We start from the raw sequence: 144,179 nt of genomic DNA, 5'->3' as shown, positions 1-144,179 counted from the left end.
AAGATTATTGTACTTAGCATACACCAGATAAACTGCCTGAAACTATTGTCAGGAACTCTTAAATTCACTATTAGCAAAGCTTAAGATATATTTTTTAAAATTTATTTTTCAACTATAGTTGACATAACGATATTATGTAGTTTCGGATGTACAACATAGTGATTAGACATTTATATAGCTTGCAAAGTGATCACCCCGATAAGTCTATTTAAAATATTCTGGTCAGATATAAGTTTTAAAATTTATTATGTTTATTTTTTAAAAATTTATTCTTTGTCTTGTGTCATTTTTTCCTAAGATTAGTACTCAATAAATTTATGTCAATCAGTTTTGCATTTGTTAAGCAAAATCAAGTAATTATAGATCACTTTTAAATTATCCATGTATTGTCTCTGTTCCAAAAATCATTTTAAGTTGTTGGGAAGCATACTGTTTTGTGTTTTGGGGTGGTTGTATTTTTGAAAGATAGCTACTCTAAATGGGAAGTCACAGGCCAATCTACTTACCATATAATTTCGTTGAAGTACTGAATCTTTCTGTGGGGATAAAGGAATACAGCTTTGTGCATAGATAGTATATAAAAGGTAGGCTGGATGTGAGGTCGGCATTAAATTAGAAATAAGTTTTTATTTAACATCAATTCTGGTATTTGACTGTTTTTTTCAAAACCCTCTTCTTTCTCTCATCTCTTTGAGGCTAAGTTAGATTTTTTTCTTGCTTTATATTTTAGTCTTCATTGCTTATCTAGAACCATCGCTCCCCTGACTTGAGGTCCTGCTCCACACTTTCCACTTCTTTCATCCTGATGATCTTAATTAAGCTTGCCAGTGTCCCACTCGCATTCTCCAACACCTCAAGTGATTCTTAAAGAGTTGTTTTTACAGGGGGAAGGATAATGCAGGAGCATAGGGCGCATATCCAAATTTTGAGTGAGGATCATCAGCTAAATCTGAATCATTCCATCTCCATCTGCCACGTTAATAATCAGGGAGCTACAGATGTAAGCTTTGATTTATTCATTCATTCATTTATCTGTCCCTCTGTTTACCCACACAGCATACAAGCATGCAACATGCCTGTGAGCAACAACTGCACTCGTGGGGAGGGAAAGCACACATTTTTAGAGAACAGCTAGTGGTATCTTTAAGGCAGGAGAAATTATATATCACTACATGAATATGCAACTAAGAAATAATTTTAGTGTGTTCATTGTGGTCTGAAAATTATTCTCTTATAAGCAACTCTTAAATTTTGTTGAAACCACAGGGTCCAATGTTTATTCTTCTTAAATGTTCAGAAAGTACGATGCTTTTGGTTATAAACAAGCACTAGTTTGGGAATTATTAAGCAATATGACTAAGCAATGCAATTTATCATTTACTGTTTACATCATGTTTATGTGTCTGAAATATGCATAAAATAATAATGTTAACACTTCAGCTTAAAACCCCAGAGACATCTCATCTCAGCATAAAAATCTAAACCACTTTTAGGGCCTTCAGCGCCCTGCATGATGTGGTCCTTACCTACCTTTCCAGCCCTGCTGCCTCCGCTGTCTCATTTATTTCCTGCACTTGCATCAATGTAGCTTTCTTTCCTGTCAGTTCAAGAGAATCACTGTCAGGGCCTTTGCTGTTCCTTGTTCTTGTCATTCACTTCCCCTGGGTCTTAGAAAGGATGCCTTTTTCTCAATGTTTAGGTTTAACTGAAATATCACCTCTCAGGAAGCCTTCTTGGTCTCTCTATACCACCTAACTTTTCCCGCACTGCCTTATCTCCTTTTAAGGCAGACTTTGTGTTCTGCTCAGTGGCTTATGATAGGTACTCGATACATACGCTAAATATTATATAGATTTTTCTAATATCCTAAATACCATATAGATTTTTTCCCTTCGTTTGAAGAGCCAAAGAAAAGATGAGATGAGTTGAAAGGGATTAAACAAATTGTTACACTTTTTTTGTTTTAGAGAATAAAAGAAAATCATTGTGACCTACAGATAAGCTGGGCACATGTGAGCATTGAAGGGGGCGTATGTCCATCAGGGTGCACCTTTTTAACAGCTTAGCATGTTCAGTGTGTGCACATTACCCAATTTAACAAAGTAACTGCATGAGGAATGTATAGTGATGGTCATTATCTAGATAAGGAAATTCTGACTTAGGAAGTTTAGCATGTTTCCAATTTATTCAGGGAATAAGTCAATCGAGCTGGAATTCAAACCCAAGTCCTTGGGCTCCTGAGCCCAAGGTGCTTCCTTAACCAGCATCTTCCGTGTTCAGAATTACCTCTTCACAGCAGCATTGTTTCCACCCATGAAAAGTTATTCAAACTTGCAGTAAAATAAATTTATTTTGTCCTCTAAAAACGAGTCAGCTAGCCTACCCAAACACCAGACTTACATAATTCTTGTAACTATGGAATGCAGTGAATTCTCCAGCACCAGCTTGGAAGTCCAGCACATTTCACAACAATCTAGACTTTTAAAGAGGTTCAATTGTGCCACCTTGTGGCAGTTTTGATAGCAGGAGCACCCCGGCCTTCTCAGAAAGGTTTTATGAAGGTGTGCTAATGAATTTGTGTTTTATCTGTTGCATATCTTTGAAGTTTGTAGCCACACAGAGTGCATTAACATCCCGTGGAATATGGAGAGAAGAACTGTCTCGGGACGCTAGTCACAGTTGGGGTCCCCTCATTGCAGGCGAGAGAATGTCCCGTGCCTCAGTATGCATTCGTTATTTTTCTGGCTTACCTTATAGGAAGTTAAGGCAGACACCTTTTAGCTCTCTGCCTTATCTATTGTTTGAAAACATTGGATCCACATGGGAACTTCGGGGAGAGGGTGCAGATGAAGGAGGGAATGACGGCCAAGGTGGAGGCTGCATCTCCGTTGCTCATTTTTTTTCTGTCCCGGGTCAAGAAACACAAATGGAAAATTGAATAGAAATAAGAACTAATAACAAGTAACTTCCCCATTCATTAGAGCAAGCTTCAGAATTTTTCTAAAATTCAATCAAGAATCAATATTCAAGTTTCGAAGTTAAGAGAGACGCTCGGTCTAATCGCCTCTTAGAGGAGTGAGCACTCGGACATTTGGCCAGTGGTACTTTTCCTTTTCTTGTGGAAAAGCTGGAATGACCTAATTATCACGGTTGTCCACTGTTCTTAAGTAAATGCATCAAGGTCGGTGAGCATCATTTCCAGAAGTGTAGTTAGTATTGAGGAGAAATTGGTGTATCTAAAGAACCTTCAGGTCTAAGCTTCTTCACCTGAAAATTATTCTGGCTTCGTTTAAGGGTCTTAAAGATAATTCTGCCTAATTAGTGTCTCAAATTAGTGTGTGATTGGATGTCATCCTTAACCGGCCTTTAGGTGAGAGTGAAGTGTGTGGATGACACCTTGTACTTAATATTTCTGCTCTGAGGGAGGTGGTAAAAAGAATCAGAAGACATTTCGCGTTGAAGCAGTCACCGTCTTTCCCACAGCAAGCTTGGCCATCGCTGTGCCATCTCTCCCCGCCGGCTCCCTTGCCTGAGCGAACCCGGCAACTCGAGGGTCCTAGACATGGAAGCAGCTCATCCTAGGCAGAGCGCTGCAGGCTGTGAGGGCGATGTCAGCAAACCTGACGTTATATCCACGGAGATTAACTGATCGCTTTCTTGGTTCCTGAAACTTCCAATGCAGTGTGATGAAAACAGCCTAAGTACGACCTGGTCTACTAACCAGATGTGGTATTTAGTTTTGATTGGTCTTAGGATAAAAGGAAAGTTGATTTCTTTATTGGCAATTAGAAATACTATCATTCTAATTTGTCTGAAGTAATAAGATGCGTATGGTTAATTGAATATCTGCAACATATTTGGCTCTGTGCGGTGAGCTGGGTGTCTCAGGATGGGGTGAGTCAAGCAAGCATGGTTCCTCCCTTGCTGTGTACAGTCTAGTGGGCACTGGAGACCAAGAAAAAAAATATTTAAAAGGGGCTTAAAGAGGAAAAGAGCAAAGCGAGGTAAAAACACACACAAAACAAAGCAAACAAAAACCCAGAAGGACATGGTCTTTGCTGTGATTGAAGAGAAACCAGGGTCAAGATAAGGCTGGAGAAACAAGCATGGGGAGATCACGCAGGCTAAGTGTTTTAATGTCAACATTTGCAGTCACTGTGGAGGAGCCGAAATGAAATTAACATTGCACACCTGCTATGTGACATTCTCATTTAAGGCTCACTGTAACTCTGTATTTCCAGATTTTCAGTTTTGTAGATGAGAAGTAGGATTTAAGAGGATTTCAGCCCTGCCGGGCGTGGCTCAGCGGTTGAGCGTTGACCTGGGATCCAGGCCATCAGGGTTTGGTTCCCGGTCAGGACACATGCCCCGGTTGCAGGCTCGATCAATGACTCTCTCATCACTGATGTCTCTGTCTGTCTCTCTCTCTCTCCTTTCCTGTCTCTGAAATCAATAAAGATATATTAAAAAAAAAAAAAAGAAAAAAGAGGATTTCAATCACTCAATGTCACCTGAAAATGTGTTGCAAACCCTGGTGAAGAATCCAGTGCTGTGTGCTTTTTAGAAATTTTTATGTGATTCTTAAAATAGTAAATACTAAAACTGAAAATACTACAATATTTATCTGTCGGACATTTTATGGACACACATCACATGTTCTCTATATAAAGGCCTTCAAGAATTAGAGCAGTTGAAGTATTTCTGTGAGCTATGGATGACAGGGTCAGCGTGTGAGTCGTGGAGTGTGAGCATCAGTGTTTGGGGCCAGCTCTACCACCAGCCGAAAGTGTCTGTTCAGCCGAGTTTGGGTCCCCTGTTCCCATCCCCTCAGTCCTGCCGTTTTCTTGCCTCCACCTTCCCCCTGCTCCCCCTTCTGATTCTCTTTTGACTCTTTTTTCTTCTTTCCTCTTCTCTTAGCTCGGTGAGTTAGTATTGGTTGTACTAATCAAATACTAGGTATTAACTCATCTTAGAAATGTTATAATGTATGGTTGTCATTCACAAACAAGTAAGTAAAATCAACAAATAGAGCCAAGAAAGGAATTGCTGGATTGGAAACAGCTCCATATTTTGGAGTCAGAAGACCCCAGCTTAACCTTGTTTCTGTAAATCCTTGCAAAGCATGAGAATTTCAGCTCTCTTATCTGTGTCCTGAACATAACTTTTGGCTTTATGACGTCATAGGGTCACTGTATGGACCAGTTTGGATATTGTATGTGAAAGTGATTTGTCACTAGTAATGAGACATTCAAACTTACTGCTACTTTCACTACAGGTGCTAATATTCCTCATCAGACCCGTTTTCTATTGTTACTACCCTTTTGCAAGGCTTTTAAATTAACACTTAAACTACTGAGGCACAAATAACTGCAGGTGATTTTGTTCAAAATTGCCTTTAAATCATGAAAGAATGGCATTTGTGGCATTTGTGAATTTGTGGGGTTTTTGTTTGTTTGTTGACTTTGAAAAGGGCACAGTCATTTTGCTGACTTGGAATAGCTTAGCTTCCTATTAGCCAATTCACATTTCCTGGCATGTTGTTACAGCGCCGTCTGCTGGAAGCTGCGGATGTTGACACTGAAGACTTGAAAGCGTATCAAGTGTGTATGAAAACAGTTAAACAGCATTTAACTCTTGTGAGCTACAAATAACCATAAACTTTGTTTGAGATACCGATTCACCCTCTTCATATATTATATGTATGAAAAATACTATATAGTGTTATTTTTAAATTTTTTCCCAGCTTTATTGAGATATAATTGACATACAGCATTGTGTAAGTTTAAGGTATACAAGGTGACAATTTGTTACACATATATTGCAAAATGCTTAGGACAGTAGGGTTAGCTAATACCTCCATCATGTCACATAATTATCATTTCTTTTTTGTGGTGAGAACAATTAAGATCTACTCTGTAAGCAACTTTCAAGTATATAATATATTATTAACTAGAGTCACTATGCTATATGTTAGATCTCCAGAATATATTCATCTTATTACTGGAAGTTTGTCAACTTCCCATTAGTGTTTAAAACAATAAAATAATTCTGAAATTAAATTAGTTTTAAGATTTATTAGAAAAATCTAAGGAACCAAGGTATAGAACAGTCTATATTATTATATTCAAATATGTACTATGTACATAAATGTATATATTTGAAAAATTTTAATAGAAGATATTATACCTGTTGACCTTTTAACTCTCAGTGTTTACTTTGGAGCGAAAGGCTTAATGGAAGTGAAGTTCTATTATTTTTAAAATATCTGTATTGTTTGAATTTCTGTTTTATGCACATTTTCCTTTTATTTTGTTTTATTTTATTTTTAATAAAATAATCTGAGTTATCTGGATATTGAGAGTGTGAGCCATTTGTTTCACTTTTATCTTTGCTTATGTTTAAAATTATGTTAATGTGTTTAAGTATTATTAACTACTTTCTTTATGCCCCTATAATGTTTTTTCTGAATTTGTTTTACAATAATTATGCCAATTTTGTTCCAGCATAGTTACCATAACAATACATCCTGTATTTTCAAGAACAAACACAATTTCAAATATTCTGGCCTTTTGTCTCCAATAATTACTTGTGTACTTTTTAGACTATAAAGTCTCATAATAATTAGCTTTTCTTATGATAACAATAATAAGAAAAACTACCTAATGTCTAGGTGCCTCAGTTTCTTATCTGCATTATGAAGATAATTTATCTTAAAGGGGGTTATGAAGCTTATAGAACATGAAGCACGTAGGCCGCGATGCTTTGTCAGGATAGCACAGACATTGTGGAGTGAGACTGATATGAGAAGCAAAGAAGGAACTAGGGGCTAAGAAACAGTTGTCCCTTGGCCATTATGTGTAGTAAAGTATGTAAATTCTCATAATGGAGGTGAGAGTTCTGTCACTTTTATTTTACTATTTTCAAAGAAATATATTCATCAAATTCATTCACGAAGTTTCAAAAGGTGAATATGGACTTTCATTTCAAGCACTGTGGCAGACTGAATGTCCAGAGAAACTCTTATATTACAATGTCCCCAAAATGTTGAACCCAGATATAAACCAACGAGAAGAAGGTGCGTCGAGAAAGAGCCAGAAGGTAGGAGAATTCCTTGTAGAACAGAAATGATGAGAAAGTACAGATTCTCACAGGTGACCAAGCACTGAGCTCAGGAGGCCTAAAGTGCAGCGGGATCACTGTAGTTAACAATGCTGAATTGCATCCTTGAAATTTGCTAAGAGGGCAGATCCCTGGTGTTCTCAACACACACACACACACAAATGGTAACTATACGCAGGGATGGATACGTTAACTAGCTTGATTGTGGTGATCATCTCACAATATCCATACAAACATTAAGTGTATATCTTAAATATAGACCATTTCTATTTGTCACTTATATCCCAATAAAGCTGTTAAAAAAAAAAAAAAAAAAGGAAAAAGAAATTGGCTTTAGACTTGGAAATATCTGTCAAACTGTGGTGGCTTCATGGGGCTGTGCAAACAAAGCAGAGGGAACCAAGCCTGAGGTATAAAAAGAATGGATGAGGGATGAGAGATTTGCAAGTAAAGCTGGAGTCCCCCAAATAAAACACAATAATGTGATTAGCTAGGAGAAAACCTGTCCTGCAGAGGAAGATGGTATGAGCATTTATGTGTCTCAGTCTAGTCTCTGAATGGAGCAGTCAAAAATGGAAATATCCCTGAGAATTCCCAACTATATGCATATTTGGAGTCAAATTTTACAACTCCTGTGCGGCCTGAACAAACTCAAGCTAGATTGATTAGTGCTCCATTTTGTCTTTAAATCACTTCTCTCTTCTTGAATTTTACTGTAAGCATTCAAGAGAAACCAAGCTTTTCCTTCAACACTTTGCTTAGAAATAGGTCCAGCCAGATAGCCAATTTTATTGCTCACAAGTTCAGCGTTCCACAAAACATTGGGACACAAACACAATTTAGCCAAGCTCTTTGCCACTTTATAACAAGGATCACCTTTCCTTCCATTTCCAATAATGTTCCTTATTTCTGTCTGAGACCTTACCAGATTAGCTTTTGCCATTCATATCTCTACCAACATTCTGTTCATGACCACTTAGAAACTCTCTAAGAAGACTGAGGCTTTCTCTCCACAATTCATCTTCTGAGTTTCCACCAGGTTTGCCTTCAACACTGTGCACAGCCATGTAGGCTTTCAAACGTGCATCTCCAAAATCTTCTAGACTCTTCCCATTACCCAAAGTAGCCAAAGCCACTTTCACATTTTTAGGCATCAGCAGCACCCCACTCTCAGTACCAGATTTCTGTCTTAGTCTCTGTCCCAGACTGACTTCTACAGACGATATCCCATGCCCTTTCCTTTGAGTTGGAGCCGATTGGTGGGGAGCCCTGGTAGAGAACTGGAGGAAGGAAGAATGATGCCCGAATAGGTAATCCTCTGGCTGGCTGCCGGTTAGTTCTGTGCTTCTCCAGAATGCTCCCGCTTGTCCCAGGGTGGCCTGCACTGCGCCCCCTCTGCCTTTCTCAGTTCTGGCAGCCACGTTATCTCCTTGTTTCTCAGGACCTCTGACCCTAAACGATTCATTACTGCTTGACTTGGGTGCTACGTGGCTCATGGTTCCCTTCATCTGTTCAACTTTTAAATAGGCATTTTTATATGCAGCCTCTTCCTATTTGAATTTGTCTAATTTGGGTGTGCTGTTTGCTTCTTGTTTCCTATTGGTAGAAAGAAAACTAAAAGGTGGTGTGAGGTAGTCTAACGTGGGCATAATCTAAATTCCATGAGGAAATGAGAGAAGAAACACAATGAAAAATACGTAATATATAATAATACAGACATACAAAACCTAATAAATATCCAGAAATGATTAAGGATAATAATGCTCATATATGGGAAGCAAACTGTATACCAAATGAAATAAAGGTAAATTCAACCTATATATAATAGATGTGGTAGGAAAAGAATCAGAGAAAAATAAGAGATCTTAAAAGCTGTCAGAAAAATGGGCTTCATGTAAATAAATTGTGGTTAAACTGACCAGTCTTTCTTCTCAGTAGCAACAAAGGAAGCCAGAAGACTGTGGAATAATAGATTTAAAAGAGTGAGAGAATATCCGTCTAAAATGATAGACTTGGAAAAAATGTTTCAAGAATGAGGGTGAAATAACGAATTTCAGATAAATCAAAAGAGAGGTTTATTACCCACAGAATATACTAAAAAGAATTTTAACAAATGCGGTCCAGTAAATATAAATATCCCTGAAGATCTGAGAAGCCAGCTCTGAAAATGATAGGCTTTTGGGTAAGCCTACGTAAAGGTCAGTGACATAACTTCATAATGATGCATCTAATTTGTGGAGTGAAAACAAGACATTTAAAATCTTAAACAGCAATGGCATATTTGGGAGGTATATATATTACAGTACATTGAATGAAGCTCCACCATCACAAGAACTATGGTTTATGAGTTTGTACAGGTAGGATAGGCTTGTATTTCCATAGGAGAGATTTAAGCCAATCATCTGAGAGCAAATTGGGGGGGGGGGGATGTCACGCAATTTGCTGTATCCAGAGAAGTACTTGACATTTTGCAGAGTTTCATCTTCCTAGCATCCCTACAGCAAAGCGAAACCGTATCTTGTGTTCAGGTAGATGCTGATGGGCTGAGATACTGAGACAGTGTTTTTCCTGATTATTTGGAAGGAGTCTCAAAAGGGGCTTCTTTCCTCAATTATGCACCCTTTTTCCAGAGAGGCAGCTGGTAGGGGAGGCAGCTTCTGAATTGGAGAAGTGGTTCACGTGCTGATTGACGAAGCATGGACTGACCAGACAGAAGGTCCCTTGTCCGCTTCAGGGTTTTCTCCCATTGAAATAGATTTCTCTTTGTTTTATGCAGCCCTGTACCAGAGCATACTACATTTTATGGGCAAAAGAGAAAGGTTATGGAGTTTGTTCTTTGATTTACTGTTTTAGTTGTTGCCTTCACTGGAAAGTACAATGAATTCTGCCTTTTTGCCATGCTTGGCCCTTTCAGGTCGTCAATTTAGCTTCATTTTGGTTTGAATGCTTTCTATGGACAGGGCCTGATTTCTTCTAATAACCGTCTTGGCTCGTGCTGAAGGACTGGCTGGCTCTTCACTTGCTTTTTTATTTCTTAGTGCTCTATTAAACCCCAAATTCAAAGCCCAAACTTTCACTTTCTGTTCAACAGAAGTAACTGACTTTGGGCCCCATGTTTCAAGGACAATATGAGCAGTTTAATAACCTAGAAAAATTTTCATCACTTCTTTCACTCAATATTTGACCATTACCTACGGGATATTAAAAATAGAGAGACTACTTTTCCCATTGATTTTCTTTGCTCAGAGCAGAATTCAGTCTTTGGTCTTACTTCAGATACAGCATGAGTCCCACTGCATTCAGTTGCTTCCCTGGAAGCTGTCAGTTCACCATGAGCAGCTTCAGAGATGTGTGGCACTTTGGGGGACTCAGGTTAATCTACTAAATATAACCTTTCGGTCTGCTTATATGCTGCTTAGCCACACTGAGCTCTGACATAAAGTGTTTGGCCTCTAAAATACTAATTTGTATTTCTCAAGGGAACTTGACTCTAAGACCTAAATTTTTTGCGGAGCAGGATTTCTATCAAACGCTGCAAAGGAAAAATACATTCTCAAATAAAAATTTTTCCAAACAATTCAGCACTGAGGTTGAATTCTCTCAAGGTTCTTCATTTTTGGATTAACAGGAATCAGAGAATTAAACAAATTTCTGTGAAGCAGATGCAATATGGGCAAGGGCTTAGACCAACTGCCTCCAATCGATGCTTTTTCTCTGTTGTATTGATGTCACACTTATCCTTGGTTTTTAATCAGTGGCATTCAGTTGACAGAGCTCTGTGTTGTAAGGTGACTGGGTTTCTGTATTTCACACAAGGCACTGAAGGAGACCTGTATTTTGTAAATCTGAAATATCTGCCTATTCAGGTAACACATGTTTCTTTTCATAGGAGAAAACAGGAAGATCCATATTTATTTAAAAATACCCACAAAGTTGTTGCCAGGCCGGTGTGTCTCAATGGTTGAACATCAACCCAGGAACCAGGAGGTGACGGGTCAGGGCCCATGCCCAGGTTGTGGACTCAGTCCCCAGTAGGGGGTGTGCAGGAGGCAGCCAATCAGTGACTCTCTTTCATCATTGATGTTTCTATTTCTCTATCTCTCTCCCTTCCTCTCTCTCTAAAAATCAATAAAAACATATTTAAAACAAACAAACAAGTTTTTAAATTTTAAATAAATTTTCTAGTTTGGAAATAACCTTACTTCAGGATAGCCAAGTACATAAAATATAGCTTAATAAACTCTCATGGAGTGAGCACTCATGTAACTACTGCCCCAAACAGAATGCTGACCCTAGTCCAGGAGCACCTCTTATGAACCCTCCTAAATATTAACCCCCCTTTCTTCCCAAACATAGCCACTATCTTGACTTCTAATATAATAGTTTAAGTTTTCCCTACCTTGCAAGTATATTTAATTGGACTCCTTATATACAGAGTGTCCCCCCAAAAATGTATACACACTTTAACAGCTGATAGCTCAATCAAATGAAATGTATTTTAATGAACACTGCCTTTATAAAATACAGTTATTCAAAGTGTATATATACGTTTTTTGGGATACCCTGTATATACATATATATGTAGATGTAGATGCAGATATGTGTATTTCTGTTGGTAATATACCTAGGAGTATATTGTGAGATCTTTGTATTACATGTCTGTTCAAATTAGTAGTGAGTAAAATGCTCTTTCTAAATAGTTGTACCCACTTACTCTCCTGCAAGGCGTACTGAGTCTCTCTTGTTCCATACCCTTAGTAGTGACTGGTGGTGCCATTCTTTCCAGTTTTAGCCACGTCAGTGCATATGTAGTAATATCTCAATAAAGTTCTAATTGGAGTTTTCCTGATGACTAATGAAGTTTGAGCCCATTTTTAATTGTTAGTCTCTATGATTTTTGTCCATTTTTCTATTGTGTTGGCTATATATTTTCTTATAGATTACTGTGAGTTTTTAAAAAAACCTGGATATGAGGCTTTTCTTGATTACATGTTCATATTGTATATTGTATAGTATATTTTATGAACAGAAATTCTTAATTTTAAAGTGGTTATTGATCTATCCTTTAAGATTAATGCTTTTTGTATATTGTTAAAAAAAAAATCTCTCCTGAAACCAAAGCAATGAAGATATTTTCCTGTGTTATCTTTTGCAAGTTTATCATTTTTCTTTTCTTACTGAGAGCTGCAGTTTATCTGAAATTACTTTTTGTATGATTTGATGCACAAATTTTATTTATTTTTTCCATATGGATATACAGATAACAGACGTCCTGGGGTTTCCCCTCAAGCTTCTCAGACATTGACAGCGACATCCATCTTTAGATTATTTCCTCTGTATTAAAATACAGCATTCGTGTTTTACAAGTTAGTGTTTAGTACTCATTTATTATTTAACTGGTCAGGCTTTAGCAAAACTTTTGCTTCACAAAGGATATGGAGATGAAAAAAGTACTGAGAAGTACCTAAAATTCTTTCTGCTCAACTAGCTCTTCTTAGAGGCCCCATATGTCTGCTCAGATCAGCAAATCAGCACCAGTTCTGCACTGGACGAGACATACTGGACTTAGTAAAGCCATTAGCGGACTTTGATGGGTGTTTTGATTCTTTCTCAAAAAAGTTGTTTTACGTGTCCAGAAGTAGCATTCTTACATTGCCCAATTATGTGTTATTTCAATCGAGAGCACTCTTGACTTACAAAATAAAGGAATTACTGAAATTACCCATTTATAATTATTTTTTAATCTTTGAGGATGAGTAAAACCTCTTGTCAAAAGCATTGCTCTAATCAAAAGTAAAAGATACACATAGAGAATTATCTCTACCTTTAAAAAAATCTCACAAAAAATACTTGTTTTCCAAGATAGGATACTAATTTCAATTAGTGACTCCAGCCATTATTTGATGCAAATATAATGCCCACAAAACCTTTAATCTCAACAGTTAAACTTGTTGCATTCATTTTTTGTTAATTTGATAAGCATCAAGATGAGAGCAAATTTATGGTACTATAAAATAAAAAATACATTCGCTTGAATTAATCTTAAAATTTGTAATCACTTGTCAAACCTCCAAATCTTATGTTCCCAACTGGTAATGTAACCAATATTATAAGTTAATTATTGTATTTTGCATGTATTTTGATTTCTTACATATGACTAGAATCACAGAACATGGAGAATTCTAATGTAAAATAATGATTAAACCATAGCTAATTAAAATTTAAGGACCGAAAGACTAAACTTGAACTTAGCTTGGATAGAGCCTTTTTATAAAAAGCATTATTAATGGCACCTTTATGGGTCCATTATTTCCTTTTTAGTATAAACTGGAAAAACAAAATAACTAGAAACATATACTTAAGAGCTTACTGTATTTCTCGTAATCAGTATGATTATGTTAAGATCTGTTTCCCAGCCCTGTCCTCTTCTGAGCCCTGACACATACCTAGTTTTGACTATTCCACTCAAATTTCAGTGTGTCTGAAAGCAGGCATCTAGCATTGGCCTCAAATGTGAGTTCTCCTTCTCATTCCTCTCTCTGGTTTGATATTTTAGGTCTCCTTTGACTTCTCTTCCCTTTCATCCACTCGTTTTCAAAAGGTCATCATGCCTGATTCATCCATCATGTCAATACATCTTCTCGGCCCTAATTGTCTCCTTCAGCTCACCCGAATCCGCACGCAGATAGCCTAACATTTTCTCTGCCCTTATACTGTCTTTCCAATCCATTGTTTGCACTCCTGAGAAATTTATTTTAAAACTATCATTTGAATAAGACTATGCTCAGGACAAAATCTTTAAATAACTAGATTCTGAACATGAATCCTGGAGTTTTCTAAATTTACCTCTGCTCCCCCATGTAAGATCCTACCAGTGCATCTTTGGATGTAAAGGTGGCCAGGCTTCTCCTGAGACAAAGTGCTATATCTGAAGAAGGAAAACTTGAACAAAAATGGTTATGTCAAGGAAGACGGATGTTGGTTACACAACAACAAAAAATAGGCTCATAGAAAATCAAAATACAGACATAGAACAATACAAATAAATGAGGTGGAGAAAGACCAGATCACTTTGGCTTAACTAGCTAAGGTGGATGGATTCCATTATTTTCAATCAGAAGAGTCCTCATTAAAATGAAATCTTAAAAGTTAAAAATCTAAAAGCCTATTCAAACATTTTGGAGAAAAGACCAGCTTTAGTTTCTCTCAATCTAATTTTGGAATGGTTTGCAGGTAACCAGTATATTGTGTTGTTCTTATGTTACCTATTTAAGGAGTCAATGTTCCTCAGTCAAAGATCATTAGGGACCCTCCCGTATTTGAACAAGTTGGGCTTATTACTGGTTTTAGCAAGTGAAACACATGCCATGGGGGACTGTGGGTGCGTCTCAATCAGAGGTGTGAGAAAGGATGTATTATAGAATCTGGGCTTGTGTTACATGATTTTGGGGGCAGTTTAAAGAAGATGGCTTTGCTCTACATTGACTGCTGTCAGGAAGCAGGGCATCTTCATAAATCTTATCTGGAAGATACACACATACATGCTATGTTTAAATACACCCCCCTCCCACACACACACATATGCTAAAACGACATCTTTTTAAAATCATGAGACTAACAATATATAGTGGAGACAAGGGTAGAAATGAGGAAAGAGTGCCTAGATAGAAAATACTTTGTCAAATATTCTAGAGTTCATGTCAGTATTTATTAGGTTATTGAGTATATGCATTAATTTTATCATTAAACATAAATAAATATTTTCATATATTTATGCACACTTACAAAAAAATTCATGCATGAACTACTCATAAGAATGTGTCATGGAAAAATAGAGCTTGTATTTAAAAGGATTCCTCATTTCAGCCACTTTAACGTATGCATTTTCTACTTTGCTTTTAGCTTGGTAATTTCCTGAATCAGATCCATAAGACCATTTGCTATTTATCTTGTACAACTATATTTGGCTCATTCATTGTCTTATCAATACCCTTCGCTGAAGCATTTAGAAGTTTTATTAAAATAAATGCTTAAAGGAATAAAGTAGGCATTAAATTAGGATCATTTTATACATAGGTTTTTTTATACTGTGGTCCTAAAATGAGCTTTTAAGCATTTTGGCATGTGAAAGAGAATGATTAGTCCATATCTCAATAAGACACTAAATCAATGCACAAAACGTCACATGTAGAGCTTAAAGAGTGATCATTTAAATTTTCTTAAGAATAATCTTTAAGTGAAACAAATGACTATTTTTACAAGTCTCTCCCTCCACCCCCACCAAACTTAATCAAATTAGGGAAGATTTAGTTGTATTGATTATCTATAAATGGAAGGCAACAAGAATAAATTACCCCTGTAGATGGCAGTCAAACTCTAAATAATGAATTAAAATGTTCTGCTTGTTACTGTGGATTGTTATCCTTGGAAAGAACTTTGAGTTTTAAAAACCAAGACACTTTACAACTTTCTCTTTATCATTATTTTGCAGTGTCTGAATTATTAATTTGTACACATTCATTTGAGATGCACTGTATAAAACTGTTGGAAAATTAAAAATTAGAAGTAGGACATGTAATAGGATAGTACTTTTAAATCAGTTGGGTTAAAATACATGTTTATTATATTTCTAATTTATGAGTTATCATAAGCATTTAAAATAATACAATAAGTATAGTACAAAAAGAATCTATTTTTCTTAATATTTATCAAAGAAAAATGTATGTCAAAAATATATTAATGTAACATATTAATGTATTAATACTACCATTGGAATGTTGTCTTAGAGAGGTACTGACATAACTTTTATCCTTACATGTCTATTAGAGGATAGTTACTGTTTTCAGATACTGAGAGCAATATAATCAATCATCTTTCAATATCATGTCTTATAGAAAAAAATATACAGTATGCATTTGCAAGCACATCAACAGTTTCGTATGTGTTATATATTACACAATAATAGTGACTGAAAGGGGGAAATTAAGTATGGAAAGTTTACAGACACAATCTATTTAATTTCTCAAAATATTTTATATTATAGATATCATAAGGATTACTCAAAATATTTAACAATATAAGTGGCATGAGCACCAACCAGTCAGAAGTGATGCTGGCTAGAAATGGCATGCGTGAGCATGTTGGTATGTGCCAGCCTAAGATCGCCCAGGTATTAGTACATCTTGGAGAAATTCTGAAAATAAGGCTCAGAGAGCCTAGCCTGTTTTCCAAATAACTATTAAAGCTAGAATCTAGCCTGGCCAGGCATGAGTCAGCGGTTGAGCATCGACCTGGGATCCAGGCAATAGCAGTTGGATTCCCAGCCAGGGCACAGGCCCGGATTGCGGGCTCGATCCCCAGGTGGGGGCGGGCAGGAGGCAGCCGGTCAGTGACTCTCTCATCACTGATGTTTCTGTCTGTCTCTCTCCCTCTCCCTTCCTTTCTCTGAAATGAATAATGATATATTTTTTTAAAACCCAAAAAACTAGAATCTAAGCTACACTGACTTTACTCCTATTGTCTTTCTACCCAAGTTCAGAGGCGTACATAATACCAAGCACATATGTACAGTAGTGAGCATTTTTGTTGTGATTGCAAAAGTAGAACTAAATTGACCAAAGGAAGTTGTAAGGAAACCAATCAGATGGCTAACTCCAGTCTGTTATGACCCTGTTCATAATCCTCAGGTCTATCCAAGACAGCTTCTGAAAACACAAGGATTGTGGGCTAATAGCTAAGAGGCCAGCATTGTTCAGTTTAGAGAAATTATGTTGGCTTCTGTTCGCAGATAAAAATGCATAAAATACAATGTTACTTATCATGGTGATGTAGACTGTGATGCAGCAACTGAGAAAAATTGAATTTCAGAAAAGAGGAGAATGAACTAGACTTACTTTGGTAATAATAATAATTATTAATAATAATGTAAAAATGTGGTACAGTTTTATTAGTGATGCTGGTGAGAGGAAGTGGGTGGGTTATTTCATTCTTACTACGGTGAGATATGTGTCAGGGAACGTTACACACCCACCGAATGAATTTTTACTATCTCCTTATTTTCTAACAACTCCGTCTTTAGCAGAAGTGTGAATGTGTAGCTATAATAACACATTTCCAGCCTTCCTCAAAGCTACATGAGTCCTTCTATCCCTTCAAAATAGGAACAGAATAATTCTGTCTAGCCTTGGAATTCATTTAATATCTATTGAACCTCCAATGTGCTAGTTACCATCTATCTATAGTATTGTGTGCCAGGCTAGGTTTAAAGATGTGAATAAATTTCCATTGACTTTCAAGAAAATTTTATGCTTCCAGGAGATAACTGAGAGGGTAGGAAAATCCATCTGAATGTGTGGTACGTGGCATTTTAGAGGTTTCCCTTTCAGTGCTTAAAATAATTCCTTATTTTATTTGTGTTAATCGAGTAAAAACTCTATTCTGGAAAAAAGTCATCACCATCTGATTCCTATTATCGAGGTTATTTCCATCTATCCCCAGGGGAAAATAATTTAGACTCTGTAGGTTTTTTGATGGCATACAATAGTATAATGCTCCTGGCTATAGGTGTGCACCTGCATGCATACTTGTCTTATTTTCACTTCCTTAATGCACTGTGTGATATGAGTTAGAGAAAGTAAGCTCTTTAATAAATGCTCCTTATATGTTCTCCGTAGTTTCTGTTCTCTTATAGCTATTGTGTTTTCTTTGATGGTAAACAGATACTAATCTTCTGTGTAAAAGCCCTTTATAAAACCGAGGACTGATGCTCCTTCATTTAAACTGAATAAAGCCTTAGGTTTATCCGTCTTGGTCGGTATAGTTATCTACTATTTAATTTTTTTAATTGTCTTCAAGTTTCTTATCAGCCTCTTCAATTTTAGCTGTCAGAAGTAAGCATTGACCATTTGTCCATTTTTTAAAAAGATATTGAAAAGTAATCCTGCCTCCTTAGTGGGAATTTTCTGGGACTCCCTATACATGCCCTGTCAAAAATGCAGTATTTCTATGTGTATCTATTAGACGCTTCCCACATGGGACTTCAATTTTTTTTTTCTTTTAGTTCATTGGGGTCTATCTACAAAGTAATAAAAATTTAAATTTAGCTTTTTATTTATAATATACTTTCTTCCCTTAAATTTTTGCATGCGCCCTTTCAACGGCATTGTTTTTCCTTTTTAGTTATTACGCTTCTGGAACTATAGGTTCAGAAGAATCTCAACGTACTTGGGGCAGTACTCACATTTGTGAGCTACAATTTCTTTATCTAGAAAGGGAACAAAAAGTCGGGTTTGATGAGCTCTCAGAGTCCCTCCAGAATAAGTTAGAAAGTGTCAAAAATTAAGAAAACTCATTTTATTATTTTCTGATACGTTGCATTTATATTTCTCTTTTATTTGTCTCAGTTACGCCATTTCCTTTTTGGCTTTTTAGGCTTTCTTGGTAGCCCTCCTCCCCAGCCTTTTCTGACTTAAAAGCATTCCCACGTGTCTTACAGCTCCGTGGGTAGTTCTTATGCTCACTGTAACCTTGATACCTTATTAAGAGCCGGGCGACTTTGGATCTGACCCCTGGGCGATGGGGAGGAAAAATCAGAGGGTCTCATTTGAAAGAACTGGGATGTTACACCTTATTTCCGGGAGGCAATGATTTTGCCAGAGGGAAGGAGTCATTCGACTTTGGCAGGTTTTATTTAAAAAGAAATTTCTTACTTTGGCATCGTTCCCGCCGGACTCTAGCGCCCGAACCTTCCAGTCTGCCGACGCCCCCCCGCGCCTCGCTGCGCACAGCGTTCTCCCAGGCAGGGCAGGCCGAGGCCTCCCCATGCCATGGTGCGAAGTGGGAAGTGCTGCTAATTTCAGAGAAAACCTCTTTTACCTTTCCGTAAAAGCTTGATTCTTCCGCACGTAATATCTGATTTTTACATTCCAGTTAAAAATAGGATAAAACTGAGGAGCAGGAGTCATAATGTTTGTGACCATTGAAATCACAAAAATGCGTGGTTGGATGACACCTTTCACAGGTCATTTATTTCACCCCTCCATTGTCAAGTACATTTGCTGTTCAGTCAGCCCAGGAAATGGGTCTGAAATCTTTTCCTGCTGCTCTGTGGCATCAAAGTCTAAAGCTTTTGATTCCACACAGAGAATTGTTCATTTATAAACTTACGCTTTTAATTATACTTAAGTCCTTGGACCTTAACACGTAGGAATTTTTAAAATGACTGGCCGATATTAGCTGGGCATGGCTCCTAACACATTCAGACTGTAGTTTCCTTCATGCTTTGAGGACCAGTGGAGGAGACACTGGATATGTTTTTCTAAATCATCATCTCTTCAAGTAAGTCTTGCTTTCTGAAGATCTAGGTACAAATCCTTAACTCCTAAGTCACTTGGATCACAGTTCAAGACTGATACAAAGTATGATTCATTCCTGAGGTTTGGAGAAATATGTAAGTGGTAAAAGCTTATCTCTTCTTTTCTAATTTAAAAATAAATTGTATAAAATCATGTGTATGTAATTGTGTTATTTATTACCTATAAAAGAGTTATTTGCCAATAACAGCACAAAGGAAGTGAGTGGGAGCAAAGTTGTATTTAGCCAAGAAAATGATACCAGATGGTAACTCAGATCTGCAGGGACAAAGGAAGAGAGCATACATGATATATAAGAACATATAAATACATGTACTATACATGCTATAAACATGTACTTGTTCTCTTTCCTCAGCTTCTTTAAAATAAAGTTTTATAAAGTAATAATTATAACAATGCATTGTTTAGTTCATATCTTATATAAATGTAATAAATATAACAAGAATACCACAAAAATGGGATAATGTAATCAAGCTATATAGAAATCATGTTTTTATATCTCAATGGAATTAATCTAATGTAAATCTAAATTAGGTTCTAATATGTTAAGATGCATATGAAAATCCCTGAAGCTACTACTAAGAACATAACTTTTTAAAAAGTAAAATAATCATTAAAAAAAAGTTACATTAAAATACTAAGTGGAAAAATACTCACTTAGTGTAAAGGAGGAATAGAGGAACATAAAAGACATAGACATATAAAACAAAAAATAATGTGGCAGGCGTAATCTAACTCTATTAATAAAAACATTAAATGTAAAGGAATTAAACAATAATTCAATCAAAAGACAAAATTGCCTTTAATATAATAACATAATTTAATATAAAATATCTTCCTCGTTTGGTTTAAAAGAATCCTTAAGCTTTGAGAAGAAAGATGTTAACAGGAGGAAATTCAGATGGGGCTTATGCAAAAATTTGCAACATGTAGGGGCATCACTCCTAGTGGGCAAAGGGTTGGCTGCTAATAAATTTAAATCTTCTGTGTATGATACCAAAAAGGATCATTAGTTGCTCTGTGAGCAAAGGGATGAAGCTTGATTGAGTGAAGTTTGAATAGTTTGTGAGCCCTGTCCCTACTCTTCTGAAACAACGTGAGCCTTGAACATCTCTCATGGTGGTCACTGGCTGGTTGCATGCCATGCCTGCGTCGTGGACCTCTCACTGCTGCTGTGTTGCCATCTTCTAGGTGTGTACCTCATAGCCATTTGCACAGGAGGTTCTTGCTGTCTGTGATGAGTGATCCATGATTCTCATTTTAATTTTCTTTTCTTTTTATTCCTACCTCATTTCTGCCCCCACCCACAACACACACACACACACAAAGCCAGGACAGTTATTTTGGTAAATTTATTATTTTGCAAACTATTTCTTATAGGAACAAGATTTCTTTACAACTTTTAAACTCCATTAAATGAGAATAGCTTCAAGTCTTTATTTTTTTACTGAATCTTGCAGTTTCTAGTTTATAACTCCTCAAGTTGTAAAACATTAATGATCACTACAAGCACTATTTCATAAACTACAAAGTAAAGTTCTATAGCGTTTAGAAGGCGTGTCTACATTTCCAGTTACAAAGCAGCTACCTCAAACAGTATGACCTGGGAGGCTTCTAAGTACAGTCACACTGGGAAAAAGGTAAAGATTAACTGATGACCCCCGTGTGCCCTGATAACACTTGATCGCATACACTGACGGTAAAATCTTTTAGCGCAGAGCAGTCTTTATGTCTCCAATATTGGATACTGTCCCCTGGTTTATAAAACAATCTTTTAGAATCAATGAGTTATTTAAAGAGGATACATATCCCCCCTGAATTGAAAAGGTTGCTTTTGGCAAAAATTGATCAAATAATAAAAAAAAAATACATCTTTATTTTTCATTCTGCCTCCCTTCATGAAGTTTTTAGCCTAATTGGAAAAATATAGTAATACCTGAAATGCCAAGCTATAGTGAGGTACAATTCAGTGTTTTAAAACTGGGGTTATTTTCCTCCAGATACGTTCCTTTTTCTTTTCTCACAATGAAAACTGGAGTAGGAGGCCAACTGCTATTTTCTGAAATTTAAATCTTGGAATTTTTCTCTTTGAAGACTTCCCTTGCAATTTTAGGTTTGAAACAATCTCAATGGATTTATTTTTATAACTTAAAGAAATGGAAGCACCCTATATGAAGGGAAGATACATATACATTGTTATCATTTGTTTTATCCTTTGAATGAATAAATGATTCTGTTGCTTTTGTGATGAGAGGCTTTGTGGGAAGAGCACAGCTAGGAGTTCAAAGACATTAGGCTCCGTGTGGCAAAGGACAGGCTGGGGGTGGTGGAATGCTACAGAAGGAGGCATGGGAATTGCTTAAAAACACATTCAGGTGTAATATAATTTTACGTCTAAACTTAGACCTCCTATAGAAGACTTAGGTGGAGAGAAGGAGAAGAGCTACTCAAAGATGGGATACTCTCTCTGCATTATTTTTAAATTTGAGCCTCTGTGCCTTGTAACATTTAGTATCTCCACTTTTAGTTGGCCTAAATGATACATTGTTTTTATTAAAGCTATAATCTGTTTGTCTCTTGAAAAGTGTATCTCCTCATTTTGTTATTGTCTGTTATCACTGCCCTCCAGGAAAACTGGCACCTAAGTTAACACCAAATAAATTCCTAATGCATAAGCTATTACAGAAGTTAGTAAATTAGTAATATTAATTATAAAATGTATAAATACTTTAAACGGTATTTGTTTGAGAGGATCATCAATGCATTTATACATTTAATTAAAGTTAATGAGCTGCTTTATTTAATACACCATAGTGGAGGAAAAAAACCTATTAAGTAAAATCAATTACCTAAAGAAGCTCTTACCTTTCACTTGGTGAAAATGATTTTTAGAGTGCATATGACCCTTTAGACCATTCCTACTTAATGTGATTTATGTCTTGTGAATTTTATGATAATCCATGAAATTCCACTAATGATGGAGACAACCTGGAAATACAGGGGATCATGGCATTTGCGTGGATTTATAGGTTTATATGCACAGAGATTTGCATCCAGAATGCCTTGGCTGTGAAAGGGAGAAGTTTTAATGACATCTTAGGAGAGAAAAAGTGTAGAAATTATTCAGGAAACATGAACATAAGAAAGGAGAAATAAATTTACTCAACGATATATTTTAAACAAAGTATTTTTATTAATCTTTAAAAGCATTAGAAACATTTACCCCTGGTAAATTATACTCCCATGATTTAGGATTGTATTTATTTAATGATTGATTGATTTTAATTTTTTTAAGGATGAAAGCTAGCTCAAGGTTCAAAATAACCTAAGTTCATAAATTAAAGCACATGCAGCACTCAGAAGAATGTTTAGCACAAAAGAAGCCATCAATTACGGCTAGCTTTTATTGTCGTTATTACTTTTCTGAACATAAAACTAATATTCATAGAACTTTGTGCTTAATGGCATAACTAAATGTCAAACAATGGGAAAGTTAAAATAATGTTTTAAAAATTTTCAATATTTTAATATATTTTGAACAAACCTATCTCCTTTGCACATTGACATTTGAGCTCATGAAACTTTAATCTTCACTTGCCTTTTTAATACATGTGCCTTCCTGCCCAAATAATAGCAAATCCCTTGAAGGCAAAAAATATGTGCCCCGTTCCTATTTCTGAACTCATATCTGCTATAATATATGAAACATAAGTGAGATTCAAAATGCTTAGCTTATTATCAATATTTGGTTGGATGGAGGCCCTCTAAATAAAGGGGGAAATAAATAAAGGGATATTTGGAAGGGGAAATTTGAAATTAGGCCCTGAAATATTTGCTATCATTTAAATGTATATATGAGGTGATGTTATCATTTTTATTTGAATCTTAGAGACATAACATGATAATCACAGGTCTCTTGTCATTCCTTCATTTCCTTCTGTGAGAGCCATTTTGCAGAGTGTCTTCTCTGCCTTTGAAACCCCTTTTAAAGCAGTCCCTTTGGTTATCCTACAGATCAGGATAAAATTCAATTAAGTTACAGCTATTCAGATATACTAATTCCCACAAGAAGCCTTCCTGGGTGAGCTGATAAACACTCAGAAGTGCAAATGACTAAATTAATAATATATGTCAAAAAGTATCAAACAAAAATGCCCCTTTAGTCTCTAATCCTTTCTAGATAAACATACTTATGTCGCATTAAACAAACTACACAATAGAGGGTTAGTTTTAAAAAAGATTTTTGTTTGGATTCCTCTTCAAGTTTTCTGTGAAGGGTGTCAAAGGACCCTGGCCAATGTTTTATTACAGATTGTCTTTTGTTAACACTCCTGAACTTGTTCTACCAATAGTTATCCATATTGGCATTTTAGAAATATTGTCCTTTTGTCGTCAACTACATTCTTGGTAAAAATCTCAGAAAATACCTTGATCAACAGGGACAGGGAAAAGGCTAAACCATGTAACTCCGAAGAAAAATTTAATACAAAAAATTAATATGACTAAAGTTAATGTGAATCTTTCAATCTGAGAACTAACTTACAGTTTCTCTAGTGGTTGGGCTTCCTCGCAGCATGGCGGCTTCAAGGTAGTGACCTCTGGTGTAAGCATGAGTGCTCCAGGGAGCAAAGCAGCAGCAGCAGCTTTTATTACTCAGCTCTGGAAGTCACACAGTGTCATCTCTGCTGTACTCCATTGATTCTATCCTGTTGAGTCACTTAGACCAACCTACATTCAAAGGGAGGGGATATAGACACCACCTCTTATCAGAAAGAGATGTCAAAGAGTTTGTGGAAGTGTTTTAAAACAACTATAGGATGTTATCATAAGGCATGATAAATTAATTTGCATTATCAATGTTGCATTTGATTAAGAAGCCAGGCATGGCATTGCAGTGTAGATATAGAAATCAGTACACACAAAAATAATCATTCAATTAATTCATCACCGATCACATTCTTGCTGATGGAGATACTAGACATCAGAGAGGAGTATGAGACACTGTGAATATGGATAAATTATAAGACCTATCTGTCAACAAAGTTTTAAGGGATGTTGAGATTTTCAACATGACACAGTTTCCAGGGTAAAGTGGAAAAATTGAACCCTATCCAACACACAGTTGGGTAGACCAGCTGTCCTTCAGGTTACCTGCCCCCAAACAGTAAAATATTTAGTTACAACCAGCAACTTAGTGACCATTGTGAAATTGTGAGTTGGGCACTTTTTATTGTTTTAGGTTTTATAAATGTCGAAGAGCTCAAAAATTTATCAAGTTTATGATTTAAATTGCCATTATAGTAGCAATAATTTACATTATAAAAGAGAAAGACTGAGGAGTGAGGATTATGTAAAACAAATACAAGAGGGCTGAGCCATTGTAATAGACATCATTACCTTCAATATGGTCTGTGAAATTGTCATTAACAATGTGAGCTGGTTTTTATTTAGGAAATAGAAAAAAATTTTAAAAATTAATTAAAAAATTGTATCATGTATAAAAGCCTGGCTAAGTTAGTGGGTACATGTTCCCTAACTTATAGCAGGTGTTCACTTAAACCATGCCAAAAGAATGAAAATATTTTATTTTATTTTTATTTTTTAAAAATATATCTTTATTGATTTCAGAGAGAGGAAAAGAGAAGGAGAGAGAGATAGAAATATCAATGATGAGAGAGTCATTGATCGAGCCTGCAACCCGGGCATGTGCCCTGACCGGGAATCAAACCCCGATCGCCTGGATCCTAGGTTGATGCTCAACCGCTGAGCCACGCCAGGCCAGGCGAGAATGAAAATATTTTAAAAAACATCTCCACTGAAATATATTCTTCAGTTATAGAAATTGAAACATCTTTATGCACTAACATTTAAAGTTTATCATAGGAAATATGTAATTAGAAATTGCATGCTAAGGATATCTTTAGATAAATGAAAATTCCCTAGAATATATCAAGTCCTTCCTAATATTTAACTTCAATCATTTTTTAAAGATGCTTCCTATGATTAGTTAAAAATAATTTAGCAACTCCTAAATCAAATATTCTGCAATATCCTCCTATAATTACTAAGACTAATGGAAAATGCAGTCATGTTTTAATTTATTTTTAATCTCTTCAAGCTTATTTGGATATTTAAATTAGTATGACAATCTTATGGAAACATTGCAAGTTACTTTAGGGCTGAAGCTACGCTAGATAACACTTGAGAAAAAATGTAATGAGGATGTGAAGTAAAATTGTTACGTTGATCTTTAAAAGTAGCCATGCAACTTTGGCCAGATATGTAAAGAAAGCACTGATATGATTCACTGATTTTTTTCAAATTTTATTTGAGACAGTGTTCAATTGACAGCAAAGTCTTGGACAGTCTCCTGACTCCTTAATATAAAAGTTCCCCAAATGAATCTCTTTAAAAACATAAGAATTTTTAAGGACTATAGTTTTATAAAGATATTTAGTTTCTTAGAATCCAATGGAAGGGTATAATTGCTTATATCTTATGGTTCTTCTGACTGTTAATATAGGTTGTTTGATAATATTTTCTAAAAGACTATGATTAAAAAATTTTAGTATACCCTGCTTTTAGTAATGGTTCTGTTGTTAAGGCAGTAGCCACCAGAGGGCAGCAAATATGCCTATAATAGGAACTACTCAATTAAGGTGTCACGTCTCAAATATGAACTGATCTTGATAACTATTTAGAGCATCATAACTTTTAAAAATTAACACAAAAAGTACTCTTGAATCAAGTGTACCACACACACAGTTTTTTTTCCTTTGCACAAGCCATTACATTATATCTTTTATTTTCTTTACAAACTAAAAAAAGCTCAGTTTTCTAAATTTTACTCTCTGCAACAACTCAGAAAGGATTAGTTGACTTGTTTTTTCTCATAGCTTTTTCAGACAGACAGCTTTTAAATATATAATAAACTTAACACTATGCTTGTGGTCATTTGCTTCTCTCCCCAAAATATACAAATAAATTTTGGCTTAAATATATTTGTTCTCTATTAACCTTACTAAATCTTCATTTCCTCCACTCTGATATGGGAATAACCATGATTTCACCATATAGATTTGTTGTGAGAGAAACTATTATGTATGGAAACTATTTAGTCTTATACACAGCACCTAAGAGACTGCTCAATAAATACTTATTTTTATTATTAACATCACATAATCTTTTGGCCATGACCTTTATTTTAATAATAATCAGATTTGCATTAAATAGTATAAAATATTTAAAATCAACTTGGCAAGAAAAGCCATGCAAAAACTACACAATAAATTTAACAATCTGGTTGTACTCCATTAGTCTTCCTTACTCAATTTAATAGTTATTGCAATTCATGATACTTATACAAAAACAATCCATAGAAATTTAAATCTTGAAGTCAAAACTTTCAGGCACATACAGTGAATTAATAAAATAGTGTAGTGCATTAGATTAGACAGTATTCAATTAGAATAATTCGTGCCTCATATAATGTTGAGCTTGTACATTAGTTTAATGCATATTTGAGATAATTTTTATTAGCTGGGGTCTTATGGATTAGGAAAATTCTCCTATTAGACAATATTTCCTTAGGTTTCACTTAGTAATGTGCCTACAGCATATTGAGTTTAGGAGATGAATTGTTCATTTAAGGTTCATTTAAAGGTGTCAGCAAGTACAGTAATTTAGCACTTTCTGCCCAGATTGCCAACTGCGCTTGGCGCTATGCATCAGGCCAAATGACACAGGATTTTGGAGATTGCAGTTTGCTTTCTGCATGTCTCATGGGCATGAATAACAACTTTTCAAGAGCACTGTTATCCCTACAGGGTGTATGCAAAAGACTATCTAATTTGAATTGCTTTAAAAAAATAGCTAATCACAAATATTTCTGATTTATACTATCTGTTCACTTAGTTAGTAACACTACTGGTGAGAGCAAACCATAGCTGTTGACTGCTCTTACTCATCTCCTGATCAGTAATATTGAACAGTAATTAAGAAGCAGTATTTCATTGTATGGTTAGCAATCCATTTTAGAACTGTAGAGGACTGGGAAAGCAGAAGACAAAGAAACCAAAGGAAAAATTTCCCTGGAGAGAAACTGACATATAACAAGAAAAATCCAGAGTTTAAATAATGCTCTGTCTAAAGATCTACAGGTTATTGAGCCCTTGCTGTATGTTAGGCATAAAGCTGATGCTATTATTTTTATCTTGCAGGTGAGAAAATGTGACTGGGTGATTCAATAAATTAGTCATATGGGGAGTGAGCCGCAGAGATAGGATCAATTCTAAGATTGTCTAACAAAAAAGCATGTGCACCCAGACACAGCACCACTCTGCCTCTGTTGAAATGCTGTTTGGAATCTCAACCTCTATATGGATGGCTGGACAGAAGTTAAAAGATAATAGCAACAAAATTTACCATCGATTCTGAAAGTTAAATAATATTTCTTGAATTACAATTAAGGTTTGTCTCCTATAACAGAGACCCTAAATAACGGAGGCTTCAACTAAATTGAATTTTAATTATCTTCCACCCGACTGTTTAGGAAAATGCTGTCCAGGCTGCTTGGTTAGCTCTGTCGTATCAGACACAGAGCTGCTTCTATCTTACTCTCTCCTCAGTGAGTTGCCTTCATGTTTGTATCCAAGCCAATTCCTACTACCATGTCTGTGTCCAGCCCGGAGCTGAAGGAAAGGTAAAGAGAGGACACGCCGTTTCTATAAAGACGACCTGGAAGTTATTGGAATTACTTTTTAAAGAACTGAGATAAATTCACATAACATAAAATACACATTTAAAAATTTTAGAGTGTTCAATTGGTCATTTTCAGGATATTCACAGAGTTGTGTGACCATCACCATTACCTAATTCCAGAAAACTTTTATCACCCCCCACAATAAATGCTCACCTCCAAATTCCCCACATTCCCTCCATCCCCTGGCACTCATTATTTGCTTCTTTTTTTCTATGGGTTTGCCTGTTTGGGACATTGCATATAAATGGAATCATACAATATGTGGCCTCTTGTGACTCCCTGTCACAGAGTAATGTCTTCAAAGCTCACCTAGGTTGCAGCGTGAGCCAGTACCTTCCTCCTCTTTATCGCAGGGTAATATTCAGTTGCATGGATGTGCCTGCATTTTATTTAGCTATCAATCAGTTGATAGGCATTTAAATTGCTTCCACTTTTGGCTATTATGAATCATGTTGCTGTGCACAAGTCTCTACAGTGTGTGCAAAGGTGCAAATGTGTACAAGATTTTGTGTCATCAATGTTTTCAGCGATCTTAGATACATACATGCATCCATTAACCAGAAATTGACCATGTGGCCACACCTGGATGCAAGGTCAATTGGAAATGTAGCCTTTAACCAGAGTGATGATGCACTCAGATACAAAGCAAATGTTTTATTGTTGTTGTTTTGTTTTGTTTTTTAATGGGAAGGAGAAAATAGATATTGGGGAAAACCTAAAGCAGCCTCTTTCCTACTTTCTTACCCGTTAATATGAGAAATAATGGTAAGAATAAGCAGTAACTTAAAAATTGTTTATACTATAAGTCAAATTATCTATTTTTATTCTAATATTTCTAAAACTAGAGTTTTGTTCCACATTTACTTTATTTGGACCCTAACCCTATAGTATCATGCAAATGAAATATCTAGCTTAATAATATTAATTTCAGGGGTAATCTTTAAAATTAGATACTGACAATTCTGTGGTCATTATTTCTTTTTCTTATTCTTCAAACTTTACTTTCACATTTTTTAAATTTTTATTTATTTTATTATTTTATTTTATTTTTGTTTAAAATATTACAGATGTCCCTTTCTCTCCCCCATGACCTGTTCGCCCTGTCCCTTCCCCCTCCCAGCCCCTCTCCCCACCATTGTCCATGTCCTTGGGTTGTGCATATATGCACATAAATTCTTTGGTTACTCTCTCCCCCTCCACCCACCCGACCTCCTCCATCCCTCTGACATTCGTCAGTCTCATCTATGCTTCCATGTGATTGACTCTATTCTGCTCATCAGTTTATTAAGTTCTTTAGATTCCACGTATAAGCGAGATCATGTGATATTTCTCTTTCGCTGCCTCGCTTATTTCACTTAGCATAATATTCTCCAGGTCCATCCATACTGCCCCAAAGGGTACGAGATCCTTCTTCTTTACAGCTGCGTAGTATTCCATGGTGTAAATGCCCCACAGCTTTTTTATCCACTCAGCTACTGATGGGCACTTGGGATGTTTCCAGATCTTAGCTATTGTAAACTGTGCTGCTATGAACATTGGGGTACATATATTCTTTCTGATTAGTGTTTCAGGATTCTTAGGATACATTCCTAGGAGTGGAATCACTGGGTCAAACGGCAGCTCCATTTCTAATTTTTTGAGGAACCTCCATACTGTTTTCCATAGTGGCTGCCCCAGTCTGCATTCCTACCAGCAGTGCACTAGGTTCCCCTTTCTCCACACCCTCGCCAGCACATGTCGTTTGTTGATTTGTTGATGGAGCCATTCTGACAGGTGTGAGGTGATACCTCACTGTGGTTTTAATTTGCATCTCTGATGATTAGCGACGTTGAGCATTTGCTCATGTGTCCATTGGCCATCCGTATGTCCTCTTTGGAGAAGTGTCTATTCAAGGCCTTTGCCCATTTCTTAATTGGGTTGTTTGTCTTCCTGTTGCTGAGTGCTATGAGTTCTTTGTACACTTTGGAGATTAGCCCCTTATCAGATACATCCTTGGCAAATATGTTTTCCCAGACAGTGGGATTCCTTTGTATTTTGAGGCTGTTTTCTTTTGCTGTGCAGAAGCTTTTTAGTTTGATGTAGTCCCATATGTTTATTTTTTCTTTTGTTTCTCTTCCCCGAGGAGATGTATCAGTGAAAAGTCCACTACGTGGGATGTCTGTGACTTTACTGCCTATGTTTTCTTGCAGGATTTTTATGGTTTCGTGACTTACATTTAAGTCTTTTATCCATTTTGAGTTTATTTTTGTGTATGGTCAAAGTTGGTGGTCTAGTTTCATTCTTTTGCATGTATCTGTCCAATTTTCCCAGCACCACTTATTGAAGAGACTGTCTTTACTACATTGTATGCTCTTGCCTCCTTTGTCAAATATTAACTGAACATAACGGCGTGGGTCTATTTCTGGGGTCTCTGTTCTGTTCCATTGATTCATATGCCTGTTGTTGTACCAATACCAGGCTGTTTTGATTACAGTGGCTTTGTAGTACAGTTTGAAGTCTGGTAATGTGATCCTTCCCACTCTGTTCTTTTTTCTCAAGATGGCTGCAGCTATTCGGGGTCTTTTTTGGTTCCATATAAATTTTTGAAATGTTTGTTCTAGGTTTGTGAAATATGCTGTTGGTATTTTCATAAGAATTGCATTGAATTTATAAATTGCTTTGGGTAGTATGGACATTTTAATGATATTAATTCTTACAATCCATTATCATGGTATATTCTTCCACTTATTTATATCTTTCTTTATTTCTTTTTTCAGTGTCACGTAGTTTTCCGAGTATAGGTCTTTTACATCCTTGGATAAGTGTATTCCTAGGTATCTTATTTTTTTTAGTTGCAATGGTAAATGGTATTGCTTTTTTAGTTTCACTCTCGGAAAGTTCATTGTTGATATATAAGAATGCCATTGATTTCTGGATGTTGATTTTGTATCCAGCTACCTTGCCAAATTCGTTTATCAAATCTAGTAGTACTATGATGGAGTCTCTGGGGTTTTCTATGTACAATATCATGTCATCTGCAAATAATGACACTTTTACTTCCTCCTTTCCAATTTGGATACCTTTTATGTTTTCTTCCTGTCTGATGGCTATGGTGAGGACTTCCAGTACTATGTTGAATAAGAGTGGTGAAAGTGGACATCCCTGTCTTGTTCCGGTTTTTAATGGAAATGGTTTTAGTTTTTGCCCATTGAGTATGATGTTGACTGTAGGTCTGTCATATATGGCCTTTATTATGTTGAGGTATGATCCCTCTATTCCCACTTTGCTGAGAGTTTTTATCAGAAATGGGTGCTGGATTTTGTCGAATGCTTTGTCTGCGTCTATTGATATGATCATATGATTTTTGTCTTTCATTTTGTTTATGTGATGTATCACATTTATTGATTTGCGGATGTTGTACCAGCCTTGCATCCCCGGAATAAATCCCACTTGGTCATGATGTATGATCTTTTTAATGTATTGCTGGATCCGGTTTGCTAGTATTTTAGTGAGGATTTTAGCATCTATGTTCATCAGGGATATTGGCCCGTAATTTTCTTTCTTTGTAGTATCTTTATCTGGTTTTGGGACTAGGATGATGCTGGCCTCATAAAAAGAGTTTGGGAGTTTTCCCTCCTCTTGAATTTTCTGGAATAGTTTGAATACAATAGGTGTTAATTCTTCTTTGAATGTTTGGTAAAACTTGCCTGTAAATCCACCTGGTCCACGACTTTTGTTTGCTGGGAGTTTGATTACTGCTTCAATTTCATTAGTTGTTATCGGCCTATTCAGGTTTTCTGCTTCTTCTTGATTCAGCTTTGGAAGGTTGTATGCATCTAGGAATTTGTCCATTTCCCCCATGTTGTCCAATTTGTTGGCATATAGTCGCTCATGATATTTTCTTACAATCCTTTGTATTTCTGTTGGGTCAGTTGTTATATCGCCTCTTTCATTTCTGATTGTATTTATTTGGGTCCTCTCTCTTTGTTTCTTCGTGAGTCTGGCAAAAGGTGCATCAATCTTATTTACCTTTTCAAAGAACCAGCTCTTGGTTTCATTGATTTTTTTGTATTGTTTTTTTAGTCTCTATGTCATTAATCTCTGTTCTGATTTTTATTATTTCCTTCCTTCTACTTCCTTGGGAATTTTCTTGCTGTTCCCATTCTAGTTCTTTTAGTTGTTGTGTTAGATGGTTCATTAGATCCTTTTCTTGTTTCTTGAGATAGGCCTGTAATGCTGTGAATTTTCCTCTCAGGACTGCTTTTGCTGTGTCCCATTGGTTTTGGGTTGTTGTCCATTTTCGTTACTTTCCATGAAGTGTTTGATTTCTTCCTTGATCTATTGGTAACCCATTCATTGTTTAATAACATGCTACTTAGCCTCCATGTGTTTGAATTTTTTTGAGTTTTTTTATAGTGGTTTATTTCTAGTTTCATGGCATTGTGATCCGAGAAGACGCTTGACATGATTTCAATCTTCTTATATTTGTAGAGACTTGGCTTGTGCCCTAACATGTGGTCTATTTTTGAGAATGTTCCATGTGCACTTGAGAAGAATGTGTATTCTGCTGCTTTGGGGTTCTGTAAATGTCAGTTAAGTCCATTAGGTCTAGTGATTCATTTAAGGTCTGCGTTTCCCTGTTGATTTTTTGTCTTGATGATCTGTCCAATGCTGACAGTGGGGTGTTAAAGTCCCCCACTATGATTGTGTTGCTGTCAATCTCCTTTTTAAAGTCCCCCAAGAAATTTTTTATATATTTAGGTGCTCCTGTATTGGGTGCATAAATGTTTATAAGGGTTATTTCCTCCTGTTGGATTGATCCCTTTAGTAATATGTAGTGGCCATCTTTGTCTCTTGTTATGATCTTTATTTTGAAGTCTGTTTTGTCAGAAATAAGAATTGCTCCTCCAGTTTTCTTTTCCTTTACATTTGCATGGAATATTTTACTCCATTCCCTTCACTTTTAGCCTGTGTGAGTCTTTTGCTCTCAGGTGGGTCTCTTGTAGACAGCATATATTTGGGTCCTGTTTTCTTATCCATTCATCTACCCTTTGTCTTTTGATTGGACCATTTATTCCATTTACATTTAAAGTTACTATTGATATCAACTTATTTAATGCTATTTTTTGCCCTTTATGCTGATGTATGTTTCTCTCACTATTGATTCTTTTTCTTAAAGCAGTCCTTTTTGCATTTCTTGCAATGCTGGTTTAGTGGTACTGAACTCCTTTAGCCTTTTTTTGTCTGGGAAGCTTTTTATTTCACCTTCAAATTTGAATGATAGCCTTGCTGGATAAAGCAATCTTGGTTGCATGTTTTTGCTTTTCATTACTTGAAGAACTTCATGCCACTCCCTTCTGGCCTGAAGAGTCTCTGTTGAGAAATCAGCTGTCAGCCTTATGGGGGTTCCCTTGTAGGTCACTGCTTCTCTCTCTCTTGCAGCCCTTACTATTTTCTCTTTGTCCTTGACATTTGCCATTTTAATTATGATGTGTCTCGGAGTGGGTCTCTTTGGGTCCCTCTTGTTTTTAACCCTCTGTGCTTCCTGAACTTGTGTGGCTTTCTCCTTCGCCAGCCTAGGGAAGTTTTCTATAATTATTTCCTCCACCAAGTTCTCTATCCCTTGCTCTCTTTCCTCCCCCTCTGGCACTCACTCCTATAATGCGAATGTTGTTTTGCTTCATGTTGTCCCAAAGCTCCCTTAGACTGTCCTCATGCTTTTTAAGTGTTTTTTCTTTTTGCTGCTCTGATTGTGTGATTTTTTTCTACCGTGTCTTCTAAATCACTTATTCTATCTTCTGCTTCATTGAGCCTGCTTTTAATTCCTTCTAGTACATTCTTGATATCAGATACAGCATTCTTTATCTCTGAGTTTTATTTATGGAATGTATCTCTTTTTTCATATTTTCACTAAGGTCCTCGATCTTATCATTTAGTGTCTTCTTAAGTTCCTTGAACATCTTCATCATCAATAATCTGAACTTCATTTCTGATAACTTGCTTAACTCCATCTCATCAAAGTCTTTTTCTGGCGATGTTTCTTTTTCTTTAATTTGGGGGTTGTTTCTTTGTCTCCCCATTTTGGTAGGTCTTAGTGTTTGTATCTACATATTAGATATATCTGCTGTCCTCCAGTCCTGTGGGATGGGATTTTGTCTTGTGGGTCCAGTGGAGCCCAGAGGTGTGTTTGTCCCTCTTGTGGGTGTCCCTTTTGTGGTTTCTTTATGTTCTCCTGTTGTGGTTGGGTCTAGATTGTCGTTGATCAGTCCTTGGGAGGACCCTCCTCTCAGGTTGGCTGTGTCTCAGCCCCAACCTTGTCATGTAAGCTGTTGTACGGGTGCTGGCAAGGCAGGACAATACGCAACTAAACTTCCAGGAAACAAGAGGTATCTTACAAAATATCTTGACAGTCACAATGAAAACAACCCACGTGAAAATAGAACTGGGAGAGTGAAGGGAGAACACACACACACACAAATGCTTTAACAAAAGAGAGAAACAAAAGTAACACTTAGAGAAAGATGTATATTGTTGTTAATACCGGTGAAAATTTAGAAAATAATAATAAACTAAAATGTAAAAAATAGAGAAGCTACTGGGAGATAACAGAAGCAGAGAAAAGATTCTGAAAGAAGGGCCAGCAAAAAATTAAAGGAGAGAATAGGAATAGGATAATAGTTAAAAATGAGAAAACAAAAATACAATAAAGAGAATAAGAGAAACTAACAATCGAACAAAAAGACAGGAAGACAGAAGGGAGGATAACGAAAGAATGAAAGAAGAGTAGAAAAAGAAAAAAGAAAAAGAAAAAAGTTATGCCAATGGATCGAGAGGAGAGAGAGAGATAAAGCCCAGGCAGGGAGGGAGTCTGGTAAGAGATTTGGGGGAAACTATAGAGGAAAGCAGTAAACTTGGTTATAATGATAAAGTCCCAGTCGTTAAGCAGGGATATCAAGAAAGTCTTGATAGTAGAAGCAAGGATAAAACAATACAAAGCAAATAACCAAAAGAAAACTAAAAACAAGCTAAGCAAGACAAAAATTCTTTTATAAAAAAAAGAGAAAAAAACTTAGTTAAAAAGATGTTAAAATAAATAAATAAATAAATAAATAAATAAATAAATAAATAAAATTATTATAAAATTTAAAAAAGAAGGAAAAATAAATTTTCTCCCCTTTCTCTTCTTCCTAAGGGAAAAAGAGAAAAAATAAACAAATCCACGTACAAAAAACAAACAAAATCCAAAAACCAAAAAACCAAAACCATACAAAACAAAAAAACACAAGAAAAAAAGTTAGTCAATCAGGTGAGTTTCTTCTGGGCAGCTTGTGTTGTCTGGGCTCATTGTTTCGTGTGCTGATTTCAGTTCTCCTGGGAGGTGCTTGTGTATCACCCACTGTGAGGAGCCGTCCAGGTTTGGCTCTGGTGTACTTAGGTAGATGGTTGATCTGAGGCTCTCCGTGGGCCACCTCCTCTTGTCAGCTATTTTGCAACCTTGTAGTTGCCTGGTCTTGCTCCAGAGTCTCCTGTAGAGTCTTTAGGATGCAGGGTGGCTAGTGTAGCCCAGGGCATCACTCCCCTTAGAGGTGCCGCTGTCAGGTGCTCACCCTGCGGGAGTTGGTCTCTGCTCCACCGCCAGCTCCTCAGTCCCTACCCTGTCCTCTGACTCTAGCTCCCCAGGCTCTGTCCTGCTGCAGCTTCAGATTGATTTCAGCCTGTCGCCTTTTCTCTATGCGCCGTTTCAGCAGCCAGGGTGCAGTGGGTTCGATTAAGGACACATTCTGGTGGGCCCTCTGCCTGCCCAGCCCCCAGCCGGGGTTTTCAGCATTTCCTCCAGCTCCCAAACAACAGTCCCTGAGAGTCTTATTCTTATAAATTCCTCCTGTGAGCTGCTCTCCCTTCCCCTCAGGACTGTGCCCTGCGGGGGTGTCTGGGGCTTCTCACTGCACCCCCCCTTTCCTGTTGGGGGCGGTGCTCCAGGCTGCAAGAGAGGCCGGCGGGCTCCGCCCCTCCCTGCTCAGCTCTGGTTGGCTGGTCGCTCCAGGCCCGCCCCTCAGACCGTCTACTGCGGGGACCCCAATCCCAGCCTCCCCTGGTCTGTCGGCGCAGTGCACGCCGGGAAGGTGGGAGTCAGTTCCGTGATCAGACTCACAAAGGCACAAAGCAACACACAGGCAGAGAGTCCGCCCTGCAAGGTTCCAATGGGAGGGGACCCAAAGTAAGCTCCCTGCAGCTCCCCGCACCACTGGTCTCAGCAAAGCTGGGGCGGCTCCACGCGCCACCACGGTGCCCCTCAGGGCTGGTCACCGATCCCAGCCTCTCGGCCGGGGAGCTCAGGGCGGGAGGGCTCCTCCCCTCCCCGACGCCACGCAGATTCCGCGCGTTCTGGGGCTCCACATGGTGCCCCACAGGGAGGCAGAGGGTCCCCGTGTGCGGCTGCTCAGCGCAGTCCTCTGGTCCCTCACCACTCGGGTGCCACAGCCCTTGGGACAGCCTTCCCTAGGGTCGGCGCCCTGAGCACCCGACGCTGGTCACAGCCGCCCCTAGAGGCTTTGTTTCCTAGGAAGGCGCCGTCCACCATTAGAGGCCTTGTTTCCTAGGAAGGTGCCGATCCCTCCTGGACTCACCGCTGCCCTGTGCGGGGCGCTCCTTCCCCTCTTCGCTCCGGGTGTGGGATCCCCACTTTTGGATGCCATCCGCACTCCCGAGGGGAGGGAGCTCCGCAGCCTCCAAGCCTCGGGGCTCGGAGCCCAGCGCAGGCTTCAGGGGGCTCCCCCTTCCTACGCCCCCTCTCTTACCGGACTCCGTGATGTCTCTCCAGTGCTCCCCACTCGCACTCCGTCCACTCAGGTATGTTTCTCTGGTTTTTCCAGGCTGGTTATGTAGGATTTTAGGAGTAAATCGAGTCCGTGGCTGGGGGCGGGGGCGCTCTGCTGCTTCTCACAGCGCCGCCATCTTCCCTCTTCTCACATTCTTTTTAAGCAGATGTCCCAAGAACAGAAAAGAGTAGACATTCTACATCTAAATATTTCTCTTTGACTTATTGGGAATGTAAGAAATCAATGAAGAGGGTAAAAATGACAACAAAAACAAAATAAAGTAGCTCTCACAGAGTTGATTCAAATTTATATATTGATTAATAAAACAGGTCTTAGATCCATAAATCATCCAACTAAGTTCTAAAATAACATCTATAAGTAAGTCTTCTATATTGTAACCACAGAATTTTGGTTCACTCAAGGTTTGTCCTTCTTGGCTAGTAATATTAATGTAAATGCTTTTCCTGTCCTAGCCCATTAGCCTATAAAATCTAATATTAAAAATAGAATAACTATATCAGCGAACATAGGTTTCATACGTTATGATTTTATTCTACTCGACTATTTGATAATTTGTAGTGGCCAATGTTTTGTTTTGAGATTGAAAGCACTTAAGATATCTTTTTTTTTTTTTTTAAATATATCTTTATTGATTTCAGAGAGAGGAAAGGAGAGGGAGAGAGAGAAATATCAATGATGAGAAAGTCATTGATCAAGCCCACAACCAGGGCATGTGCCCTGACCAGGAATCGAACCCTGATGGCCTGAATCCTAGGTCGACTCTCAAGGGCTGAACCACGCCCGGCCGGGCCACTTAAGATATCTTATGGCTGCTTTTACTAGGGTGCTAAATTCACTTAAAAATCTAAAGCTTAATTTCCAATTTTTTGGTGAAAATAGAAATTGAAATTAAGTATTAGGTTATTTGGTGTTGATTATAGGCCTCATGTCACTCTTTCCACAAATTCCAATGAATCATACAAAAGTTCAACTTGCTTTCATTTTCATAATAGTTCCTGGAAACAGCGCACCCTCCCAACACTGCAGGGTATAAGGCTCCTCAAAGATCTACTTAAAAAAAGGAAACGGATTCTCTTAACACAATCTGGCTTGGAATATGTATTTTTATATTACATGTTAGAATTTGGACCAGGATCCAAATCCCCAATTGGTTGCCCATGGCCCATGAATAGATTGCAGAGGCATTTTCTTTGGCCAACACAATATTTTAAAAATAACTCTGCATTGATTGTCAACATCTTAAAAATTAAATATTTTACATAAGAAGTCATATTTGCGGTGTTTTAAAAAATATGTGAGTTAAGGTTTGGCCATGTGGGGTCCCCATTGCCACACGAGCTGAGTAGTGGCTGCCCTCTTACCTGGGGTATTCTCTCTCTCTGGTTTGGTTGGTTAATGTTGGTCCCGACTGTCTTTGGATATTCCACGTCTGGCTAGATACAGGACCACCCGATGGAATTTCAGTAGAGTGGGAAGGAGGTGGGGAGAGCAAAGGGCCAGCAGTGTCAATAGCTAAGCCTGCTCGTTACTGAGATTTCCAGCCCAGTCTCATTTTCCAGCTCATTCTTCTCCAAATTTCTCTCAAGAGTTTCCCCTTTCCATGCGCTTGCATCCAAAATGCTTCTGTAGGAGGTGCTGCAGTCAAGGGGATGAAACAGAGCTGCTCTCAGTGCGTCTGGGTTTCACTACTGCTTGAGTCACCTCCAGGGATTGCTGTCAGCTTCCTCGCTGAAATGGAAAAAATATGATTTTACTTTATTTCTTAGCAGAAGTAGCTCTGGCACAGAGATGGGACTCGATGTAACATAGTGGTAATGGGTACTGTCATGAATTGTAAGGGAATTTTGGAATTACAGCGAGTAGTAAAATCCTGGGGAAGCTATGAAATTTGACATTTTTAATTCTGGTGGAAACATTAATTTCACTTACAGAATACAAGTAAAAACATAATGTTCATTATAGTTGCAATGTATAGCATTTATATCACAGACCTTTGGGATATATGTAAATATCCCCGTAGCATGAACAGACATCCACTTTGTAGAAGGCATCTCTTGTTACTGCCTTATAGGACTAGGTTATGGTCCTGTCCAGACACGTTGAGAAATCTCATGCACTCTTGAAAGTTTCAGAGATTGATAGGACCAAAGTGACTATAAAATCCATCTAATAAACTTATAGAATATTGATACTGAGTCTCAATCTCCTCTACCTATAAAACAAAGCTGTTGGACTTGACAAACTCAAATTTCCTTAAATTGTAAATATCTGTGATTACTATAAAACAAAAATATTTTACATGTGAAAGGTGAGAGCAGGCAAAAACTAAAATCTGGTAAAATAAAACAAGCAACCTCTGAAATATTTAACGCAGTTACAGAACCATGTTCCTTTGTCTTCTGCACCCCAGAGTCAAGATTGACTCTCAGCAGTGATCTGGTGCACGAATTGGTTAGGGTCATTTGCCACCGTTGGGTACCCGAAAACCTCAAGAAGATACAGCTCTGCTCCTCATTGCTGCATCTTGCTTGTTTTTCTATATTTGTCACGAGCCTTATTATTTTATATTTATTTACTCATGTTGTTACATTAGTTAGTAAATTATTTCCCTGAACTCCAATTTTGTCAAAGTTATTCTGAATTCAGTTACATTCTCCCAATTTATCCCCTCTTTTCAAGATTATTATTTTTTTTTTAGCATTTGCAAGCTTCATTGTTTTAACTGCTTGCTTCCTTAGAGATAAAAAGTGAGCCAAATTGGTCTTTATATTGATCCCCGTGGCACCTCGCTTGTCACTGCTCTTAGTCTTGAAGAGCTTCCTTTCTGGCCATCATTTGTCTCTGTACTCACTCCTCTGTGTTGCAAACAGTGCTTGTTGACCTTGGGGATTAATCTTTGGCTGGCAATGTATTTTTAAAAACTCACTGAAGTTACGGGACTGTAATTTATGACTGTGGTTTGCTTCAGGCAGATCTGAGATATTATTCCTTCATGAAAATGCTGGCATATATTTGTTGCAAATTTGTCAATCCAAACAAAATTATTTACCTCTTAAGCATCTTTTGCTTGTTCAGGGTACCTCTATTTGGGACTACAGCATCATGGGCATTTATCTCTCTATCACTCATTATTCTTTCTGCAGCTCTGAAAAACATTTTGCTATACTTCCTTGTTGTTGTTCCAACATCCTAAGTAAGAATAAAAAGCCTTGGATTCTAGTTTCGGTTCAGTCATTTATTGATGATAACATTAGGCAAATACATTGCCCTCACTTTAGCTCAGTTTCCTTATCAGTGAAATGGACACAATATTAATTGGCCATTCTATTGCACAGAATTTGTGCAAGGAAAATGCCAGCTATATAGGAAAGTAATTTTAAAGTTAGAATGCTGTGTACGAATAGGTTAACAGTTTATTGTCCCAGGCTCGCAGGGTAACTGAAACAGTGTAGGCATAAGATGAATATTAAATAAGTCACGTATTCAGTTACTATTACTTTTCACAGATTCATGGTGCCAAAGGCAATCTTCTACTATCCCATCATATTAAGGCCCAACAACCTCCCTCTGCTTATTAATGGCAAACCTGCGGTAAGATGTAAAACTCCTGCCTCCTGGCTGAGCTCATTTGTACCGTAGTTTTGGACAGACTTCTCATCCGTGTGTACACACTCTGAATGGGTTTGGCTGTATGGTCAGTCTGTGCTAATTTCAGTGCTCCCCAGGAGGAGAAGAGAAAAGTTTTTGCTGCTTTAGACAGATCTTGGGAATGAAGAACATGGCGAAAGTAAAAATCATTCTACTCGTGTAACTTTCAAAGTAATCTAGATGTTTTCTTGAAGTTCAGTTATAATTTACTGTTAATCTCTCCTGCAGATGGCATCATGCCTTCAGTCCAAAGCCCTCACCCCAATGTTTGCTGACTAGACTAATTTGTTACCAGCCTATTTCTGAATCAAATCACTATGATCATATGGATGATTATGCTGATTAATTTAGACAAATAAATGCTCACCATTGGATTTGAGTAAGAACTCAGTTCATCCAAACCATAGGGTTCAGTAAGGGGTGGTTGGTTCATTTCCCAGTGAGAATCTTGGCTTAGAGACCAATGAGAATACTGATTAGAGGTCAACAATTATCAACTATTATGAGAAAAGTTTCTCTCCTCAAATAGTATAAATCCCAGAATGAGAAAGCCAATTCTGTGTATCTAACTTTAAAAAAAAATTATATTGATTGCCTCCTTTTTAGATGCAGAGGCGGCCAGTGTTGAATATAAACCAGATCCATTCTTTGCCTTTCTAGATTGGGGCTCAATAAATATTGTAAAATAGGCTTGTACTTCATGGCCCCTGTGGTTTGTTGAGACCTTGTGTGTGTGTGTGTGTGTGTGTGTGTGTGTGTGTGTGTGTGTATATATATATATGCGCGCCAGTGAACTTCCAAAGGAAGGATCTATATGTCACTGCTGGGCTAGACCATATAATGCCAAAAAAGACTTAGGATTTGTTTTCTCCTCTTGTCGCAGCATCTGGCAGAGACCCACAAAGTGGTTGTAAGTCAGTGAGGGTCTCAGAGTGAGAACGAAGAGAAAATGTTGCTCAGAGCTCCCACCTGACCCACAAGGAACATGGAGAATGGGTAAGAAATAAAACTTTGTTGTTTTAAGCTGCTGAGAGCTGAGGATTGACTGTTATCACAGAATAACCCAGTCTGTCCTTCCTCACACATATTAATCTGGTTTGGGCCTGGCATATTGTCACCTAGAGGGCCAGGGGCTACATTTTCCAGTCCATTCTTATAGCCATGTGACTATGTTTGTCCCCACAAAATGGGAAAGAAATTGATGTTTTCAACTCCTATATTGCCTGTTTGAAAGGATGCCTGTTTCCCTGGCTACACTTTTCCCTCTACCCTGGTTAGAAAGGATGAGGTCTGCTGTAAGCATGAAAGCCTCAGGGTGAGGATGGCAGAGTTTACCTCATAGCTTTCCTCACATGGATGACTTAACTAATCAAAGGCAGCCTACTGGCTCAGTGCTTTATATGAAAGAAATACAAAACTTCTATAACCTTTAAGCCTCTGCATTTTGGGGTGTTTACTGAAATAGCCTTTCCTACGCTAACAAATATATCAACCTGAACACATAGTAAGCCAGCAAGAATTTATAGATATATTTATACTATATTCCTTCCACGGGGAATGCAAAATAAACAAAAAATTTGGCCTTTACCTTTACTATCTAATTTATCCATTCATGAATGTATTGAACAGATATTACTAAACTGCTGTGATATAGACAGGACAATGCTCCATGCAAAGAGGGATATCAAGATTAAAAGCATGGTCATGCCTGTGAATGTGTATCATTTAATAGGAAAGTTAAAAATATAAAAATTGATGTTTAAAGAAAACTGTGAAGCAGGATAGGATCAATACATTGTTATGGTAAAAGGATCCTGTGCTTTGAAGGCAGTCAGGCATGAAGTGAGATCTGAGTTCAAACTCCACTACCTGCTAATTATGTGATGTTGGTCATGTTATTATAAAATGCACAATGACTATTGTTTTGTAGCATTGATGTAGTTACTATCAATCTATACATTTTCTAGAAAAGTTTATGGCAGATAGTAGGCACTCAATTGAAATAGCTATTAGCATTAGTATTATTTCAAAGTAGTTTGCATAAGCAGTGGAATTTCAAACAAAGGATGTGTTTGCAAGAGACAGCAAAATTAGAGAGGTTTGCGTAGGTAATCAGAGGTCAACTGCAATTTGAATGTATAAAGGATTTTGCCCGAGAAGAGTAGATGACTTCAGACATCTGTAGGTTATGTAGGAGCCCAGGATGAAATGTACACAGGATAAATGGACATAGAGGAGATCAGATACTGTGCAGCAGAAAGGTATATTAGAATTAAGAGAGTTGAATAGAAATTATCTTAACTCTTCTCTAGCTGCTAGCAACAGCCAGGGATTGATCCATCTGGAGGGACTTGAAAAGATACTATTCGGAACTCCCTTTTTGAGAACAATAATACAAGATTACAAATACAAATTTAGGCACTGTAAAGTAAATAGCAAGCAGCAGGTCTGCAGTCCATTCTGTCTCCTTTCCAGGGATGAGGGATGCTTCCAGGAGAGAAAGATGATGACATCATCACAATTCATTGTAAACTTGCTAGTGACAGACCTCTTAGCAAGCAAGCCAATGGCATTTGTTAACAGAAGAGTCACTATCTTTGGAATGCTTTTCCAAAGGATAAACCTGGTTCTTTGGGATTGTTGTGGTACAAAAACATGGAAGTTAGACTTTTATGGGATGTCTCTGGGGAAAATGTCACATTAACTATGTAGCTATTTGAATATATATTGGAGATGTTTCCATGACTAGAATGCTTCCTTCTGTGTAAGGGATGTTATTGCATACATCACTTGGGGATCTTATATATTTAATGTAGGCCAGAACATATCTTGGGAGCTGCACTGGAGGCCCTTGACTTTCTCTGCTTTGCCTGAGCTTCATGATACTTGAATTCTTAAATTATTAGTAAAGCTCAATACTCATTAAGATCTCTGATTTGTGTGAGTCTAATTTGAGGATATGATCCTTCATGTTATTTCAGATTGGTGCATTGAGCAGGATTGTATTTCAGACCCACAAGTGACAATAGCTAAGACATTATTATTATTATTATTATTATTATTATTATTATTATTATTATTATTATTTTGGCAAGAAAAATGATAAGATGAAAGTATGATAAGAACTTGATAGCAAGTTAGCAACCTATCAAATTTTGTTTAAAATGGTGAAAATGCAATGCATATTGCTGGAATAAGTGTTACCAGTGGAATTTGTAGGCAGTCCATTTAGATCTGGAGGAAATGGCTAAGTGGATATGCAGAAAGTGGTTAAATTAATTTAAAATTCTGTTTCCTGACCATTGTTAGCAGCCTTGATAAAAGTTAGACTTCTAAAAGAGTAGGTGGAAGTGGGAAAGTATAAAATCAGTAAGATCAAATTTTCCAGTCCTGAAGCTTCTCATGTCTCTTTGATAATAGGGAGAGATGTTACTTTCATTAGCAAAGTAACTCAGCTATGATGGTTGATTACTCAAAAAATTATATAATCAGCTGCAGACCGATTCAGGTAACTGAATCCCAAGGGGATTTTTTTTTTTTTCCATTCAAGTATAAGGACCCTAAAAAGAAAAACATCAGAAAATCCTGGGGAATAATTACTGGCCTGGTCTCTTGGAAATAGCAGTCACACAGAGGCATGTTGCTGACACTATGTATTGCTGAATGGAAGTGATTATCTTGGTTGATGGCTGATCCTCAAGTGGCTGAGACCTTTTATGAGCAAAGGCATCTGGATGGTATGTGACTGAGAAGCTGCAATAGATGAAGGTAAGGGAGTTTCCTCAGTCTCACTTATCTTTTAAAGAGCTATGGTAAATCTCCTCTAAGTGGCCTGCCTGGAGGAATTTACTACCTCAGTTAAAGGATAAGCCATAAAATCCAAAACAGGTTGACTAAGAGACCAAGTTCTGTTTGCTTAATCTCTGGCAAGGGATCTTTGACTGTATGCAATGATTAGATCTAGTGGCCTGGTAAGCAGACCTTTTTTAGGAATAGTTGCCCAGCATGAAATAATTCCTATGGGGAGGTGGTGGTAGGAACTGTGCTCTCAATGGCAAGAAAGTAACCCTGCGAGGTGAATGGTGTTGCTGGAGAAACCAGAGCAGAGGTGGAGTTACAGTTTGGAAAGTGTGACTGAAATAGGATTGTCCCTTCCCCCTTCCCTGAATGTATGCTTGGGATGGGTATTATGTGCAAATAGGGCACATTACTCTTTATAAGGAAGGTGTCTGCTAAATTTCATGCAATCTTTCATGTGATATTAATTGATGGTGATAAATGGAGACCTTTGTAACCAAGTCTTTCTCAGTAATAAACATTAAGCAATAGAGACTTCCAAGAGGGAAATGAAATTTCTTTTCTCATTAGGAAATGTTTGGGGTGGGGGTTTTGATTCCTCTATCTCCCTTTTTAATAGTCCTGTCTGGCCAGTACTTATGGAAGACAGTGTTTAGAGGAAAATAATAGACTATTGAGGATTAGCCAAGATGGTTCCTTTGATTGCTTCAGTAGAGCTGACTTAGAAAGAACAGCAGACCACTGGGGACTGGCAGGTTACCTAGTTGGCGGATACATTCTTTTCAATACCAGATTTGGAGTCAAGACAGATACAGTTAGCAATCTTGTGGAATGAATATCAGCATGCATTCACTGTTTTGATACAGGGAAATTTGAATTCTCAGGCATATGACCACCATCTAATGAGGCAGGATTTGAACTTGATAGCTGTTAGAGCAAGTGAGTATACTATATTGATGACGGGATCATCACAGATTCCTCAGAGGAAGAGACTGGGGAACTAGTAGACATTTTGCTGACATATCCAGCCAAAATCCAAGGCATGGTTTAGTCTGTGAAATTCTAGGAATTATGTAAATTGGGACAACCAAGGACATTTCCCTGAGACATAGGTTTCTCACAGACCCTGCCAATAAGAGAGACAGTAGAAGGCCATCAGGACTCTTCAGGTGTTGATGAAATTATATTCCTCTTCCAGAAATCCTGATGGCCACTATTCACAAAGCCAATGGAAAAATAAATGAATGTGTAGAGGGTCATGAGCAGAGAAAGATAGGTTAAAAGAATTAGAGAAGATGGTGGTTTGGGCAGTCCCTTGGTCAGCATGAACCATAACTGAATATACATAATATACATAGACCAAAGCCTTGGGGAGAAGTCAAATAAGTCAAAGACATCTTAGGATTTGAATCTGTAAACTGTCAGAAGCAGCTGTTCGTTACAGACCCTTAGGAAAGAGTTGCCAGCTTATAACAAGCAGTGGTGAAAACTACCCCTATCAGAGCAGTCTCAGGTGAGAAAAACCAGTCATGTTTTGAGTGACATCAAAGCAATTTAAATAGGGATGGAGAAGCCAGCAAAAGTCAGTCACAAACAGCAGTGGCATCGTCAAAAGCATGCTAAGGGGAGTATCGGGGGGTATCCACCACATACACAAGGAGGCTGACTTTACAGAATTCTTATAGTAAATAAGCCTGGAATCTACACGTTCACTGGGAAATGTCACCTGAACTATGTAACTGTCTGTGTATAAAATGGAGATGTGTCAGGATCCAAATAGCTCCCTCTGCAAGTGCGGTGACTGCACTCTGCCTGAGATGTTTTGTGTTAATTGGCACCCAAAAGTGAGAAAAAAGTCCCTGGGGAGCTTCATTCTAGGTCCTGGCTCTTTTTTTGCTTTGTCTCTGCCTCTGATCTCTGCCTCTGCTTATATCTAAGAAATTGTTGTGGAAGTAAGATATCTGAATTGTAGGAGTCTGATTTGACAGTGCAGTCGGACATTATCTCAGTTGTAATGGGAAATATTTACTTGGATTAAGAAAAGTAATCACAACAAATCACAAATCTGAAAAGCTAATGAAAATTCAGAAAAAAATATACAATATTTTGATTATTTATCAAAAGTGTACCAGGCATACCTCTCTGACACTCTTGTTTCCCACGTGATTTCCTCTATAATCCTTTTGAAGTATCATTTTATAGGGGAAAATAGAAAGATAGTTCTGCCTTTCCTCAAGCATGAGCATCTTATTTTTCATTATTGATGAGTTAGACTAGCAGCCCATGAAAAATAAATCCTCTGCTTACAGTTTTGAATTACGGAAGATTGGAAAATCCCTCACAAAATGTTTCTTGGTGCCTTTCAAACCCTGTTTCTCCTCTTCACTCCTATTTTGATTGCATGCCCTCGAGGACACCTATATATCATCCTGCCCTGCACCTCTTGTCGGGACACAGGGTAAGTTGGCACAGTGGGTGGCAGACGTATTCCTGAATGCCATTCCTATACTAGGCAATACTTACCCATGCGTGGTGGCGACTGTGGACTGCACAGACACCCCACTAAACACAAACTAAATGTCCTGTAGGCTCACCTTCCCTCTAGCTGGATCCCCCAAATCCCTGCAGTCATTTCAATACTGACATAAGGACAAGTGGGAAATAGGGGTGGACAGGGCAGCTATCCTAACTATGTGTTTTTTTTTTAAAAAAGCTTGATTTTGTCAATTTCACATATGATGTTGTGAGCACAGAACCGGAGGTCCCTTCCCAGGATCTTGGAAGAGACCAGTGCAAATGAGGAGCCCTGATATTAAGCTTCATCACTTTCATGGTATATCTGCCTCTGAGTGGGGCCTGATCATGAAAGAAATTGAAAACTTAGCAGAGGAAGCTGGGCTTGATGAAGCCTTCATCTAACATATGCAAAGACATTACTGCAACCAGGTAGTTTAGTAATTTAGAGCGAGTCAAAGACATGTGAGATAGATGTGTGGTCTCCATATGCTATAATTATCTACTCAGTACTCAACACATTATCTTGTTAAAATATCAAAGATCTTCAGAGAAAAATGTTTCATCTTTGCTAAAGTTTTTCTACTGATGGAAAACTGGGGGATGGAAGAGCTATTTTAAAGAAGTAGAATTGTTTTCTCCTGGGCTAAACACATTAGCAAGGCATTAAATCATCCTCCGGCTACATGAAGTGGTTACCACTTTCCCAAAGCACCGCCAAAGAGATTCTAGCTCAATCTTTTATCAAGGCCATCACACACTTCAGACTTTTAAAATCCAGAGCCCTCATCCTGATTTATTTTCTATCCTGTCTAAATAAATCATCAGCTGTGAACACGCTTCATTTGGAAAACAGGGTGTGTTCTAAACATTGTTCGGGCGCTCGCCCTTTAGTTGGCATTATCAGAGAGAGAAAGCTCCTAGGGTTGCCAAGAACGAAGGAATATGCTGCAATGGAGGACGCAGCCTCAGAGACTAATTCATCTGATGATTTAAGACACAGAAATTTGTGCTGCCAAAGAAATGGAAATGTGGGGAAGCCGGTGGAATGCTAAAGTCTCTGGAAGCAGTGGTCAGCTGCCTCCTTGAAATGGAGACATGGCAGAAATAGGGATCCTTACTACCTCTAGTCCCCCAGGGGCTCCGTGACACTGCTAGAAACGGGCCACTTGGTGAATACTCCCTGTTCTCATTGTAGACCTGCACCGTCAGTCGCCCACTGTTTTTTTTATGTGGATTAACATAAGCACTTAAATAGTCATGTCTGCCACAAAACCCCACGTTTTGTTTACTGATCCAGGGCTCTAAAATCTACTCCCCAATTTATATTTTCTGCATCGGTGCATGCTCCCGCCTCCAGTTGAGTACCCGGGTTTTTCAACACCATCCTCTTTGCCTCTATCTTACTGTAATTCTTTATTCTTCTTCACGTTTCCTGTGGTAGCTTACCCACAGGCTTCTCTGCCTTGTCTTTCTTTCTCAAATCCACCTTTCAAAATAAAATACAACCAGAATATTCTTTAAAAATAAATCTAACAATGCCAGTCATTAACTTAAAATTATTTAATGGTTTCTTCTTGCCATTAAAGCAACTGTGACATAAAATTTTCACAGTGGCATACAAGGGTTTCTGTATCTGGTTCCTGCCAGCTTTTCCAGCTCTACTGACTGCCCCAGTAAAGTTCTCCCCAACCCCATAAGAGCTTTATAAAGCACTTGTAATTTGCTCTTTAGACTCTCTGTCTTCGCTGAAAGGTTTCCCTCTTCCTGGGGTGTTTTTTCCCCACTTCTCTGTTCCAGGATGACATTTCCTCATCTTATAACCTATCTCTTTTCTGTGCTCTAAAGCACCCTGTGCTCTAAGTATTTTTGTAATTTTTCTTTATGTAAGTTATCACAGTCACACTATATTAAACCCGTGTGCTTCATTATCTATGAGGACAAGAGCTTTCTTATTCACTTTGTATTCCTAAAACCCAGAAATATGTTAACTCTTCAAAATATAGGTGGGTATTTGATGAATGAATAAATGTAACTAACACAGGCCATTCACTCAGCCACCAAAGGAGATACTATTTTTTTTTAATCCATCAGATATTTATAAAGCAGGTAAAATTGCTGAAAAACATCCTATATACCCAGCATAAAATATAATTGGTCTTAATTAATAAGACAGAAGATAATTATGCCAAATATTAAATACCCTTGTGTTTAATTTTTTTTGGGGGGGTGTATATAGAGAATAGCTATGTTATTCAGGAAATGTTTGGGACTGTCAGGCCAAACTGATGGTGTGAGAATGTTATCTGAAAGGAAAACAGCAAGCAGAATTTGTGAGATTTACAGAGGGTCTGCTTTAAGGTAGAACCCATAGAAAGGGAACATGAGACATGGGACTAGTGTCCATCTGGTCATGGGAGAGAGTAAACTAAGTTTATTAACATGGTCCTGCACTTATGGGAGAAGACAATACTGGGGCTCTGTCATTAGAATGTTCTCTTATTTGAGATTATATGATTTACAGTGATTGATTCAGAGTAGTTGCTGCCCATTTTTATAAAATTAAAAAAGAAAGTGTTGTTAACCCTCCACTTGGTAGTCGTGCTTTAAGACTGAGAATTCGTCATGCACTAGGGAATAGTAGTGACACATACAGGTGGCAGAGGTGGAAAGGAGAAGGAAACTAGACTTCACTGGGAGGAAGGCTGGAGCCATAATACAGAAATGCTGGTGGGCGCTCACGAAGCGGAGGCCAGCAGAGATCAAGAGCATTGGCTCAGAATCCTGGTGCTACCGTCTCCTCACTATGTGACCTTGGGCACATCGCTTAACTTCTCTGTTCCTTAGTATCATATTCTACAATAGAGTTATTATGAATCTTAAAATGCATAATTTGTGCAAAATGCACAGAACAGAGGTTGACATGTGTTACCTGCTACTTTTTGTCAAATCCTGTTGTAAGCATTTTGCATTTATAAACTCATTAAAATTAAAAAACACACACAACTATGATTTTGGAGATAATTTATTAAAATCTACTCAGTATTTGAAATGTTTTAAGAATATCATTTTGTTGATTTTGTATTATCATAGGTTATTGAAAAATAACAGTAGTATATGCAGGTGTGCAAGGTACAATTCATCAGTTTACGGGCAATGCTTGGAGCTCACATGGATTCATAGTTTCTTTGCTATGTTCAAAGGGGTCCTTGTATTGCCAATTGGAAAACTATTTCCTTCTCATATACAATAATTTTGGAAACCTGGAGAAAAGCAATACTAGTCCAATTGTGTAGCATATAATGAATGGTTTCTTCAGCATCATCATAGTTTGCCATATAAATATATATTTTGATCTGTCTTGAAACAAATTAAAAAACATATCATATATTTAGCTATTAATCTGCCTCCTTCAAACCTTTGTTATTTATTATATAAACCATTATAAAAATAAACTTTAAAGGAAGAATTTAAAATAGGGTTTGTTTTATGTAAAGGAAACACTACAATGTATGGATCATTGGCCTGTTCAATGTTCGAAATAACTTTTATTTTATCATCTTGGATACATACATCTATAGTTTCTACATAAGTGCCCGGACTTCTTTTTACAAGCTTGTTGAATAATATGGGACCAGAAGTAAAACTGGGTTTTCCTAATTACTTAACCAGTGTTTCTGCTTCTACATCAGGTTGCATCCAGGAACTAATTAAGGAACCTTTCTTAATTCATCACATATTGATAGGTTGAGAATCTAAATGTATTAGTAGATTTATTATCCTAATTTAACCACACATACCCTATAGAGCTAAAACGATTTGTTAGTAATCTTGATTTTCTGTATTTTAAAGCATAAACATTTAGGCCATTGAGGAAAGAAACAAAATTGATTATATTTGCAAAAGCTTTGCCTCTGCTATTTTCATAAACCTGAGTCTGCAAAAATTTTAATTGGAGGAATATGACCTAGGAGAATATTTAAGAACAATGCTTTTAGGGTGGCGATAATCTAGAGTGTCTCCTTATTACCAGTCTTGTGAAATCCAAATACCCATATCTAGTAACAATGTCCTTCAGTAAACCATCTCATTTTTTAGTCTCATCTCTCTTCATTTTCAGTGCATCTTTCTGTTCAACCAAAGAGTAAGTTTACTTACTTGAACATTTATTTTTTGGGCCCCCCCCCAAAAAAAGTTCTTACATTGTGGGAGAGAGTAGAAAAGAAAGCAGCCCCTGTACTGGGCTCTACTCGGTGTTCGCTTCTTGTTCTGTAGGGCTAAGGTTTTGAGAAAATGGACTATGTAAAACCAACCAACCAAACAAACGAAAACACCATTAAAGTTAATGAAATCTGCACTCTCCTTTTGTGTTGGATCCATGCTGAAGAGCTTTGCTCCCGAAGCTGCCTCTCCCTTCACCTTCATTTCTGCATTGTTAATTCTTTCTTTTCTTTGGATTTGTATCACCCTCTTATAAAAAATGTATTCTTAATCATTTTAATAGATTTTATGAAAATGTAAAAACCATGTTTTAGACTTTGGTTTTCATCTAAGATGGAGTAGTAGGGGTTGAATGCCTGATAGGGTTTATTAGCATACCCACTTTGATTAATTTTATATTGCTGCTATCATAAGTTACCACAGATTTAGTGGCTTAAAATATCCAAAAATTATTGTATTGCAGATCTGGAGATCAGAAGTCTGCAATGGGTCTCACTGGGCTAAAATCAAGATGTCAGCAGGGCTGCATTCCTTTCTGGATGCTCTAGGGGAGAATCCATTCCCTTGTCTTTTCTAAGGGCTGCCCTTCTTTGCTCTTGGTCTCCTTCCATCTTTAAAGCCAGAAATAGCTGGCCAACTCCTTCCCACCACGCTCTCTCTCTTATACTTACTGTCTGCCTCCTTCCCCACTTAAGGATACTAGCAATTACTTTGGGCCCACCTAGGTAATTCAGGAAAATCTCGTTTTAAGGTTACCTGATTAGCAACTTTAATTTCATCTGAAACCTTCTTTCTTGCCATGTAACATAACATAATCACAGATTCTGGGAATTTGGATTCCGAGTATCACATGCCTGAAGCAAAACAATATATAATGCTAATAAACCCTATCAAGCATTCAGCCCCTGATTAGATATATCCAGGAGAGTAACACTTTCATCTCTGCTCTGTCAGTGTTGTTAGGACAATCTAGTTTTTACATTCTCCATACTGAAAGCACCCAAATCCAGTATCAACACAAGTGCAACCAGCGGCTCTTAGAAATCAAGGTTTCCTAGCCTCTCCTTGTTTGCTAAGGCTTTTAATGCCACCTGTATCTTGTCTTTCACACATGTTTTCCTTTGGACCTGGTCCTGATCGATGTGCATTTTACCGATTATGTTCTCCCCACTGCGACTCCCTCTCCCTTACAGAGAGGATAGGTAGAGCCCTGCTTACAGGTCTGGACCCCATCTAGTAGATATGAAACAGCATACATTGAAAGAGAATTTTTGAACAAATACTTAGTGTTTGCTGACTTAACTGAGTCACCCCCCCATGGTTTATAGTTCCTGTGACATTTTACAAGAGACTCTTAGTTTCTATCTCCTATTTGTTTGTTTCATTGTGCTTATAGGGTTAGATTATGAGGCTGACCATTCAGTGACCCTCAGGCTGAACGTTACAGACTCCTTTCCCAACTTGTTCCAGTGTCCTCTGTGGCCAGAGGAACAGGGAATATTCAACTAGTAAATCCCATTTCTATTGCAAAAAAGATACAGTTCTGATAAAGCCATTGCAGTACCACTATCACCAATTAGGAAACATGCTTCTATTTGTACAGCCCCTCTGGGCACTAAATGCAGTAATATTGCCTTCTTTTCCATTTGTCCCTGATCTGCCTGCTTCGTTTTTTTATGTACTTCACCAGCTGCTATTTCACAATTATAGATTTATTCTCTATCTGTTATTCTTTTCCATCTCATCCTGCTAAATAATTTTTATTTTTGTTTTTTATGTCAAAACTTCCAAGATACTTGCATCACAAGGCCACATGGAAAGTCCTTTTATTCCCTCAAATCGTCAAGGAGACATGGATGATACTGTTTTCTAGCTATTCTGTCCTTATATAATATATTCGTTAATCTTCCATTAGCCTTTTTCAAAAGAGGCTCGTAAACAAGATGACTTTATTTCACTTTTTTCTCTATCCCCAAAAGGTCATAAAGATTCTAAAATAAAAATAAACTTTAAAAAAAATCCCGAATTTGCTTCTTATGGCACAAAATACCTTTTGTCTTCCAAAGTAAAGTCACAAGCCAACTACAAGTTCAAAAATGCACAGTATTCTGGGCATGGATAGCTGTTGTCACTGCCAGATCATGGGATATGCATCATTTATTAAGCCTCTCTTGCTGTAATTAAGACTGTCACTCCAGAAAAAATATCTTGTTCATAAAAAGTTGAAGAAACCATATTTTCCCTGAAAGATCAGACCCCCTGGTCAGAGAGTTTCTCAGAGACTGGAAGAAACTCTGTACCAAATTGCTTTATGACCCTTTAAATGACTTAGGAGATCACCTAAGGATATTCCCCTTCTCTTCAGTCATAGGAGCTATTGGATGATATACGAGAACAAAGGAGAGATGATAGAAATTGTGAAATGCAATTAGTGTGCTTCCAATTTTCCAACCTGGCTCAGTAGAATTGTTAATCCATCCTAATTTGTCAAGCTTATAATGTAGGTTATTTTCTAAAGAAAAGAAAGGCAGATCAATGTAGACTGTAATTGCATTTTGTAAACACACCTTGATCTCATCCGGAGGAAATGTTGTTTATATTAATCTATTTTCATAACTACGTGCAAGTTTTCAGGATGGAGTTTAGTTTATCCAGGAGCGCAGGCTAACGTGGTCAATGACAGAACAATGTTTTCGGTCCCCACATGCACTCACTTTAAAGGTCCATTTACAAATAAAGTGTGTCATACCTTGTAGTCATCCACATGTTCTTTTACTACATACAGCAGCCAGAAACAGCTGGGATGCTACAAGGACAAGTAGTAGTTTTGAAAAATGAACTGCTGTGACTCTGTTTTCAAGAATGCCACATAGGTTATCCAGACCAAATGGCCTATGGAAACAACTAAAATCTTTGAATTAAATAAAATTTAAATGCCTCTTTCAAAGAAACAAATACTTGAAAAGATTGAATAGAATTTTCAGATGGAATTAAAGGGAAAAAAATCAGAATTCAGATATACAGATAAGCAGAGAAACCTCTTTTCTCAAAGGGCATTTGCTGATTTAACCAATTGGAGCTTCTGTTTTCATCATTTGTGGGTCTCCATTACTTCTTACCTCATATCCCACCACTTCCCCCTTGATTTCTCTGTTCTAGATACACTATCTTCTTGAATATTCAGTGATTGTACTGATAATCACTATGCCAGAAAAAGATGTATTGACCATTTCTCATCATATTAATAACCTTGCAACATAAAGATAGAATAATCATGTTAGGCATAAGCTCTGTCAAAAAAACCCAACCTACCAAATAATAAAACTGAGGTCTTCAGTATATGAAAATAAATGACCAGCGTCAGTGGCTAAATGCTTTGGCATAGTTATTTAGTTTAGACCGTAGAGGAAAGAAGCCTGTTAATCATATTTTATTATTTCTATAATTTTTCCTTGGCTCTTGTGTGCCATTCAAGGGCTTTCACAAGAAAGCAAGAATTTTTCAATATAAACTGGTTAAGATTGATCTCAGGCTATGATATGATGAGTTTTAATCTTATTGCTTTAAATATATTTTGTTTGTTCATACCCAAAAGGCAAAAGGAAAATGTGTTTCTCTAATTTTCATATTGATATGCCAAGTAGATGCTGTGATGTGAGGCATTCATTGCCCTCGTGGATGCTGATGGCTGGAAGATACTCTCAGCCATCAGAAATTGCCCTGAGCCAAAGAATGTTGCCTCATTCAAGTTCGTTTCCCTAGGACAATGCACATCCTGTAACTGGTCGGTGGGTACAAAGACCTTGCCATAGTCTGAAGGGCCATACCAGATCTAAAATTTTCCGTGGAAACTTCTGAGGCCTCTGTTGGAACTATGAATTGTTCAGATTTGTCCTTTGCTTCTTCCTGCTATCATTGTTTTCTTATATATGCGGTTCCCGAATGAACTTTCCAATTAACTTCTTGCAGACTAATCTCATCTTTGAATCTCTTTCTAGAGAAACTTATCTAAGGTAATTGCTATCAAAAGTTGTCCTAAAAAGCAGGCTTAAAATGAGGTTTGGTAAAATGGATCACTCACTGGTTAAATGGAAATAAAGACCTGATCTTTGGTCTTCCCCTGGAATGCTTTAGTGTATAAAATTGTTTAATTTTTCACTAGCCGTGTTTGATTGGTTTGTGACTCTAACTTTCCCAACACATAAAATGGTCCAATTAATTTTAGAAATTAGATATTTGACTAACAGAACCAGTTAAGAATAACACAATATTCTATTAAAATTTACAAAGTAAATTTGACTAACAGAACTATGGTTTTATAGGACTAATAGATTCTTGATTTTATTCTGGTCAGAAAAAATGGGTGTGTAGTCTCATTGGAAAAAAATGCTCTACATGCATTGGAAAAAATGCTGCAATATATTTCAGATTATTTAAAATCAAAATATGATGTGATTAGTGATTAAAAATAAAAATCATCAAATGCATATGATCATGAACTGGACCTGTAATAATGGACTAGGAACTCACTAGCATATAAGTGGCTAATGCTGATAAGATGCTGTTTAAGCTACATTGTTAATAAAATGCAAAGAGGATTATCTCACTGAGAGTCTGGACAAGTATCACATAACGTACTTGGAAAGAGAGTTGAAAAGAGGGTCAAAGTAGAATGAAATTATGTACCTCCTGCAGATTTAATTCTGAAGAAGGCCAGTGTTGAAAAATCACTCAGGGAGGATTGTGGAACAAGGGATTATGTCTTCATTTTGTTAAGAAAAGAGTAAAATAAAATTTAAATGCAGTGTTTTCCCCCAATCCGCCTCAACTATGATTACAAAAGAAATGTAGACAAAGCCTTGCACAAAAAAGAAGACATTTTCTGAAAACCTAAATATTTTAGAGATGGTATACTTCAAAGATCTCACAATGAGCTGTTAAGGAATCTGTAATTAAACAAAGGAGTTTGCTTAGTTGATGAATCAATTTGAAATAAGTTCCCAGCTGAGATTACATTTAACTGTGTCCTACTTTATTACACAACTGTAAGATTATTGTGAATTCTTTCAGGAAAAAAATTAAAACTCATTTGATTTAGTAAAGTTATTTCCAGCATCGACAATTTAATTTTGTTTTGGGCTTTCTAAAATATATTTTTAATGTAATAATAATCTTATAATTTTACATATCTAAAGGATATAACATATTTGTTTATACAAATTCATATAACACACACCAAAGCAAAACAATTAAATTAGCACTTGTGGGGCTGCCACTCAGCCTTACCTATGTAGCTGATGTTCTTTATCTCTAGCCCCTGACAAAGCCAATCTACTCCTTTCTCCCCAGAGATAATGCTTAAGTTAAATTTTGTATCTTTCATCATTTTACTTCACTTTATGGTTCCCCTCAAATGGATGTATCTTTAAATTAAACATCATGCATTTATTTTACTTGATAGAAGTTGTGTCACACTCTACTCCTCTACAACTTTTTTTCACTCAGTATTTGACATTGTGTTCTAAGACTCAAGCATGTTGATTTGTGTGGCTGTAATTAAATTATTTTAATTACTTTATAATATTTAATCATATGAATTTTAAAAAATAGTCTTTATTTTTTAGGGCAGCTTTAGGTTCATAGCAAAATTGACAGGCGGGCACAGGGATTTCCCATGTACTTTCTGCCTCCATGTCTTGATAATTTGTATTGTTTTCTCTTTCCTGTGTAAAGGTTTTTTTTTTTTAATCTAGGCAATAATATTTTTTAAAAAACTAGTTATTGAAAATAAGCTACTAAAATCCTTTTCAAAATTATTTCAGAAAAATAGCATAGAGATTGATTAAATTTTTCACATCTAAGTTTATTATGATGTTTATATGGTCTGTGCTTAGGTTTAGTTTATTTGGGGGAAAAGGCCCCTGAGTAAATTGTCGAATTTTTTTTTAAATGACTTTGTAGATATAACTTCAAATGTAGCACTGAGAGAGATTAAATTGTAAAAGTCAGTTTTACTAATGATGCTACATCTGTATAAACTATATCATTCTGATGGCACATACTAAATATGATTCTGGTTGGCAGTATGCTGTTGAAATATACAAATATTTTAAAATGAATTAAGAAGCTTGATTGCAAAGGGATTGTCACTTATATTTGTCTTCTAGGGAAGAAAACTTTCTTTGCATTCTGCCTCTTCAGTCTATTTTTGCTACACTTGCTGTGGGTAAATTATTCACTGGATGCTATTTTGTGCAGACCTTGAACCCACAGCCAGTCCCAGAACACGCTTTTCTAGTATTCCGATCTGCACTTGTATCCCTTCCACCCTCTTCTTACTTAAAAAATGAATGAATGAATGAATGAATGAATGAATGAATGAATGAATTGGAGTGATAATACCCTGAATCGCAGGACTGTTGCAAATTAAATGTGAAGGTACATAATAAATGTTCAAAAACTGTATCGCCACCTTCCTTCCCTCTTCGTGCATTTGGTGACCGGTGATGCAGCCCCATATCCTTCCTCTTTGGTGATTCATTCACGAGTCCCCCTGACACAAGGCCCTTCACGTTGCAGGAATGAGCCCACTAAATACCTGCACTCTCTCCCCCTTCAATTTCATTCATTCACGTGTGGGGCTCTCCTAACTCACAAATGTCTCCTGTGCCCCACGCTTTGGTCTCCACGCACAAAATTGCTCTATGTTTTTGATGTACTTTGAGTCACTTCCGTGCCCAGCCGTGTGAGGCAGAGAGGCAGAGCTATTGCTTTCCAGAAACTGTCCTCTAGGAAGGAGAGTGAGGTGTGCCTGCTGCAGATCAGGCAGCCCCTCCCGTGGGCTCGGGCTGGTGGACACGGGAGCCCGCTCCTTACTCCTCAGCCCCGAGTCCAGGTGCGGGGCGTGGGCCGTGGAGAGAAACGGACTCTCTCAGCCTGTTCTTTTCCCTTCTCCCTGCCCCGCTGTTCCCCTATATCCTCTGTTAAGTCCCCATTTCTCCTTACTCTCCATCATTTTTCTGTATTAGATCGTCTCGTCTTTTCTTTCTTCCTATAGTATTGCCTTTCAGCTTTTTCTGTTCTTTCCATATTGTAACTAAATCTATGCCTTTATACCAGGTCTGTGATTGTATTTCTATAAAATATCAAATGTAAAAATCCATAAATCTCTAAGTCAGATAACTCGAGAGCGCCTCACCCTAAAACTAGGCTGACCTTGGGCCTGAAAGTCACAGAGCAGCCTGCGCTCCTTCCCCTTCAGATGTGTCCTAGTTTTATAATTTTGGTCTGTGCTTATGTAACCTTTAGCCATTTTCCTAACATTACTGCACTTGAAGCTGCACCAAGAAATGTAACGAGCTAAAGACTGGGTTAACTCAATCTAAAATATGAGATTGAAAAGTAGCACCCGAAACTAAAAATCCTGTTCAGCAATTCTAGCCCCTTTCTTCCAAATACTGTTTTAAAAAATCTCTGTGCTGTTAAACACATGATCTGATAGGACAGATGAAAAATGAATTTGTCTTTCAGGAACACACCCAGTGTGTGTATGTGAGCGTGTGGGGCCAAATGATCATTGTACTGTTTCTGAATCTAAACAACTCCTGCACTTCCTCACTGTGACAGGTAGAGGCTGGTGCTTTATTAATTCACATCTAAAACCTTGCATGGCTGGGGATAACACAGGCATTGCCTCTGGCTGCAAAAGCAACCTGGAGAGATTCACCAGCCAGGGCAGCAATTTCCCAAGGCCGTGATATCATCACTGAGTGCCCAGGACTACGGCAGGAGAAGCTTACGTGGGGAACAGCCAGCAGCCTCTACATAAAGCAGAGTGATCCCAGTGATAACCAGGCAGATTAATAAATAGCTTTTACAACAGAAACACAGGAACACGGGAAGGGAGGTCACTCTTTTGATGCCCTTATGATACGCTGAAATGAGAAAAACTGCAAGTAATTTTGTAGGTGCTTATCATGGAAATCAGATTCCACCAGGGAGTGGTTCCCAGTGTCAGGCTGGGACCATCTCATTTCTTCTTCCTTTACCGCAGTCTTCTCTTTCAACTTTTGCTTTAAAAGACAGTGTTACTTGTGGAGGTATCTTTTGGAAAATGATTTCTAAGGTTTTCAAGGCAGTACCTTTTGGAATATGCAAATACAGACATTACAAGTGCTATATTCAGCAAGGAGATGGCCACCCCTTCCCCAATAGCACACAGTAGGGACATTCTCATAGCTTCGGAAGGTCTGTCATTAAAATAGATTTTTTCCCTTCAGAAACTTAAAGAAATTAAACTAAAGGGGTTCTATTTCAGAAATTACTCCTACTATTTAAGAGAATCCCTGTTTTATCAATCAAAGCTTCGTTCAAGAAGCAGGACATGCATTAATAATTTTAAAGGAGAAAGAGTAAGAAATATAATACAGAGAAGTGGGTATTTGCAAAATAGTTAAAAGGACTAAAGGAAGGGTTTCTAAGCAGGGTCCATAGGGGTGAGTCCTGGAGCCAGGCAACTTCTGAGGCTTCCATCACAACTCAGTAGAAGGGCTTCCTCGAGTTCTCTTAGGATTCCTAGACAAAAAGAAATTAGCATGAAAATTAAAATTTTAAAGCATGTTTAGATCATTCACAGCATGTGTATGTTATTGGAAATTGCATGGGTCTGACTGGGTAATTCAGCCTGACTTTGTAGCCAGCATGACTCAGAATGCACAGTAGCAATGGAAAAACACAAAAATAAGACACAGGCTCTGGTAAAGATTCATATTATGAGACTAAAAGAGCTTTTAGAGATTATTTATAACACAAGTAATGAAATGTTAGTGAAGTTTAGGGCACATTTTCTGAGAAAAATATAGTACTATAGGAAAGGAGCCTCCGGTTTCATCTGCCTGAAATGCAATCGATGAGGCGTTGCACCCCGCGTCTTCTCTCCCACACTCAGTGCTTCCATTTATCACCTCTGTTCACTGCAAGAATGAGTTGGTGGCTCGGACACCTATATCATTTGTTCCTAGAGTTTAATATAATCCAGGCCTGTCTCCAAGGAATAAATAGCAAGATTTTATCATCTAGCACTGTCTTATACATTGTAGGTGTGCCCTGTACACCTATTGGGTAAATACTCAAATTTGTATACAGTTTGCTAAAATGAGCTCATACTGATTTAAAAATATAAACAGATACTTAATGCCAAATGCGTATTGTAAGATATTTGAGAAGAGCATGTGCTAGGCTGGTGCTTTCAGAGAAGGATTCTCCCACAAAATTGATACCTCCAAGATTTCATCATGTTCATTTATGGTCCCTGCTGAGTGACTTTCTTCATGATATGGTTGCAATGATCACTTCTAAGCAGGTGGACTCTAAAATCTACCTGTTTAAAGAGACTCCTCTTTTACAATTTTCTTTTACATTCCAGATCCATATTTCTAACTAATTGGCGATGATCTCCAGAACACATTTTGGCAGGCAAAATATTACATCCACAGTCATCCTTTTCTTTGTACCTAATGAAATCCTTTCTCTGAGTTCACTATTTTTGGTATTAACACCACAAAAAATAGTTACCCACCTGCCCATGGTTAAACCTCTAAAAAGTCTCTGATTTCCTTCTTTCTGCTTCTTCCTTTAGGATAAACTATTAGTTTAAGCCAGCAAAATCTTTTAAAACACTGTATTCACATCTATTTTTTTTCATTTATGAAAATTACCATCCCAATTCACATCTTTTAGTAATTTTATTTTTTTAAAATATCATAGAGTAGACATTTGTTTTTCTTTTGGTGTAAAGTCCTACAAATTTTAAAACATGTATAAATTTAAATAAACACTGTCATAATCAGGATTCAGAACAGTTCCACCACTCCCCCCAAATTCTTAATGCTGTACCTTTTGTAGTCACACCCTTCCCTCATTTCTAAGTTCCCCAAATCACTGATCTGTTCTCTGTCCAAAGTCTGCCTAAATTTTTGTCTTCTTTAGAATGTCATATAAAAGAGTCTGACAGTAAGCAATCATTTGCAACTGGCTTCTTTCCCTCCACAAAATGTCTTCAAGATTCACCCAGGTTGTATATGTATCAGTAGTTTCCTTCTTTTGAGTGCTGAGTTGTATTCCACTGAATGGATGTACCACCGTTGGGTTTCTTGTCATCCAAAATATATTAACTTCTGTTATCCTGCTGTTGAAGGGCCCTTGTGATATGATCACCTGAGGCTTGGTTCCCTCAATTCCCTTACCTTACAATTTTGTTCAGGAAGACAATGCTCAGATATGTTATTATGTGGAATACTTTTCTTTTTGTTTCATGAGGTTTGTTACAGTTTAAAATAACATATCCCTTACTCTCCATTTTATTAAAATCTTATCCCTCCCTCAAGACCATTTTCCAGGATTCACTTTCTGGATCTTCTAAATAGAGTATCTCTCTAAAGACTTGATGTGGTGTTTTGATTTTACGATACTTAATGTTGAGTTATAGCCATGCTTGTCCTGTAGATTGTGCATGGATATGAGATGAATCATAAAAGTAAAACTGATGGCTGAGAGTAAACATTGGAAATCAAGATATAGTGGGTCATCATAAATATGCAAAAATTCCTTTAGAGTTTCTTAAAGGATTTTACAAAGTGAAGTGAATGTAGCTGCAGAGTATGTATCTAGCCTTTGGAAAACACATTTTTTAAAAAATACATTTTTATTAATTTCAGAGAGAGGAGGGGGGAAAGGGAGAGAGAGGTAGAAACATCCATGATGAGAGAGAGTCATTAATGAGCTGCCTCCTGCACGCACCCCCTGGGGACCAAACTGGCAACCTGGGCATGTGCCCTGACCAGGAATCAAACCATGATCTCCTGGATCCTATGTCGATGCTCAACAGCTGAGCCACACTGGCTGGGCACACTAACATTTTTTGATGTCTCCTTTTTGAAGGAATTCTACTTGAAGGCCCATTCAAATACCTTCTATGGGATAAGCTCTCTGACTTTCCAAGGAGATAAGTCCCATTTTTGGTATGTCAGGTATATCCTCACTGGATCCATGTCCCAAGTCATAGAACTTGAGTCCATTAAAACTTTTATACATATATCTAATTACATTTTTCTTTTTTCTTTCTGTATTAGCTTGCTACTATAACAAAATCCCATAGACTGAATGGTCTAAACAGCAGACAATTATTTTCTCATAGTTCTGAAGTTCAAGATCAGGGTGCTGGCAGGTTTGGTGTCTTCTGAGACCTCTCATTTGCTTGAAAAAGCCCTTTTCTTAGTGTGCCCTCACATGTTCTTCCTTGTGGTACCCCACATCTCCGGAGTCTCTTAGTGTTTCTGTTCCTCCTCTGATAAAAAAAACCAGTCAGGTTGGATCAGGACCTAATTTTAGACCCTAAGGCCTAATTTTAACTTAATTACCTCTGTAAAGGCCCTATGTTCAAATGTAGTTACATTCTGAGGTGCTAGGAATTAGGACTTCAACATATGAATTGAAGACAGGAACACAGTTCAGCCTGTAACACTTGCTTACCAAGCATCTTCCTGAGAACTTGCCTTCCTATGTCACTTACTTACGGGGAACAATCAATTGTCAGGTTCACTCAGTTGGAAAGTCTTGGCAGATATATTTCTCGTGACAAGTTAATAAACTGACCTAATAAATTGGCCTTCTGGAAAGTCTCTTGTGAGCTTTGGTTACATTAATCAGCATTTACTTGCCAATCAATGCTGGGATTTCAATAAAATACATTTTTAATTATTATGGCAGATGCTGGATCCAGGACTATGGTAAACCCTAGAAGATAAAGGCCTATTTGGGGCATCAGTTTTGGCAGGCAGCCCACCTTCTCCAGCTATAGTTTTGTGCATTGTCTTGTACTGTGTCACGTTCCTTTTGAGACTTTTATAGGATATTTAACCTTGAACTAGATACTTTACTTTATTGATTATAAGAAAGATTTTTCACATTTTACCACATAATTAATTTAAGATGTCTGAAAGAATACTCAGTATTTTTGTCGACTCGTTTTCCTCATTGATATGTAAAATTAATGGTATGATTTAAAATTTATAGCATCTTAAGTCTGTTGAAATAGAATATGTCTCCTTACCTCTCTAGCTCCCTTTTCAGAATTGAGAAAATGAAAGGACCCACCTCATTGTATTCTGGGGGCTAAGTAAATAATCTTTTGTTTTGATACAGGTCTCGGCACGTGATGTGCACTCAAGAAATATTATTGTCATTATATGTAAATTTTTTGATAATTATTTTTTGCTCTTACAAAGCCTCACATACAGGAAATGGGTAATGAATATTTATTTTATGGAAGAAGAATTAGGGTTAGAAGAAAGGTTACTGCTTATGACTCATACTTCATTGATGGCAACCTATAAACCCAGAGAAAAGATTTGTTTATGAAAGTCCATTCCCCTGATGCAGTTTGTCAGCCAGAGAAGTAAAAATAAAGATCAGCACTTACCTTTGATTAGGTGCTTAGAGGCTAACCCCAGACACCTATTGGGTATGATAAGAATTTACACTTGTCAAGCACACATGGTCAAGTGTACCTGATATAGGAAAAATGAAGTATACCTCGTGTACGAAAAGAGGTCAGTGAATCAGGAATTTCATGAATGTTTCTTGGAGTCCAGGGTAGATCCCTTCAGAATATCTCATGCTGGCAAGAAAGAAGCTAGAATGGAGCTGGTTTTACAAAATGTCTTTCACTGATGCTCCTAAATTCAGTTTTTTGAGGGTTACAAAGACTAGGAAGTATACAGAAACTTTCTTTTGAAGATGGGCATTGTAGAATGTGAGCTAGGAAGTTCTATATCTCTTTGAACTTCGGAAGTGAGAAGAATGGCTCCACGCCCAGGTGGGTCAGAAGGTGGCTGAGGGTGGGGGACAGAGGAGGTTCATGCTGCTATTGCCACGTTGCTATGGTGGCACAGAAACCAAGGCCACAGTTGATGCGGTATTGTGAGGGAAATATTTACTAGGCATATAAATAATTAAGAACAGTCTTGACAGCATCCTCTTTACTTCTTTTCTGTCTGAAACTCAGAAAAATTTAAAGTGATCTTTCTCATCTCATTTGTAAAGCAACAGAATTTTTCTATATTTCAGTCTTTCTCTTTGGTTTTCGTTAGGTTAAGACTTAATGAAAAGCTAAGGCTTTAATTGATAATAACCCTCTAATGGGTTCTCAGAATCTTATATTTATATGTTTTCTCCTTCTTTGGCTACTGACCTGAAGAAAACCATTTAAATATATATATATATATATATATCTTTATTAATTTCAGAGAGAGGAAGGGAGAGGGAGAAGGGGAGAGAGAATCATCAGTGATGAGAGAGGGTCATTGATCGGCTGCCTCCTGCACGCCCCCCTGCTGGGGATCGAGCCCGAAACCTGGGCATGTGCCCTGACCAGGAATTGAACCACCATCTCCTGGATCCTAGGTCAATGCTCAACCACTGAGCCACGCCCAGCTGGGCAAGAAAACCATTCTTGATGAGCTATTTCTTGCAGTCGTGATGCTAAAGAACCAGAAGGAAAGCTGGGAGCATTGAACTTTTGTCTTTGAGTTACTTATATATTCCTATATCCCAGGCCCCCCAATTGTCCTGATTCATTAGTTCCCTATAAACAAGGTTGATGAAGATTGTTTAACACTATTTGGACCCTCCTTAAATATATAATATCTACTTATGCATAAAATTTAAAAAGCCAGACATTTTGGCAAAGCAATTTTAGCATTTAGGATATTGTAGCATTGTCCCAGATGTGATTTGAACCTGAAAACAAATGTGCACCGTGGCTTTTCAAAGCAATACAAAATAACATATCTTATTAAGAAACTTGACTACTGATCTAAATTCTAATAAAATTCTTTTAAGAGGATGTATTATTCTGCTTAAGCTGCTGTAACAAATTACCATTGATGGGGTGGCTTAAACAACAAACAATTATTTCTCATAGTTCTAGAGAATGGAAAATCTAAGATGAAGTTACTGGTAAATCTAGTGTCCGAAGAGGACCCAGTTTTCTTTAACCATGGTCCCAGCAAATAGCTATTTAAAGGTTTGTTTCAAATTTTATTTATAACTACCATGATCATCTTCAAATTTTATCCTGGTGAGCATTATAAAGTGAAGATAGCTATTATTCTTGAGATTTTATTAATATTCAGCAAAAGGACATTTATCTGCCAAACAAGTCATTTATTTGGGCATTGAGAAGGGTAAATAATATTTGCTTTCCCCTCTAAAGTTAATTTTGTGATTGACAGATTTTTCCATATATTTTTATAGTTTTATTAACATTTTATGACATGTTTTTATATTTGAGAAAACTGCTTTACACTCATTTTAATTAGTCATTTCTCATATATATCAATTAGTTTCAGTAATGGAAAGAGTAAAGTCAAGAAGATTTGAAAAGCAGGATGTCACATATGCATACAAATTAAACTTTAATGACTTCCATCTGGGATTATTACCCAACATCACAAGTGGTTTTAGAGAAAAATCGTATGAATGACAAATGGGCCTGGCGAGTCTTCTCATCCCAGAAGAGGGTAAAACGACTCAATCTCTAAACATCTTTTAGGTTGCTTGTGAAAATGGCACATAGGGCGGCTGTAAGGAGGGGAAGGAAGAAATACAGTGAAGCAGGACATGATACATGCACATAATTGGCAGCCGAGGGGACAATGGAACAATCATCTAATGCTCAAGATCGCAGGCTCCTGGAGTCTCTGACTAGGTTTGATCTTGCCTTTACCACTTGCTGTTTTGTGAAAAAAGCAAACCTGTTAATCTCTTCAAACTGCATTTTCCCCACATATACAATGGAGACATCAATACCCACTTGGTAGCATTGTTTCAAAGTTTAAATAAACTCTTCTAAGTGCTAAATTCAGTACCTGACGCATGGTGAGCCCTAAATTGCATTCACTGGCATTATTTGTATTAGTTATCCAAGGATCTTTTTTTGTACTGACTGCTATTCCCACTCTGACCTTCAATTTTGATTTTTACCAAAATGCTCTGAAACACCACTGTTTCTAAATGGCAGAGCATACTGTGACTTGATCACCATGGATTAGAATCTAAAATCCTTCAATCTCTGACCCTTACAGGTGATACATCTCTTATACGGAAGGAACCTTTGACCATTACCTCAACTCTTTTAACCTCCCAGCAGACCCATGTAAACAGAGTTGCTCCATTTGGGAGTATAAATATGCTCACAAACATATCTAAAGAGATATAGATAGGTTTATGGAAAACCTCCAAAACTCTTCTGCCTCCTAAAGCGAGCAGATGCTTCGTCTGATAGTGGTGAGGACTGTATGGGACTTGTGAGGGCCATCATCATTAAATGTGCAGTTGATGGCATTCTGTTGCCAAGTTAAGCCAGGTTTCATATGATGTCGTATAACCAATTCTTAGTACTTCAGAGTTCTAATTTCAGGATTTTTGTTGGTTTTAATCCAATCAATGAAAAACAGCATCAAATTAAAAACAGCAAGAACGTTATTGTCAGGCTTAAATATATTTCAGGCTGGACAGCATCACATCAATGTTTATTTCAGTTTTATTTTTGAATATTTATGCACATTTCCCAGGCCTATGAAATAGCTGAATTGCCAAAATATATTTTCACTGGGTTCCTCAATACATCATAAAGGGTTGTCACTTTTGTTTCATGCAGTGTCAACAATCATTAGAGTAATATGAAGAGATAAACCAAACTAGATAAACAAATATGTATTTTGAATCTGTTAGTTATGGATAATTGTTTCCTTCACATGGGTTTTTACTTCCTAGTTATTATTCATCTAACTGTTGTATTTTAGACAAAACATTACAGTGTTGATGTGAACTATTATTGCAATATAAATTGCAGCAGTCATTAAAAATAATGTGTAGAAACAGCATAGAGTGAGAGCCCAAAAGTTAACATTAATCCATCAATAGCCAAAATTTTTTTAATACACTTGTGTTGCACTGGGTGCAGTGGAATCAAACTTTGATAAAAAATAAAGTAAAATAAAATAAATGAAGGCTCTGAGAAAAAAAAAGAAGAGTACATTGCTGTGCAAAAGAGTACATTGCTGTGTCTGTAAAGCTAATGGCAGTGTGTCCAGAAGCAGGACACCAGACCGTCTAATTTTCTCTATGAGACTAATGACCATTCACACGAGTTAGTGTCTATCATTTGCAGGCCTGCACTAGGCCCTGCCTTATCATTTTGTGGTTCTGCCTGGTGTTGATGTCAGATTTGTCCATGAGCTTTCAGTCTTCTACTTGCCTCTTTTTGCATTTGGCATCTACTTTTATGTTATTCTTGCATTTGGATCTTGCTTGCCCAGCTTGACACCTGTCTCATGAAGTTGATTTTCCTCCTTGCCAGGTCCCTTTCCGCGTCCAGTCCCTAGCAGGTCCCTGATTTTCATTATGTTCCTCTCATCTTTACCTTGCCCCAGTGGTTTCATTCTTCAGTGTGACTATGAAAAGTCACACTACTCAGGAGTTCAGAATTTAAATGGACTTATACATACCAATTTGAAAATATAAATAATGTATAAATGATTGTTAAATTGCATGGCACAAGTAATTGTAGAAATTTAAAGAGGCCTTAAACACATGAATGCATGTACATACTCATTCATCTATTCATTCATCATCTTCGGGCAGCATCTGTACATCACAGGCAGGTTTAGTGAATTTACACACACACACACACACACACACACACACAGCTATGATATAAGATGGACACATTATATATCAATGGATATAGGTGCATTCAGGTTCATGGCTTAAGCATAGTTAAATAAATTATTATTAGGTCAGCTGCACAATTCCCTTGCTTTTTCTTTTACTACTATATAGGTAAATTTTCAGATGTTCTCCCAAAAACTGAGTTTATTAGGCTTTATTTTACATTGTTACTCTGTACAATTTTTCTCTTCCTGGCAGGGACATGAAGAGATTCTTCTGTCTTACCCCAACACCCCAAGGGAATAGGAAATGGGTAAATGTTCTCAAATAAGGTCTTTTAAAAATGAGCATGTGGTAGAATTATATAAATTTGATGTTCTTAGGATATTTGAGGGAGTGCTTTATAAGGAATCTTTAAGTCTGTCATGACAGACATTGGGGAAATGAGTGAATTTCCTGTTGTTAAACCTGGTGTCTTAGTTCAGGCTGTAATAACAGAATACCATAGACTGGGTAGGTTAAAACAGTGAAGTTCTCACAGTTCTGGAGGCTGGAGTCTGAGGTTGGGTGCCAGCGCGGTTGTGTTCTTGAGGCCTTCTTCCTGGTAAATAGGCCAGGGATGGTTGCAGGAACTTGAAAACACAGGGATTATAACTAGGCCATCCCTTGGATGGAAACCTCTAGGAACTCTCAAAGCAAAGTCTATACAGATTATTTATAAAAATGATCAAATACATAGGCTGACAGATAAAATACAGAATGCCCATTTAAACTTTAATTTCAGACGAACAATGAATAAAAGTTTTAGTATAAATGTGGTCCATGCTAAATTTTTACTTGCTAAATCTGGCACCCCTACAAGTGAGTACTTAACAAATTTATAGATCATTATGGAAGGGGAGGATTTCTGTAGAAAAAATAGGGAAACACTTGCAAATTAAATATTACTAAGCTATTAAAGCAAGAATTTTCATGGGACTCCTTTGAGTTAATTGATCAAATAGTCAACTGAGAAATATTCTGGAGTGAGGACACTGTGGATATGGTAATTATAAAGAAATTTATAAATAGTAATAATCAGTTTATAATTGACTAGAAAAATTAAACATGGGCACGGTTCTGTAAATGTTCATGATTAGTGAATACGTTTCTTCCCAATGAAGTATTCATACACAGGGTTTGCTTAGGAAAGAAATAGATTAACATGATGTCAGTGCTTACATTTTGGTCTGAGCTAAAAATTTTATATTCTGCAAAGTCCTTACAAAAGAGAAACCCTTTGTCATGGGCCATGGGGTTTGTGACATATAGCAGCTGTGTTGAGACCATTGAATTACACACATATTGATGCCTCATCTCACAAAGTTATTACTGTATTTCCACAGGGTAGGGCTTTTATTGGTAGGCTCATCATCGTACAGTTGAAAATACAGAAGAACTTAAAAATACGTGGACCAATCAAGAACGCTGTGATTAGCCATGTGGGAGCGTGCTGGAAAGCTCCGCGTGGCCACAGCTTCCCACGAGAGCGCTGTGGCCCAGGGACTGCGGAGAAGGTTCTCACACTCGTTCTTCTCAGCTTCTGGGTACTTAGGACCTGGGCTTGTTACTAATGCCTGGCAATGGTAGTCTTAAAATGAAGTTTCATGTGCAGTTTTCTTAAATTTCTGTGATAAAGTGTAGAATTAACTTTTTTTAAAAAAGAAAAAAAAAAGAGAAAGCTTAAATAAGGGCCACAACAGCTATTCAGTGAAGGAGAAGCGTATGTTAAGCTTTGGTTAACTCTATTGGATAACTTGAGACCTCAGGACTATATATTTGAACTTAGGTAATCTAATAAGAAAAATTCTAATTGTATCTAAGTATAAAATATTTAATTAAAATAATTTAAATATTAACTAAAAGGATTTAAAATTATGTTTAAAAAATAAAATAAGGTTTTAATAGCATTACATTTTTTTTAATCCTCACCTGAGGATATATTTTTATTTAAGAGAGAGAGGAAGGGAGAGAAAAAGAGGGAGGGGGGAGAGAGAGAGACATCAATGTCAGAGAGAAACATTGATCAGTTGCCTCCCATACGGGCCCCAACTGGGGATCGAACCTGCAACCTAGTACGTGCCCTGGCAGAATCAAACTAGCAACGTTTTGGTGCACCAGGCCACGCTCCAGCCAGTCGAGGCACCTGGCCAGGGTGGCATTACATTTTACCATGTGAGATTGTGGGGCTGTGTGTCCACATTCAGATTGATGATTGCTAAAACTACTCTAGGTCCAGTGATTATTTAATTGCATACTCTTTTTTGAGCCCTCAAGCATGGGCACGTGCTACATAACATTACTCTAAGAAAAATAACAGTGCTATTGTGCTTGAACACCATGGCTTCCATCTTCTCTTTGGTGTGAGTAGCTGCCCTTAAGAAGCTGAGAAGAATGGTGCCATGTGGAGAGTAGGTACAAGGTATTGTTCTGTTGGACCTCTGGGTTTACCTCTCTTCGGCCCTTCCTGTCACATTTCAACTTTAATTCTTGCTACTATTTATAGGGCTTTCAGAATCTCTCCTCCAAGTCACTGTGTTGTCCCTGTTTCCACACTAACTTGTTCACTGGACTCACATTTCATGTTCCTCCTATTGTAACAAGTGGTCTTTACATTTGCATTTAACCTTAGTCAAAGTTTATTGAATCAGTTTGATATTCTTTGACAGAACTCTTATAATCTGCTGAAGGACGACCTGCACATTTCCCCCTCAACCTGCCACGTCTATTCTCTGTGAATTGAGTTCCAAACCAAACATTCCCTTTGGAAGGTGCTTTATGGGGATTAGATTCTGAATATATTAAAAGTTACATGCAGTGTTGAGATTTAAAAATAATTATGAGTCAGGTTTTAGTTTCAGTGCTTTGTTGGTCTGTACTTTTTGACACTCTCCTAGCCTATTCCTCTCAAGGTCTGGACTGACTCCTGGTTACACAGAAGCCTAGGATTTAGTGAGTTCTAGGAGCCTCCATGACCGGAAACTTGTCTTACTTTTCTGGTTTGCATTTTTTGGCAATGTCTATTAAGGAGTTAATCATCAGGTAAACTAATTGATCTTAATATGAGGTAAATGCTTGTACTTTATTTGATGTTTTACCCTAATTAAAATGCATATTTTCCCAAAAGTATCACAGGAATTGACTCAAATGATAGGAAATTCAGGATAGGTTTAAGCTCCTTCTGTGACGTATTTTTAGGTAGGCAGGTCTTCCACTGCTCCTCACATCATGCCTCGAAATGAAATACTTCTGCTGCAAATATGTGAGCCAGCCTGGGGGAACCTCAGGTGGACCAGCCGGGAAGAGATAAAACCATCTGTAAGTGAGTCAGAGTCCCTGCGTCCCATCATTGTTCTCTGCACTCTTAGCCAATGACCCTTCCTCCTACTTTACAGAGTAAATAGAAGAGTTCAAAGAGCAATTACCCTCATTATTTACCTCCAAATTTACAAATTGACCTCTGTTTATACATATGTATTTTTTTTTTCTTTGGGTATAATGTTGTCTAAGATCAATCACTTCCACTGTGCCATGTATTCTGGCTCCTTATCATTTGAACATCCTAAATTTGGTCTAATTTAAAGCAACCCTTCCTCAATCTTGTCCTCCCTTCCAGAATCTGCTTTTTCATTTTTCTACCTTGGAGGCAAACTTCATGAACAAGTTATATATAATGACCAGTTTCAGTCTTCAACCAACTGAAATCTGACATTTTCCCCATGTACCCACATTTTAACTGCTTAATAACCACATGTGGCTATCACATTGGACAGTGCAAATACAAATCATTTCTATTATCTCAAAATATCATATTGGGTAGTATTGCTCCTTAGGAACTATTCCAGCTAAAGTCACCATGATTGTCATATTGCTAACCCAACAGAAATTTTCAGTTATCTTACTTGATCTGCTAGCAGAATTCTGCACCATTGACCATCCATTGCTCTTCAAAACATTCTTTCCACCACACTTATACACACTTCCCTCACTCAGCAGACTCTCAGTCTCTCTGACATCTCTCCTTCTCTACACTCAGTATGCCTTTTGAATCAATTTTTTTGTATTCAGTTTTCATTTTTATGCTAAGAAATTCCAAACTCACTTTTTTTTTTTTTTGGCCTGGATTCTTGTGGTTCAAACAAACATCTCTAAAATTGAACCTGAATTTTTTTACCACTTCCCCCAACATAAACAATCTTCTTATCCTCCATTCTTTCCTAAGTAATCAGTGGTACCATCATCCATTAAGGTATATGGCAAAAATCTAGTGTTTGCCTTGTCATCAGGCCTACAACTGAAGCAGTTGCCAAGTTGAGTCAATCTTAAAATTATTGCAATAATCTAATTATTTTTACCTTTTACTTTTGATCTCTTCCAGTCCTTCTCTATATTTAATCCAAAGCTATTTTTCAAAAGTCAATTTGAAACTATTATTCCTTTTACTTGAAATCTTTCAATGGATCCCTATTATTCTTAAAATAAAAAGGAAACCTCAACATTGCCTTCAAGGATAGTTCGCACTTGTACTCTCCTTCTTTCATCCCCTCTCAAGTACTATACTCTATTTCAGGATCTCCAAAGATGTTGTTACTATACCTGAAATATTAGCAGCTCACTCTCATCCATCCCATTCTCCTTCCAGAACTCAATTTATGTGACAGTTTCTCAAAGAGACCTATCCTAACCGCATCCTGGTCAGTATAGATCTCCCTCTTCAAAGCTCGCCCACATTCTCTTTTATTATCACTTACAACTTATAATTTGTTCAATATTTGGCCCTGATAATAAATACCAAATCTGTTTTAGTGAATGAAAACATAAGTGGAATGGATCTTAACTTTTTCCTGATTAGTCAACTAATTTTCCTGCAGTCCTATGCTATTATGTATAAGAGCCATGATTCTCCCCTGCCCCCCTCCGTTTCTGAGGAGAAAATTGAAGTCTTGAGGTTCTGTGAGTTCTGAATGGATGTCATGAGAAAAACCCAGAGATGCTAGTAGGATTTTTGTTCCACTGCCAAAATTTCCAATGCTCTGTCCTTTAGATTCACTTACCCAATTTATCCTTATGTTAAGCTACATATTTTTGATGATGTTATCAAGCCCTCATTTCTGTTTGTTGGCATATTTTCAGTGTAGGTCCATTTTATGGATTACTCTACTTCACTGCATTGATAGTATTTGAGAGAATAGGAAACATAAACAAAATACAATCTTCAGTGTAGCAGAATATAAAATAAAGCAAATACAGTTTTCAAAACAGCCTTGGATCATTGTTAAAATACTGACCATAAAAATATACTGAAGATAAAACACTTATAATCTTTGCAGAGATGGAGCAATTTCTTCTATACCTTTGTTGATTTTCCATGTGTAATAGTATATATGGAGATAGTAGAGTACAGTATATGGAAAGTGGCTTATGTGGATACTCTGGCTGTGAACCCAAACTCCAAAGCATCTTAATTAGGGATTGTGTGACCTTATCAGTAATAACTGTGAAAATGTTATTATCAAAGACAGAGGGCCAGGGCAATATTTTCTTTTTTACCTTTTAAATCTCTCTAGCCAAAGCTGGCAGTACTTGACCCCAGCATAATCACTTATGTTTTGATAATCACTAGTGGGAGATGATTTGCTTTTTTTCCCCAAAATGCCTTTCTCCCTTTTTTTTTGAGGCCCTGTTGTTTCCCTGGTGCTCTCATTTTCCGCACTGTGTTGGGGCTGACGACAATCCCATGCCAAACCCCCTTTCTTATTAAAGACAAGGTCTTATTGCAAACTGAGAAAATAATTAGAAAGCTGACAGGAATTCCTTTGGGTATGATAGTGTTTGTAATGAGAAAATTGTACATCATTGAAGTCAGAGAGCTTGGCCTTGGGAGCTGAGAAATGCTCAGTTTTTGTCTCAAGGGCTGAACCCAGATGCCTATCATAGGTCTACTGGAAGCTCATTTTTCCTTTTCCTGCCCAAATATGCCAATCAATGCCTTTCTGATGTCTTGCTTCCATGCTTATTAGGTAAATCCTGAAGTAGTTACCCATGTCATTACGTTTGGAAATAATCCAGATACAGGTGCATGAATTAAATCACTTACTTGTGCATCACTTCAAGCATGAAGTTCAAACTCATTGGAAGCCACAAATTATATGCTTGAGAGACTTCCGCAATTTTAAAAAGGTCTGTACTTGACTGCTGGAAGGAAGAAAGGACACGAAGTGCTCAGTTCACTCCTGTCTGCCGGCGTCTTGCTAATAGTTTTGTTAGCATCGCAAGGATAATTCCATAGGTCTGAGCTAGGAAAAAGCAAGAGAAGCAGTACGGGACTCCTTCCCACACTGTCGTTTGAATGACTAAAAAGAAAAATTAGAAGAAGAAATATAGAAGTTCTTCTACTAATTAAAAAAAAATTCCTGGAATAGTGCTGTTACTGGAATATAACACAGTGCATTAGTAAATCGAAGGTGCCTTCCAGAAGGTAAGGACTGCCTTTCATCAATAATAACAAATATCTAAATTACCTTCTGACTGACAGAAGTGTAAATTCTCAGAGAACAAAATTATGTTAGTAACATACTTGCTTTCGTTTCTGTCATGAATAATAGAGGCAAAACAAAAATAAGCTTAGAAATGTTGTTGCTTAATATAATTGAGCAATCATGAGATTTTTAAATGTTGTAGTAAGCACATGACCTCTATCAGCATATGACTCACTGGTTTCCAGATAGAGCTAATGAGAAACTGTTATAAATAAGAAAGGAAGAGGAATATTTTTTATGTGTTTCTGGATCTTCCCGTACCTTCCAGTGCTAGAGGAAAATAAATTTTGGCTGCTAAGAGATAATTAGGTTTGCAGCTAGCAAAGATATGTGACATCATTACCAAATCCTTAGAACGAGTTTCTTGTTTGCAGTATCCTGATCCTGCTCTGCCCCAGGGGATGTGCGAATCTCATCATAAAATCAAGCACTCGGGGCCTCTCTCCCTGCAGCTATATGCAATGACATCATGTTTTGGCCAAAACTGACTGCAAGTCACCAGTCCAAAGAGAAAGTTATTTTTTTCCAATGGTTTTTTATCATTTTCTTTCATCTCTTGGGGATGCTGGAAGAATTTGCCTGATTGGTTAGATTTACTTATGGAAGTGTTTGTGTTTGCTCATTTCTCCTCTTTTTTTTTCTTCTGACTCCCTCCTCCTCCCCTCCTATTATTTCCCTCCCCTCCCCTCTCCTCCCCTTCTTCCCTTCTTCCCTTCTTCCCTCCCTCCCTGTCTCCCTCTCTCTCTCTCTCTCTCTCTCTCTCACACACACACACACACACACACACACACACACACACACACACACACAGAGCAAATAGGATAGAAGCAGTAGTATTCAAAAGAATATCTGTGAGAGGGGATTTAGGAGGCGAGAATGCTCACTTAATGGACTCAGACAAGAAAAGATTCCTGGAGTGTGAAGAGGGTAACAGGAGAAGATGTAGGACTTCCATGTATCTTCTCTTTCATTCTTTGTCCCTTCTTACACGTATTAAGCATCTAATCCATACTGAACGCAGAAAGGGAAATACAGATAAATTAAAAAATGATTTTTAAAAATATAAAATAGTAAGAAGTTAAGACTTGGACATGATTAACCTTACACATTTCAGGAAGAGCAGAGGTTTGGGAGTGGGAGACAAGTATAATTGTGACATTTTAAATAACATATTTCATACATGAAGTCTGACAAGAAGAGGAAACTGACACATGAATGAATATTATATTTATAGATTGTTATGAAAAAGGAAATCTAATTGTAGAGAGAAAAACTCAATTTAGAAAAACAAAGAAAGGTTTCAAGACTGCTTCATTTCCTCCAGTCTGTGGATACAAAGCAGCTGCTCATGCCTTTGTAAGAAGTGTCTGGCCTGAGATACAGTAAAAACATTGTTTAAAATCAAAATATTTTTTAAGTAAGCTTTCTTTAAATAATTTTTGGAGTTTTGTTTTGTTTTGTTTTTGTAGGCAGTTGAGCAGATTGTTCTGTTAATGGACTAGTTTTAATGCAACAAAGTCAGCCCTGAAGACAGCAGCTCTAGTGTAATGACTGTTGGGTATGGGGACATAACATTGATAGAAATATTAAACACATTTCATGGGTAAGGATCTGGGAAAGTTTTCTATTGAGAAACATTTTTTCTTGATATTTATATAGACCAGTGCTTCCCAACTGTTTCATATCATTTATTAATTTAACAAATAATGATTGACCACTTAATCTCTGGTAGCCATTGTTCTAAAACCATTGTTCTAAAACAGATCAGACAAAGATCCCTTTTTTTTGCTAACTTTACATTCTAGCACATTCAGAAAAAGACATTGTATGTGGTGGTGTTTGGTGGAAAGGAATGAAGCTGCTTGCTCCCTCAGGTAACTGCTCAGGTGATTTTGCAGACTGGGCGCTTCCTGGTTACCCTGGGAGTGGTGGGATCAACATGTAGGCACACCACCATGCCCATTTCTGTATATTTAGATTCTATGGAAAGCTGTGGTCTAGACCATACTGTGGTGTGTGTGCATGTGTAAGTGTGTGTGTGTGTCTGTGCATGCCCCCATGCACACATGTGCATGTATGTACTTGAACTAAGACAGAACTACCTTTAACATTTGTGGATTGGAAACAGAGCACAAATGGAAGCCCACATGGGTATATTGGAAACAGAGCACAGATGGAGGCCCACATGAGTATATGCTTATGTCCAAATAGTCTATGTTTTATATGAAGTCAATAAGCTGTTAAGTAACATATATTCTATCTCCACATCTTGACAAACAAAACTTCCTAGATATCTGGATGACCAGGTTCAAATTTAGGTTTCTCAGAAGCCTTGGAATTCAGGACTAAAACCTGGCAGCACAGGGCAAGGCGCTCCTTATCCCCAGCCTGCCAGTCCCCTGTCCCTTTCTCCCCACCTCTGGTGCCCCAGTAAAGCCTCATGGGACTCTTTATTTAGATGCAGTAGCCACACAACCCATTGTTCCTCCCTCTCTTCCCTCCTCCTTTGCCTCTCAGAATCGAACCCTCAGCTACACCTTGCTCCTAAGGCTATGGAAATAGCCTGCATGAGTTTTTATTTTAGCAAGACAGACTCAGAGAAGCTGTGCAAATCTCAGCATAGGCCTAGGAACCACTTTGCTAAGAAATTCCCAAGGCCTTTGATGCCCTAAGCTGATCTGGAAGGAGCTGTGTGGGCTCTGGGAGGGTGAGCTCCAGTGGACTCTCAAACTGCTTACTACAGGGAAAGAGGTTCAAGGGAGCAGGGCCAGGGTAGTGCTGCAGAAGCTCTAGTGCAGTTAGTAGGCGCTCTTGCCAAAGCCTGAGGATAGAGCTGCCCCTGCCTTTCCCCATTCTGTGAGCTTTCCCAACCTTTCTCGTGGTGGATTAGCTGCAGAGAGGAGTTTTCTGTTTCTCACTTTGAACCATGTCATTGGGTTAGACTTTAATTTATGTTTATCCGAACATGACCACATTGTCCCTCGCCTCCACAGTTCACCTTGGTTGTTTCCGCTCTGTCCCCTCACAACAGATGGCTAGGAAGCTGGAAGAACTGGTCTGCCCTTCCCCTGCTCTCTGCCTCCTGCACTTACCCTCATCGGTGCTGCATGGCACTTAATGACCGGGGAAGCGCTGTATGGCCGCCGGGCAAATACAGGCAAGAAAAGGAAGGCCCTGCCTGCCCTTTGCAGCAAAGGAGGGCATTCTGCAAAGCACTCCTGGTCACAGAAACAAAAGGCACAGGCCATGCAGCTAGCAAAGTGGCATCTCAGGGTTTCAGCTCAGCTCTGTCCTGTGTCTCACTCCCAAGTCTGTCTGTCTGTCTGTCTGTCTGTCTGTCTCCCTCCCTCCCTCCCTCCCTTTCATTAACCATTAGGAAGACCTATGATATAATTCTGCTGAGAAAAGTATGCAATTTCCATTTCTGCTGAGAACTTTAGCATGGAAGAGTTCTAGTTGCACTGCAGGGACAATGGCGAGTGGGTGGAGAGAATTCTAGATAGTCTAATGTACCCAGATTTTCTCTGGTTGCTGTTATTGGGGCAGACCTCAGGCACCCGTATTCTCCACCACAAAGGCCAACCATAATCCTAACATACACACTCTAGATAATTAAAGTACTGTCTTTTTCAAGGACGCTTCTGGCATAGGTATCAGTGGGACACCAATTTAAAACTGCTGTTGAAAAATCCTTAAGTTCTCATGTTATTGTAATAAAACCTGAACTGCAAAGTTGCAAGCACTTCTTCTGGCTTCCTATGACTTGTGATGGATTCTAGCTCTCATGTTTGCTTTATGCAGCTGAGAATTATCAATTATAGACACTATAATTAATTGTCTTTAAGAGTGGCGAGAAATGAAAATGGAATCTGCTAGTCCGAACAGGGAAAATGCTCTGATTTTCAAGTGTAAGTGCTTTCTTTAATCGAATAGTGCCAACAGTCAGTGTGACAGAAGTAAAATTCTGTCACCAGTGAACTAATATTTTGGAAACACTTAAGTACACGTTGATGAAATTTAGTGTAGAATAGAGAAAACTATTTGAATTTTATTGAACAGAATGTCTGAAGCATTGGCATGAAAGTAGCATTTATTTGGCTTTCCCTTGGTGTTTGAGTGAAAATATTTTCTTACCTAGCACTCGCGTAAGGAAGCTAAATGTAGAGCTACGGGGAGCCAAAATTTGGAACAGCTTTGTGCCCACAAATGCAAATTATTGATGAGTGGGAGCGAGAGAGGACCAAAGATGTTACATAAACTAAACCCTAGGAGGGCTACTCGGAAGTATGATTAATTTCCTCTCCGTCGCATGCCAGCATCTGAGGTTACAGCCACTTTTCTCAGGTAGTAAAATACAGTCCCTCAGTAACAGTTACCTTTCAAATAGCATTCATGTACTGATAGGACCGACAAATACAACTAGAACAATATCACCTTGAGTTTCAACAGGAGCAGTGATGCAAAGTCATGTCCTTTACCACAGAGACATATGTCTATCTGTGGATATTTTTATTACATTGAAAGTACCTGAAATGGGCATATTAAAACAATTTATTAATACTTATCAAACAGTATGTTTATGTGGAATTTTTAAAAAGAGAATTAATATCAGCACTTTTTGTTCTCATTTGTAGCTCCTCTATTTTTCCAGTAGGTCTGTATTTTCCAGCTGTTATGACTTCTTTTTAGTTCCTTCAATGTATTATGCTTATTTGTACTCCAGGGTCTTCCCAGTACATTTCCACCTCTCTCCCTTCCTTCTCTTTTACTGTTTGACTTTTATTTACTCACCTTTCTGATCTCAAGTGAGATCTCATAGTACATTTTTTTCCATTATAACACAACATAATGTGTAATTACACATACTTATAATCAAGTCTCTTTTCCCTATGAAACCCTTGAGGAGAGCTGGTCTATTTATTTTATTTTCCCCTGTACTTTCAGGATCTTGATTAGACACAGGTAATTTTCAATAAATATTTTTGGTTTGTAGGTAAGAAAAATATGTTAGATGGGCAGAGCTTAAAAGGAAATACATGTCAGGAGGGAGAGTGATAAGAAGGGAGGAAATGGGAAGTTCCTCCAAGGGCTTCAGTTTTCAAATGAGAGGTTCCTTGCTGCTGGAACATTTTGTGCCTTCTGATCCACAAAATTTGCTCAGTTTTGAAAAGGTACATTCCTTAGAGGGGTAAAATTTCTGTAAAATTGCTTATATATCTTATGGGTTGACTGAATCTGCTATTTGGTAGTTACGCAACTTGTAATTACATGGGATACTTGTCATCCCCAGCAAATAAGTTTTAAGTCTAAATATATATGTATAAATGTATACATATATACTTAAGCCTAAATATAATTTTAATGCAAGTAACCATATTTTTTAACACAAGTAACCATAGTGTAGAAATTTTAAGCAGTTAGAAATTATCATATTAAAAACAAAATTATTTATAAAAATTAACCCACATATATGGATTTGTGATTTATTTATTATTTAACATTGTAGTCCAGGTTACTATTTCCTGGCTTTCTATAATTTTTTAAGTGAAGGTGGATATGCTTATTAAAGGATTGTTAAAATTTTATTCATTATACTTTATGCAATAAGTGGAAAACAAATGTATGAAGCTGTATGCCTCTTGAAACCTTTGAAATATAGGCCAAAATATAACTTCACATTGAATTCTTGGTTAACAAAATAATTACCTTCCAGCTTCCAAAAAAATCTAGTGGCACCAACAGTGCAGCACGGATTATCTGGACAGGTGGTGCCTCTTAAATCCTGGCTTAGCTTCCAATAACCACTCATTGGAGATTTACGTGATCTGAGGAACATCCTGTACCTGGAATGAGAAATTAACAGCCATGCAGAACACTTTGATCTGGCACTAAATTGTTTCCTTCCTGTAGTCTGTGTGTAACCCACCAAAAATCTCTTTAAACACTTCAGTGTAATTCTGTGAACAGATGAAATTGCTGTGTACACTTTGGGTTTAGAGATACCAGGATAGTGTGTAAAACATCAAGACAAGGATGCTCAAACTATAAAAAGAGTAAAAACGCCCCCCAAATAAACTGAAGATCTTACTTGACAAGAGCCTACTGCTGCAAGGCCGTCCGATTGGAGGGCACATTTTGGCTTCATTGCAGACTCGCTCTCTGACCTTGGCTACCTTTCTATGGCTGAACCTGGGAATTGATATCCCTCTGCCCACAGGAAGATTAATGACATATCAAACATATGTTGGGATTTTTTTTTTCCCTTAGAAAGATAGGGGGAAATTAAGGTTTTAGAATGCATATTTTAAATATCAATTGTGTTAGAAAAACATTTAAGGATTTGTTTTCAGGAAGTAAGAGGTTTTTAAATTTCCTTAAACTCTAGATCCACATTTCCTTAATTAGAATTATTAAATCTTTATATAAGAGCTTGTCTAAAATAGAAAGATACAATTTTTTTTGAAGATCAGTAAGTGTATTATCAGCTCAAAGTAGTTATTAGTTATCAAAGGAAGGCTAATGCTGCCCAAGACAATGAAAGCTTAAAATGTAAGTCTAGCAAAATTATACATAGGATCAAAGACAATCAACATCTGTGAAAGGAAAATGTTCTGACTGCTGAATATTCCTTTTCACTCTCCAGCTTGGCAACAAAAATTTATCCCTCAGTTTTATTTAAGTACTATTTTATTTTCATTTAGAATATACATTGCAGTTTGGAGGATTTTTATGTGGAAGTGACTATATTGAACAATTTGAAAAGATCTTTACTATAAAATGTTGGGACACATTTTACTTTAAAAAAATAGGAATATTCTACTAATATTCCTAGGGTATAATTTTTGTAAAGTCAGTCTATATAGGTGAACATCATAAAATCCTAAAGAGTTCAGCTAATAGCCAAGAGAGAAAGTAATTCAAAGCATTGCAGCCCTTGATTTAAAACATTGTACTTCATACTGTCATAGAATTTAGGTTAGGTATGTTATTGGTGTTGCTCACATAACTTCCAAGATAATACAGTGGTGTTTCTGTGTTGTTATTTTTTGGTCCATTTTTGTTTTGAATTTTTTTCCCTTCGTTTATTGAATCATTAGAATTACTAATGCATTTTGAGAGCTAATTATGTGTTTCAAATACCTTCTCCCTGTGTGAGTGTATCAATGTCTTACTTTTGATTTTAAGATTTGTATCATGTCTAGCCCTGGCTGGGTAGTTCATTAGTTAGAGCATCGTCCCCCTAAGCCAAGGTTTTGGGTTTGATCCCAGATCAGGGCATATACAAGATCAACCAATGAATGCATAAATAAGTGGAACAACAAATCGATGTTTCTCTCTTCTTCTCTCTCTAAAATTGATTTTAAAAAGATTTCTATTATGTCCATGAAATATTATCCACTGCCTCCCTGAAAAAGCAATAAAGATATTCTTATATTCTCTTTTGAAAGTTTTCAAGACTCTCTATTCACAGTTAAATTCTTGATCCATCTGTCATTGATTTTTGCAGAAATAGACCTCTATTTTTTCTCTCTCAAATGATATCCCAGCATAGGTAACTGAAAATTCTGTACTTCTACTGCTCTACATACGATGCCATATATCAGGCTCTGTAGTGAGCGTGATGGATGGCAGAGTCAAAGCTGCAGCCAGAATAGTCTGACTCGGGCCGCCCCATGGCATTTGCTAGTTGATCATGGTTTCCCTAGAAGTGAAATCAATAGGAAGCCTACTGAATTCTTCCTTGACCTGTATAAACAAAAAGGTTTTAGATCAAGTGAACTAAAGTCTAACTCAAATCATTAAGACAGAGGTTAGTGAAACTTTCTAGAAGCACAGCCCCCCTCTGAAACCAGATACCTGTTCCAGCAGAGCCTAATGTTTTGGGGACAGGGAGAACAAATTTCCCAAGAGAATTACTAGCAGAGAAAGTAATAGGTCCATTCTACATGCACATTTTAGTTTCAAAACACATGCATTCTACCTATCTGGGAACACGGAAGCATGTAATAGTTTTTAATTTCAAGTACATGATGCACCTTGAAGGACAATACCCTAACCTCAGAATCTATCATACCCATGCCGCCCTTTGAAAAGTTTATTTTAGAAAACCCAGTTTCAGACAGGGAGTAAATGGGACCAGTGTTGACCCTCCTATTGTAAACAGTGAGAAAAGTGGATAAAGCAAGCATGTTTACACAATGAAAAATAAGCAGTGTGGGACCGTGCGCGCTGAGATGAGGGACACAGTGAGGGTGATTGTCATAATCAGTGTCACTTTCTGCCCGGAGGAGTTTCTGTATTGCAGCAGACCCACACCAAGCCAGGCGGCCTTACTGAATTGGGGAGACTGAGGTGAGAGATCGCGCAGCCTAAACTGGGAGGAGGCTGCCACTTAGAGAAAGACATCCAGAAATCTGATTGGAATCTCGAGTATTTGTTACTGAATTACAAGCTATACATACGTTAGGATGAGCTGTCACAAGATTAGACAAGGTATGACCGTAAGGCTGTAAACAGACCCGTTCCCAGAGCTCATTTAGGACTGGGAGGTACTTGAATCCCATCCAGCCAGAGGAGAAGCCTTGTTGTTTTCATAAAGCTTTCAATACGGACTGCAGCTGTGTCACACCTTAGTAATAGAGCTAAATTAGTCCTACAGTAAAGGCTACTATAGACATACTCCAACACATTTTTATAAAAATATCGATCTCTTAGGTAAATTGATCTGTAAGTAATTTCAGCGCTTTCCAGAATGAAGTCCAACACTTATTAAAGGGAGACAGCAATATCCAGCATTCATCTCCTCAAAGCTCAAAATGTCCAGTATTGAATCAAAATTTATGAAACACTTGAAAAAGCAGAAAAACGTAATCTATAAAAAAGAAAAAAATTCTATATAATTAGAGCATACATCACTTAAGGCTATTATATGTATGTTCTGGAATTTAAAGAATAACATGAACATGAAGAAGTGAAAAGGGAAAATACAAATAACAACAAAGGGAACTTTTTGCTAAAAAATATATTTTTTTACAATCAAAAGTTTGCTAGATGGGACCAGTAGCAGATTGAAAATTACAGAAAAAGTCAGGGAACTTGAACACATAGCAATAAAATCTATCCAAACTGAATTACAGGGTGAAAAAACGCAAAGAAGTTAACTCTAGGGAAACATTAGGAGTCCTAAAATGGGCTTAATTGGAACAGAAGATTTGAGAAATAAAGATAGTTTTCCTTAAATTTGAGAAGAACCATAAACTCACATATTTAAGAATCTCAAAAGTTTCAAATAAGAAAACCACAAACAAAGCCACGGTGATACACATTCAAATTAAGTTGCTGAATCTACTAGTGATAAAGAGCAAGTTTTAAAAGAAGCTGAAGGAAAACAGTATCTATTTTCTGGCTATAAAGATAAGAAAAATCCCACACTTCCCAATAGAAAGCCACAAAACAATGGGGTAAGATATTTAAATTGTTGAAATAAAAGTATCTGTCCATGGTCAGTGAGTAAACTCTCAAAAAGGGAATAGATAAGTACGTCATAGGAGAAACCAAAACTGAGGGAATTTGTAGTTCTTTAGGGAGAAGGGAAATGAGCTCAGATACCAATCTCTACACAGGGAACCAAGAGTGCCAGACATTTAAAACACTGTTGTTTCACAGTGTCTGCTTACTGTGAGCATGTGGGCTAATACAAACAAGTCTCCCTAGTTTCAAACTTCTTTAAGTGACTATAGACTGATGAGAGCAAAAATAAACAACAGTGTTAGGTGTATTTTGCAACATACTGGAGCAAAATGAATGACAATAGCACAATGGATGAAAGGGGAGATATGGGTGCATATACTATTTTAGATATGCTATTATAATGTGTTATAATACAGGGGTGGGCAAAAGTAGGCTTACAGTTGTATGTAAAACACAGTTTATTCTTGTATCATTTTTTAATTTATTAAATATGATATTTTTTATTATTATTATTAACCTACTTTTGTCCACCCCTGTATTATTTAGACTCTGATAAGGATGCTATATAGTAAACTTTAGAGCAAACACTGAGATTTTTTTAATAAAAGGAAGTATAGCTAATTAGGCAGTAGTGAAGATGAAGCTGAATTGTAAAATGCTAAGTAAATCCAAAAGGAGAAAAGAAAAATTGAAAAAAAGAAACAAACGAACAAAACAGAAAACAGGAGGAACAAATAAAACAGAAATAGCAATGTGGTAAATTTAAGCCCCACTATATCAATCATTTAATTAAATGTGAAAAGCTTTATACTCCAAATAAATGGGAGACACTGTCAAGCTAAATGAAAAAGCAACACTCAGCTTTATGGTGTCTCTAAGAAACACATCTTAAATAAGAAGATACATAGAGGTTTAAGGTAAAGGAATGGAAAAATATACACCTAGTAAATATTAATCATGAGGTGAATGATGTGACTGTGTATGCCAATGTGGCAACCAGTTTTCTTATGATTAAGGTTTACGTGGTATATATCCCTTTGTCTCCACTATCTCCTCTCTCCATAATTGTTTGAATTAATAGACTGAAAAAGTAAGGATATAGAAGATTTCAAGAACTTTAATAATCAAATCGATCAAATCCACCTTCATCAAGCATTCCCACACAATAAAAGTTGCTCACGGAACAGCCACAAAACAGAAACATTTCTGGGCCATAAAACACATCTCAGTTTCAATGATAGGTAAAGGAAAGTGAAAACTGTATGTATTTATTTGCCTACAAATCTTATTTTCGCATTATTTCCTTAAAATCATTTTTATAATATCCCACAAAAGTATGGTGTTATTTTAATAAATTACTGTGTTCATATAGAGTTGACATGAGTTATATTTACTATGCTATTAATATTTGGATTTTAATACATCATCCATATTGTAGCATCATTTGTTGATTGCTTAAAGAAAAGGTTCTAACTGTGCGATCTATAAAACAAAACCAAAAACTAGGATCTCTAAAGCAGTCCTAGCTACCAGAAGTCACATAGAGCTCAACAAGAAATGGACAGTTTCAATTTTATTTTCTCCTCATAGTCAAAGTTATTAAATAAAGTTGAGTGTAACAGCATGCTAATAACAGTAAGGCAGTGAAAACTAATAGCAATGACAGAATGTTTGTGGAGAAATTTTTTATTTGTCTAAGAGAGTAATAATCTCTAGGCTCATTCACCTAATTTATTGGTCTTCTTAAAATGTCCTAAATTAAGAGAGAAACTATGCAACCATATAATGAAATATGAAAAATTAGAGTAGAAGCGGATATTGTTGCAACAAAATTTTTCAAAGTTAACTTACAAATAGTTTTCTTAAATCATTTACCTAATGGCAGCTTTATTGGCATGTAATTCATATACCAAACAATTCACCCATTTAAGTGTATATTTGGTGACACAGTATATTCACAGAGCGTGCAGCCATCAGCACAATATATTGTAGAACATTTCCATTATCCCCCAAAGAAATGCTGTATCCATTACATCATCCCCTATTCTCCCCCACCCCTCCCACCTGTCCTAAGCAAACACTCATCTGCCTTTTATCTCCATAAATCCTTGTATTCTAGACATGTCATAAAAATGATATCATACAATATGTGATCTGTGTGAATGGTTTCTTTCACTTATCATAATGTTTTCAGGGTTATATATATTATAGCATGAATTAGCACTTTTTTCCTCTTTATGGATGAATAATAGTCTATTGTGTGCATGTACAGTAATATATATTATATAAATATATACATATTTCATGTGCATAAAACTGTGTAGCTTTTAATTTTTTGGTCTTGATTATCAAAAATTACCTACTGGATCAAAACTATAAATAATTTTAATAAAAAATTCCCCAAAATACTTAGGTTTTTGGCAGCAATGCATGCCTGTCTGTTTTACCACACCTAGTTAGATAAGGGTATTATGATTTTTCAAAAAAGGTATTAAATAAAAAATAAAATACTTTAACTTGCACATCTAGTTTTAACAGGTCACACTGAATAACTTTACTAATTATATTTATGAATTTTTGGATTATACTTTTACATTTGCATTTTGAATAAGTCATGAGGGATTGGGCCATACTGTGATAATGTACTAACCCTAAAATATATTTTACTTATACCTTCAATTGATGGATATTTGGGTTGTTCCCACTTTTTGGCTGCTATAAATAATACTGCTGTTAACATTTCTGTACAAGTTTTTGTTTGGACATACGTTTTTAATTTTCTTGGGTATATAACTAGGAGTAGAATTTCTGGGTCATGATACCTCTTAGTTTAACCCCTGTCGGTATTGCTTGACTCTTTTTTTAAAGCATTTGGGCCATTTTGTATTTCGATAGCAGTGTCTGAGGGGTCCAGTGTTCCTGCGTTCTCACCCACACTCATCAGTCTTCTTGATTGTAGCTGTTCTTGTGGGGTAAACTGGTATCACATTGTGCTGGTTATGATTTGCATTTCTTTGGTGACTGATAATGTTGAGTATCTTTTGCTATACTTATTGGATATTTCTAATATACCTTCTTTGGATAAATGTCTCTTGAGCTTCTTTGCCATTTTGGAATTGGATTATTTGTCTTCTTATTGTTGAGTTGTAAGAGTTCTTTATGAATTCTTTATATAAATTCCTTAACAGATATATCATTTGTCAATATTTTGTCCCATTACATGGCTTGTCTTATCACGTTCTTTTTCCCCTCAAAACTGACAAGTAATTTATTTCTTCTTTTCATTTACTTTTTTGATGTTCAATATTATTTTATATTAGTTTCAGATGTACAGCATAGTGGTTAGACAATCATATACTTTACAAAGATGGTTTCAGAAGTTTCAGATGTACAGCATAGTGGTTAGACAATCATATACTTTACAAAGATGAAACAGAAGTTTTTCCTTTTAGTAAAATCAAAGGTTTCTATTTTGTTGTGCTGGTTGTCACTTGTGTATTTAGTGTCATATCTAAAAATACTTTACTAAATGAAAGCTTACACAGTTTACTTCTATGTTTTCCTTTAAAATTGTTTAATATTTCACCTCTTACATTTTGAGTTAATTTGTGAGTATATGGTGTGAAAAGGGGTAAAAATGCATTCTTTTGTATGTGGATATCCAATTGTTTCATCATCATTTGTTGAAATTATTCTTTCCCCATTGAATTATCTGGCACCCTTGTCATAAGTTAATTGATGATAAATGTAAGGACTAATCTGGACTCTCACTTTTATTCCGCTGATCTGTATGTCTAAATTTAAGCCACTACCACACAGCTATTGTAACTTTGTAGTAAATTTTGAAATTAGAAAGTGGAAGTCCTCCATCTTTGTTCTTCATTAAGTTTTTTGATCCATCAACAAGGAATAAGTCTTCATTTATTTAGATCTTTAATTTCTTTCAACAATGTTTTGTATTTTCAAACACAAAACTTATTCATTTTTAGAGTATGTCTTACACTTTTTGGTTATATTTATTCCTATGTATTTTATTCCCTTTGATGCTATTGTCAATAAAATTAATTTCTAATTTCATTTTGAATTGTTCATTGTTAGTGTACAGTTGATTGTTATACACTGATTTTGCCTCCTGTACATTAATGAACTTTATTTGTTAGCTCTAACAGTGAGTGTGTGTGTGTGTGTGTGTGTGTGCTCTTTAAGATTTTCTATATCTAGGATCATGTCATCTGCAAATAGAAATAGTTTATACTTCTTCATTTCTAATTTGGCTAACTTTTAATGATTTTTCACTGTCTTATTTTGAGTTGCTTCCTTATTAGTTCCTCTAGCAATTATTATATAGAGATCAACTTATCAAAATTTTTTCAAATTTATACCAACTTAATTCCATGTAATATGACAATAATAGCCCAAAGGGGGCAAACAGAATAAAAGTATTGTTATATTTATTACTTTATAATTTTTGTCTTATAAAGAAGTTGTGGGGAAGAAGAGAAAAAGCACATATTGATAATATATGTTAAATTAATCCTCTTATTTACCATTTTTGTTTCTTTTAATTTGATCTGTTTAATCCAATATAGCTTTGCTTCCACTCATCTCTTTTGTGATGTTATTGGAAAATATATTACATTTCTGTATGTCAAAGGTACAATGAAACATTTATATTGTTCGTATATGCAATTGTGTACATATAATACATTTTAATTATATTTAACTATATTTATGTTGCATGTTACATATACTGTTTTTTACAGTTGCTTTTAAAATTAGTTAAAAAAGAGAAAGAAAGAAAATTCACATTTATACTTTCTTTTATAATTACATAATTATCTTTAACAGTGTTCATATTGCTCTTTCCTTTTTTCTATGGATTGGAATTACTGTCTGTGGTCACTTGCTTTCAACCTGAGAAACTTCCTTTAGTACTTTTTGTAAGATGCATCTTTTGGCAATGTAGTATTTCAGGTTTGTTTTATCTGGAATGTCTCTACCCACCTTCTTTTTTGAAAGATAAATTTTCTGGGCATAATATTCTCGGCTGACAATTTTTTTCTTTGAACACCTTAAATATGTTATTCCACTGTCTTCTGGCCTCCATTGCTTTTGATGATAAATCAGCTATTACTTTTATTGGTGTTCCCTTGTAAGTGATATTTATTTTTCTCTTGTTACTTTCAAGATTTCTTTCTGTCTTTGGCTCTCAGATTTGTACTATGATGTGTCTGTTTGGGTCTCCTTGTTTTTATTCTACTTGGAATTTATCGAGCTCCTTGAATGTGTATATAAGTAGTAGTTTATCAAATTTTGGATGTTTTCAGCTATTATTTCTTTGGATTTTTTTTTTCTCCTGCTTAATTCTTTTTCTGAAATTTCATTCTATGTATGTCAGTGTATTTAATGCTATCCCACGTTTCACTAAAGCTTTATTCACTTTTTAAAAATTATTTTTTCCGTTTTCTTCTTTGGAGTACATTATCTCCATCTTCAAATTCACTTTTTTTTTTTTCAGTTCAAATGTGTTGTTGAGCCCCAATAATACATTTAAAAAAATTTTTTGTATTGGATTTATGGTGACATTGGATAATAAAATTATATAGGTTTCAAGTGTACACATATAATATATCATCTGTATATTGTAGTGTATGTTCACCATCCAAAGTCAAGCCTCTTGCCGTCACCATTTATCTGCCCTTTACCTTTTTCTACCTCCCCCTACTCACTGTTTCCTTTTGTAATCGCCATACTGTTATCTGTGTCTATGAGGTGTTTTTTTTGCTTAATCCCTTCCCCTTTTTCACCCAGCCCCCCAACCCCTCTCCCTTCTGACAGCTGTAAATCTGTTTTCTGGATCCATGAGTATGTTTCTATTTTGTTTGTTTATTTTCTTAATTAGATTCCACATATAAGTGAAATCATATGGTATTTGTCTTTCTCTGACTGGTTTATTTCACTTAACTTTCAGTTATTTTCTTTTCAACTCTAGAATTTCCATTTGGTTATTTTAAAAAGTAATTTATGTCTGTTAATATTATTTACTTTAAGCAATATTTTCATTGTGCTTTACTTCTTTGTTGCAATGCTGAGCTTATGGGAGAAGGGGGGATGGAGTGGGTCATGGCTTAAGTGTCTCAGACTCACTTCTTACTCTTACCAAGATTTAGTAGATTTTCTTGAATAAGTATTTCTTCATTTGCTCGATGCCTAATTGCTTCTTAGATTGCCATTTTAAAAGTCATACTGCTCTGAAATATTATAAAATTATTCTTTTAACTATATTAGAGACATTTTTCTCTACTAAAAATATATTAAAAATGGAATCTAGAAAGCTTCATATTGTTAGTATTATTTCTTCCTATAAAAATGACACAAAGAGACTATAAAAATATGTAGCACTATTAAATAAAATTATAGTTATTAGAAATATAGAATAATCATACTTTTCCGGGAACAGCATGATCTTGTTTTTATGAACAGGCATAGAAATAAATACTTTGATTTGTATTCTTTGAAAAAAATCTCTTGTTAAACGCCAGACACCAGGAATATTTTTTTACATTGCCTTTGCCAACACAAGAAGCAGTTTTAAGATATGTATGATTTATAAAGTTATTCTGACTATGATTTTCACAATATTTAGAATGACTAATTTATACATGGAGCTTTTGAAAGAACTAGCAGTTTATTGTAATAAAACATGTAGAACTAGCAGTTTATTGTAATAAAACATGTAGTTATTTTTCTGATAGGCCTTTAAAAATGCAGAAGTTCTTGCTGTTAACAATTTAACTTACAACTATCTATAGTTATTTAAAACGTGAATGCCTGATTTCCTCACCCTGCAATGTTGCCTTTTTTAGAAACACCAAATCTAACGTGCACATTTCCATTTTCTTTTACAAAGCCTGCTTGTTGACTCATTAAGAATATGAGAAATCTGCAGAGAATCACCCATAAAGTCCCTGAATAAAATCTTGGCAAACAACAGTAGATGATATATCTTATGAATATGTCTATCAGTTAGTTCGAAGACATATAAAACTTAAATGTCAAAAGGAAAGTTTCCTTGTAAGTAGAACAAATAGAAGCTGTTTTTGAAAGCCTATTTTGTTAGGCCTTTGAATCTTTGTTTTCATGATTTTGAAGGGCAAAGAAAAAAAAAATTGATTTAAAATGCGTGATCATACCTTAGTAGTCCTCAAAAGTGGCCATTTGTAGTTCATAATAGTAAAAATAAGCCTAGTTATTATGTCATACCCAGATTTTATATATTGGCTATAATGTAAATTAATATTTAATTTGGCTCACCCAATATAATCCTAAACAGGCCGCAAGTTCAATTTAGATGTAAGTCTTTTAATTATTTACCTATTCACTCCTCAAATATATATTGAGCAATTATTTTTAACTCCTTCTAAAAATAAATAAATAAGCCCTTAGTATTTAAACTCAGAGAAATCTAGGTTACTGAAATTGGTGGGTTACCTTCACTTGTATCCCAGTGCCTGTTGTCCGACATCCTGTTGTCAAGAACTGACATCAGAAATAAACTCTTGATCTGATTTTCTACCCTAAGGAGTGATCTCAGATTTGTGTGCCCATTCTCCAGCATTCCTGTCGGGAGAGTTATTTGGAGAGGCCCCAGTACTTCTTATTTTCTTTAGCTCTACTGAAGATACTATTTCATTTTGTTTTGAGTGTCATTCCAGAAGACCTAGACAGGAACCCAAACCTTCCAGACTTCTAACAATTTTGTGGAATCCTAATTATCAGCCTAAATACCTTCCTGCTTAAAACACCTGTGCTGTTTTCTATCCCTCCACTGAATGAACCCTGATTTTTAGAGAACTTTGTGTACTCTCCCTTTCTTAGTTATTTTCATTGCTGTGACATTGCACTCTCCCTGTCTCCCTGTCATTGTCACACCTCTCTGCCCTTCTTCTCCTTGATAGGATTCTCTTTTTCTTCCTGCTCCTATCAGTTGGCATTTAGGGGCAATTATTACAGTCTACACACTTTTCTTAGGGGGGCTCACATATTCTTGTGATCTTAATAGCAATTAAATGCCAATTCCTAAATTTATACTAGTAGGTCAGAATTATTTTTACTTCAGACATATATTATAGCTTTGGTGCATATCTCTATATGGTTATTTGTTTTGCAAAACTTAACACTTGGAAAATACATTCACTCTCTTTTTTTATTCCCAAACATACTTCATCATGGACATTCTTATTTGATTTTGCTCTAGCCATACATTTGCAATTTTTATTCTTCTCGTCTCTTAGTCAATATTATAATTCCTGTTTAGTTGACAAGCCTTTCCTCATACTTACTTGACTTTTGTCCCATTTTCCTCCTACCACTGTTTCTTTGATTGGGTCTTTATTTTCTCTCCCATAGACCACCGAAACTGTTTCTTAATTGGTCTTTCTGCTTGTCTCCCTTCAATATTTTCTTCCACACTGCAGCCAGAATGCTTTATTCAAACCATAGACAGGCCATGCCACTTCTCAACTTATTTCCCTTTAGTGGCTCCCCAGCAAAAAAATACAATGAGTACATTTCTTAATATGGTATTTAAATCCATCAACAATCAGGCTACTGCTTATTTCTCTAGCATCACCTTAAGGAAAGCTTTTCTGACTGCTCTGAGATTTGGGCCTTGTGTGCCTTCTCTCTATTCTTTCACACTCTGCAGACTTCCACCAATGAATCACCAGATTATATTGTCATACTTTATTGTATGTATGTTTTTTCTCCCCTAGTTGGACTTTGAAGTCCTTAAGGGTAGGCATCGTGATCTACCTATCTGCGTATCCCTAACTACTAGCCTGTGTATTAGTAATTGCTCAACAAATAACAAATACTAATATATCAACTAAATAAATCTGTATTGATCACAAAATTTATTTTAATTATTTTACTTATTTCCCCCAAAAGGCTGTATCCACAGCTTACCTCATTTACCTCCAGCATTTAAAAGTCATTGCTGACACACATATAAATGTTCAAAAGGTACATTTAGTGAATGCACAACACAAGGTATGTATTTTCTGGATGTTTTTAACATTATAGCAGAGAGCGAATTTTAATTGGATATCTAAGCTTGTACATTTCTTTTCATCTTAATTGTACACCAACAAATATACATACACTTTGTCCACATATATATTTATTTCTGCATAGGCATTTTTTCCTGAGATTTGAGTCAGTAATATGTTCCAGACCCATATAAACCTTATATATAGTGTTGTTTGAACTTATCACAGTGTAAGACATAGTAATTACTCAATAACACTTTCAAAATGAATTCCCAAGAACTAGATTCATGTGGAAACATCTGTGCCTAAGGCTTCCTGCTGCTTTAAGTATGAGTTTCTTTAAGTGAGTAAATCTCTCATTCTCTAGTGTGGTTTTGACTATTTTTTCAAATATACTAAGATGTCTTCTTGGACATCTTTTCAACTTTTTAAGGTATTTTAACTCCCCTTCAAATATTTGATTTATACAGTACTTTTGCTAAACCTGAATACTCTCATTTTGGTCTTTTTAAAGTAACAATCACTATATCTTTTTGGAAATATTTTTAAATAGAGAATGAAAAATTAGTGAATCTAAAGAAAATCAGGTCTTTTATTCCCCTAGACCTTCCCAAGTACAAATGTAGACAGGCCAAATATCTAATATAAAAATTGACTCATCATTCTAATAAAAGCTAATTAACTAATTTAAAGAAGGGGCAGATAAAGATATGAGAGTCTTCTAGGACAAGAGTTGTGTGATGTGGTCTAGAGACCTAAGAACAGGTTTCTTGTGGGTCCTGAAGAAGAGAAAATTAATCCACCTGGCTCCATGCAGAAAGAACCACATAAACCCTTCGCTTTGAACATTCTTCGGGCTTTTTATAGTAACAATATGAGCCTCTCAGAAAATTATGATCCCTTTTGGATAGTTTAATGATTCCTCTTTTAATGTACTGATAATCTAGAGGCAGAGCAAAATGAATCTACATGTTAAAAGCTTCTAAGAAAAGGAAAGTCTACACTTCTCTATTCCAGCTAAAACATTTTTAATAACTGTTGAAGTTTTTCAGATTAAGTGAGGAAATCATTAAAATAATTGGCAGAGTAAATTGAATTCAGGGTGAATAATGCAGCTATATGACCATTGGCATTCTTTAAGGAACAGTTGTTAATATTTATTTTGTGATTCCTATATATTTGTGACCTGCTTTAGATAAATTTTATATTTTATCCTGACACAAGTCCAATGACATTTGTAATATTTTTTGCAATATTAAACATTTTTGTAGGCTAGTAAGGTGGCTAAGGTAGGGTTGAACCTAGACAGACAATCTCCAAAGCTTTTCTTTTATCATGCTCTGTACTGCTTCTAGTGGATTAAAAAATGATAAATCATGAAAATGATGACAATAGAGTGTATTACTTTCCTAGGGCTGCTATAAGAAATTATCATCAACTTGGTGGCTTTAAAACAACAGAAATGTATTGCCTCATACAGTTCTGGAGGCCAGAACGTCCCAAATCAAGTTGTTGGCAGGACTAGATTCTTCTGAAGGCTCTGAGAAAGAATCTGTTTTGCCATATCTCCACTTCCCCAACTTCTGGTGACTGTTGGCGATCCCTGGCATAGCCATCAGACCTCGGTGTCTATGTGTCTTACTCTTTTCTTATAAGAACACTTGCCATGGATAAAGAGCCCACCCTAAATTCAAGATGATTTCACCTTGAGATTCTTAATTACATCTGCAGAGTTTTTTCAAAATTATAGAAAAGTACTGGGGCATTAGAACATGGACATACATGTTTGAGGAACACAATTCAACCCACTATGAGGAGTATCAAGATATTGTAGAAAATGTGGTCACTATTTAATCTGTGAATAGTTACATTATTAAAAAAAAAAAAAAAGTTAAAAGAACAAACAAAAGGTCTACTTTGTCATTTCTTTTTGGCTCAATTGTCACCAAAAATAGATTAGAAGGGCAAGAGTCCAAGGCTTTGTAAAAGTAGTGAAAAAAAATACAAGAAAAAGAAATTCCAACGTTCAGATTGAAGGCAAAAGGTTAAGCGTTAAAATGCACATGTATCGGTTTTGACATTTTCTAAGTCATTTAATGTTTTTACAGAAAGTAAGGGAATCTTTTGTCAATAAAAATATTTTTCTGATTAAGAAATAACAAGATGTATAGATGTTAATTTATTAAATTCTTTTTTTAGTTTTCATGACTGTACTTATATAAGCAAGATATAAATATTTTGTTTCTCTATGTGTGTTCACAGGCTGCCACTCTGTCATTTTTAACAGCTCTTCAAAGAGTTTACTTTGCTTAAACATTTCTCTGACTTGCTGAATACTCTAGGAAAAGTATGCATGTTTTCATGATTTGCAACTCATAAGGCAGCTTTTTATATCCCAAGTGAGGCTGAAAGAGCAATGATTCTAGGCCTCTCCACATTGTGAGGAAAACTTGATATATGATGCGAGCATACTTGGAACATGAATGAAAAGATATTAAATCAGCTTTTATGTTTTATACCATTTGACAGCATATCACAAGTCAAAAAGATTCCTACTAGACTTACATATACAATATAGTGATTCTTAAGAGAGGTACACTCTCTGCTTTTGAATTTATTACATTAAAAATCCAGAATGATTTTATGATCATCTAAAGTGTCCATGAGCTAAAGAAGTTTGAGAAAACACTCCTCTAAATAATGCAATGGAAGATATTTTTGCATAGCTAGAAAGTTTCTCAGAATGGATCAAAATGGATTTAGGCTAGCCTCCAGAAAGGGAAAGACAAATATTTAGTCCCCTGACCGGGGGGTTCAACTAGAAAGATCAGGGCTAGGAGCGTGGTGAACAAAATACATTGATTTACCTGCTTTTCCTTCTGAGGCTCAACTAAAGTGGCAGAAAAGGAGACTCAGTTTACATCATCCCTCACAGATGAAGGTATGAGAGAGGCTATGACAGCAACAGACCGTGAAGGTGAGAAGTAGCAGGCAGGTGTTAATGGACTTGTCAGGAGAAGTCCAGAGTCCCCTGCCACGCAAGGGAAGACCTGAAGCAAGCACATGAGCGGTGCGATCCCTGGAGCTGTAGGTGTGGGCATCTGCAAGTGAGACGGGTTAAATACCTGTTTCACAAGAAAGAATCTTCATCTCTTTCTCCATCCTGTGCAAATAGGCGACTTCAGCTTCCTCCAGCCTACAAGAACTGGAAGCTTTGCTCGCTAAAGAATTGCAGCCAGAGGGACTCTGGGTTGGCAGACATTAGCCTCTGCTGAGGAGCAGGGTCATGTACTTTACAGAGGAAATTAAGTGGCCACACAATCTCCGCACACCTCAGTCTGCTTGGCCCACAGGGGTTTACATCTGGGCTTATATCCGCCAGCTGAGAGAACGGAGGACGTGGTTCTTCTTTGTAAAATAACAACAGAAGGAAGAAACACAGAAAATGGCAGTCAGTTCTTTTCTGATTGGCATCGATCTCCCGGCTGTAACATTTAGTTAGTGAGAAGTTCTGCCCATTTAACAGAACAATCCCATAAAAACAAAAAGGAAAAAATCAGATGTAGAGAAACAGATAAAGGTAGATTAAAAATATTACTCTCCTCGGGTAAAATAAGATATATAGTTGCTTTGGAAATAGTTTGGTGATTTCTGTTAAAGTTAAACATACAACTACCTGTGACAACCAAATCCACTCCTACATATATATCCCATTGAAATGAGTACAAATATGGGGATTTTGGCAGTACCAGGGGGTGGCATGGATGTGACTCACTTTTATATCTCGGCTTAAAGTGTAAACCTGGACACTCACTTTGAAAAAAATTGGCATTATCTTTTAAAGTTGAACATCCTCGTATGCATGCCCTATACCATTTTTATAAAGCTTAAAAACAGGAAAAAATATTGTTTCTGAGTAAAAGTAAATGAGATCAAAATTTTAAAGGCAAAATGATTATAACACAAAAGTTAAGAGAATAAGTCTCCTGTCGAGGGGAAAGGGGAACCGAACAAGGAAGGGGCTCACGAGTAGGTGGAATGATATTTGTATTATTATATTATGATGCATTGCAGAGAGTGTGTGGGAATGTAATTATTTTACCTATAAGTAGATATATATTTATATACCACCTGTATAATATTACATAACTTTAAGTAATTTTTAAAATTATAGTGCCATTGAAAAAGAAAGGTTAAAAAGTGAGAATGCCATGTGAATTCACACATGCACAACTCTCAAGTATGTTCTTAATGAGAATAGCAAGGTCCAGAGTATTATAGTTTATTTATATTTTGAGGAAAACATAGGAACATGTGTTTTCTTTTTCCTTTTTTAATTTTATTTATTAATTAATTATTTATTTATTTATTTATTTATTTATTTATTTATTTATTTTTAGCACTTTATGTTTTATTTTTGTTTAAAATATTACAGATATCCCTTTTTCTCCCCAATGACCCATTCCACCCTGTTCCTTCCCCCTCCCCAGTCCCTCTCCCCACCATTGTCCATGTCCTTGGGTTGTGTATATATGCACATAAATTCTTTGGTTACTCTCTCCCCCTCCACCCACCCGCCCTCCTCCATCCCTCTGACATTCGTCAGTCTCATCTATGCTTCCATGTCATTGACTCTATTCTGTTCATCAGTTTATTAAGTTCTTTAGATTCCACGTATAAGCGAGATCATGTGATATTTCTCTTTCGTTGCCTGGCTTATTTCACTTAGCATAATTTTCTCCAGGTCCATCCATACTGTTCCAAAGGGTACGAGATCCTTCTTCTTTACAGCTGGGTAGTATTCCGTGGTGTAAATGTGCCACAGCTTTTTAATCCACTCATCTACTGATGGGCACTTGGGTGGTTTCCAGATCTTAGCTATTGTAAACTGTGCTGCTATGAACATTGGGGTACATAGATCCTTTCTGATGAATGTTTCAGGATTCTTAGGATACATTAACATAGGAACATGTGTTTTCAAAAGAACTAGTAAAAGCTGACAGTGCCAGGATGGAAACTGACCCCCTGGGGACTAGTATGTGAGTGGGGAGAACATGACCCTTAGTCTAGTACCATTTAAATAAAGAAGGAGAACTGGAGAAAGAAATTGAGAGATGGGTGTCCTCTGAGATCAGTGTTTTGTAATGAGATAGAAGACAGAAAAGACTGGAGAGAACGGGAGCAGCGGAAGAGAGAGGCAAGAAGGAGAGAGGGAGATGGAGGGGCAGAAGTTCTCAAGAGGGAAGGAAGGAAAGAAGGAAGGAAGGAGGAAGGAAGGAAGGAAGGAAGGAAGGAAGGAAGGAAGGAAGGAAGGAAGGAAGGAAGGAAGGAAGGAAGGAAGGAAGGAAGGAAGAAAGAGAAAGAAAGAAAGAAAGAAAGAAAGAAAGAAAGAAAGAAAGAAAGAAAGAAAGAAAGAAAGAAAGAAAGAATTTATGACTAAGACTTCTTTAAAAATGATTGCCATTGCACTGTCTTTCTGTTAATTTTAGACATGTATTGTTCATTAATTAACATATGTCCCAGTTATTAGTTTGTTTGTTTTGTTCATACCCACATGTTTTAATCATGTAGTTTCAAGTTAGGCAAACCACCTGCCCCTAATTGTAAGCAGATGCTGTGTGCAACTGAGTGTCCTTGTGCCTCAGGATTTCAAGGGAGACCTTCTATTGGTGACTTTGCTGAGTGGGTGTTTTGCTCTGAGCTGACCTCCACAGTGATACAAAATTATTATTTGACTTTCTAGAGGCATTATCATATAGAAATGGAACAAGATATGAGACACACTCTGTTACCATGAGGGGTAAGTGGAGAACATGTTAATAAATAGCATATCTCTGGTAGTTTTATAAAAGTACTAGGTGGTATTGATTACATTGTAATAAATGGGAAGAGCTACATACGGATATGCCCTGGGGATGTTTAATGAAGGTGCTGGGGACATAAACTGATTCTGGAGAAAGAAGTAACCAGTGGTGATAGGACTGAGTGTGGTGCATGACCATGGAGTAAGGAGACAAGGCACAGTGAATGTAGCATTTTCTGAGACTAATGAGTAGATTAGCCTCGGTGGAATGTGAGTTGAGAATCCTAGGAGAATGCTATTGGACTCAAAACAAGGAGAGATGAAAATAATTCTGTGATAGAAGTAAATCTGCCAAGACTATTTCAGTATTTTTCTCTTAAGTAAGATATTCCCCCATGTACGTCCCTCATCTTTTCATTCTAGCCAGAGTGGTTTTTCAGAAATTGGAATCAAACTGTAGCACAGAGATTTTCAACCGGTGCGCTGCAAGAATGTTTAAAACGTGCACTACCTGGCTATTTAGTCAGGGCACTGACCTCTTTTCCCTTAGATTGTCAAAAGTCAAATTAAAAAATGACAACAGTCAACACAACAATAGCTGCCTGGAATGAATGAATCAAAGTTTTACACTTTTTTGTCAAGATCAGCAAAAAATAGAACATATTCTTTGGTGTGCCGCAGAATTTTAGTAATGAGTTTATGTGTGCCATGAGATGAAAAAGGCTGAAAATCGCTGCTGTAACAGAATTACTCTTCCTACCATTCTTGACCCTATTTCCACACTCTACCCCTACTGCTAAACAGAGGGGGAAGATCAGGGACTTTGCTGGCTTTTATTTTGTTTTCCCAGGGTACAGAAGAGTGCCTGTTCACAGTAGGATCACAGATATATTTTAAACGAGATTGTTGAATGGAGACTAGAATTTGAGAAGGAAGGATTGACCATGATCATAGCCTCAAGCTAGTGGAAGACTTCACATTATAATTCAGGATTGTGATGGAAACAGATGCTCTTTTAACTCAATAATATTAGGGTGGAGGAATTCATTGAGAGAATGTGACCAGTGGTGACCCATGAGCTAACTGGGGGCAGTCACCCTCTCCCTTGTCCTTAGAACATCCACTGTGCCCACCATTCCCATAGCCAAGCCATTCTCAAGGACACAGCCTTGAGAGAGCAGTGTGCGGTTGAGACCATCTGGGTGGTCTACTGAGTGAACACAGTTAAGGCCTCTAGAGAAACGTCCAAGATTCTCATGGGGGGTACAGAGATCTACTCATCTTGATGCTGCCTAAGACAGGCCTCAGAGGTTAACTTCCCTTACTTATTGCACCTGCCACCTGTGATCTGAATGGGCTGCCTTTTTCTTGGGTCCTTCCTCACCATCTGTGTATGGGGCCAGTTTGTGAACCGACACATTGTAGTTATGCAAACGTAGAAAAATAAGCAGTGTAATGAAGTTGACGGGGGCCAGTTTGTGAACCGACACATTGTAGTTATGCAAACGTGGAAGAATAAGCAGTGTAATGAAGTTGACGGTACCACAAGACTATTTCCCCGTTGAGCGATGTGCCTAATAATTATGGATAATTTGGGAGGAAATTACAGTGACACCACAATGAAGCATTCGTCAGTGTCATATCCATCCCATCCCAGTTCCCTCACTTGAGATCAGAAACTCATGCCCCCTTTTTTAACCAGCTGCAAATAATTTTGATAAATATTGTTTTATACTGTGAACATTATAGACTAAAAAACAGAAAAAAATGGGGCTTTGTGATTTCTGAGAATGGAGTACCAACAGGAGTAAGGGGGACTCCTGTGCTATAACACTCCTCGCCTGTCACCAGGGGTTACAAGAAATACACACTGTCGGACAGGTGAAAAGACACACTATGTCTGTAATGTGTAATTGGCAAAGTCACTATTCTTAGCTTAAACTATTTTATGTATTCTCATTAAAAAAAAAACCTAAATAAAATAGTTCAGTTATGTACAATAAAAAGCCACTAGGTCTCACACCATTTTAGTTTTTTATGTTCCTTAATTTGTTCTATTTTAAAGTATCTGTCAGTATTGTACACTTGAAAAATATATTTTCCAGATGTATTCATCAATACTCACTTTTTAAATAAAAGTGCTTCCAGCCAGTTTGGTCTAGCGCTATAAATTTGCTGTGCACCTTTATTCATTGGGATTAAAAAAATAGACCAGCTACACAGCTTGTCTCTGTGAACTTCTGATGGAATGAAGATATTCATCTTTCTAATATGAGATATTTATTTCAGAAAAATATTATGTAATAATTTCATAAATAGATCTTAAAGAAAAATGCACAGTTTGTAGTGTAGAAACACATCCTATATGCCAAAAAGAGAACCCCTGATCTTTCTCCCTGAGAAGTTTTGATTAGATTTATCAGGATACGGACAGTGGTCAAGGCTGGAAAAGATCTGTAAGCACTCGTAGTTCCTTTTGTTGTCCAGACTAATTATAATTATTGAGCCTCCCAGAAATTGGAAGCTCAGTAAAACAGTTCAAGTCTCCTTTTAAAAAATAAATAACAGTGGTCAGATAGCTATCCTGAAGACAGCCAGTTTATCAGGAAAAGGCATAACATACACAGATAAGGGATTTAATTGAAAACAGAGGCAGTAAATAATATGACAACTTAAAAACTTGCTCCATATGGGTCTCCTTTGCCATGAAAGGATTATTTCACCACCGTATCAATGTCTTGTTTTGCTAGCAGTTTCCTTACCTCTTTTCTGTCTTTCATAAGACCTGCGTTGTCTCAGGTAAGGGCTGCTCCTTAACCTGAACCCCAGAATGACAGTGACAGGGAGCAAAGCCAGAGCTGACTTGCATGGCCATGTGGTGTGAGTGACAAATACATGCATGTTGTTGGAAGCCACTGGAATGTTAGTGTCAATTGTTATCACATCATTAGTAGGCTGTACTACGTAGGACCATAACAAGGCAGAAAATAGAACTTAATTAACTTTGGAATGAATCTTTAAACTAAGACCCTATTCAGGAATCTAATAATAGTTTTTCTTTCTTTCTGATACGTATCGTTACAACTAAGATACAGATTCATACATTTGCGTACAAGCATCTATTGCATCCTTTAGACTAAGAACTCTGAGCAAGTCCACAGTTTTCCCCTAATTTGATTTTTAACTGAAGCATAATACATGTGACTTGAGATTTTGATCTTTTATGCTAAACCTTTACATTTTTCATTTTAGTGAAGTCTTATACAATTTTAAGTGAATCATTAATATTATAAGTTGTGATTTTATTTTATGTGTGTGTTAAATCCAGTATACTTTGAATTCAAATTTGCCTTCTTTAGATTTTTTACACATAAATTCCTAGAGAAAACATGTGTGTGTGTGTATGTGTGTGTTTGTGTATTATTCCATTCACACATACAGCTTTTAGCAAACTATCTCCATTCTGAGGAGATGCTAAATAATAAAATGATAAGTATTGTCATGTACAAATTTAGTTACATAGATAATATTTCATTCTACCATATTATAATGATGTTGTTTTCTAGAGTGTTTTATCTCTACATGTTACTTTAATGTTTCATTTCTTGGAAAATTACAGCCTTATCTTGATAATACTATGTATTTGGGTAATATGCAGAAAAGAGACAGCCGCTATAAGTGACAGACCTGCCTCTTTTGCGTCTGGGGAATTAGAAATGTGACTGCTATTATGGACAAGTATATATTTTTTGTGGTTGCATAGAGTGGGTCTCCCTTAAGAATTGATGAAGTGCGGGGATGGGAGGAGTTCTTACTGACTGTGCTCCCAATGGCTCAGAAGTAATTGTATAGTATAAAAATATACTTGAATCTGATTTCAGCTTTAGAAAATGCTTTGCGAACAGCTCGTGTTACCAAAGGAAAGCCTGTACTATCAATAGTGGCCTCATTATACTATATGTTTATATCTGGAAAATTAATGCCACTCATAACACAAGTGAATTTCACCAAAGACATTGCTATTGTTGCCCTGTAGGTACTGGTAGAATATTAATCTTCCATATGATATGAAACTAGCCACATAGCTGTGAATAACAAAACGTAGGTCCTTTACGACCTTTTTTGTTGGCATTAGGTAATGCAAGTGCATCCAGCCCAGATTCCCTTAAAGTGGGTCATGCAAAGACATGTCAAAATTATGAACAACTGTAATTTCAGTACCGGAAGGACCATCCATAATATTGTTTCCTTGAGCTGGGGTAGCAAAAGTAATGTGATGTTTAAAAGCAACATTTATTTACTCAACTGGGTTTGTCTGCTCAGTCTTAAAATCATAAGTGGTTCTTGATCTTTTCCACCTACTGATTTTTAATTCAACTGACATTTTAACTGATCATCAAATCCTATGTTTTTCCTTTGATGGTATTTATGTAATGGAAATCAACACAAAACAACTTAAAAACAGCTTAAGAAAAATAATGGGGCTTAGTGATAACTTACATGGCAAATCTAACACTCACTCAGAGGGTAAGAAATCTGGGGAGATGTTTTATTGCAATTAAACAAAAAACAATCCTTTATTTTCACCTTTGAGGGGAATGTGGAGAAGATAATAATGTCCCCTAGTGTCCCCAACACACAGCCACATGATACTGAAACAGGGAAGAGGCTTAGCTTTTCACACCAAAACGTATTATAAAAATCTCCGAGTTGTAAGTTCTCCAAAAGGGTTTGTTTTATTTAACTTATTTCCTTGAAAAATTCTACCTCCCCTACTTAACTGAATCCAAGTCTTCCCCTCACCCCACCCCAGTTTGATCAATTCCCTCCCATAGAGTGTCCTGTTGTCCTGCTCCTGTTCCTCCTTTTTTTGAACCATAAAAATGTTCTAGAATTCTAGAGTGGCGATGGTTGCACAGCTTAGTGAGTGTACCGAAATCCACTGACTTGTACATGTTTAAAAGATAAATATAATGGTATTTGAATTATATCTCTATAAAACTATAATATAAACACACAAACACACACAGGTTTGGTGAGCCTGCTGTTTTTCTCTCTCCTCTCTCCCCCAAATAGAAAATAGGTATAGGAATGAGTGGAGTTTAAAATAGTAATGGTATTATAGAAAAAGCAGAATTGAAGTGTGTCAATTTCATATGGGGGCACAACGAACTTCGAATCTTTACCTCTGAATTAAACAGATTTATCCAAGCTGCCATAGGAAGAGTTGTTATTGGGACACCTCCCGCAGAGCTGCGGTGTGGAAAAGCAGATTTGAGAGCATCCTCTGTACCCGCTGAATGAAAGAGAAACCCTGAAGGAGCTGAGGCGAGCGTACTTGGTTTCTTCTTGAAAATGCACCAATTACCTAAGAAGCAAGGAGAGACAGGCAAAGTGTTAATAGCAGTTGGTTCTTTCCCCTGGGAACACGAATCGGGGAAACTGAGTCCTTTATGAACACAACAGAGCTGAGGGGGTGATAAGTCCAGTTTTGTGCACATTAGATTTTGTGACTTTTCAAGCCAAGGTGTTGACAGAAAGATGAGTTATATGGCAATGAAGTTACAGCTCCATGTGCCTCTGGGCTCTTCAGATTTGCTTTAGGAAATGACAGGAAAGGGTAAAGATGAGTCTCACAAGAGTTGTCTTCCACTCCACCAAGTCAGGCTCCTAGTAGCTGTGAAAGTGGCTTGATGGACCAGAAATCCTGTTCTTACTTAGAAGGATGGACAGATTGTGTTTGAAAATGAAAATTTATGATAGATGGCTGCTATAAATGTTAATAGTCCTTGTTCCATTAATTTATTATTTTCCTAACATTTATAGTTTTCAATAAGGAGACTTTTAGTTTTAGTTTTGTTTTTTTGGCAGTGAGAAGAGTCCTAATATATTAATCTACTGGCTCAGGAATGAGAACAAAAATTAAAAGTCATGATGCCTGAAAGTTATTCCTAAAATGTTTATTCACACATTTGAAAAACCAATAGACATCATTTTATTCCTATAAAAAAAGAGGAATAAAAATCATTTCAGATGTGGTTTACCTCTTCTAGAGATTATACTGAATGGACTGTTTTATTATAAGCTAAATAATCTAAAAGCTTCCACACACTGAGAAACTTAATGGTTTGTGAAAGAAAGGTGTCCAGGGAGCTGAAATAAAAACATGGATGTAGAAGCAGATAGACAATAGGCCCTCACGTTCATAAGAATATTATCCAATTCATTGAATAGTGATTGTCATTTTATTATCTGAATCAATACCAATGCAGTTAACGTGGCATATAGAAATCATAAAAATGAAGAAGGGATAATTGTCCTCCCAAACAGAAGCCTTACATAAATATTTTAAACCTCATATAATAAAATCACATTGAAATTTAGAGAAATGAGGGCCCACAAAAATGCTGCTGGCATTATGCAACTCTTGAGGTTTCCTTTGCTCTTCAATAGGTTTTATTTACAACTTACTCAACATGTTAGCTATTGCTAAGGCCAAAAGGATAAAGGGTTTAACAATTTATTTTTCTCTTTTGGTAAATACTTAAGAGATTATTTATAATTAAACAAAAACATTATATCATCATTCTATATTTTAATTGCATTAAAATTAAAATATTTTAAATTATTATATCAACAGATTCGAAAATTTTAGAGGTAGAAATAATCATATAGATCATTTAATACAATTTTCCTATCTTACAGTATAGGTGAAAATGCTAAGGCCTACAAGTGCTAAATAATTAGATACAAGTTGTATTTTAATTAGAGCTGGAGCCAAGATTCTAATGGCTTCTGAGCCCAGCTTCAGAATTCCTTTTATAAAACCATATTGCCTCCAACACTTTGTGGCTGATGGTTGAACCAATCATCAATGAGCTGTTTGCTTTTTGAGGTTAGGATATTGAATATGTCTTTGCACTATTCAATATATAATTTCACAAAAAAGTATTTTTGAAAAACTGGATCAGAATACAAGTACATATATTGTATGTGTGTAGCCTGATGAATTTCATACACTGACTACTCCTTGACTTACTACATCTTGATCAAAGAAAGACCCTTTCCGTTCAGCGCTCCAGAATCTCCAGTACGCACTTGCAGTCACTCTCTCTCCTCTACACCAAGGCACTGTTTGCCTCTTTATGGCATAGATTGACTTGATCTGTTTTAATGCATTATACATATGTGATGTTTTGTGCATTAAATATGATATATACTTTTGTATGTCTGTATGACTTTTGCTCAAAATTACTTGTGGAAATTTATCTAGTATATTGTATAACGGTTGTAAATCATTCATTCTCATTATTTTATAATGCTTTACTCTGAATATATCATAATTTACTTGTGTAGAATATTCTCCTTTTTTAAAAATATATCTTTATTAATTTCAGAGAGAGGAAAGGAGAGGGAAAGAGAAAGATAGAAACATCAATGATGAGAGACAGTCATTGATGGTCTGCCTCCTGCACGCCCCAGACTGGGGATCGAGCCCACAACCTGGGCATGTGCCCTGACCCGGGAATCGAACCGTGATCTCCTGGATCCTAGGTTGATGCTCAACCGCTGAGCCACGTCCGGCCAGGCGAGTAGGCTATTCTTGGTGGAATTTGGTATTTTCTAATGTTTGTCTTTTACTAATAGTGGTAGATCTTCTGGAAAATGACTTTTGATGAATGTATGTACATGTTTCTGTTGGGAATATATCCAGGAGTAGAAATACTTGGTTATGCGACATACATGTGTTCAACTGCCAGGTTTTTCAAAGTGGTTTTAGCAATTTGCATTGTTACCAGTAGTGTTTGAGAAATTTTATTGATTTATTTCTCTATCAAAATTTTAATGCATATATGCATATCCCATGGACACAGACAATAGTGTGGTGAAGGCCTGAGGCAGGGGGTCAGCGTGGGGTAGAAGGGGTCAATGGGGGGAAAAAGGGGGACATCTGTAATACTTTCAACAATAAAGATAAATTTTAAAAACATATTTTAATAGAAAAAAAGGATATTGTGGGGTTTTCTTCATTTTAAGTATATATTTTTGGACACAGTGCTATCTCAACTTGCATGCAAGCACACGTGTCTGCAGTCTTCTTTTTCTATTTCATCCTGTTCTTTATTAATTGATAACTTGTATGAGATAAAATGTACATATTTTAAGTATGCAGTTTAGAGTTTCAACCAATGTAATAATCTATGAACTTGTTATTCCAATTAATACAGAGAATATTTCCATCGCCCAAGATAGTTTTCATTTTGCATTCAGTAATCTTCTTTTAAATTTTCCCTTTTCAGGGAAATATAGCTTCCTCCATGGAGCTTCCTGGAGTATGTCTGACTCGACCTCAGTTTAAGTATTATTTAATTCATTTATGTGTGTCAGTGCAGACATTAGGAAGCCTGATTTCATTTGGCTATATCTTTAGTGTTGTTGATTCGCCTTACTTTGGAGGCCAAGAGAAACATCCACGGTTCTGCTTGATTTTCCCTTGTTGAGATTTCTCTTAAGCCTGTGGTAGAACTATATGTTTTTTAAATTTACTAATACATCTGCTTGTACTTCTGCTCACTATGATATATAAAATCTTTCAACAAATTCCCCTGTGCCCCAAGGACAGTATCTCTCACACGACAGGATAAATGCCCGAGGAGCACAGAGATGCTTTGTTCCGTCTGACTGACCTCTTCTCTCAACAGGGCACGCTCTGTTTAAGGCAATTTGTGCTGTTATGTTCAGCACTGTAGAATAATGGAAATGAAGTGGGAATGGTAATTTAAGCAGCCAGCACTGTTAAAATAGGTAGTCCTTCCAGTTTTTGGTGCTTAAGATCTCTACAGATTGCACAAAATGAAAAATAACCATAAGGACCCTGATGTGACCGACGTAAACAACATTTAGTTCTCACAGAGAAACCCTTCTTCGACATCTCTGTTAAGGTTAAACATCTTTCAAAAATTCAACAAAGAACATAGCATGAAAATTGACTCTTAGTAACACCTGTTAAAGGGAAAAAAGAGGAAACTATTTCACACCAGAGCAGTGAGAGGAAAAACAGAGTGTGACTAAAACGCAATACGAAGAACTCTTCTGTGGATGCTAACACTGATTTCACACTCCTGTGTTGGCTGCCAATTCTACTTTAAATAATTGTGCCTCTGCTGTCAAAGAAGTAGACAGAATGTTTCATGAATACTGCAGTGTTACATGGCGTTGGGGGGTGGTATGTCCACGATATATACCACCCCTGTGTGATATAATGTGAAAGACACACTGTCCTTGGGGATAGCTGAGTAAGCAGGTGAGATACTGGCAAAAGCAAAGCTGAAGTATGATTATTGCAAAAAGAAGACTGAGCTAGAAATTAGAATACTTTGAACTATTTGAAACATTATATAAACATGGAAATATTGGCATTTTCTTTGGAACATCCTAAAAAATTGACAATTCTTGACTAATCTTCTTGACACATTTTATGGAAATTTATATATCTATAGATTACAGAGAAAGCACCAAATAAACTGGTCAGACTATCTTCTGATAATATTTAAAATATTAGAAACAATTCTGTCTATCATCTCTCTAATATCTATCTACCTCCACATTTTACATATAAATGTAAAGTGATATAAAGATAACTGGAAAAATAAGAATCGAACTCAGAATTCCAGTGTTTCCGTAGTGGAAGCAGTCGGTACTGAGGTGCTACATATAATAAGGATATTTGATCTTTAATTATACGCTTCTGTATTGTTTGCATTTTTACAATGTATATATGTTCAAATATTACATATGTAGCATTTAAGATAAAGCTACTCAACTGCAAACGCGTGTTACTTCTCATGAAAATGGAAATATGACTCATGGGCCAAGAGTATGGAGCCAGGGACCACAGAGGATTATTCCCAAACCTTAAAACTTAATAGAGTTAGTTCTGCTAGATCCTGAAATTGCTTGAGACTGGCATTTCACTTTTCTTTTTCATTTTCTCCCTTTTCGAATGTGAATATTCATAACAATTATTCCATGCCTGTCCCGCAGTTTTATTTAGGAAGTAAATACTTATTTTCTAACTTAACAGGTCTAGAGATGGAGAAAAATGTTTCCCCAGAATGAAATCTACCCAGAGCTTACCTGCCTACTTTAGATGGTTTAGATAATGAAATTTGTGGCTTTTGAGTTAATAATACATGAGATTTTGAACTTGACTTGATATTATAGTGTGCTTAGGTTATTTGGGACATTAGAAAGGGTAAATGCACCCTGTGTGTAAAGTGGATATGAGTGCTTTGGGGCCAGAGGGCAGGCTGTAGCAGGTTGAATAATGACCCCCAAAGATGTTAAAGTTCTAATCCCAGGAACTTATGAATATGTAACTTTATGTGGAGAAGGGACTTTAAAGATATTAAGGATTTTGAAATGAGAGATTTTTCTGAATTCTCTGAGTAGACCCAGTGTAATCGTAAGAGTCCTTATAATCACGTAATTGCCTCTCGGTTTAGTCAGGGAAAAGGAAGTTGTGTTATATCAACACTTCTTGCTAAAGCCATTTAAATAATGTATGTCAAATAGAATAGTCCACGAGTAGGCTCAAGGAAGAAGGTACCTCTCAAAGAAAGCTGGATTTTCAGACTTGTTTTTGTGGTGTGTGTTTTTTTTGTAATATGTTTCTGTTGATTTCAGAGAGGAAGGGAGAGGGAGAGAGAGAGAGAAACATCAATGATGAGAGAGAGTCATTGACTGGCTGCCTCTTGCATGCCTCCCACTGGGGGTTGAGCCAGAAACCCAGGCATGTGCCTTGACCAGGAATTGAACCGTGACCTCCTGGTTCATGGGTAAACGCCCAACCACTGAGCCACACCAGCCAGGCCAGACGTGTTTTTTATTGCCTTTTTTGATAATCTAGTTCCCTTGCTTTGAGACTTTTTTACAAGAACTAACACAACCATTTTATTTCTGATATTTTCCTGCGTTGCAGTGAGCTTACGTATTCTATCTAGAGCCTTAAATGTAACTGCACAGTCAATGTCAAGTCATATGATTAGACCATTTATTCTACAACTTAAGGAGCAGGAGAGACTCAGTCCAGGCCAAGAACAGGCACATTATCTGAGCAATTTCTTCGTCAGCAAAATTTTGGCAACGGTCAAGATGTGGACATTAATGTCCTCCCTCCTGACTTTGACCTTAGACAAAAGAGTGGAACTGGAAAGGAAAAGGTTATAAATAGCCCGTACTGCTCTCAGCAGGAAGCTGCCTGGCTCTGACAGCTGAGATGTAGTATTGTCATGCTGGACATAAACAGTTTCACAGAACACCAACTTTAGATAAGGTTATTTTAACCATGGCAAGGCAGGACGAAAACAAGACCCCTCTGTAATCAAGTCTGAGCACAGACAGAAATAAGAGCTCTATGTCAACCGTGATCGTACCCACGCATACCCAGTTATGGAACTGCCGCTTCTTTACAAATTGCAGCTCCTCTCTTCTTGCCTTCAAAATAAAAAAATATTGAGATACTAAGACGTAGAATTATCCCTGCTTACTGAAAACACCCAGTCCAGAGCAAAGCCTGCTTGTTTACTTGAAACCTTCCCCAAATTACCTGACATGAGTCCAAATCCAATGAGCAAGTTTCTCCTAAACCCCCGCACTGGCATTTCCCAAACTTCTCCCTTGCGTGTGGCCTCCTCTGTTGTAACAAGTACCGAAACCCCAGCTCTGTTTAACTATGGCTGCTTCTCATCATCTTGGACCAAATGTGCTGATATATCAATATCAAATTTCAGGGATATCACAGAACAAAGGTGTGTTTGTCATTTATGCTGCGTGTCTATTACAGATTGACAGGAAAGGTCAGCTTCCTGTGTCCCTCAGAAACGACACAGTTCCCACTATCTTGAACATCAGGGGTCGAGGTGAAGGATGGAAAGGGGTCGAGGTGAAGGATGGAAAGGGGTGGTACTTTTGTTAAACTTATCCCTAGTAATTAAGCTTCTTACTTTATCACTACCAACTTTCCACTGCAAAAACGAGGAAGGACAAAGACATGGAAAGAGAGGAGAAAAATAAAACTCATCCAACTACTCTTAATTCCAGAAAGAAAATGAGAAAATTATAAGAGGAAATTACCAAAGCAGTAATATGAGAAACTTCTCCAGAATGGAAAATATCCACCTTTAGATTGAATGATTTGCTGAATCTCTAAACAATAAGTAAAGAAAGACCCACATAGGTCATATAATATTAAAGACTGAGTCAGCTGTAAGCCATTAGCAGGCAATGTGCCCAGCAGCTACGGACATGATTGGTTCCGTCCTAGAGGTGGCATCCAAGTGGCACATCATAGCTTCCACTACATTCCAATCCTTTTGACATGTATACAGTAATTTCACCTCACCTAGGAAAAGCCCTTCTAGGATTGTGGTTAGTCTCTTCCTTTGGGAAAGTTATCAAGAGGAAGATCAGACAAACTACAAAACCTACCACTCCAAGTGGCCTTTAGGGATGGTGTCTTATTGATGTTCCAGAACTGGCTCCATTTGCCAGAAGTTTGGACGCTTGTCAGTAGCAGTAACTGATGCAGCCCTGGTGAAAGAGTGCATGCTGTTGAGCCCATGCCTGACACCCCCCCCCCCCCCCAACCATGTCACTACACCATGTCTACTCCATTTAAAAGGAATTTTCCAACATTGGCCATGGCTGATGACAGAGGCTGTCTGACATCACTTGGCCAGGTTGCTTTGTCTACTGAATTATTTATGCCTCTTTCGTGATGGATGCTCACTGTGAGTGTTAAAATACAATAACAAGATCTAAATCCTTTGTGCTTACTTTCATAAATTGATTTACATGTGACGTGATGCACTTTATACAGTTCCAGCTTGTCGCAGAGCATGTTTGGAAGGAATGGGGAGTATATTGGAAAGGGAGATGAAAAATACAGAGTACAATTCATCCATTGGCACCCACTCAACATTTCTTCAGGTGAAAAATGTGTGTCCCTAAAACAAAGGACACGAAAAGTGCTAGAAACTACACTGAGTACTAGATAACACCAGAAAAAGGAAAGAAAAGGAGCAGTCACCATAGGCATAGATGTGTTAGCCATGAGGCCTAAGTTGGTAATCACAGGGGCCTTCTTCCACCATAATTTATGTGCTCCTAATCTTTAACCACACCCCATTTGAATGGCACTGTTTATCACGTGGAGTAACTCGAACCCTTATTTCTACAGGATTTAAGTCTTTGGCTATCTTCCTGTATCTTTCCTCTGACCTGAACGATTGGTTAAGGCACTACTAAGGGGAGCCTTGTGAATCATGAATCACTTCAGTTCCCGGCATTGTCCTTCTTTTTCCCATGTTGCAAAAGGACATTTTCTCCTTCGAAATCAGGATCAGTCACTTCAGGTATTACAATGATCTCTTCTCTGCTTGTGAGATCGAAAGAAACAGAAGTGAACACAAACTGATCAGAGTACAGTCTCAGCTTCCAATTTAATAAAATCATAATGGTGTTTCCTGGTGAAAGCATTCCTTTTGTGAGTACAGAAATCAAAATCACCAGAGAGCCTGTATAATGGAAATGAAAAACTAAAAGCCTTCAAATAGGCTATGACTTTAATAGTGAGAGAAATCACTACCAATTCTTCTCTTTGATTCTTAAATGCATGCTATCTGTGGAAGAGATTGCATTGTATATTGGCCACTGGTTTAAGGCATATAATACATCCTTTTGATTGATAGCCCAATCTTGTAGACTATTGGATATGCTATCAAACATGTTGTGGTGATGGAAGATGTGGTAAGACCCATGAATTCTGCGTGTCATTTTTGCATTGCTATAACATGTGTCTCTTGATCAAAGGATAGTTTGTATGGAATACCATGGCAATTGATAAGGCATTTGGTAATTGCATATATAGTAGTCCTAGCAGAAGAATTAAGGGTAGAGAGGCAAATGTGTTTCTGGAATATATGTCTCTTCCTGTGTGTATTTACAGGATGGGATGAAGTGGTTTCCTCTCATTTTGTGGAAGACTGAATTATTGTCACAGATATCAGATCCTTTCTTTGCAAAATAATTATATGCCAGTGCCCTTTGCTTATGTGATTTGTCCATCCTCTTGGTAATTATATTAGAGTATACTTTCCCACACTTATTATTGGGCTTCATCATGGGGATTGTTTTGGTCACATGAAAATGAGTGGATGTGATTATGCTATTTGCACACAGGGAGTAGAGACTTTTAATGAATTATGTGATTAATTTGTTTCAGTCTCTTCTGATTCTGCTTTTTGTCACAATAGTAGGATATCCCAAACTGAAATTGCTCCTTAACAGTTGGCCTCAGATTAGAATACTAGAATTGAAGCCAAATGGAGCAGACCCGCAGTGAACACATGTAATATGAGCAAGAAGTAGTTTTTGCTGCTGATATTATTGTTTTAAGCCACTGATAGTTTGAGATTGACTTCTACTGTAACAAAATCTATCTAATCAACATCTCCATCAGTGTGTCACCGAGTGGCCAGTTAGTACCCCCAAGAAATAAATTAAAATTGGGAGTGAAACATTGGCCTTTATTTTTGGTAGGTTGAGAACAATAGCAGTGGGCAAATCAGCCTGAGAGAGGAAGTACCTCTTATTCAATTGATATATAACTCCGGTTCCCACTGTTAGTATCTTCTCTGTAAATAGGCCCATTGAGAAAGCACCTGGATGACTGACAGTCACAGGGTAGTTCATGTGCTCCATCTCATTTTTGAGAGCTTCATTCATGGTGACAGTCCACTGGTAGACATTTATAGGGATCAAAATATTTTTATATTCTTTGCTTGTTTTGAGAGGTCCATACCTCACCTCTAAATTCCTTGTCACTAATCTTCCAATTTTGTTTTTTCTAAGTCCTTGATTAGCCATTACTCACAAATCATCACAGACCTGTATCTCAGGCTATCTCCTTTTATATGAAGTGATGTACCCCTACTTCCCAAAAGTCTGCAGACTAGAGGGTTGTCCCTGTACTATGGCTTTTCAAGGGCATTCCTAAGTGGGACTTGTAAAGTAGGAACTATCCAGGTTTGACCATTTCTTGCATATGTTTCACATTATCCAAAACCTAAACCCACACATTTTATTTCTTTCACTTCTTTCTCTGTCAAATGGTCATATTTAGAGTGATGATAGGTCCTGGTTTGCCCAGAATGCTTCTGACTTACACGCACTGCCCCTTCTTAGTTATTCATAGTGCCACTTTTCACCCTCAGTGTCCTGGTTTAGATGTTAACTCTGTGGTCACATTAATCATAGATGTAGATTAGGAGAGAGGTGGTAAAGCAGCGACAACAGGGTCATGTGAGCCTAGTTCTTCTGTAGTTTATCTGTGCATTCCAGACCTGCTCAGGTCCAGTGTCACAAATTCCTTTTCCATTACATAGTGGCACCCTACTGCACTCATCCAATTTTATGACTCAGTAGATCAGCTAATATCCTGTTGATTATGTGCAGTCAGGAATGCATGCTTATTTGTTATCCCATGGCCAAGTATTTTATTTCTATTGAGGACCAGTATTAGGTCACAGTGTGCTTTTCAAATGGAGAAGAGTTGGTGACTGAAAGATCCATGACTTCCTCTCAAAACTTGGGGGTCTGTGCTGATTCTCTTGTTGGGACTTTCCAAGGGCTCCATAGAATATCTCTGCCTGCCATAAACATTTCCAATACCATGGGGTCTGCTGATTGAATCTAAATTGAAAGGCATCTTTCCCTGCTGCAGAGTCTTTGCTTATTCTAGGCACCATTCAAAACTGGCAGATTTATGAGTTATCCAGTAATGGTTCAGAGAAATACACATAAATATGATGCATGTTGTCTCAAAGTCCAAGGGTCCCAGTAAGCATCGAACCTTTTCTTCATAGTGGGCAGTGCAAGGTGCAGCAACTTGCTTTCACTTTGAAGAGGATATGCTGAGATATTCTCTACACCACTGAACCCATGGAGACTTCCTTGAGGTGGCAAGTCCCTGAAATTTTGCAAGGTTTATAACCCATTCTATTGTATAGATGTACCTTATTATAGCATTTTGAAGGCTTATTAATTTATCATAATCAGATTCAAGTAGAATATTGTCATCAATATAGAATAACAGTAATGAGATATCTGTATGAGCAAGAGGTCCTTCAAGTTTATTATGACTACAGCCCTAAGTAAGGAGAGTAAGCGTATACTGATATCACTGCTGTTGCTGGTTAATTTTAATAGGAATGGAAAAAAGAAAGCTCTGCACACAAGAGACTGTGTGTGTTGATTAACTCTAGTAAAGATGCTAACTTAAGCAACTTAGCTGTGATTGTCATTAGCACCTGATTACTTTTGTGATGACCTGCAGTTTTTTCTCCATGACCTGTTTCTCCTTTGCAGTGGCTAAACGGTAGTTAAATGAGGATGTGGTAAGAACTGCTATCAGTACATCTTTAAAATATTTAAAGTTTGTACTAATCTCTGCAGATCTTTCCTATATTGGCTTGGCTTTTTATTTACTCTCTTGGGAGGAGTGGACATATTCAAGGGCTTCTACTTGACCTTTTCTATAATGGGTATAGCAGCCTTCGCTATACCCGTCATAGAACCTATGCAGGGATTCTGTCAGTAATTAAGTATAAGTAGTCCCACTACATAGCTGGACATTGGGAAATAATCACAAGATGTGTCTGCCATAAATTCCCTACTGAAACTGAGTTAGGTGTTTGCCCACTAGCCCTACGATTTTTCACTTGGGTATGTTAAACATTTCTAGGTTGTCAAACTACTTTATTTGTGGCAACTTCACAACCCACTAACCTTTGCTGCAGACCTCTGTCTCTCATAAAAAGGATTATCACAGATTTCATTGGGTTATTATTCTGAATGCACTCACATGACCTATGACAAATCAACATTGTCACCTGATCTGGTCACATCCAGGTTTCTGTTTGTTTTTCATGTTGAGATGATGAAGCTAAATTTTATTGCAGAATCCCTCATTATTAGGTCTGGCTTATTAAAGAACCACTACAGAGCTTTATATTTTGGTTCCCCTTTCACCAATAGGTTTCTTAACAATTCAGCGGAGTCTCCTTTGGGCCATTGAAGATAAGGGGATTTTTATAGGTAGATGAGCATTTTATACACAGTAGAGTCAGTCTAATATTCATGGAAATCTGAGTCTTTGGATTCTTAGCAAAGTTCTGGTATTCAGTCCTTGATGACCGTAAGCTATTGAGTTTAACTTTCAATTGGAAAGATAGTAAGAGAGGCTGGAAGGTATTTTTAGAGGAATTTGGTGGTTTAAAGATTTCCTACTAATACCATTCTCAGGTATTCAGTTCAATACAGAAAATCCTAAATCCCAGTAAGTGTAGCTATCAGTGTATTCATCAATACTTCTATTTCATCCCCTCTGGTTTACTATCTCTAGGATCCACTCATAAAGTGCTCCCCAAACTCCTGCTGATAGGATTAATACCATCTTATAACACCCTTGAAGTATAGAGTATCTCCTCTTGGGGCATGCTGTGAGATTCCCAGTATAGTTTACGAATTTCTAATGCTTTATAGACTTGAAGGCAAAAGGTGAGGTGGGGTATGTCCTGAGATGAGCCAGAAAACTCTTCTGAGGAAACAGCATGAGGGCTGTTGTAAAACATAATGTATTAATAGAAAATTTGAGGTGTAGTAAAATCAAAAGGTCAGGAAACATTTGACATTAAAAAGATCATTATTTCTAATTGTTCCCAAGAGGAGGGGGCATGCTGGCTATGGGGGTGCAAATGAGGACGCGCCAGAGTCAGTCATGGGGCAGAGGGCGACCAGGGACTGTGAGCAGGAACCTTTGCTGTGGCTTTCATGTGAAGGAGAGAGTGAAGCCAAGGGAACAGGCTTAGCATTGGCCAGTTTGGATAGTTCCAGTGGGCTCTTGGGCACAGGGACTGTCTGTCCCTGGTTGTCTGGTGCCTGGCCCTTGGGGTGATTAGGGCAGGTGAATGGTGGCCCGGAGTGTGAGAGCTGATAGAGGAGGTGGTTGGTGTGGGCTCTGGATTGGCTGGTTTGTATTTGAGAAGCAGCTCATGTTGAGTTGTTTACTGTCCTGGGAACTGGCTAACTCGGGGGGAGGAGGGGCAGACCCTCCAGGGGCAGCCAGGCTCCAGATGTCAGAGCTCAGAATACAGAAAGTAAAAGACATTAATACAGGGGTCAACCATGACAGTCTTTTATGCAGAGGGATGCTGATTTCCTCAGTGTGCGTGGGTGTTTGGTGGGTGTGGGCACAGAAGAGAATGTCTCTGCTGGCCAAGTGGGTTCAGGGGGATTCGGCTATTCAAAAATTTCAGAGTTGACTGCCTCTGCTCAAACGTCCCCACAGGATGTCTCAGGGTTTTTCCTCTCTCTCCGCAGTGACCTTAATTTAGCCTAAAAGTCTCTCAAAATTGATACTTAAATGGTGCTATAATTTAACAGCTTTTAGCATGTATTTACTGTAACTATAGGAGATGGGAGCATCTTCAAAATGGCCATAAAGATTCTCTGATTTTTTTTGGTTTTTTCTTAGTGGGGCATTCAAGGACTTGCACTATTTATGCTTTCTAGGCTAGTGAGAAAAAACAACTGGCTGCACAATCTTTATAATCATGATTGTTACTATAGTTACCAAGTGCTCTAGCCACTTGACCTGCTTCTGCACAGCATCCCTCATCCCATGCTACCAGAGAAGATAATTTGAGTTATTGTGACACTACCACATGCCACAGAATTACCACTAGCCCATTACCCACAGCAAGAAGGTTATTTCTTCTCTTCTCAGGTTTATGTGCAGCTCAATCTTATTTTGGAATCTTATTTTGATACGCTTCTATAACCCTAAAAGATGGAAAGTCCTGTTTCCTCAAGCTACTTCAAAAGCCAATTACTTTATTAGTCATTGTCCTAGTTGGAAAAAGATGGAACAGTCACAGTAGCTAAGGAAAGTTTAGTAAATAAATGTAGTAAAATGTGGGCATGGTATACAGAAACCATCAAGAGATAGTGCAGTGCCTTGAAGCTAGCAAAAGTGGTAGCCTTCTAATACCTTACCCGCCAATGGCAAGCAGGGAAAACAGTTATCTAAACCCAGGGTGGGTAGCTGTCCTGAGAGGACCCTCTTACAAGAACTGCTCTGTCTTTTCGAGGACTGCAGATGCAACCCTGAAGGAAGGGAGTCTGAAATAAAGCGCAGCTTCAGTTTCTTCCCATCCTCTCATTTTCTACGAGAACTTCCCATTGGCTGAGCCCAAGAATGTGGGAGCAGGGAGACACGGCCTTGCTAGGTCAGCTTCCAGGGGTGTGGGAGGAAAGTTGAGAGGGTGAATTTGACAGGGAAGACCCAAAATACCAGCCCAAGGGGAGGAAAATTAGAGCCTGTTGTAACATCCTGATTTTTTTCTTCCAAGCCCCTGATGGGCTCCTTCCTGTTTTTGTAGATACGGTGGTGGTAAACATTAGTTTTTGACAATTCTCTGTCTAATAAAATCAGTTCTCCTTCCAGCCTCAAATATTTCAGTCTTTCAGATCAGAGGGCTGATGTTTTATGAAATTCAGGAATGAACTTTTACCTTTTCTTACTTTTCTGTGTGAGATATAAAGAAATCTACCCTTCTAAAGCACTGGTAATAGGCAAGAAGCATTCCTCCCTTAACATAAAAACTTCATTTTTGGCCAAAACATATGAGGGAAAAAAGAAAAAATGTGATCAGCTAGAAAGATTACAGTGGCATTTTCTGCTCAGAAAATAATTTCATAAACCTGTGATTAAATTCAGGCTTTGCCTCTTCTTAGTTTTATTGACCAGATAATTTAAAAATTTTTCTGTGAATCTTGGTTTCTCCATAATGAATATATGGACTAGAATACCTAACTTGAACAAAAATTGTTGTTATAAAGTAAATAGTGCTCCCAGCCTAGTTTCTGGTACATATTAGACACTGAACCATTAATAGCACAGACACAGAAGTAAAAGAAGAGAAGGTATTGATTTAGGTGTCTGAAAGATGAATGAAGATCCTTGAAGAAATTTAGAAATTAATTCTCAAAACATCTTTAATAACTTTTAGAATCCTGACAAAATAGACAGATTTATTTATATACCTTGGATCTATTTGGAAATGTGTGCCACCAGCCAGGTATTTGTACTGACACAGTTTCCTTCCTTCCTTCCTTCCTTCCTTCCTTCCTTCCTTCCTTCCTTCCTTCCTTCCTTCCTTCCTTCCTTCCTTCCTTCCTTCCTTCCTTCCTTCCCTCCCTCCCTCCCTCCCTCCCTCCCTCCCTCCCTCCCTCCCTCCCTCCCTCCCTCCCTTCCCCCCTTCCCCCCTTCTCCCCTTCCTCCCTTCCTTCTTTCCTCTCCCTCTTTTTCTCTTTTCCCCCCCTTTACATTTTAGAGCTTTTACCACATCCACACAGATTTCCTTTCAATAAAGGAATTGAACCCTTGTGAGCCAAACAGTTGAGAAATATGTATAGCCCAATATTTTGGCTACTTCAGAGCTTAAGAAAGTGCATTGAAAACATCAATGATTAATGAGGAATGAAGATACCAGGCTGGATTGCATGTATTACAAAGCAGGGATACCATTAGATTAAAGCTATTTACATTTTGAATTTCAGCAGTCCCTAAAATCAGCTTTATTCAAAGCTTCTTATACTGAAATGAGCTTAATTTCTGGTTGTAAACAGTTCTGCTGAACACCATAAATTTCAGGCTTCATGAGGATCCCTTGTTCGATTCAGATTAGTCTAGGAAAATCTTTAGTTACATTAAAATCTTACATGGCTGATTTACCCCTTCCAGCTCATACCAACCATTTTCTAGTGCATTTTTTCTACTGATATAATTTTCCCACCAATGTTCTAGAACAGTAAACTGAAAGACTAGTTATCTAGTGGGTAAAACCCATTCCTTCTGCTCTGATATAATTTTTCCTATTTTAAATGAATGCATTTATTATATTTCTCTATTAATTCTATATAGACTCTCATAATACTATCCACAATTTATCCTTCAAGAATTATAGGATATAATAATACTTTTTTAAATATATAGAAAAAAGTCACTTACTGGTTTGAGCTGACTGTTACCTATTCTCCTTTCTTTTTGCTAACATTTTCTGAATTGCTTTTCAGGCATTTACCCCTTCCCCATCAGTCCATCTAACTCTGTGGACCATGAACCTATCCTCAAATCTTCCTTCCAAGGTAGTCAGCATAGTCCTTCAAGCTGTTCACGGTTTTGTGTTGAGGGATGGGCTCTGGTCCTACTAAAGTCAATTAGATATGAGTAGAATATATGTTCTCTATACAGACTTCTTGGAAGAAAGCATTCTTGATTTTCAACAAAAGTCATTTGGAGAGAATTTCATTTGCTGGAATTGAGTGAGAAAGCCCGTAGTTTTGGAAGCTGCTGGTAGCCATTCTGTGACCCTGAAGCTTCCCAGCCTGGCATGGAGCATGCCCAGTGAAAGACAGGAAAGAGAAATGCAATAAATTGCAGTCTTTGAAGATATGCAAACCAGGCTAAAGCCTTCTCAATTTCTGGACATGTTCCAGTTTTAGGTATATGTACCACAAAGTGCTATAATTTTTTAGCTCAAATATCCATACTATTTTATTATTTGGTCTCTTGCTTGCAAAGGAGAACTTTCTAACTAATATAAGCATTTATCCATTTTAATACACTTTTTTACTCTGTCCATTCAGTCAGCATTTTTAGCCAGTTATAAAGGCTCAGAGCTTCTTGCAGTCTTTCCTTTGTGTATATGGAATTCAAACCAAAATTTTTCCACTTTCAAAGTTTTCATAGAAAATTGTCTTGGTTTGATTTCTATATAGGAATGCACTTTAGTTACAATTTAAAAATGGGCTTTAACTGTATTTTTGCTACCCTGTTTACCCTAATACTTGATTCACATACATGTTTTATATATAATATGCATGTATAAAATAATACATAAATAGTACATATTATTCTAGAAGATAATGTATATACACTTAGAAAATGATTTAAACTAATTTATATTTGTTTTCATTTGGGTAAGATAAATAGTATGCAGATTTCTCATATTTAAAATTTTTATAAAGTTAGTCAGCATTAAATAATATATTTTAAAACACATTCCCCAGTATAAAATTCACTTCTTACTCATGTAATAATCAATTCTGTTGTATTTACTGATTTATAACCTGTCCATAAAAATAAAAATTATGTTCATGGCATCATTTGACACAATAATTAATGTGCTACTAAATTAATTTTAATATTTATTAAAATTATATTTTCCATTTCTTTTATATATTCCACTTAAGATTTTTTCTTTAAGCAGAAGTACAAGTAATTTAGAAATACTTTTCTTATTGACAACACCCTATGAATTAGATACAGTCTAATCCCTAGATAAATGAAACAGAGATCAATTTAACTTGCCTCAAGTTTCTAAACTGGAAGTTGAGATTCAAAATCAGGAATTCAGATTTAAATTCCATCTTCTTCACTACTAAACTTGACTCACTAATTGCCATCATCACCATCATCAAAATAATTAATAATAGTATAATTATGAATCAATCATATATTAATAATTATGCACTAATTTGAAATACATTAATGTCTAGAATTTTTTTCAAATGTGCCTCCTACATAGCTGGCTGGCCTTCATTTACTGGCAGTCATTCATCTGACGACAGAGATAATTCAATGACAAGTACAAAGTCTTCAATCTTTTATCTGCAGCCATGTTTACCAAACTTGAATTCTGGACTGTCATATTATGTAAATATTCTGTTTGCCTAACAAAATGAATATTTGAGTTTAAAAGGAACTTTAGATACCTGGGTTTTTATCTGGTGTTCTGAGCTTTGCTCTGCATGGAACGTGCTGAATGAGGTGGGAGGTGAGAACTCAGTGTTGCTTTGCCAGATTTCCCCGTGACTTTGGAACCAGCTTTCTTCCCATAGCTAAGACCTAGACAGGTGTCTCTGAAAAGTGAGAGTGTGTTCAGAAATATGTATTAAAAAGCACTGTTAAATCCCAGTTGAAACTCTTTAGAGTGCAAACACAGAAACAAAAACAAAATAAAACTCAAAAAGTCTTCAGAAACCTTTTGAAATATAGCAGCTACTGATGTTTGAGATAATGGTACATTAAAGGAGTTAACATGCAAATAAGACTGTGGAATATTTTTCCCCATTGGAAGTAACTGTTTTCATGTTACTTTCACTTAGAGTCTTTAAAAACAATCTGTCAGAATGCTTGAACTATTTCTCTCATTACTTTTTAAATGGAGACTTTCTGTTCAACCACAAGTGTTTCCAGAGCCATTAATGAGCAAATTGTTAATGAAACAAGAAGATGGGGATATGAAAGGTTTTCCAGAGTTGATTTGGCTGGAAGGACAGTTACCAATATCCCCTTCCCTCCGCTCTCCACTTAGTGGCTACATATACACATTGCTAGAATACAATTTGAAACTCTGACAAGTAGTGCAGTTGTCAAATATGGGCAATAGTGTTAGGTTAATGATATTTTATTATTTCACAGAAACAAAATGGCCATCTGAGTCAGATAAATTATGTATTGTACATTCTCCTACTTCCCCAGGAAAAGACAGTCAAAAACTATATATGGTCTACAGAATAACCTTCTTTTCCTGAAGTTACACCTCACAAATGCCTTTTTCTCTGAACAACCATTTAAAACCTAAAAAGAAACACTTATTTGACTTCCCCCATCTTTTCAATTTTGTTTTTTCTCTTGTTTTTGTTGTTGTTAATTGTGTTTGTGTATTTAAGAGCTAATTTATATACAGTCAACTAATTTAAATATGAAACAGATTTTTAACTCCCTGTTTGAACTGGTTTAAATAGTTTAAGACTGATGTGGTAAGTTTAAGATGACAAAATGCTTGACCTTATACCCTTGTAGACAAATAATGTTATTCAGCTTTATAGCTGTGCTTTTATAGACACCTAAACACTGGGATTCACTTTGTGGGCAGTGGCAAGGCTACAGCTTCTACAAGTGACTTTATGTACAGTGTAATTGTCAGGGGGTCCCCAAATTCACTTTAGTACCCTATGGAGGGGAAACTAAGAATAAATGTTTAAACAAAAGTAACATTATGGGTCAAATTGGGAGTAAAGCAGCTTACAGATACATAAACCGAGCTTTTCTGATGTGCATGTCAGAGTGTGGGTGAAGTCTTAGGCGAATCAATACAGACAGCATTCATTAGAATACAACATTGGAGTAATGTAAATAAACCTTTTAGCAACTCATGAATTCTAGCCGATAAAACATGGAACTATTCTTCTCTGTACGAGCTTAGTATTGTTGCTTTACCGGTTTACAGCAGCAGGAGAAAGCTCCCAGGACAGGACATTAAGTGTAACTGACAAAAACAAAGTGGAGAGACACAACAGCATGGAAGGAGCCTGCCTTTTTTCTTTCTTTTCTTATTCCATCTTTATTAAGGTATAATGGACACATAAAAATTGTATATATTTAAGGTATGCAATGTGACATCTTGACCTATGTATAGATTGTGAAATAATTACCACAATCAAGCTAATGAACAAATCCATCGCCTCACACAGTTACCACTTCGTGTGTGTATTTGTGTGTGTGTGCGCGCGCCCAGTGAGCACACTTGAGATTTACTGTCTTAGCAAAGTCCAAGTCTACAACACAGTGTAATTAGCTGCAGTCACTGTGCTGCACATTAGATCTCCAGAACTTATGTATCCCTTAAAACTGAAACTTCGTCTTCTTGGGCCAACCTTGCTCCCTTTCCCCCCTCCCAGCCCCTGGCAACCTCCGGGCTACTCTCTACTTTCTGAATTTGGCTTTTTCAGATTCCACATGTAAGTGAGATAATGCAGCATTTGTCTTTCTGTTGTGTTATTTATACCCCTGTTAAGTAATCAATGTAATTTTTGCAGTATTTTGTATGGATTGACAAATGTGCATAGAATTTAAATTCTCTAAGACTGTTTTTTAAATGAATCTAAGTTATTTTGCCTTTCGATTAATAAACCTTTTATGCCTATAATTATTCTTCAAAAACATTTGTTTTTAATCTGTTATATTATGGACATTTTTTCCTAAAGATGAACAGCCCTCTACTATTCAATTAAATCACCAAACATGTCTGTTTACTTGTCCCTTTAACTCAGGCATATAGTAAATTTAAGTATTGTAAGTATATTTATAAAGAAATTTTCTGGCTGCATTTTAAAGATTCAAGCAAACGTCTAGTTAAAAAATATCTTCCAAATTACTTAGACTCCCGCTAAGAAAGGATGTGCACAGTAGCAATTAGGACAGTTAATCAGTTGGATTTGTCATCTAAAGGGGAAAAATCATTAGCAAGGCTCTAGGTGGCCAGTGACAGCTTAAATGCTTATAAATCACAAAATTGTCAGCTCCTTCATTTAAAAGGAATAGGCTGAGCCTTTTTTAATTTAAATTTTTGATTTATGTCACTTTGCCAAAAACTTAAACACTTGGAACCTTGTCATGCAGAAAACTTGAAAACTTTAAACAAGCACATTGTCCTAGAACAAGTCAAAACTCTTGTGTGCACACCAGAGCCTCATCAGACCTTAGTGAACGTTATGTAGATTCCCACAGAATCTGCATAGAGGCCAGCCATTGAACAATTACTGTGCATCTTCAGGTAACTGGGTCTATATCACGGGGTTCACATACAAATGTCCCCCAAATGTCCTTTGAAATATAACAATGAAAAATTTAAAATGCCACAAAATTAATAGATGTATTCTATTGAATGGCTTACATGGACAAAACCATACCTGCGCAAAGGACAAAACAAAAAAAATACCCAAACACAGCCCATTATATCTGTAATTTGAGAATTAGCACTAATCAATTTGCCAAAAATCAAATTGCCAAAAATCACCTTTAAATTGACCTGAACTAGAGAAGTATCTGGAAGATCTCTAGTAAAATATTATGTGTAGTCTCTTCAACATTAACTTTATATCCATTGGTGACCTAGGCTCATTAATACTCAAGTCATTGAATCAACTCTTTTTTCAGTCAACCTTTGAAGTTCTCTTCTGCATAAACATCAGATTAAATCATGATCCAAGTCAGTTAGGATATTCTAATGTGTATTAAGATTTCCTAAACTTTCTGAGGTAGATGTGATCTACATTTTCAAAATGTATTTTTCCCTTTACAATTTTCTTTATAATAAAACAATGCAAAAGTCACTGGGACTCAGAATACAAATTGACATCTAGATTTTAACCTAGTAATAGTTTTGACCTTGCCATTATTGAATTAACTATGATTAATTTCTGAATTCCTGAGCTGTGTTAACACACACACACAACCAATTTGATTTGCACAAGTTACTTAAATGATACTTAAAAATAAACAGTCAGCAATGAGTATAAAATTGCCACCATTGCAACTCTTTGAAGAATCCTTTAAAATTAATTACTCAACTGACATCACTTAAATAATTACCAAATACTTGCAGGGAGCTTACTGTGCTTTTGACAAAAGAGCTAAAGGTCAGTGAAGCTTTGGCTGAATACGTGATACTCAGTTAATAAAGCAAAGCTACAATAATCTCTTCTCCCTACAATTATTCTTATTTGAAAAAGAAGCTCCTCGCTGATCGCTGTACAATGTAGCTCGCAAGTAATCCAGTAATTTTTGTTCCATCAAATCATAAAACTACTGATGTGCAGTATCATTCCGTTACTGAAAATGCTGTGTTCGAGATCAGGGCTAAGTTCAGAAGACACAAGTAAATGACATAGCATGTGGCTTAACGGCTACTTTCTTTGACTGCGTCACTGTCACTTCTCCAACCCCCTACCAATGGTATGATCAGTTTTCGAATAACAGATGAGAGCCCAATTAACCAATTAACAGATTAAGACTTCCCAGAGACCTGGTTTGCCAATGGGTCTGCCTGGTTTGCAGCAGTCACCAGTTGGAGGATGGCTCCACACAGGGACAGTCCTGTCAAGACAGAAGGAAAATCTTTCCAGTTGGCAATGATTTGAGCAGTAAATTTGACTGTTTACCATATTTGGAAGGTCCAATTCTACACTAATTTCTGAGTAATGCCTACTGGAATGGCTGGCTGGTCAAGAACTTAGAAAGGGCAAGATTCAAGATCGCTGACGGGAGTCTGGAGTAACGAAAGCTGGTTTGGCCTGTCAAGATACGAACAACATGCACAGATGTTTGTGACAGATTTAAATTCCCCAAAAAGCATCTACTACAGAGATCTCAATAACCAGATAGACAAGAAGACCTGTTTGTGGTCTTGTTCTTTGTGTCCTTGTGAAAATCAGGACACCTGTTTACAGATTCCTGGTCCCGCTCAGTAACTATGCTGGCAAGGATGGAGGCTGCGTAAGCTCAATAGCATGGACTTTTTCTCAATAGTGCTGACCTGCTGACCAAAACCCAGGATAATGCTGAACCAATTTATCATTTTCCAGTGGACCAACCAGCCACATAATTGAAGACTGATTATACAAAATGTCTTCCTTCATGAAAGGAGTGAGTGATTTGTTCTCACAGAAATAGAGAGTTCTCGCAGATGGAGACCAGCCGTTATTTTCTACAGTACTTCTGCCAGTGCCACCATTTATACATTTACAGAATGGTGTATTCCTTGCCATTTAGCCAATACAAGATTGCTTCTAGTTAAAGAATTTATTATTTTACCACTAACCAAGAATGCCAGAGATCATGCCACAGAATCTACTGACCTTTCTTTGAGACCATCAGTCAAAATAAACTGACCTGATAGAATGGTGGAAATGGACAATGGATAACTCAATTTCAGTGCCATCTGGGAAAGGGAAAAAAACAACAGAAAATTGGGGTCCTTTCCTATAGGTTGCGGCATGCCTTAAAATAATAGATGATATATTGTGCTGTTTCTCCATAGTCATTACATCAATTGATGCAACTGATGGAGAGAGGAGTGCTCTCTCGCAATAGCACCTAATAATCCATTCACACACATTTTCCTCCTAACTCAGTTCGACTAGAAGTCCTAGTACCCAAGAGAGTTGTTTATCCAAATATCACAGTAATGGTTCCATGAAACTGGAAAATGAAATTGCCACCTGACCACTTTGAACTCCTGAACTAAGGAATAGGGGATTAATTTGTAAACTGTGGTGATTTATCCAAATTACCAAGGGAAACTAGTATTACCCAAAGCGGAGAAGGATGACTGTGCTTGGACCTGGGAACTTCTGAAGGAATTTCTTTGTATTCACGTGTTCAATAATAATGTCGTTTGGAAATTTGGACAATTGAATCATGTCAAGACCAACATAGACACTGATTCTTTGGAAGTAAAGTACCATAACCAACAAAGTTCCTTGGTACTGTAAAGGAAATAAGAGATTAGAGGAAGAGAACTGTAATTACTAACCTTGATCTTGTGATTGACTAAAGGGATAGGGACAGTAGCTATGTCTTGCGTCAAATGACTAGGTTTTCCTCCCTTTTTAAAACCTCATACGGCTAAATGCTGTTATTTAGGACCCATGGAAGGTATGATTAAATTCACATCATCCTGTGATGATTTATTGACAGATGGATTTTTGTGATTTGCTTTCTGTTGGACAAGAATGGATGTTGAGTTGCAAAACGTGGAGTGTTGGCTAATCTCCCTTTGTCACCTCCTGCTCCCCATGGACCTACTTCCTGCTAATTTTTTTGTCTGTATGTTCTAAGGAGTGGACCCCTCTGGACTACATTCCTGGGCTTTTTTGCCTTCTCGCTTCAGGTTGGATTCAGCCAATGGAGAGCAAGACAATAGATTGTAGAATGAGAGGAAAACATGGCAAAGGTATTTCTTCCCCACATCCTTTCTCAGTTGTGGTAGCACTGGCCACGGAAGCCACGGTTCTGGTAGTGACTGCCTCTCTCTGTTAGAGACAGGTTCTGTTGAGCACCCCCACTTCTTCCATCTCGTTCACACTCAGAAGCACTCTTAGTGTTATAGCTTCCTGTTGTTGGTAGTCCCTGGGTTCTGTGACATCTCTAGCTGGTAACTTTAAATGCCCCACCCTTCATTAAAGTCTCTTAGTGATCCTGAGTGTGCCTTCTATTGATTCTGAGGGTGCCTTCTATTTCCTGCTGAGATCCAAACTGATAGACTGATCTATAATGAGAGAATCTCTGTCAATAAAGTGACTTTATCAATCTTTAATCTTCTCCCCCAGAAATGTTGATTGAAATTGTCCTTAAAGATTAACTTTTTACAAAGATTTAGATAAAATGGATTGAAGAGTGATGGTGGTGATCCTGACATGTGCTCCTGGAAAAGCATTCATTTGCCTGCCTGTTCTCAATCTCCTGGGCAAGCTCTCGAGGCACATCCAAGGGAAAATTTTACATTTTCTGTAGTGTATGCTCATTTGAGGTTATACATGGATAGACTTTACAGTAATTCTAGACTGTTATAATAATTATTGTTGTCGTCTACATGAGAATGTTTAACATAAATCCTGTGCTAGTACAGAGGTTGGCTGTGTTTTCCCCCAGTTCCTCTGTGCCTCAATGCCCTTATCATTACATGGAAAATTTAATAGATTCTAACATATAAACTTGTTGTGAAGATTAAATATGATGATGATGTATGCAAAATATTCAGGACAGTGTTTGGCTCTTAGTAAGTAATCACTAAATAGGAGCTACTGTTATTCTATACATTTACCTGCATTCTACTGAGAAGGGCACAGGTGTGTTTACACTATTGTTCATCTAGTCCAATCCTCAAACTCCCGGGAAAAGACTTTATGTGAGTGTGCATGGCAGTAGCCGTAATGAGTCCCCAACATGATTTTCAGCTACTCTGATGAAGTGCTCTTCTATTTATCAGGCACAGGAAATATTCCTAATCAGGAGTTTTATACCACTGGAGAGTCTGAGTGTAATATAACCATCTAACTGTCACAAAGCTTAGTTTATGATTATGCCACATTCCCCTTTCACTTCCTTCAATGTTTTCTCATTAGGCTTTCTTGTATGGTTACCATTAATTTTCCTTCTCTTTCACTTCCTAAGATAGCATCATCATTCAAAGTAAACCTTCCAGAAAAATATTTAATTGAAATTTCAGTAACTGATGGTACTAAATACTTCTGTAAAAGAGAAACTATTTCAAACATATTTTACCCACGTTCATGCTATGTCTTCATTTTACCTCTTATTTCAAGTGAAAATTTAGCAGGGAAATCCATTACTGCATAATGAAAAATGGATTGTAATTTGGCATTATGTATCACTGAATTTGAATTGCAGGACCTGTTCACAAACTAGAGTTTTGAGATGAGAAAGGTGTTTGAAACAAGGGACCTGTATCAAATAACCACGGGAAAGGTGATTTCTCCTAAATACTTCAGTGAAGCATGTTAATTAGAGCCTGCACTCAAGCCTCCTTGGCAGTTTGGTGGTGACAAAAGCACTTCAAAACAGTTTGAAGAGATTATGTGTTTCATGTTAGGAAGCAATTGAAAAGTCAGTAATATTTCAGTCATTGAGGTAAAATGGTAAAATCTAAATTGGCCTCTAGAAGAGTATGGGCATTATAATGTTTTCTTAGGCAGCCTAATAAAGTCTAGCCTATACCGACATGGCAATAAAGCAGACCAAGTCAAAGGTGGATTTATTCTAGCTTTTGTTTCCATCACTTGGTTTAGGATTGTAAGATACAGAAATGATTTCCAAACTGGAATAAAATTACGTAGACATTATCGCTAAGTTAAAACAAAGATAAAATAACACCATTGTTACCCAGCATTGCCGTGGAGAAAATTAGATTGTGGTTATACTATAAGGCTAAGAAAGGGGCTTATAAAGTGAAGAACATCTGGAACCATAGAGAGTTCAGAACAGTGGGAGATCTGAGAGCTGACCCAGGCCACCGACTGCACTTCGCTAGTGAAGGAACTGGCCTGGAGAGAGTAAATGACTCACCTCATAGAGCAGAACAGGATCACGAGGTTTCCAATGCCCGCTCCGTGCATTTCTCGTACGTCTGAGGTGGAGAAGAACCCTGGCATGTGGTCCATCGATCTTGACTTTTTAGGCCCTAACTTCTATACTTCTCAGAGGTATGAGCTTCAGAGGAAGAAGTCTAGTTGGAGGAATCAGTCTTAACAGTGTTTTACAGAGTGGAAATGGCATTTTTCAAGATTGAAAAGCCTAAAGGGACTCTTGTTTCAGGCCTAGAATCGGCCCTGTTTAAGCATACAGACTTTGGTATAAACATTTGGATATGGAACTCTTTTCAGTTTAGAGTCTCATCTTTCACCGCCCAACATTTCTTCAGTGTTCAGGAGCGAGCGTAACCACAGAATTTATAAAAGTGGTTTCCATTAATCATCTCTACAAGCTCCACCCCACATATGACAGTAGAACTCCTTGAAGACAAGATTGATGCCTACCTTCTGCCTCTAGCTCCCACTGAGGGCTTCTCTCTGTTAGAACCACAATATCTGTTTTGCCTTAAGTTTATAATTATCTTTCCATACACCATTTTTGGGGGAGACAGAGGAAAATGTTGACAATTATTAGTCCATTTAATTACCTTTGCTACTATGGCTATTCCTTTGGTGGGAGAATCTGTTAGCAAAACATTATTAGTTGAGAGAGAGGAAATTTATGAAGACCAGTTTTTAGTGATAGTCATAAGAAAGCTTCAAAAAAGTATAAAGTTTTATTGTTGCTCCATATTTTTTTACTTCTCAGCTTTACTCATAAGGTAATATGCCTAATATTTGAGTTAGATTAAATTTAACTTGATGGCCTTAGGCAAGTAACTTATATGTGCATTTGTTTCACAATCTTAAAATCAGTGAAACCATCTTTATCTGCATTGAAAGTCTTGATTATGTTGGGGGAAAATCGACATGTAGATAAGAGCTTGTCTATGGAAACAGAATAGCTGATTTCAGAGCCCTGTATACTAGTTGTTTGGTTGGAAGCGATACTTCTATGTTCTTTAGTTTACTCATTTATTAAAGGGTTAGCAGTAGTGACAGTCTAATGGGGTTGTTGTGAGGATTGCATGAGATGATATATAAAAAGTAATTTAACAGAGTATATACTGTATACAAAGTATTCAGTAGTTCTTTTTTAAATTTTTGTGTTTTTAAAAAATTTTTTTAAATATATCTTTATTGATTTCAGAGCAAGGAAGGGAGAGGGGGAGAGTGAGAGAAACATCAACGATGAGAGAGTCTTTGATTGGCCACCTCCTGCACGCTCTGCACTGGGCATGTGCCCTGAACGGGAATTGAACCTAGGCCCTGGATCCTAGGTCCATGCTGAGCCACTGAGCCACACCAGCTGGGCAGTATTCAGTAGTTTTATTAACAACCTGTGCATCTTGCTGTGGCTCCTTGAAACACATTTTTATGGGAGAGGAAAAGATACTACTTCCCGTGACAGTAGCACATCCCTCTGGAAGGGCATATCTTAGAGTTACTCTGTATTTTTGTTTGTTGGTCTGTTTGTTTTCTATTAGCAATTATTTGTTGGCTGCATCCTATGAGCCAGGTATTGGGTGAGGCGCTGAGAAACAGAGAGAGAGAGGATTGGTTTGCGGGCCTAGGGGTGCTCATTGAGGAGGTTTTAAAATTTCCCCCAAACAGCTCTACCGTAGAGTCTTACTGGTATCCAGGTATACTTTTTTCCAACATAAAACATGAAAACCTTCCTAGGGTTCTATAAAATTGCATTATCTTACCTTCTGAACTTAAAGTAACTTCACTTCGGTTGTCAACTTTAATATTAAAAGAGAGCATCTCTGCTTATCAAAACTGAAAAGTCATACTGCTCCTAAATAAATAACTGTCTGTCACAGCTATCTGCTTCAATCTGATTAAATCCCATTCTCTGAGGATCAAAGACTTCTAATATTCCAGTTTTAAAGCCAGAGATTTTTATCCTGCGGCATGACTGAATATGAAATCCTTTAAGCAACCTCTGTTCAAACATTTCAGAAGGCATACACTTGTTTAGAGTCATTTCTGAACACTAGCAATAAATTTAGGAAGTTATAATTTCAATGGCATAAATAAAAAGTCATAATATTAAAAACCAAAATGTTGTGAATTTTATTTTCTCTAAAATGCAAGACTACTTTTAAAGCACACGATTTTGCACTTAACTTTTCTGTTTATTATTTGCAAAGACTTTCTTAGTGACCTAAAGCAAATACGTAAGCGTCGTCTCCTATATTCTGGGAGTTGCTGTCACTGCGTTCTCACCAACACCGGGTCGGTGCCATTAGTGTTCTGGATCCTGGCCATTCCAGTAGGAATGCAATGACATCTCATCGTTGTCTTAACTTGCAGTTCCCTGGTGACATGATGTGGGGCATCTTTTCAAATGGTTACCTGTGATCCATATGTCCTCCTGGTGAGGTGGCTACTCAAATTCTCTTTCAATCAGCTGTTCATCTTATTGTTCGGTTTCAAGAATTTCTTGCGTATTCTCGGAACATTGTCTTTCCCAGAGCAGAAGTTTTTAATTTTATTGAAGTCCACCTGCTCAGTTTCCCCCCCTTTAATCCTCACCTAAGGATATGTTTAGAGGGCGGGAGAGAGAGACACACAGAGAGAGAGACATCAATGTGAGAGAGAATCATCTGTCCATCAGTCCATCAATCTATTGCCTTCTGCCTGTGCCCTGACTGGAGATTGAACCCGCAACCGAGGTATGTGCCCTGACTAGGAACCTTTCGGTGTGCAGGAAGTCACTCCAGTCAACTGAGTCACTGGGCCAGGGCTCAATTATTTATTATATGACTTCTCCCTTGGTGGTGTATCTCGAAAGTCAGCACCATACCCAACACCACCTAGGTTTCTTTTATGTTATTGTTCAAGAGTTCTACTGTCTGATATTTCTGACTTCCCTGCCATATCAGTCTGGTCCCAGTGCTTGCTCTGTGTCTTCCAACTGTGTACTCTGCTTTTTAGCATGCCTTGTAATTTTCATTGAAAGCCAAACATGACGTACTAGGTAAAAGAGACTGTAGTACATTGGCCTTTAGTGATGTGATTGTAAGGAGTGAGGGGAGGTGAAGCATCTAAGGAAGTCTTTACAATTAGGTCTGTCTTTCAGCAACCTTTCTTCCACACTGTGACCTTGGTGTGTGCTCTCTGTGCCCTCGCCTCCAGATGGGATGGGACGGCTGACGCGCGTGGAGTTGGGTATTTCCCTTCTGCCAGGTTGGTTAGGCTCTGATAAAAACACCAAAGTTAGACACTGGCACACTTTGTTTACAATAACAGATTTTTATTTTTTATTTTACAATAATTATTTTTGCCTTTCTCCCTTCTGTAAGCTCAAGGAGATTTTTCTCCAACATTTACTCTGGGAATGTGGTAGAGCCTTTGGAGGTAAAACTCATAAAAGTCCAGGGCCCCCTGTGACTGGACTCCCTGGAGTTGTTACCTCTCTTACTTGTACATACTGAGCCGCCAACAATTCCTCAATTACAGGTTAGAGTTTCCTACCCCAGTACTGGTTCCCTTAGAGGTTTCTGTTTGTGGTGGATTATCTGGAATTCTGAGTCTTCCAAGTGATCGCAGCATCTCTGGGACAAATATGTATCTATTCCCCAAATGATAACATTGAGTAAATTACAGTGAATTTTTAAAAACATCACTGATGTAAATACACTGAAACATAAAAGAAAGCACTGCAAGGCTGCATGTGTGGGTATCCAGTTAATGCTAATGATGATTAACTCCCTAGCAATTCATACGTAAGGCAGCTGTGTACTGGGATGGTCATAAAATATTCTATAATTTTCAATTTCTGCCTTTTTTTAGCTGTCTACATTTTTTTTTGTAAATCATGACTATTTACTGAAGAACCATAATTTACCCAGAGTTACACAACAATTAGTCACAAAATTAATTGGAATTCAGGATGTACTTTCAGTAATTCATCTTTTGCAGAATATGACAGAGTAGAGTTAATTAGCACTGATCAAAAGAATGGTATTTACCTCTAGAGCTATGTTTATGTTTCAGAGTCAGGACTTAGATGCCCACGTGTCATCGAAGAAAATTACTAACCCACTTCAGTTGACTATGAAAATATCTACACATAGTTTGATGAACATCAATATACACATAAAAGACACATTTTAACCAAAGTATGTTAGGAAAGAATTAAAGTGAGAAAAATATCCTGAGAGGTAAGAATGCTGGTAGATTCCAAATATCTGCCTTCTCCGGTCAGTGAGATACAAATGATTGCTCCTTTACTTGTCTCCATACTGGCAAACTATGGTTGACATTATTAGGAAAATATAATTAAAAACAAAATCTTCATCCAACTCAGAAAATCTCTTCAGAAAGGTAGCGGAGAAAGAAAACAGTTTGAGTATTAAATAAGCATTAAACCAGATGCAACGTGCATCATAAGCAGTCAACTAAGAGACTACCTAGACAGAAAGACATCTCATTTTTTATCATAGCAAAGCATATACAATCTATTTTATACATGTTTCCAAGATAAGCAATAACTAGTCCTCTGGTGAATGGTCTTGACAGCACCATTTGTCACACATAGTTTATCCTAAATTCACCTGGTAATTGAAGTGACTATCTGTGTTGGCTAAGTGGCTTTATCCAGAGAAAAAACAATTTTTCATATTTTCCTAACAGGAGGCTGTTTGCAATTTGGTGCCAGGCAGCCACCAAAGTTAGTCTCCTGCCTTCCCACAGAGATTGGGGGAGAGGAGTGGGAGAACTTTGATATTTACATTTCAAAGAGATGGCTCCTAGGTTGTTTAGAAAAACAGTCCTAGGTCGCAAAGCTGACAAAAAGCCTACCTAGTTTTTAAAAGGATTCATACACTTAAGAGAGAGGAGACTACTGCGTGCAAGTTTTCTGAAGTCAATGTTCTAAGAAAAGGGAAGAGAGGGGAAGCACTTTGCTTGTTTTCAACAAGGAGAATTAAGACTTTGACTTTCCATTTCTACTTAGCCTCACAATATGAGAATGTGACGCTTTTGGTAGTGATCTGATGGGATGAGAAGTTTACGATGGGTGCCTTAAAATAGTGCTCATTCTCAAGCGCTCCCCCCATACTCCTCTTTGTGTCGGGTACTCTCACAGGCTGAAACTTGGCCCGTGTAAGCCTCTGCAAGAAGTAAGGAAGCGATGAAGACGTAGGGACGAGCTCAGGGTGACGGTAAGCGGCAGCCGGCCTGTCCCCTGGAAGAGTTAGAACCCCATCTCCCTACTGCAGCTGTTCCACCGCAGGTTCAGTCTGAGCGTGAAATTACTTGTGCCATGGACTGCACCCCTGAGCAGGGGAGCACAGGGTGGAATAGGGGAGCACCTCTTGGACAACACTAAACCATCCTTAGCACATCTCTAGGTGCAGACAGGACCCCTTAAATTATAAGATAAGAGCTGAAACCCAATGACCCCTTCTCAGAAATGAATGACAAAGGCTGACCTTCCTGTAGCAATGTCATTCATGCTGGAGAAGACCCTGCTCTCTGGGCAGGTAGCATCTGGAGACGGAAAAGGGGCCACATGCTAACCTGACAAGCTCAGGGGAGGCCTGCACGGCGGCCTTACAGACTCAGAGACCCAAAGAAAGCACGTAGGATGCTCTGAAACGAAAACTTCCAAACTGAAAGGGAGTCATGGCAGGTAGTCATGTCCTAGGCCAATATCTTCCTCGACAAAGGCCAGTCTCTGCCTTAACTAAGCCTGTCTGTTGTATTTTTGCACCTATGATGACACTCCTTTGGAAAGTGAGAGTAATCTCCATTTTCCGGACTCATCAGGACAGCCTCCCGCTGGAACAGAGACCACAGAACCCTCCGTTGTTATCTTGTTGCCCAAATAATCTCTGTGCTGTGTTAATTGTTAACTATCCTGTACCCTCCAATGTCAAAGAAGTATTTGTCTCTTCATTTGATTCTTTATCCAATCTCAGACATACCCCCCCCCCCTTTGCTTTCTCCTGCCTCCCTAATCTACCACCAGTGGATTTCATGTAGCCCTACTAATCCCTCCTCCTGACTCGAATGTATAAAATAAACTCAGAAATTTTCTGCAGGGTTGGATGTTTCTTATGTTCACACATGTCACTTTCTCACACACAATGCTGTCTATACCATGCCTCAGAAAGCTAGGAGGGGAAATAGACCCTTAATTATTATCACTCTAAAAACATCCTGGGTCCTTCAGAGGCAGTGCTGGCAGTGAACATAGTACAGAAACTGAGCTCTAGCACAATTAAAATACACATAGCTAATGAGGTCTCAGCTGCATTTCGGTCAGTTAATTATTTATTAAATTTTTTTAAAGTGGCAACTGTCATTATTAGGAAATTAACTCAGGACACCAAAATAAAAAAGTTAAAAAGGATTAAAAAGTTAATCAGGATTGCCAAAGAGTATTGAAAACACTTATAAAATAGTTTGTTTTAAAAAGGCACTTCTCTTTAAAAAGGAAGCTTTCTCTGAAGGTAAGCAGATTTGGGCTTTGCCAAATCAAGTTGGCAAAGAGTATTTTGCCCTGAAGTTTCAGTCTCTCTGATGAAGGGATCTGAGCTCTGTTGCACCAGGTCAAAGTTTGTGATGCTGCATAAAGAAAGGTGCCACCTGAAAGTTAGAAAACGCCCCACACTTCTGAGGCCTTAGAAATCAGCCATTGCTTTGAATTGCATTTGGAAGTAAAAGATGCACTTCTCAGTTGGTATTCAAATACATCAATTTTTATTTTATTGATAATTATTTCTTAATTTTCCTCTTCTGTTCTAGACTAGAAACATCCCAAAACCAGGAACTGCATTTTTATACTTGTTCGTATCCTAACAGTACAGTGTCCCGCACTTACTGAAGTTTCTGTGCTTATTTGTTTCTGTTGATAGTGATGATTATAACTCTCAAGATTAAAAAAAAGACATTTTGGGGAGAAAATTTTGAGTTTTACTCAGGTATGATCCTGTTCCCCTCTGCAGGACTGGGCTTTTTTCTGACTCTAGGCCTGAATCTCCCTTTTCTTAGAGCTTTTACTTTAGAAAACATATAATGGTAATTCTTTTACTGTCCATTGGAGATGGAAATCATTTTTAAAAGCCTCTTGCCAGCTTTACAATGTAGGACCGTCTTTCTCAAAGACCTGAAAACCACCTCTTTGAAATGTAATTATCAAGAAAGGGGGAGCCCTGATTCCAAGCTTTTGTGGCAGGAAAGAACCCAAACTTCCACAGGGCATCTCACTTTAAATTACAGAACTATCTCTTGTCAATAACATACAACCAAGTTGCTTTTCCTTTGGGTAAGGCCAGTGAGCAAACATAGATGGTTTATGATTCTCTCCACCCACCTTTCCCTGCCCCCATCTCTTAAAAACTCTCCAGCACTTTGTTTTAGTGGATTTGAGCTCAGATTGAGTTGTGTGGTGTGTGTTTGTGTGTGCATGTTGTGTGTGCATTGTTTTTTTAATATGTTTTTATTGATTTATTGAGAGAGGGCAGAGAGAGATAGAAACATCAGTGATGAGAGAGAATCATGGATTGGTTGCCTCCTGCACGCCCCCGACTGCGGGATGGAGCTGAAACCTGGGCATGTGCCCGACTAGGAATCCAACTGTGACCTCCTGGTTCATAGGTTGACACTCAATCACTGAGCCACACTGGCCAGGCAAATAGATGGTTTTTAAAAATATCTTTCTCTCCAAGAAAAATTTTTGCTATTGGTGATGTCAAGGAAAACTCTGGAGAAAATAGTTACAATAAAACTGACAAAAAAGTTGAAATTAACTGCTTTACGCTTGTGCACTCTCTGTAAATACAGTGATCAGCCTTTTGCAAAGCACTGAGCCGGCTCTTTTTGTGGACAAGTTCTGTCCTGGCAGGAAAGTGCCTTCCCGCCCGGCAGTAACTTTGTCAGGCCATGAGGGAACTCTTAAGTGCGCTGAGGGTGTATGTAGTGCCTGTTAGTAGACTGAAAACGCTATGCTCTTTTCTTCTTTGTAAAGTAGCAGAATTTAAGTCCTTCAGGGTTAGAGGGAAGGAGAGGCTCATTTGAGCCGTTTCTGTGCCTGTCTCTTCCAAGGCGCTGTTTACTCCAGGCTCTGTCCTCAGGGCCGCACCTGCCTGTCATCCCCAGTTCACCTTGAGTGAGCAGGGGAGCAGGATTAGCTCCAGGAAATGCAAGGAAGTGAACCAGCTCCGTGACATTTTCAGCTGAAGATAATGGGGGTGTAAGCCCCACCCTTCCATTTGGAGATGAAGGTTGCCTGGACTTTTTTGGAGCAACACAGCGAGCTAGTGATAGTAGTGAGACGGGGAACTAGAATCACAGAGTGCTGGTCCGCTGCTTTTCTGTTGTTTTCTGTCTGTTTCTGATGTTTTCTGCTTTTGTCACTTGTTCCTCTGTCCTTCGATTCTGCGTTTCTATGCTGCCTCACACAGATTCCATAAATTCGTCCACGCTAAGATTTTATGGTCCGCGTGAGTGACTCTGTGTGGGAATGTGTATATTTTAAAAAGAAGAGTGAAGAGAAACATGGCGTGGAAAATCCTGAATAATCCGTGGTGGGATTTCTTTCTGCGGAGTGGCTACCTTTGGGGTGGGAGAAGTGCGTTTCTTCCTGCCCTGCACCCGGCATGCCGTCTCTGTAACAGAAAGCAAGCTTTGGCGTCACAATTCATCACAATTCGCTGAAAACAGTTCCAATAAAGTGCAGATTATGAATACAAGGGCAGTCTCTGAACACAAATGCTTCAGCACGCAACTTAAGAGAAGGAAGCCCAATATAACTGTATCTCAGTTTTCTCGATCCAGACTAGACAAACCCTTCGTCGGTACATTCTCTGTGGGGAAAGAATGAGATTATAGGAAAATCCCCCAAAATGACCACCTCTGATTTTGGACAGGTCCCCCTCTTCTTTACGCCTGCTTTATCCCCTGGCTTAAACAGAGTCAGCTGAAGAAATTCCAATGTTAAAGTGAAATTAACTGACCAGTTTACATGTGTGTGCGCGCGCGCGCACACACACACACACACACACACACATATTTTGGAGAGTCTTGTGCAAAATCCTTTATTGATTAAATAGACCTGAAATGCCATTGGTAGGGGGTTGGTTCATCACAGTGTTTAACTTTCTTCTTCTTAAACAGACTTTTTTCCTCACCCTGGAAAATATCAGCATTTAGTGTCATTAATAAACTTGTATCTTTATGCTTTAAAACTATACCTTGGTTCTGAAGCATATAGGCTGTTCCTATACTCAGATTTGTGAATTTAATGCTATTGTAGAGTTTCAGAGGATTTTTTTTGCCTTCCCAGCCTATCTCCTGGAATCATCAAGATATTACTCTCTTTGTAGATAACCCATGTTCCCACAGGGTTAGTCTTTGAAATGATAAAAGCTTAGAGTAAAACTGATTTTTTAACAGATCCTTCATTTTTATGCCTATTAGCAAGTTGTACATTTTGAGAGAACCACCTTTCGGTGCCTTTTAAGGCTGTGGATCTGTTCAGGAGTTTTCCTCCAGGACATAAAACATTTCTCTCTAAAAAGGAGGTGACCCTGTTTAACTTTAACATTAGAAAATCTATATAAAAATGTTAAAAATACTTACAATGATTCTCAATGGTATCAAATACTGTGAAAGAGTATAGTAGACACCTATTAATGAAAGATATTTGAACTTATAAATAAAAATTTTAAAAATGAAGACAGGAGGATATGGGGGAAGAGATACAGGAGGGCACAGGAATCATTACTCTGTGATACTCATATCATTACTTAGAATTTTCCTTTAAAATGATGTTAAAAATTAAGATGAGAGGAAGATCTAAGTGTGGACTAATTGGGGTTATGATTTGGTGCTGTTGATAGATTGAAGGATGAGAAGGTTTTCTTGAATAAATGAGATTTTAGAGATAAATGATTACAATTTTAAATGCCAGACCTGGAATTATGCTGTTACCAGTGTGAGTTTATTTTTTAAGGCAATATTATGATAATATTTTTTAAATTCTCAATGTAAAATTCATTATTCTGTGCATCAATTATACACATAAGGAAATTGGATTGAATATATAGTATTAGGTTTGGAGCATTCAGAAGCCTTCAAAATTTAACAGTAATATCCATAGAAAAATAAAAACTTCTTTAGAGTTGTGATTTTTTTGTTCTGTTTGTTCACTACTTAATCCTAAGTATCTATAACTTTTGCCCCTTGCACAATTGATCTAATGTCCTAGATTGGTTTTTCTCAAGGCATTGTCAGAGAAACACTGGAGTATTTCTTTTGTAGTTAATCAATATTCTGTGAAACGGGAGTTCTCTGGTTAAAAGTTTGGGAACCACGTAAGGATTATATTTTAGAAACTCAAGTTCTATATAATCAGTTGTTTCTGAGAATTCCTTCATTAAAAGAGTGCTTAATTGTGGTTAATCTGGTTGACTGTGGTAACCTTTTCATAAGTAATAACCGTGGTCATTTTCCAGTTCCAGTGGGAAATGCTATCCTGAGCCACTCTTGCCTCCAACACATGTCATTATAACTGCTTCTCTACTCAGTAGGCCAACTGCGTTGTGTTCAGAGTAGATTTAGGAAGCCATTCTTTTTTTTTTTAAATTGAAAGTCAGCATTCATTTTTTGATGATTCTCCTAAGAGCATGAAGCTCTGAAGGAGAAGAAAATTCAGAATTATACATATATATATATATATATATATATATATATATATATATATATATATTTTAATTTTATTGAATATTTTTTCAAGAAGAATGGCGGTGAGTTTGCTATAACTACATGGAAACATGCCCTCATAGATGCTGCATGTCTTAAGCTGAAAAATGTACTTATAGTAGGTATTGATTCATTCATTGTTTATTCTTTTATTATTATTATTGATTTCAGAGAGAGGAAGGGAGAGGAAGAGAGATAGGCACATCAGTGATGAAAGTGAATCATGGATTGGCTGCCTCCTGCACGCCCCCTACTGGGGCTCGAGCCTGCAACCCGGGCATGTGCCCTGACCCGGAATTGAACTGTGGTCTCCAGGTTCATGGGCTGATGCTCAACCACTGAGCAACACTGGCCAGGCCATGGTTTATTCTTTATGTGTGCAACCATACATCTACACACACACTTGTGTAAGTAAAATATATTTATTGCCAACAAAACTTAAATTTAAAAAAAATAAAGAATATTATGTTCTGTTTTGTTTTTTCCTCCAAAGCTGTTTCTAGGAATGATGCTCAGCTTTCCAGTTTAGAACAGTGTAGGTTTGGGAATCTGCTAAGTAATTGTGTTTTTCTCACATGAATATTAAGAATACTTGACAAAGAGTAGGTGGTTTTCAGAGACCAAGTAAGCTTCTAAGACCCTTTGCATTTAGTGGTTACTAACTATAATCAGTGTGAGGAACTTGAGGATATATTAAGCAGAATTTCATTACATCTCCTTAACCAAAAGTCCTAAATTCAATAACTCAGTGTCTAATTTAAAATTGTTTATCCATTCCATGCTTCAGGCTCTTTATTTCTGTCTCTCCAAGCCTTCTGTTTCTTTGATAAATCATAATTTAACTAATTAATCCAACGTTTTAATACTTCTAAGACTTTAATTCCTTTATTATGTTTTATTTTTATGCATTTTAATACTTAAGCCATAGGCAGTAAATCTCTCTGCTTTCCTAAAATAATACATGTGTTATATTAATGTCATATTTTCAAAGAAATTATCCCTAACAATGCAGAACATTGCACTGATGTCCCAGGAAATCTGGTAGCATATCCCAAGATCTTTAGAGTGAGGAATGCTGCATTAAAGTTTGTCTTTTTTTTAGTGGAATTTAATAGTAAATTCTTGCGTGTTTTAATGTTAATATATTTTCTCCAACATATTTATATAAATTGAGACTTCTTTTGCATCATCTTTATTCTGTGGCTCTGCCGCCTGCCTGTATAGCTTCTGTTTGTCCCCTAGTACAGCGATTTTCAACTCTTTTCATCTCACAGCACATGTAAACTAATTACTAAAATTCTGTGGCACACCAAAAAATATGCTTTTTGTCAATTTGACTATAAATAAATGGTTATTGTTGTGCTGGCTGTTGTCATTTTTATATCTGACAACCTAAGGGAAAAGAGGCCAGTGCCCCAGACTAATTAGCCAGGTAGTGCATGTTAAAGAATTCTTGTGGCTCACCAGATGAAAACTTGAAGAACATACCACAGGATACCATGGCTGGTCTCTGGCACTGATCTCTGACTTTATGTTACCTGAATTTAAATGAAAACCTTGAGGTTTATGGGGAAAAGAAAACTTTGTGTTTTTTGATAATGTAGACTATAGGCTTACAAAGATTGATAGTTATACATTTTAAAAGTATTGCCTGATATTTTTTTTTTAAATTGAAAATGAGACACAGAGATATAGAAGGAAAAATGTACAAATGGAATTGAAATGAAGAACTGGTATTAAAGATTGGAAATTCTGGGAAGCTTCGTGTCTTTCTAACTCCATAGCTTTGCCGCTTCCTTTTCCGGTTGCGTTTTGCTAACCTGGGCTGGCCCATGCTCTGTAGCAGTGACTGTTCAGGGTCATGCATCTCCCAGAAAGTTGGCCAATACATGTCCCCAAACTACACTCTTTTTCTATTTTTGCTTTTCAAGAGATTTGAATTTTAAAGACATTCTAAGTTCATATATAATTTTCAGGTAGAATTTCATATATGACTGGGAAGGGTTTTTTATTGTCTAAAGGTGATTGACAATAGGGAAAGCTTTTCCAACGTTATACTTTTAAATCCTTTGTAAAAATGTTTTCTTTCACTTCTCGGGTAGCGATGTGCCTTTACGTCAGCAAAAATATGGTGAAAAGTAGCCTTCCTCATGACTTTCCTAGTTCATTCAACACATGCCTGACCTGGCCTCTCTTTTTGTTACACCTGTGCTGATTCCATTACTAATGTGTCACTTCAGGGGAACCTTTCTTGGTGTCTTTTACTAATTACTTCCAAGGCTCTCTATGCCTCATGCTTTCCCTAGGGTCTTGCTGCCTCCTTCCTTTAGCCAGTCCTCCCACATCCTCTTTGGCCTGCCTGGTCTCATAATTCTTAAGCAAGTTAAAATGTTCCCCACAATATGCTGCTTCATGCATCCCGACGCTCCCTGAATAAAAGTTCTGGCCAAGTTCCAGTTTACCTCGGCTCTAGATTTTACTTAGTTGAAGAAATTTTGCTTCATTGATGTATTTTTCACCCAGGTCATCCTGTTATCGTAATTAGCTAATTAATATTAATACAGGAAAGAAAGCGAAGGGAAGCCAGACACTGCAAGCATGGCCACCTGAGCAGCTTGGCCAGGGCTTTACCCATGTCTTCTAGGTCACCTATTTGTTGGTTTGTAAATGTTCGTAGCAGTTTCTTATGATTTTAGCTTTTCTCTGTTATTAGTTTTAATGCCTCTTCTTTCATTTCTGATTTCATTATTTGAGGCTACTCTCTTTTTAGTTAATCTAAAGATTTCTCGACTGTGTTTATCTTTTTAAAGCTTACTCTTAGTTTCATTGATCTTTTCAATTGTCCTTTAGTCTCTCTTTTATTTATGGCTGCTCTGATCTTTGTTATTTCCTTTATTTATTTATTTTTTACTAACTTTAACTTAGCTTGTTCTTCCTTTTCTAGACCTTTGAAGTGTAAAATTAGGTTGTTTATTTCACTTTTTTTTTCACCTTAACAGGCATTTATCACTATAAACTTCCTCCTTAAAACTACTCTCGCTATATCCAAAAGGTTTTGGTATGTTGTCTTCCCATTTTCATTTGTCTCAAGATACTTTTTAATTTCCCTTTTGATTTCTTCTTTGATCCACTGGTTGTTCAGGAACATGTTCTTCAATCCCCCCTTATTTGTGAATTTTCTAGGTGTTTTTTTTTCTTGTGATTAATATCTAATTTTATATCATTATTTACCAAAAGGATGCTTAATATGATTTTAATATTTTCAAATGTGTTACTTATTTTGCTGCCTAACCTATAATCTCTCCTGGAGAATGTTCCCTGTGTGCTCGGGAAGAATGTGTGCCTGCTGCTGTTGGGTGGCTGCGTGTGTGCACTGTGAAGTTTGAGTCCAATGGGCCCACTCTGACTCTGTCTGGACAATCTGTCCATCAACTAGAGAGACCCACATAAGCTG

This window comes from Miniopterus natalensis, chromosome 2 (genome assembly GCF_054644295.1).
Source record: "Miniopterus natalensis isolate mMinNat1 chromosome 2, mMinNat1.hap1, whole genome shotgun sequence".
NCBI lineage: Eukaryota > Metazoa > Chordata > Mammalia > Chiroptera > Miniopteridae > Miniopterus > Miniopterus natalensis.
Note: the sequence above shows the minus strand (reverse complement) of the source record.